The 143,876-nt window shown below is 41.0% G+C and overlaps 1 protein-coding gene across 1 annotated transcript; it reads right to left on the bottom strand.

Moving 5' to 3' along the window:
* Positions 1 to 24,448: 24,448 nt before the first annotated feature.
* Positions 24,449 to 98,266, bottom strand: LOC149240788 (uncharacterized). The gene is given in 7 exon segments (XM_089370312.1): positions 24,449 to 24,864; positions 24,867 to 26,369; positions 26,630 to 27,092; positions 69,068 to 69,403; positions 70,268 to 70,345; positions 70,814 to 71,212; positions 98,096 to 98,266. Coding segments are annotated over 7 exon segments (3,207 nt in total). The 3' UTR covers positions 24,449 to 24,607.
* Between the last annotated feature and the right edge of the window lie 45,610 nt (positions 98,267 to 143,876).

Genomic DNA, 143,876 nt, shown 5'->3' with positions numbered 1-143,876 from the left:
GTGACTATTGATCAGCTGACATACTTTTTCATCCGACCCAGCCTCTTCAGAGAGTATCCAGCATGTCGGTAAGACGACAATCCCTTATAGGGACGTTGGTGTAGGTTTAGTTAAGATTCCGGTTTACTGGGAACTTTTCCTCTCCCTCCACTCAGCGTAGATCCTTCGTTTGCAACAATTCATATGATTACATCAGAAAACATTATTTATGATGATCTTGGGTTCGTCCCATCTGACTCTGAGATAGACTCATTCGGTAATGCTATGCCCTTGAGTCCATATGAAATTGCTTATGAAGCTCTCATGTCTTTTACCGAATTTCATTCGACTGAGCTCGACCAAATGAATGTGGTCAGTGAAGAGTCACTTTTCACCTCACACCCTTAGAACGGATAGCGTTTCCCGAAGTCGTGTCATCTGACGAACAACTTCGCGAAATCCTAAGTGTAGACGATCTACCATGGGAGGATCTCCATCACAGATCTTCGTTTTTACCTAAGGATGATGCATTTGAAAATGATTTTTCATCTATCTTTACCGCTGAATATGTCAAAGACGCTCAGGATCCAACGAAACATTCTGATTCAGAGTTGAATTTAGGGAATATTTCTCGTACTATTCCCATTGATATTTCAGTGAAGCCCGGAATTGAGGAAAACATTCATATAGGTGCCGCTTGTACAGAAGAAGAAATCCAAACTTACAAGGCCCTATTCCAAGAATTCCGCGATGTGTTTGCCTGGTCTTACGAGGAAATGCCGGAATCGATCCTGCCATTGTTGTTCATGAAATAAAGACCTACCCGGATGCTAAACCCGTCCGGCAACGGTTGCGTCAGATTCACCCTCGAAAAGCGGCTGCGATTAAAGCAGAAGTCGAAAAGCTGTTGAAAGCAGGTTTCATATATCCGATCCCGTTAACGGATTGGGTATCGAATATTGTTCCGGTCAACAAGAAACAAGGAACAATAAGAATCTGTATCGACTATAGGGATATAAATCGAGCTTGTCCAAAAGACAACTATCCTACGCCTTATATCGATCAAATTATTGATGATTGTGCCGGAAGTGAAATGTTTTCCTTTATGGATGGTTTTTCGGGCTATAATCAAATCAATATTCTACCTGCCGACCAACCAAAAACGGCATTCATTTGTCCATGGGGGACATTTGCTTATTGCAAATTACCTTTTGGGCTTAAGAATGCCGGGGCCACTTTTCAACGGGCGATGTCTTATGCATTTCATGACATCAAGCACATTGTGCAACCATATCTCGATGATTTTCCTGCTCATTCTTTACATCGAGCTGATCACCTTGTCCACCTACGAGCAATCTTTATGAGGTGTAGGCATTATCGAATTCGGTTGAATCCCCACAAGTGTGTTTTCTGTATAGAAACATGTCGATTGCTGGGATTTGTTGTTTCAAAAGCCGGCATTCGCGTCGATCCCTCGAAAGTCGAGGCTATCATAAACTTGCCTCCTCCTTCGAGTTTGCGCCAACTCCAAAGTTTGCAAGGGAAAGCGAACTTTTTACGCCGATTCATCCCAAACTACGCCGAGGTCACTAAAGGTTTTACATGGTTGTTGAAACAGAATGCACAATTCTTTTGGGACGAGATTGCTCAACAATCTTTTGATGCACTTAAACACGCGTTGACCCATGCACCGTTGTTGCATCCTCCCAACTACAACCAGGACTACTTCTTATACCTCGCAGCTTCGCATTCCACCATTGGAATGGTGTTAGTTCAAGAAGATGAATTTGGAGCGGAACATGTGATATATTATCTTAGTCGGACCTTAAATCCCACTGAGTTAAAATATTCGCATGTGGAGAAATTGGCCCTGGCAGCCGTTCAAGCTGTCCAGCGTTTCCGTCACTACATTCTTCTCCGTAAAACTACAGTTATTTCGGATTGCAACCCTATGATTTATATTTTGACAAAACAACTGCTAGGGGGCAAGTACTCTAAATGGATTGTTATCCTGCAAGAGTTCGACTTGGAGTTCGAGAAGTCCAAGTCTAAGAAATCCTTAGTTTTTGCGGAATTGATGTGTGATTTCCCGAGTGCTGACACAGAGACTGTGGCAGAAGAGTCCATTGCGGACGAATCTTTGTTTCTTATCAGTACTGTAGACCCTTGGTACGGGGATATAATCGTCTATCTCCAAACCCAAACCTTTCGGCCTGAAGCTTCCAAGGCAGAACGTCGAAAAATTCGGTTTCAATCCCAGCAATACAAAATTATTGGAGATACACTTTATCGCCGGGGGGCAGACTTAGTTTTTTGACGTTGTTTAACACACGAAGAGGCTGAGAAGGTTTTGAATGATTGTCACTCTGGAGCATGTGGCGGTCATATGTCTGGGTATGCCACCGCCCAGAAGGTGTTGCACGCTGGCTATTTCTGGCCGTCTATGTTTAAAGATTGTATCATTGCCGTCAGCAAGTGCCACAACTGTCAAGTGTTTGATCGCAAGATGCGCGCTCCACCTGCTCCTCTCCACCCTATAATTGCCGCTGGTCCATTCGCCAAATGGGGTATCGACTTTATTACTTGTAACCCTCACTCGGCCGGGGGGCATGCGTATATCATCCTTGCGGTTGATTATTTTACTAAATGGGCCGAGGCGATGCCTACATTCGACGCAAGCGGCAAAACAGCTGCAATTTTCGTATTCAATCATATCATAACTAGGTTTGGTGTCCCACAAGCAATCATTACTGACCATGGGAGCCATTTTCGAAACATCATGATGACTGAGCTTACAAGCCAGCTTGGTTTGCGCCACGATAGATCTACTCCTTATTATCCGCAAGCCAACGGTTTGGTTGAGTCTATCAACAAAGTTCTGGTTATCATGATCCGACGAACCATTGGTGTTCATCGGTCGAATTGGCACAACATGTTATTTTCAGCGCTATGGGCATACCGAACCTCAGTGAAAAATTCAACAGGGTTCACTCCTTTCCAGCTAGTTTATGGCTTGGAAGCTGTGTTACCCATTGAATGCGAAATCCCATCACTTCAAATGGCTGTCGAATTACTTCCAGCTACTTCCGAAGAGGAGAAACGTTTATTGTACTTAGCTAAATTAGATGAGACTCGACGTGACGCTACATTGGCAATCGAGACTCACGCGAAACGAATGAAAGCTCAGTATGATAGAAATGTAACCCCTCGAAGTTTTTCGGAGGGAGACCTAGTGCTATTATATGATCAAGCTAACGATAAGCTAGGTGCTGGAAAATTCGTTCCTATGTGGCATGGACCCTACATTGTAAAGCGAAAGCTAGCAAAAGGGCTTATGAGCTGGTTGATTTTGATGGGGACTCTTTGGGTAAACCCAGAAATGGACTTTACCTAAAGAGGTATTATGCTTAAATGGTGGGTATGGAGAAATTTTTAGATAGGATAGATTTTCTTTCTAGCTGGCGTGTTTGTTAGTTTAGTCAGTGTGCTTAGCTTAGAGAGTGTGTTTTTCGTCGTTATTTTGGCTTATCTTGGTTTTACTCTTGATACTGCAGATGTCGACGCCTCTCCAAACATACATTGGATTTGCTGATGGTGCTTGTCGTAGTACATGGAATATCTCTTCCGCAGCTTGGGTTATCTATTCTCTCTCTGACGAGTTAGTTTCTATGCATGGGGTAAGCCTCGGTCAAACAACGAACAACATTGCAGAATACAGTGCAGTGGTTGAATTATTATCCGAATCTATTTCATTTGGAATTCGACGTTTGATAGTGAGGTTAGATTATGAACTTGTTGTATTACAGCTTAATAGAGTTTATGCCATTAGAAATCCTGTGTTATTAAGGTTGTTTTTGAGAGTGCGTCTCTTGGAACGTGAATTTGATTACATTGAATATCAGCATATTCCAAGGTCTTTAAATACATTAGCAGATGCAATTGCTTCTCGAATGTTGGACAGACATTTACGATAATCATGCAAGTAAATTTAAAAACATTTCATCACATATGTTAAACAAGATAAGCCGGTAATAGTGATATATATATAGATAGGAGTGTGTCAAAAAATATACATCGTCTTCGATCATAGGTTGAAAAACACCTTATGATTGGCAAAAATGATAAGTACAAAGAGCCAAAAATGTCATATGTGTCTACAAAAGTGACTAGTCAATCACTGGTGGTGCTCCCTATACGACACCACTGCACGGGCTACCTTACGCAAAAATCTCCTAAACGGTCCAGGGACTGCGACTACAAAGCGCTGAAGCTTGATAGGAATGTCATCCATAGTAGTCTCAGGCATATCTGCCGTCAGACGCTCTAGATCATGCTCCAACTCAGCTAGTACTTCTGCAGCCGCGTCCTGTGGGGCCGGTACCGGTGCAACTGGATGTCTCCTCTCAAAAGGCCGGAGGTTGGCTGGGCGCTGTGGACCAACATCTGCATTTTGAAAATTTTTACTGTCAGTTTTGAGACGATATATATAAAAACAAAAAAAATACATAATTTGAAAACTTGTGAAAAATAAGGTACCTCTGTCATCCCATTGTTCTCCCTGTGGAAGAACCATGTCCGGATCATGTCGAAAATCTACTCCGGCGTACGGAAAGTCCTGGATCGAGAAAACCTGGTCCTCCAACCAGTGAAAGTAACTATCAGAAAATCAAACAACTGCCGTGCCCTCGTCAGGATGCCGGGCCATCACCGCAACCCATCGTACCAGCTTTGGCTCCCGAGGACCCAAGATATCAACAGTGAGTTGCTGAGGGATCAGCATCGGAACTCTCTCTAAGGCAAAGCTCACGACTAAAGGCCCATATCCAAAAGTTTTCAGTCGTCCGTTCTTTGCCTTAGTCAGTTGGCTCTTCACATTAGCTGACACAGCATCACACCAGTTGAAAATGGTGCCTTGGTAATAGTCAATTGCCATCCGCATTTGGGACCCAGAAGCAATGTGTAAAGCGGCTGCGCCGCAAATTCTGGTAACCGTGAACGCTATAACTTTGAGCTCACGCAGAGAGATGTGTTTGATCTCCATGCCTTTCGAATGGTGTGCACCAGGTGTGCACCAATCTTCCCGGAGACTAACAAGGGATTGGCCACCCGGCCTGGTCCCGGCTAGATTGAGTTGCTCGCCTCTGTTTGGCAAGCCAGTGAGAAAGTATACATCCGAGGGCTCTATCTCGAGCTGGTGCCCTCCTATGTAAAAGCATTGCTCTTGAACGTTCCATCTCTCAACCAGCCATTCTAAGAATCTTACCTGAGCCCTCATGCCTGGTATGGCCCAGTATTTGTATAACCCGCATGCTTTTAGGGCATCCAGGGAAGGTTGGTGTTCTATTGCAGCTTCATCAACCTCTTCGTGCTCTCTTTCTCTCCAATCCAACATGGTGAGTGCCCTACACACCAAGAAATAATGATTAGAATTAATTTGGGGAAATTTGATTGGTTATTTGTGAGGATTGGGGTTTCAAATTCCGCGTTCCACGGAGGACGCACCCCGCGTTTGGAACACAGGGCGTCGGGACGCAGCTGGCCTGAAGGTGGGCTGCGTCCCCCGACCATTTTCCTGTATAGGAAAAAGTCGGGGGACGCAGGTCACCCGAAGGGAACCTGCGTCCACCGAGGAGCGCATTTTGAAACCTAAACCCTCCCAAAAAACAAAACTAAAACCTAAAAAACAATTTTAATCGGATAGAAATGAAGAGTAGGATGTTGTAAAATACCTGGAAGAGACGGCGTTCGATTCTGACGGTCGGATTTTCCGCAGCGACCACGGGAAGTTTCTTGCCCAAAAGCCCTTTGTTCAACCTCAACAGTAAAACGGTAAAAATGACATGGTAAAAAGTCTTTTTATAGGTTTTTTGGATGAATTTGTTCATTTTTCACCATGAAAAGATGTTTTTCGATGTATTTTTGCCTATCTTAAACAGGTATGAGTAATGTGTTGCTTTTGTGCTAGACAAAGGGATTTAGAGGGAAAATTGTCATTTTTCACGAACCAAAATATCAGAGTCATCTTTTAAGCCCTTTTCTGACTCCTGAAATATGAAAAGATTGCTGAGCGTTTCTTTTACACTCGTTAAAACGGAATTAAAAGACGGTCCCCTTATAGCTCTCCGTAAAATCAGGAAAAGATTGCCGGGTTTTTGTCGTTTCAAACTCGATACGGAAATAAAACGACGTGTCCTTGATCGCTTTTTACTTTTCAGGTCGGTGGCACTAATTATGAAAGTACTCCTTGGTCGCAAGATCAAGCGGTTCCCCCAGGTATTATTTTATACTTTTTCGGGCTTGAGGGACACAAATCTACGAAAAAGTTCAACTTAGAGTCTTCTTAAGTTTTTCAGACTCTCTAAAATTGAAAAACACCGAGTTTCTCCTATACTGGGCTCGTTAAACATTTCACAGTAAAGGACCTGTTCAATTACAAACAGGAACGAACCACTCCTTCCTAGGGTTCGAATCAAAACCAGGTTGGACTCATCCGAAGGATGAGCTTATAATCAAGCATATGTTATCCTCCTCAAGCTTGTTAAAAATAAAGAGGTACTTGCCAGAAATGGTGGGGAAAAGAGAGAAGAATGAACCTGTTTGTTACCTTTTGTCTCAAAAGAAACTTTATTACCACTCTTGAACACGACACTTTTCATTCACCTGGGTTGGGAAATCTTTTACCTCACAGTTGATCAAACCACTTTGAAAGTCTTTAACCGGGTTCCGGGGATTAACTTTGAGTTATTCGTCACCAAGCCATCTGTCGTGTCGTTATGTGTTCAAGAGGTCTGCAAGAAAAACTTTCATCTGCAAAATACTTGTCATCCATTTGACCATCCCTGAGTCAGTCCTTACAGCAACATTTCTTCAACTTGAACAATGATTTCGTGTTGCGGGCTTGCCTGCAACGGGTCGCTTTCTATCGACATCAGCACATTATCTAGAGAGATGACTTAGAAATCGTCAGTACCTTGAAGTTTCCATGCATCAATGGCAGGTTTCTCACCTTTGACGTCAGTTTACATCATTGACTTTCGATCGAAGGATTCCGTGAAATGTTCGACATCAACTCATTCATTCACATCTCATGGATTGTACTGGGTACTTTGAGAACCATTGACATTACTGGTGGTCTCTCTCACGCTTGTTAACAGTTTACATCATCGACTGGTAATCAAGTGGTTTCTACCATGTTCGACATCAACTCATTTATTCGCATGGCTAGAATCGTACCAATTCGGGAAGTAGAAATGAAGACCCTGGATCTAGTTTCCACCATCCAGGCTGCGAGGAGTTTTGTATTCATTATCTAAGTAGACTAATCATAAACAGATGGCTGCGTCCATACTGTGTCTACAAAAGTCTATGATTGTGATGTACTGCAAGATCATTCCTGTATCAGAGTAGTTAGTCTGTTAGTTAAAGTTTTGATCTGAGTATGGGAATGCCTACCTCAGTGATGATATAATATTATACATGTATTTTGTGTTGAAAATTGCAGGTTCTGACCAAGCTCTCCACGGGATAATCCTTGAAATGATAAAGCACTTCACCCTTCCTAGATTTTACAAACCCTAATCTATTCCAGGCTTCGCACTTTAGGGGGCAATCTGTTACACTAAAAAATGTCACCATGACTATTTACAGTTAGTATGGCTCAATCAACAGTCATGCTACCCTCTTAGGCATGTCTTATGCCTCTGCTCTCCATGTCAAACTCCAAAAAGAGAGAAAGTCTTGTATAAATGTATTTATCTCTGGGGACGCAGGTTCTCTCAACCTTACCTGCGGGGACGCTCCCAATGTTCACAAAAGCTGCGTCCAAAGAGGCTCTGTATGTAAAGGGACAGGTGCGTCCCCCTGTAAAGGTTAGAATGCGCAAGTTTCATCTTTAAAAAGTTACTTGTGGTCATTTCTAGAGCATTCTAGAAGGTTGTTCGACGTGTATTGGGCGCCTCCAGATGGTTCATGCACTCCTATCAAAGAGGAACTTATCCCATCAATAAGGGAGCTATCCCACCCAAAGAGGGGATTATCCCATTGATGGTGGACCTGATTAACCTCCTCTTGAACACTATAAATATAGGCATTGGGCCAGAAGGAGGAGAGGTTGAAGCTATACATTTTCTAAGGGTAAATGCTGCAGGAATTAGGACTCCCATTTAGAAGCTTGTGAGGAGAGATTGCCATCTTTGCTTGTTCTATTTGGAAGTGGGTGTGCTTTGTCAAAGTAAAGGAGAACTCTTGACGGACCCTGGGAAGGACTTGCACAACACCAAGGCTCAGGTTGTATTTGTTCTTTTTGTTACCTATTAATGCAAATGAGTCCATTCTTCTCAATAACTTGTTGTTTATGAGTTATTTCATGTGCTCCTTGGTCTACATGTTGAATATGCTTTGTTTTATGTTATAATCAGGTGCTATTTAATTGTTTGACTGTTGGTGATTACAGGTTTTGGAGAAAAGGAGGAGCTCATCCAGATCAACAAAGCTTGGACTTCTACAACAGTGTTGGACAAAGGTAAGAACAAAACACTTGATATCTCATATCATAATGCATGTTTAGAGAAGGATAGATCTTGTTTGTCTTGTTTGTCACTAGAGAGTCTTAGGCTCCTAGGGAGGTTGGTTGTGTCCGCACAATCGACTCTTTCCGCCTGACACTTGGGTCTTGTTATTTTTGACTACCATTTACCTTTATTCCTTTCTTTCCCTTTCCAACCTTGCTGAGTTTGAATCTTGTGCTTTGATTTCTCATAACAATGTTTCAACTTTCCGATGATGTCTACAAGTAACTGAGGCTCATCATACTCAATACGATCTTTATATGCTAATTGTAATCCATTAACAAATCACTGAAATTTGGATTTCTCATCCTTAAGATACGGTACATACCTCAACAACTCCAGGAACTTGGTTGTATACTCCTCACTTGTCATTGATACCATCTTTAGCTCATAGAATTCCTTGGCTTTTATGTCATAATACCTTTCTAACAAGTACTTGTTCTTGAAATGTCTCTTGAATTCATGCCAACTCAACTCCTCTATCCTGATGTCTCTAACCCACTTCATATCATCCCACGAGATGTCTGCTTTCCCTTTGAGGCTAAATATAACTATTATGGCCTTCATATTCTCTGTGTTATCATGTAATTCAATAAAATTCTTTATCTCGAGTAACCATGCCTCTGCATATTTTGACTTCTTCGAATATCCATCAAAGATAGGTGGCTTTGATTTATTAAACTCATCTGGAAAATATCCCCTACCATTCCTCCTATGAGGATGATAACAATGATGACCATGGTGTCTGTCGGAAGCAAAACTAAAATAGAACCTGTGTCCATCACCTCTCGTATCTGGCGTATCCAAGAACTTGCCATCTTTGATCGTGGAATTCCTATCTGACCTGTGCTCACCATGAGACCTACTTCCATATGCCCCATTAGTCCTGTCCTCATGTCCATGACTGATCTTAAGTGGTCCCCGTCTCTACAAGTCCGAAAAAATATGAAGGATAACTGCATTAACCTCTGCTTCTTTCTCCTATGCTCAAATGATCCTGTCATTATCTGCTTTGCAACTTATTATTTCTGCCTTCAAGCTTATTAATGTGTCTGTTATGTCAGGAGAGTACCCATCATCATGTTGGTCATCAGATTTGTAGGGAGAATCTCGTGAACTATAATCTACCATCTTTCTAGTCATCTTTGATATTCTTCTAGCAAGTATATCATGTCAGCTAAATCAAAACATAAACATAACTAACATACCTCAGTGTAGTTCAGGGGAGGATATCCCATCTACAAGATCAATCCAGATTGGCATAATACATGTATAATCATAATCATAACAATATATAAACATAATCTCAATCATCATCCAATTACCATGCATGGTACCACAACTATAACATCAACTAGACACAATGCATGCATGACAACACATATACATTGACATACACAACACATGCATATTCAACTAGCATGCATTCATGACAAATAGATCCCAACAAAAACACCTTCAACTTCTACATGAAGACACAACTGTAACAATGACCATCACCATGCATACACATCAAGCACATATACAACATACATGTACGCATGACACACACATTCTACGCATCCAGTCCAAGGGGTGAACCATGCTCTGGTACCACTCCGTGGTATTAGAAATCACCCAAAGAGAATGAAAACTAGACATCACCCAAAGAGAACAGAAACCATACATCACCCAAAGAGAACAAAACCAACTTTGATACCACTCTGTAACACCATCCTCACACATTTATCCAAGCTAATCAGTCCACCGGGGTAAACATGTGATGAAGAGTTACTATCATATGATTCAACTCCCCTGTGTAGTTAATGAAGTGGAATCAACACACCAAAACAAAATTGACCTTCCTTAGAAGCTACTGAACCCTCGTGGGCTAATCAACCACTCCAGGTGCCCAACCCCTGAGTTAACCTTTTTACTGAACTAGACCCCAAGTTGCTCACATGACAAGCCCTCCATGTGACTGAAACCCTCTAGTCGCTCCCACAGTAAGGCCTCCATGCGACTGTAATTTTTTTCGGGAAGTTCGGTACTAGCGACCCTGAAATATGAACCACTTTTTCAGGGCTAGGACTCAGACCTCTGCCTAGAACTTGATGAAATTCATAGAAATGATAAATAACAAGAAGACAAGGCCTCTAATGCAAAACTTAAACAAGGACCTGACCTAAATCATCCTAACCATGACAAACATTTCATTAAACACATCATGATAATGTCATGTATAGGTCATAAATACACATCTGAACATAGGGATTTCATACTTATTTGAGAATCATAAAAAAGGTTTGATGCCCTTTGACATAGCTGCATTATCACCTATAAGGTTATTCATTCATTATCCATTCATTCACTAATCAAAACATGATGAGAGCCATAACTCAAGTCTATCATAAAACCATGATTATAACCATCATATAACCAGTGAAACATTAATGATAGAAAAACCATTAAAGTCACATAATAAAAAGTACATTTACACATAATATACAAGAGGAAAATAGCTCTTATTAACATATGCAAAATCCAACCAAGTTAGGGACTTCTACGTACCACCCGACCATAGATTGGACTAAATCTAATCTTTCTTTCACCCAATCACCCCTCTGCCATATTCCAAAAATGAATGTGGGACTCACAACAAAATTGACCATGCTTCTTAGGCTGTACCACATATCTTTCCAAACCTGATCAAGGATTTTTAGGCCTGAAGAAAGCACCTATACAACCAGGCTTTACTATATACCCTGCCAAGGGATTCCTATGCCCAAACAAGAAACATAGACTACCAGGCTTTACCACAATCCCACCATACACCGGTCTAGGGATCACTAGGCCTATACAAGCATGGATGCCTATGCTTCTTGATCAAAATCTTCCTTGCTTGATCTTTGCTTCCCTTTGCTTTCTTTTCCTTCCTTTGCCTTCCTTTTTCCAATGCTAGTGTGCTCTAAGAATTCTCTAAGAGTGCAAGAGTATGAGAGAGTAGACTAAATAGAGAGAGCTCCAAGCTAAAACTAAAAAATGTTGTGAACTGATCCTCAGAAGCCTTTTTATTAATGAGGCCTCTATTTTCTTAAATTTCCATTATTTTTCCTTCATTTTCCTCCTCAGACGCAACCTGTGACCTTTCACCTTCATTTTATCCTAATTTCCATTATTTTCAAAAATAAATGCCAAATAATGCCTCTTTCCTTTCCAAAGCCTTTGCCAATTTCCCCTTAGCCATAATGAACCATATAAACACCCACTACGATGTTTTGACCAACATTCAGCTTAGAATACATGTCTCATGACCTTGGTCTTATTTTTCCTTTATTAACTTTTATTACATGTATTTTTAACCTGGGGATATTACAACACTAAATCTTTACATAATTCATGAACCTCCATTAACTCCTCCATATATTAAACCCTCCATGTTAACTTTATTCCTCTTTTTATTTATTTATTTATTTATTTTTTCCGTTTTATTTTCTTATATATATATATATATATATCTATATATATATATCTATATATATATATATATATATATATATATATATATATATATATATATATATATATATATATATATATATATATATATAGATACATAGAAACATTTACAAAAAAAAGAAGAAGGTGTGGAGAGCTCTGCGATGGCGATGGTTAGGGTTTATTCGCGCAGGGAACGCTATGCAGTCGCATCGGCACCCAAACCAGCCGCAAGCCCTGAAAATGATCCAAGGTACACGGGAACAGTGAACGCGATCGATTATGGAGCGATGGTGGTTAATGGTCTCAGGGTTTCAGAAGGTCTGTTCTGCGCAGCCGCAGGCCCTAAAAACTTGATATGCTGTGGATCGGCCAGAAGACCGAATGCTGAAGCTAACGATGTCTCCCGCAGGCAGAGGCCCGGATCTGTTGATGGCACGGACTCTCATGACCCGAAACATAGGAAACAGAACCTGGAGTGTTTCCCACCCCTCTGGAAGCAGATCTATCTTGATCCGCTCTCTTCTGCTAGCGATCTCTTCAAGATTGGCAGATCTGCCTACGATTATCAAAAACAGAAGCATAAGACTCCTAACAGACCCAATCTTGGTATGCCGTGGCCCAGTTCCGCTACGATAGGATCGATCTCAAATAGCAGGGACGAAGACAAGGTATGGAAGGGGTATATGGACCTGGTTTCTTGGTATTTTGAGGTTCCTCTGAATCCGCCAGCACAGATCAGGGCTATTACTATCGCAAAGCATTGTTCTAATAAAGGGCATGTAGAATCCTAACTGCAAACAAGAGACAGGCCCAACAAAAACCCTGATCTGGCAAACGACATTTCAGATGGGGTCGAACATGTTAGAACAGGATCGGATCTAACAGTTTCGACCAGATACAGGCAGAAGCAAAATAGAAAATCACCAGATCCAGAACACATGGGCAAGGGCAAAGTAGAACGGTTGGAGTTGGCCGTGTGTGCAAGAGCCAAACAGAGCAAGGGAAACTAGAACTGGGGTGCCCCCATGAACAACAATAATGCTGGATCTGTCGTGACAGGGTACCCCAGGAGAGATCCACAGCGCATGGGTACAGATCTGGCTCAACAAAGGCCCCACGGCACTGATCTAACCCACACAGGCACAGAACAGATTCAAATCTTCATTAAAATGCTTGAAGGCAAACACTACTGCATGCGGCTCAGAAAGGAATCAAGCATTCAGGAACTAAAAAAGGAAATACAGGGCCGCCATGGAATCCCAGAACAAATACAAAACCTCATCTATTCTGGATTCAATCTACAAGACAACAAAACCCTGCAGTATTATGACATAGCAAATGACTCAACCATTAATCTAACCCTCAGATTGCGGGGAGGAAGCTCTGGAACCAGCTCCAAAAATACAAGTTCTTTTCGGGATGCAGTAAAAGGAAAGGAAGAAAAAACAGGAAACAAAGCAGCACAAACAACAGAACTGCCAGGACCCTACATCGTCGAACAAAAGCCAGAATCACCTACTCTACAGGTATCTATACCAGAGGTAAATGACCTACACACAGATTTATCAAATACTGCAGTCATATGTAGATTCAATGGCTTCTGGCCAAAATCAGATGCCCTGCATCAATGGATCTACACAACATGGACAACAAACTGCGAAATTTACCTCTGCCCTAAAGGGTTTTTCATTGTTAAATTTGATACAGAACAGGAAAGAGACATAATTATTAAACAAGGACCTTGGTTTTGGGGCAGTGCTGGCCTCTTCACAACCCCCTGGTTCTCCGGATTTGATGCAACTACAATGACAGTCTCAACCATGCCTGTATGGGTGAGGCTACATGGGCTCCCACTGCATTTCTGGCATCATAAAGTGCTAACCGCCATTGGGAATTCTCTAGGGAAATTCCTAAAAGTGGATGAAGACAGAGCAATCAGGGGTATCTTTACTTTCGCCAGAATATGCATAGAAGTGGACTTGAGTCAAGGACTACCTGACCACATCACGCTAAACTTCAACAACACCCAATGGATACAACAGCTCGACTACGAAAACACAGCATTCCGATGCAGGAACTGTTTGCAGACAGGGTATCTTCAAAATGATTGTCCAACAGCTCGAAAGGATCCAAGAAAAACCAAGAAGCAACAAAAAAAGCCCAAAGGCTGGCAACATACAGTGCCGTTGGAAGAAGAGGACATCAAGGAGGACCCACCAGAGAATCATATGGAACCAGAACCTCAAATGGGACAGAAACAAACACAGGAAGCAAAAAACCATTTTACTCATATGGGGCTGATCATTACAGATCTACATCATGAGCTGCAAATGGAAGTAAGTGGCATAAAGAGAACCCATAGCTCAGAGGGCTCAGAATCAGACAAAGGACAACAATTGATCTCCATGGAAAACCAGCTAGCCACAACTACACCCACAGTTGACTCAGGAGGTTGGCGCCGGGTGGAGAAGAAGAAGGGAAGGAAAGAATAGGCTTGCTGGAACATTTTTATTTTTTACTGTTATTTTGGTTTTTGTTAGGATGAACAGCTTAATACAGTGAACTGATAGCATACCTTGCGTGGTAATGCAGCAAACAACAACTGATGATATTTTGTAAAAAACTGCTTATTAATGAATATATAATGATTTTTCCAGTGGAAATATATATATATATATATATATATATTATTTTAATGTTTTTGATTTATTAAAGTTAAAGGTTAAAAAAAAATATAAAACTGAACATGCCCATAATTTTAATAAACAGAACGTAGTCAATTTTGATCACCCAAATTTAGAAGGCAATATCTCGAGTTATACTCCACCAAATGAGGCAAATGAGGGCTTGTTGGAAATATAATTCTACGGAGAACAACCTGGAAAAATTAATTCAAGCAAATCTAATCAATTACTATCCAAAAAATTCAGTAGAAACTAGAGCTACAAATTTGCAACCAAAATTAATTTCCTGAGTTTTTTTGGGAAAAAAAATCTTTGGGCCAACAAGATTTTCAATCACTAATTGATTTCTAGATTATTCAATTGCCAATCATAACTTCACAGAAATCAGGGAAAGCATGGATATTTTTTTCTTATTATTTTTTTCAATGATATTTTAATTGGTTAATTTGTTTTTCACTGATTTATAAATATATTTTTTTCTCTTCATTGTTAATTAGTTTTAATTTTAATTTTGGTTATTTTTGCAAAGAGTTTGTTCCAAGATATCAGACCCAACGTATTTGGAGAGATGAGATTGGAATTGCAGAGAAGGAAAATGCATTTTTATATCTCGAATATAAGAGATCAAAACTGTTTTACAATAGACTTCCTTTTGGGGATTTGATTTGTAAACTATAAATAAGTTATTGGAGAATGAGAGGTGGTTCCATTTTGCTAGAAGTAGGGTATTCTTTGCACTACTGCAATGAGGATTTTCCCTATAGATCTAGAAGAAATACTTAGATCTGATCTTGGGGGTTTTCCTTTTAAGATTAGATCTCTATTGTAGAGGTAGATCATGTACTATTGCAACTTCTTTCTCTATTAGTAGAGCTGAAGGTCTTCAGAGGACTGTTGGGAAAATTCATTGTAAACATAGAGAACGAGATCCAGGTTTGTGATTGTATTTTCAAGTACTATTATTTGTTAATATAATCTTATTCTTTTATGGTATATTTGTGATAATGATTCCATGTTTTAGCACTATTATTGAATATGTGAATCTCTATTTGTTTATTAGCTATTTGAACCAATAATTTGTTAGGATATTCCGACACATAGGAAATAGTTAAGTATAACTTGGTCTAGTATAGAGTTAGGTAAAGTGTGTTTCTTTACTATGTACATTTTGTAACTTACAATCCGACGGTCACGAAATGTAGTGATCCGACGGTTCATTCTCTCCTCGGTATTACTGACACTTGATCCGTGGCTTAACACCCGATTGGTCCATGATCTCTATTTAAAGAGCATGGAGGGTCATTTGTAGGTTAACCTGTCCATGAGAGAAGCTTATGTAAATTTTCATTCTTTTATTAATAAATTGCCTGAAGTGGCCGCGTTGGCTTAGGCCGTGGACTGTTTCCCTCTTTGAGGGTTTTAACCACGTCAAAAGTACTGGTGTATTGATCTGTGATTTGTTTGTGAGCAGTGTCCTTTGGTGTTCTGTTTGAGGAACTTACCCTGTAAATTCCTACATGGTATTAGAGCTATTTGAGGGCCGCGTCCGTTGGTGATCCAAATCTGAAGCCGGTAGAACTGCATCTGACTACCGTTTCCTAGATCTACTGTTTCTGAATACTTTCGGGCTGAGAGGACTGCTCTGTTGTGTTGGGAGCATCTGTTCCAGTGAGGAACCCCTTTCGTTTCACGCGAAAAGGTTTCCAGTAGCCCTAGCTGCGTCATTTTTAAGATCTGGAGGTATACAGTGTTTATTTGCAGTTTACAGTTATTTTCTCTCTGTTTATTTCGGTTTCAGTTTATTTAGATTTTTTTTATTACCCGATCTATACCTTTCATTTCTGCGTATGCTCTTTGTCCCACGACTCTGTGCGATCTGGGCAAATCAGAAACATAAAGGAAGGATTTTTCTCATGCGTATGCTCTTTTCCGCTGCACCTTAGTGTGATCTCGGAAAATCAGAAACATTGAAGAAAATATTTAGTTTCTGGATAAAGCTAACTTCGAGCCACAAGGTTCGTTTTTTTTTGTATGTCCGTGTTGGGTTTTTTGTTTTTTGTTTTGTAGGGAAAAAGAGCAAGCACGCAACCCAAAGCTTCAACCCCCCCCTCTCTCTCTCTCAAACTTTTTGTATAGCTCACTTGGTCCAAAGCTAATTTATGAGAGTAGAGGTCTTGAGTTCAAGTCTCCTTTTTGTGGGGGCGGATTTTTTATTTCCGCACATTCCCGCACTTCGTCGGTGTCTTCATCAAATTTTCTTCACAAAGCCGTAACTTCTTCATCCAGAAGCCGTTTTCAGAACCATTTTTTTTGAAACAGCTTAATTTTTCGAGATCTTTCCATTGGAACACTTAGTTTCAGCATCTATAGCTTTAGTTTCTGTTAAAATGGAAAGTCCTTGCCAAGTTATTCTTGACAACACCAACTACTTCCAATGGTGGTCCTACATTGTGGATTTACTTAGAAGTAAAGGTCTCTACAGAATAACCAGAGGCCAAGAAACCAAACTGAAAGATGAAGATAAGGCAGCTAAATGGGAAAATAGGCAAGATCAAGCACGTGGGTTGATAGGGATGTCTATTTGTCCAGATCTTAGATTCCATATTACAGAACTTGATACTCCTGATGAAGCATTGAAACAGATTACTAAAGTTTTTGGAATAAAAAATGAACTTAGAGCCCGTCAACTTGAAAATGAGTTGCTTACATTGGACCCCAATAATTTTTCTTGCATTGAATATTTTTTGTCCAAGTTCAAGACCCTTAGACTTCTCTTGGAAGGTGTTAAGGTTAAGAAAGAAGATAGTAACCTTATCTATTCCATTCTTACTAAGTTGGGACCAGCCTACTCTGTGTTTGTTTCCACCTTCCATTCTACAAGAGAAGCCTTCATTTCTCAAGGACAAGACTACAAGTCCCCTTCCTTTGATTCTTTTTGTGATTCTTTAATAAGAGAACAAGAAAAACTCTTACACCTTGGTCTTCTTAATCTTGGAAACTCTTCCAAGAAAGCGTTAGCCGCCCAGCAGCAACCAAATCCAAAGAATCCTAAGAAGTTATATCCTAAAAGGAATGGTCCTAAACCAAACAAGGGTCCTAAGCAATCTCAGCCTCAAAATGAAAAATCATTTCAACAAAATGATAAGACAAATAAAAACAAAGGGAAGAAGACTGATAAACATTGCAACTTTTGTAATCGAGATGGCCACTTAGAATCCAAATGCTTTAAGAAGATGGAAGCCTTGGAAGCAGCAATGAAGAAGCATAACATCCATTTGGAGGACTCTTCAACTTCAACTTCATCTTCAGGAATGGCACTTTCTGCATGTGGTTGTCAAGCATCTCGGTCTGGCTATGCACTAAATGTATCTTCTTCTTCTCATTCTCATGAGTGGCTCATTGATTCTGGAGCTTCTTATCACATGGCCAAAAACAAAGCCATGTTTTCTTTTTTAAATGATTGTAACACCAAAAATATATATGTTGGTGATGATAGATCTCTTAGTGTTTTAGGGACTGGAACTGTTCATATAGACAATGGTCAGTTTAATGATGTATTATGTGTTCCAACCTTATCCTACAACCTTCTATTTGTATATCAGATAACTCATTCAGGTGAAGGTAAAATCATTGAATTTTCACCTCACGATGTTCTAATTAAGGACCTAAGAGATCCTAGACAGATTTTAGCTACTGGCATTGCTGATGATTCTACAAGGTTGTATAATTTTCACAACTTTGGGTCATCAAATCTTCCCTCGGTATTTGTTGCTCATAATGATGAAGTGAGCAAACTTTGGCATGAGCGATTTGGTCACTTAAACTATCGCTCTCTTCAGAATCTATGTAAAGAAAATATGGTGACAGGTCTTCCAATTGTATCTTGCAGAGATGGTGTTTGTTCCGGATGTGTACTCGGAAAACATCATCGGGACAGTTTTGAAAAACGTGCCTCTTGGCACGCCTCAGCCCCTTTACAGCTCATGCATAGTGATTTATGTGGTCCACTTCCAGTTGTTTCATTCTCTGGCTACAAGTACTTCTTAACTTTCATTGATTATTTCTCCAGACGCACTTGGGTATACTTCTTAAAACTCAAGAGTGAAGTATTTGACATGTTCTCGGCCTTTAAGGCCTTTGTTGAAAAACAATCTGGACATCAACTTTTGCACTGAGAATGGAATTCAAATGCAACATACTGTTCCATAGACTCCACAACAAAATGGTGTAGCTGAAAGGAAGAATCACACCTTAAAGGAAATGGCTAATTGTGTGCTTCAATCTAAAGGACTTAGTCTTAATTATTGGGCAGAAGCAATTAACTGTGCAAATTACATAATAAATCGCACTCCTACTAAGGTTTTAAAGAATATCACTCTAGAAGAAGCATGGAGCTCAATTAAACCAGACGTAAGTCACTTTCGTGTTTTTGGAAGTGAAGCATGGGCCCATATTCCAGATGAGAAACATAAAGCTTTAGAACCTAAGAGTCAAAAATGTATTTTTGTTGGATATTCTGAAGATGTCAAAGGATATAGACTTATTCCACTTAAGTCCAAAAATGTTATCATTAGAAGAGATGTAAAGTTTGCTGAAAATATATCGGCCTACGAGCCTAGTTCGGCAGATGTGCCACCTCTCCCTATCTCTTCTACTTTTGAAAATATTTCTTCTTCAGATGATGAAAGCGAGGATGAAAATCCTCCCCCACCTTCTCAGGATCCTCCTTCAGCTCCTCAGCTTCCAAAATGGGTCCGTGCTACTCGGGATGCAGCAGGTGATCTTGCCGGTGATCCTACAGATCAGCGACGTACACGTTCTCAGTTTGATAGAGCCTCTTCTTTACTGGCTCAAGCTTCACTGAATTATGATCCTGACACCTTTGCAGAAGCTTCAGGCCATCCAGATTAGGAAGCAGCTATGAATGAAGAATATCATTCATTATTGGCAAATGATACATGGGATCTTGTCCCTCTACCAAAGGGAAGAAAACTTGTTAGATGCAAATGGGTTTACAGAACCAAGTATGGACCAGATGGGAAAGTTGATAAACATAAAGCTCGTCTTGCTGCTAAGGGTTTTTCACAAGTTGAAGGCATTGACTATACTGAAACCTTCTCCCTTGTTGCCAAAATGAACTCTATCCGCCTTGTTATTTCCCTTGCTGCCTCTTTCAAATGGGAAGTCCATCAGATGGATCTTAAATCCGCCTTCTTGCATGGGGACTTGCATGAAGAAATCTATATGGAACAACCTATTGGCTTTATACAAACAGACTCCAGCCTTGTATGTTGGCTTAAGAAATCCCTTTATGGTCTCAAGCAAGCTCCTCGAGCTTGGTATGCCAAAATGGATAACTTTCTTTTAGAAAATGGCTTTTCTAGGTGTCATTCTGACAATACTGTCTACACCAAGAAAGTGGGCAAGTCTCTTATCATTCTTGTTCTTTATGTTGATGATCTTATCCTGACTGGTAGTGATCCCAACCTTATAAACCATGTGAAGTCTAGCCTTAAAAGGAAGTTTGAAATGACAGACTTAGGACACTTACATTATTTTCTTGTTCTTCAAGTCTTGCAATCCAAGGAAGGTATTTCCCTTTCCCAGTCCAAGTATGCTTGTGATATTCTACGCCATTTTCACATGGAAGACTGTAAGCCAGCCCCTTCTCCCTTTCAGTCTGGAGTCAAACTTTCAGTCACTTGTACTTCTCCTGAAGTTGATGCTACCTTATACCATCAACTTGTAGGAAAACTTTTGTATCTAACCCATACTCATCCTAACCTTTCCTTTGCTGTTGGCCTTGTTGCTCGGTTTATGCAAAACCCATGTGAAAGTCATTGGAAAGTAGCTAAAAGAATACTTCATTATGTTCAAGGTACAGTTCAGTTTGGGATTCATTACAGTGCCAAAGCATCTCCTCTATTGGTTGGTTTCACTGATTCCGATTGGGCTGGTGACCCTGATGATCGGAAGTCTACTGCAGGTTATGTGTTCACTCTTGGTTCAGGACCTATTACATGGGCTTGCAAGAAACAAGGTGCCATTTCTCTTTCTTCAGCAGAAGCAGAGTATCGTGGTGCCGTAAAAGCTAGTAAGGAAGCCTTGTGGCTTCGTCAGATCCTGTCAGAGTTTGGCTTTCAGCAGCAACATCCGACTACACTTTGGTGTGATAATCAAAGTGCCATTCAACTATGCAAAGATCCAGTCCAACATCAGCGCAGCAAACACATTGAATTGCACATGCACTTCATCAGAAAGCTCATTCATGACCATGTTCTTGAAGTGCAATATTGTTCAACAGATGATCAAGTTGCAGACATCTTTACAAAGGCTCTCACAGAGGCGAAGTTCACTAAACTTTGATTTATGGTTGGAGTTCAGGAAGTTGTCACTAAGGGGGGATAGGCTCTAGTGCCTCCTTCCTTCTCCTATTGTGTCATATTTGTAAATCCTTCAATCCTATCCCAAGTTGTTCTTAAGGGGGGATGTTAGGATATTCCGACACATAGGAAATAGTTAAGTATAACTTGGTCTAGTATAGAGTTAGGTAAAGTGTGTTTCTTTACTATGTACATTTTGTAACTTACAATCCGACGATCACGATATGTAGTGATCTGACGGTTCATTCTCTCCTCGGTATTACCAACACTTGATCCGTGGCTTAACACCCGATTGGTCCATGATCTCTATTTAAAGAGAATGGAGGGTCATTTGTAGGTTAACCCGTCCATGAGAGAAGCTTATGTAAATTTTCATTCTTTTATTAATAAATTTCCTGAAGTGGCCGCGTTGGCTCAGGCCGTGGACTGTTTCCCTCTTTGAGGGTTTTAACCACGTCAAAAGTACTGGTGTATTGATCTGTGATCTGTTTGTGAGTGATGTCCTTTGGTGTTCTGTCTGAGGAACTTACCCTGTAAATTCCTACATAATTACACAGATCAACCATTAATATTTCTATTGCTCTTGCATTTAAATGAATTTTTGAGTAACTATTTACTCATAAATTTATCATCATAAATCAATTTAATAGCCATTAAAATTGTGTGAAATAATTCCCTATTTTAGTGGCTCTTATTTCAACACTTTTATCTCTAAACATAACATATATTGCATTAATAATATCAGTTGTTATAACTATTTCAACAGATTGATATTCACTATAAAACATATGTTAAAGCCCCATTATATTTTAATCCCCACACTTGGAATTTGGAAATTATTTCCTATGTGTTAGGTCCCTATACTACTAATGTAACCACTTATTGTTATTACTGGAACCCCCTTATTATATTTTTGTGCCCATGTAGTCCCCATATTGTTATTATTTTTCCCCATAGAAGCCCACTATTGTTATTTTTGTGCCCTTACATTATTATCGTTATATCGGCTTTGATTATATTATGACCCCATAGACTCCTATATATAGAAAGGAGGTCTTGTCATTTGTATCATCCAAGAATTGTTCATTTGTGTAATGTAAAGGAGGTTTCCCCCTCGAAGAGACTGATTTTTAAGTCGTTGATCTATCTTTTCTATATTTTTGTGAGTTGGTTTCTTAACATTTGGTATGAGAGTTTGGATTCTAGGGTTTCTATGCTCCAAACAGGTCATCGTGGAATTTTTGCTATAAATTTTTCTCTACAAAGTTTCAAAAGATAAAAAAAAAACCCATTTGATTCGAAATCATTCTGAACCTCAAGTATGAATTTCATATCTTGTCTTGCTATATTTTCGGAGATGTGATTTGAGGAAGTTAGGGTTTTTTCAAGCTCCAGAATTCCATCTCAAACAGGTCATTGTGGAACTTTCTCCTTATTATTTTTTCTACGAAGGGTCAGACCATGAAATTAAAACCCAGTTGAGCCGAAATCATGCTAACACTCGGGTCCGAATTTAAGATCTTTTTTTACTATATTTGCCGAGAAATTTAGGGTTTTTGTAGACTCCCGAATTACATTCCAAACAGGTGATATTGGGAAAATCGCCATAACTTTCTCTCTGAGCATCATATTGAAATTTCGTAAGAAGTTACAGAAAGAGGATAGAATTTAATTTTCTCTTTATTTGTTTCAGGTCTGAAGGTCGAAACAGTAACACGTGATAGGTCGCACAAGTTTGCTATATTGAACGAGTGTATAATTAGGTCATCATAGGAGATTTGGAATAACTCTTTATTGAAGAATCCAATATTGATCAAACTAGTGGGGTTAGAAAGAGGACTTAGAGGGATACCATAGGAAACAATGTTAGAACTTGAAGATCTGAAATTACAAAGTTACATTCATTTAAATATCGAGCTCCTAAAAGCAAGAACAATAATGACTCGAATCAAGAAAATAGAAACACCTAGTAAGCAAAATTGGATGGATGATTTGAAGAATGCGATCAAAGCTAAGATACATATTTTTATATGTGTCATGGAAGCTAATATCGATGGTATGGAAGAATATTTGAAGAATGACATGGGAGATTTGAAGAAAGACATGGAAGGTGTTAGCGCTTGGAATTCACCTAGGCTGAAATAGACAAACTCTCAAGGCTACATCAAACCATTTCACCTCGTAGCTAGCCCTACGAGGTATGAGAAGGCTCTCTCGGGTCAGATTTGATAGATCTTATAATATAATTAGGCTGACCAATTAAGAATAAGGATTTTAGGCTAGTAAATTGATAGGGGGTTTGATTTGATGATTTTTGGGGTTTTTTAATGGAATGACGGGGCTTTTCTGGGCTACATGGGCAAAATCACAGCTTCAAACAGAAAAATATAATGACTACACAGGTTGTCAACTGAGGCAAGGTAGGCATGCAATTTAACACCAAATCTGGTTTCAAACGGGATGGCAAGACTGGTGAGGAGTTAAGGAGGGCAGACAATAACTCTGAATCCTCCTTAAACAGTAGAAAACATCGAATGCGAACAAACTTATAGGAGGAGCATATAATACTATGAATTCCTACCTAATCACTTCATTTGTTCAGCTTGAAAGGGTCATGAAATGAAATGGAATATAACTGATTACATATGAGACAAAGGGAAAAACTTATGCTAAATCAACATACCACATGAATCTCGGCAAACAGAGCTGTGAAATTCCATTAAATTCTCTGTTATAAAACTGTACAATAAAAAGCTCTCTGCTTCTCCAGCAGCTCCCAGCGCTCAGAAAAAACTCTCCTCCCTCCCTCTCTACTTACAAATGAATTTTTTTAATACAATAAGTCAAACTACTGCCCAAAAAAAAAGGCGCTGTTTTAACGAACCTCACAAAAATATCAAACAAACTACAGCTGGGAAAAACAAGTCGACCCCAAGATGAGGGATTTGTTTTATTATCCTTATTAACAAAATAAACTAAAAAAAATAATCAGCGCTTTCGTGAGGGGGCTCCACTGAATTCTGTTGATGGTTTGGCTAAAACTGGAGCGCATATCTAGTTTGCAATATTAATTAAAATCCGGGAAATAGGAACCGAATCCTCTTTGTTGTTCTGGCACCGTTTGAATAGCGGTGACATTACACGTTTACCCTTGGCACTCTTTTGTAGGATGTTGGCAGGCGGCATCCCTGCAACAAGATTTGTATCGAACTGTGGGCACCTTTTCTTCACTGGTGTAGTTTCAATTTTATTTGTGGATCTTCCAGGTTGCAAGCAGAAATCGAACCACTGATAGATAAGTGGAGATGGATCCCGCACACGACCTCCAACTTTATCACTTAGAATACTGGAAATAGCTGGAATTGACCAAAGATCTGCCCATAAGCTGGTACCAGACTTTGGGACAGCTACGGCAACATTAGACATGCGTTTAGCTGCTGGAATCACATCATTTGTCCATCCTACTGCAACCCAAACATCTCCAGATCCAAAAGCCTTTAGATAGTGTACACTATCAAACAATCGGACCTGCCTCTGTAGTATAAGAAAATGTTCCCTTATTGTCAGCCATAAAATCTTCAGAATAAGTATTCCTCTCTGCATCATCATCCCAAGTCTCGGAATCTCTTTCATCCATCATGGTGTCCTCAAATTCATCCTCCTCGGCTGGAGTCTGACCCACTGACCAGAAAGTAAAAGCTGGTCTGACAAATCTGTCTGATCGTTTTAGCAAGTATGGGTCAAATGGAAAGAACATATCAAGCTTCTCACACCCCCAAAGGCCTTGGATTCCTCCATCTCCAATGCGTTCTTTGAACTCGTAAATTCTAAAACATCAAATAGATAAAATGTTTTAACCTGCCTTAGAAATTCTTCTACCACTGACGGCAAACATATCTTTAATGGATTCAGTGTGTGCTCAATTATATTTTTCAGTGACAACTGTTCTAATAGTAATCTCTGTTGAGGATCATCCATGAGCAACTTCATTCGGAAACAAAGAATATACATAACAGCTTGAAATGCTGAATAGAAGACCCCATGCACTCCTGGATTCATAGCCTTCCAATCCTCATTATGATGAGGCAAGTATTGCAAGCACCAGTCTACCAACCTTTTTAATGACGCAGAAACTATAGATAAAGGCAGGTATTTAGCACGAGATAAATAACTAGCTAGATAAGCAGCTGCAGTCATCCTTGTATTTGGTGGGCGAGATTTGTTGACAAAAATGTCACAAAGAATAGATGCAAAGGCTGCACCACATGTTGTTGGAGCCAACGAGCAAAGATAGAAGACAAGGAACTGGGTAAACTTGGACTTGTGAGTATTCAAAATAGTTGATTGAAATGAATGCATGAGAGTATCATAGACCTGTGGCAAGCGTCCCTCATCAACACAAGCTTTCAGATGCTCTAAAGTCAATTCCATTAACACTTCCATTTTATCTGCAACCTCACCTAGACTCTGCATAGCAGTAGATTTTGGCAATTGAACCTTTGCCTCACTACCAGGTTTCCCAGGTTCTTCATTTTCTTCATCATCTTCCATTTCCATGTCAAATGTGTAGACCTTGCTTGAGTCTTCATGTAAAATATATTCCCACCTTATTTCAACATCAATCTCAATAAGCCTGTCCACCACTGCCATAAGTATTCTCCTACCAATTATTTCTCCAACAGCACTACTCTCCACCCTGAGCATGTTCTCAATATACAAAGCATTCCAATCTTTATGAATAACTCTGTGTGCCATTCTTCGAAGAATTATTGTTTGCAGTCTTAATGCAGCAGTGGGCACAAGTTCTGCCATTTGTTGTATTGCCAAATGCACACGATCTAGAATTTTATTTTTCCTTGCTAGGTGCTCTGACTTTTTCTGGAAGAGTTGATCTGCAGTTAGCCCACCTAAAATCAACCGTCTAGTTAGGGAATCCATAAATAGTGGCAATCCACATGAAGGCGGCAGGAAATTCCTGACAAGCATGTCTAAGCACCTATCTACAAACCCTCCATTTGATGTCGCCAATTTGATAATAAATTCTGTCAAACCATCTGCTACATCCAAACTATAATTCCAAAAGCTCATACCAAGAACACAGCTTAGAAGAGAACTATGGTGATACTCATTAATAGAGGAAACTGCCTGAGAAAGTGCCTTCAATGCCATCACCAATGCTGTTTCCTGAGCAGAATATCCAGCTTCGATATCATTAAGGTCTTGAAGGAGTTGGTTATAACATGTTGCATCCCCCTTTTCCAATGTACAAATTTCATCTCAGATCGTCATCTGTTACTCTTGAAGTTCTCCTTGAACTCCATCTTGACTCTGAATTCCATCTTGCCTCTGACTGAGGTTTAGAATACCTATCATTTGAGGGAACCCGTCCTCTTATATCAGCACTATCACTCCCAACATCTGAACTGGCATATCCAGGTTGTGTAATCGGAGAATGAGGATGTACCATTGGAAACGGCTTACTTGAATGGGGATCTGAGTCAGACAAGCTAGATCCTGATAACCTACGTCTATGTACCTTTCATATGTGTGCTAGCTGGAGCTGCCATAGTATGGGAGGTTTGTAAGACATGCCGCCCTGTCTCTGACATTGGTTCTCTGAAACAAACAGTATTGATTTGAGTTCTCCTCAGTTCCAACTGGAGGAAATCGGCACTAACTTGATGTGCCAGTGCAATTAGATCATCTGGTGATACTGCAGTTCCTTGCAGTCTTTCATCTGCTATAAGCCCATCCTCACTTCCACGTGTTTGTCGCCGGTTATGCCCAACACTTTCTGAAGAATCTTTTACAGTATCTGTAGCCTTTTCCAATAATAGCTCACGCAGATATTTGAGAGCTTCATGGGCTACTGGTGTCAAATAAATGTGCAGTATGGTTTCAAAGTAGTCAAACACATGAATCTCTTCACTGTCATCCAACTGCAATGGAGCTGTAACACCATAAAGACAACCAAAATATATACCTGCATTTTGCAATACCTGCTCTCCACAAAATATATATAAATGATGCTTTGAAATTGTGTTTGTGCAGGTAGAAGTTTTGAAGTTTGCTGCTGTCTTAGGAAGAGCTGAAGATAAATTACACAAATTTAAACAACACATAAATGATTTCTTCTTCAAAACACTGTTTTGAAGAAGAATCAATCTCTGATATGAGACAGAGTCTAACAGAAGGTTTGAAGGAAGGTGGGATAAAGCTATTACAAGAAAGGCCTCCTAATGACGAAAAGGTAGTAGAGGAAACTCTTGATGAGAAAAAAATAAATGTTGATAATGATTTCATAGAATCTAACATTGGATTGAAGACCCACCATATTCCATAGATCGATATGAGGAAGTTTGATGGCAAGGATCCCATAACATGGATACTCCAGATGGAGAATTATTTTGATCTACATGATGTGCAATTGTTACAAAAGGTACGTACTGCATCTTTATATTTAGAACCGAATCAAATTTTATGGTATAAAGGGCTTTGTTCTTGTAAAACACTAGTCACTTGGTCAATTTTCACGGAGGAAATGATAGCACATTATGAGGATACAAAGAGCAACACCTTCTTTAGCCAAATTATAAATCTCAAACAAAAGGGTTCAATGGTAGAGAACATTGAGGACTTCCAAAAATTGAATATAAGGGTAAATGATATTCCAGAGAAGTAGAGGATTGATGTATTCATAGGGAATTTAAAGGATAACATTCAACATGAGGTTCGTCTTTGGTAACCTGATTCATTGGAGAAGGCATTCACACTGGAAAGAAAAATTGAAAGCAAAATTATGGCAACACGAAATCATACCACTCACAATTATAAATATGGAAGTGTTTCTTATCCTAGCCTTCCAAAATCTACAAGGTTGATACCAAAAAAATTGGAAGAAAAAAGAGAAAACGACCTTTGTTACGGTTGTGATAGAAAATACACTAAAGGTCATAAGTGTGTTGAGAAGAAATTATTTTACATTGATTGTGAAGAGGAGGAAGAAAAGGATCAAGAAACATCAAAAGAAGAGGATATACACTAGGAACCAACCCCAGAGAAAGAAGAAATGAATCTGACCATATCTTGTAATGCATTGGTAGGAATTACCACTCCTCAAACTCTCAATATAGAAGGACATATCAAGAAGAAAAAGGATAACCTCACTTTCACGCAGAATCAAATGAAACAACAGGGAGATCAACATCGCAACGAAAGAAGTTTTAATGTAGGCTAATGGGTATTTTTACGAATACAACCATACAAACAAATGTCCCTTAAGCAATCTAAGAAGGATAATAAATTATCACCAAACTACTATGGTCCTTACAAGGTGTTGCAAAATATTAGTACTATGGCATACAAATTGGAGCTTCCTGCATCTTCCCGAGTGCCCACAGTTTTCCATGTTTCATGCTTAAGGAAGGTTATAGTTGACAAGCTCCCAGTTCAAACAATATTGTCGGAACTTGATGAGTAAGGAAAAATCATATTGGAACCTGAATTAGTCAGGAAACAAGAACTCGACAACTATGAAATCGATCAATTTCAGAGTATCTCATCAAGTGAAAGAACTTAACTGCTGAAGATTCCACATGGGAGGACGAGAATTTTATCAAGAAGCATCTAGAACTACTCAAGCATTGAGGACAACACTTTTTGAAGGAGAGGGGCATGTTAGGTCCTTATACTACTAGTGTAACCCCTTATTGTTATTAGTGCAACCCCCTTATTATATTGTTGTGCCCATGTAGTCCCCATATTGTTATTATTGTGCCCCATAGAAGCCCACTATTGTTATTGTTGTGCCCTTACATTATTATTGTTATGTTGGCTCTAATTATATTATGACCCCTTAGACTCCTATATATAAAAATGAGGTCTTTCCATTTGTATCATCCAAGAATTGTTCATTTGTGTAATGTAAAGGAGGTTTCCCCCTCAAAGAGGATGATTTTTAAGTCGTTGATCTATCTTTTCTATCTTTTTGTGAGTTGGTTTCATAACACTATGTGCCAAGTTTTAATAGTTTTTTTTTGGCATTAGCAAGTAGGCTTTTATTTAGATTAATTCTTTGCATTTTTAAAATTCTCCTTTCACAGGATAAACTCCATTAGTGGCTTGGCTAAACCCTTATGGCAACTTAAGGATCACTTTCTTGCAAGTGCACTACAGGAGGGTATGTTTGATTGCCTCTTTTTCTTAATGGAAATTAGAGACATCACAAGTTAGTAGGGAGAGTAAGGGGTAACTGCACCCATTTGAACTAGTCAGAATCACCATCCTAAATAGGAAAATGCCTAATTGGGGTCTTGAATGGGTGATGTCCCTTATGTTGATTATGGTCATTTTTGACCATCAAATATTCTTGGTGCTAGAAGGAGGGCCAACGACAAATTTTATTTTTGGAGTTTTGAATTTTAAAGTTTTATTTATTTTCAATGGCTCTTTCTAAAATTCTCATTTGGAGTTGCAACTTTGGATGTGCATTCACCACCACTCCAATGAAAATTGTAAGACTTTTGTCAAAGGTAAAGTATAATGGTAAGATTAATGCTTGCACATATGAACATGTTTTTCACTTTCTTCAAAATTTTACAAATTCTACTTTCTCTGATATTGGTGAGGGTGTTTTATGCAGAATTGTTACTCCAATCCTCACAGGCAAAACCAAAATATGGTGTGAATCTATTCTAGTTGCCTCTATTCACAGTTGGAACAAATTTATTACAAAGTTCCTTCATGCATTCGAAGGATATGAATATGAACAAGTATGCATCAAACTTGAAAACTTGCACAAATTTAATTATGAATATATAATAGATTTTACAACTAGATTCAAGTTAATTTTCTTAAAATTTAAATCTTAAGAGAAACCTTCAAATATTGAATTAATGGAATGGATTAAATATGCTGTTTATTTTCCTTTTGTTACAAATAATTGTAAAGAACCAAGATATTGATATTCTCTAAATGTATTTATTGTTGTTGAAGAAGTTGTTGCTCACAATGACATGGCTTATCTTCAAGCATAAAACAAAGAAATTTCCAATGAACAATTTCAACAAGCTATTAACACATCCATTGAAATTAATGTAGATCTTGAAAGTGTTCCAAAGCATGTTGATATTGATAAATCACCTCCTCAAAACCAAATTAAAATGTTGTTCATAACAAAGAAGAAAATCAAGAAGCGACAACTCAAATTGAAAACTTAAATAATGTGCTTTTTGCGGTAAACATTTCTAAGTTTTCTCATGTTGTAAATAATGCTCAGCCACAAAGTTTGGAACAACCAAACATTAATTATTAGGAAAATATGGTCGTCTGAATACATGATGAAGAATCTGAAATTTGCATTAACTAAATAAGGAAGAATTCACAGGTAGATAAATTTTTAGATTCATATCTTCAAACAATCATTTCTCCCTCTAGCCCGATCTTTTTGCTGATAATAATTCATTTTCCAATCAATCAACAATTCATCTTTTCATAAATTCTATTTTAGAAAACAAAGGGGCTGTCGTAAATTTAATAAAGAATGTAATTCTAATTAGTTTCAATAAGGAAAAAGAGTCATTTAATGATTTCCTTTTCAACAATGCCGAGAATTCTCATTAAAATCCATTTAATTACTATTCTTGTTCTAATTTACTTTATGAAAAGGAAGAGAGTGCTAATGAAAATTGTCAATTCATTTATGATGACGATTTTGAGTTTGAGAATATTGATTTATCTCACCCATCATTAAATTCTCACGATCTCAATATTCAAATTCAATCTATTTGTTAAGATGTCAGATCTTCTCATATTGATATCATTATAAAAGATTCTCATCTCGAATCCCAAAAATTCCATAGTGACTGCAATTTTCAAGAAGATATATCTATTTCAATTCTTTATTCTGACATTGTTAAAGTTCCCATTCTTGCTCATAGTCCTAAATCTCTCTGACTTTCATGTGTAGATGTTGGTATTAGTCCCGATTGCATTATTTCAGATGATACTTGTGAGGAGGATTTTTTATAAATAAATCCCAATTGTCTTGTAACATTACTTGTAACACTAATTTAAATGATAATCTAATTTTATTACTCATTCTTAATTTATTATGGTTCATTTTATATTTGTATACTACTTTCATTTTTCAATGTTTGGATATCTTATGCTGGCATATGGAGCAGTCAAACGTTGAATACTCATCAAGTGCATTAGTGGAAGAACATGAAAATGGACTTCAAGGCATAAATTATGAGTATCAAGAACTTAAAGCATTTCATTTTCAATTGATCCTTATAACATATGAGCTCATTGTTTCTTCTGAAATAAAGTTTACACAAGGTTCAACACTTGAAAGAGTAGCATTACAATCTAGCCAACCGAGTCTAATCTATCTAAAAATCTTCTGAAAGGTTCATTAGTTTTCCATTATTATTTTCATGATCGATTCAAAATTCTTTTGGAAATTTCAGTTACTCAGAAGATTGTTGATATTCTGCCTGATATACATAACACCAACATTTTTCTACAAGCCCATACATTTAAAGTTACATCATCTAAATCTAGCATGCTATCATCTTCTTCTTTAAAATCCTCCCAATCTATATCAGATTCCTATCTTCATTTTTCCAATCCAATTGAGATATGGTTGGAGAATTCATTTAAAAATAGGTTCTTTGTAAATAAATTTCTTCTCTTAAAATTATTAGAAATAGATGTACATAATAGGTTGAAGTTTTCCTTTAATAATTTAGTCACAATTCTATTTCTAATACTAATTTTTGATGTGCAATTTCTTTGAGCAATTGAAAGTTTGATTTCACTCAGTTTTAGTCTGCCATGTTAGATTAGATTATAGTAGGAGTAATTTAGTCTAAACTACTTTTCATTTTGTTTTCTTTTAATATTATAGGTATGAAATAACATAGAAAAGATGCTTTTAATTTTCTAGGTGGAAAATGGTTTAAAGTGTGTCAACATAGTTAGCTCATGTTTGGGAAAGTATTCATACATTCATCAGAATTGAGATTTTAACATGTTAATTGTGTTGGTTGTGTGTTATATTTTTTCCATGACTACCCCACGTGAGGGGGGGCGGTAACCCCTCTTGTAAGTTGCGTCGGGCGTAGCGCCCCGAGATTTTTTTTTTGGAACCTATATCAGGTGGGCGGACCTACCTATGGTTTTGTGCATGGATTTCACACATGTTTTGGGCATGATGGTTTTCTGTCCATGGTATTTTATAGATCCGGTCAAGGGAACTACAATTATGTTCTAATCCAAGGTTCAAGGATTGGGGTTTATGGATGCTTCAACATGTATATATATGTATTGTAACATTGAAAGGAATATAATGAAAAATAAATTTGGTAGTCTCGATTTTGGGATCCAGGGGGAAATCCCTGTGTATATATGTTTTATGCTCTCACCATTGTTTATTTTCTGTTTTTTAGAATTCGTATGCAGGTAATTTTTGTACGGGGTTAAAACCTACATTTAGTATCAGAGTTGTTTCAACTTCAAGGGGACACCTTTGTTGTTGAGGGGTTTTTCTCGGGCCTGTGGTAGACCCTGTTCGGTGGGAGATCTACAGGATCAATTCTTGTGGTGAAATAAGATGACGGCCAATGGAAAGATAGAGATCGATAAATTTAATGGTTAGAGTTTTGAGTTGTGGAAACTCAAGATAGAGGATCTACTGGTGTTATACAACAAATTAACCTCCTCATCAACTCAGAGGGGAAAGACATGATAGCTGAAGCAAAGACCAAGATCACATGCCTTGTTTCCACACTAACGCTGGCTATGCACTAACAACCTACTTATCAACTGGACAGTGCTCCGTGGTGAGGCTTGTACTGCTCCTTCATTGTCACCAGATGGAGGTCCAATCAATGGACTATATTCAAGACCTGTTTTTCCTTGATTTCTAAAGCTTCGCCCACTTCGCATAGATACAAACATCAAGGTAATGGAATAACCCTCTTTTCACAAAAGAGCATCTTAATCAAAGTATTCAAAGATCTCAAATACTTACCTCACAGTCCCTTAAACAAGCGTCGCTCTTCTTCATTGTAGCTGACTGAGGTGTTAACCATGAACTCTGTCATGAATCCTCCTATGATGTGATTGAGCCAATGGTCAACAGTGCATGCGATCTTATGTTCAGAAGCTTCCAACATTCGCACTAACTCTTGGGTCCACACTATTGGACCATCAAGCTTCCACCTAACTTGGCTGTCTGCCAATTTAGCGATCCACTTGTATAGTTCGATCGGGAAGGTGAAGAAGAAAATCACCTGTATTTCTGTGTATAAATATCTATCCAACCACTATTCTTTTGTCAGGCGCAGATTTATGTTCTCTTGCGCTGCGAATTCATGGATCTTTCTATCCAACCAATCCTGAATTTCCTTTTTGGTCAGATTCCAGTGATGCGACATCACACATCTCTTTATGTAGATCCCAGTCTCGGCAATGGAACCATTTGTTGGCTTAAGGAGTCTTGACCCAGGTTCAGAGTTAGTTGTGCCAAAAAAATCCCTACACTACTGGCCCTTTCAACATCAATCAACGGAGCACAGACTGAAGTCTCACTCGAAGCAGTATGGGGGGATGTTGGAACCAAGTTTCTGCACCTAGAGATCAGTGTGATGTCTTTTTGCAACCTAGATCTGCCTTCGTGCAGATCGCTAATCCTTAATGGCTTATTGCTATAAATTTTCTCAATTGGCCTTTAGACCTCTGTGAAGATCTACGACTGGCTTTTGCGGACCCTGAACATGCGAATTAACCACTTATGCACACCCTAGATTACTCTTAGACCCGTATTCCCCCAGATATACTTAAGTGTTTTGATAACTTGAACAGAAAGTGTTATAATCTTCGTGTAACCACTTAATATTAATTGTGTTTAGATAACCATACAGATTAAGTAAATACATAATTATTTCATAAAACCATTATTCATCACAGCATAAAGTGCATTCATACATAATAGAAATAAAGACATGAAACACATGATTTTCTACAATGTTCTTCTTTATTGATATTCATAATAAGCTTACAGACTCAAGAATTCCCTGCGCACTTAGTTGTGGACTCCTACTCTAGGCCTCTGCACACTTAGTTGCAGAGCCTCTTCCTCTCTAAGACTTCTATCTCTGCGCTTCTTTCTATTGCCCCATTACATTCATCATATCGTATTCATGCCTTAGACGTTCTAAGACTCTCCTATTTAGACCAATTGAAGGATCTGGGCAAAGTTATCCATCATGATGTTCCTTTGTTTCTCGAGGGCCTCCTCGAGCAATATTTTGATAGGATCTCCTGCTCCCTCGTCTTTATTTTCTTCCCCCATGGGAGGACGTCAAGATTTATGAGGCTGGTCTTGCAAAGTTTCGACCACCTCCACCTTCGCCTCCACAACATACACCCTCACCCACTCCTAGTCTACACATAGCAGCATTCATAGGTAGAAATCTAGAGAGGAGCCCATCACTTACAATGCGATATTTACCTTAGGCTATTAAGTGAAAAGGGATTTTGGAAAAGATTTTTATGAAGTGACCGAGCTTCTGGGATGTATATGGGACTAGCGCTCAGCAAAGAATAGAGAATCGAAAATGAAGGCACAGATTATTCCGTGAGGCAAGGTAGGCAGAAAGCGCAGTAATTTCGGCTTAAGGTAACGCAGAATGGAAATATTGCTGAAGAGAGTGAAAAGGGCATGGTCACATGAATCCTTTTCAACAGAAGCATAAAACTGCACATGAAATTTTCCCACAGGCAGAGCAATATAAATTGAATTCTACCTAATCTCACTTAGAAAATTTCACTGAAATGAAGCATGAAATGAAATATGAAACATAACAAGATACATATGGAACATAAGAACACATTTGCTACACTCACGACCACAAGAATCTCATGAAACAGAGCCGCTGCCTTTCATTAATCCTCTGTCAAAAATACATAGTGCAGAAACAAAGTTTCTTTCCCACAGTCTCCCAGAAGTTACAAGCCAGCCAACCCTTTGCAAATAACTTGCATACAATATATAGAAAGTGTAGAGAAGAGATGGAATGCCTAGGGGTTGGGAAGTTACTCAAATCATTTCGAAAAGGAGATGGAGAGCCAACCATCAGCTACAGGTGCAGCGCTCTCAAGCATGACATTTGGCTGTGGTGACCCTTTGCATTCTTTGCCACTTGGATAGATGCCCATCTGGAGAGAAAACTCTTTAAATGCCGCCTATGGTGACAAAAAACTGAAGCGTAGATGACCGGGACCACTTGGAGAAGTTGCGACCCGAAATTTCGCGAAACAGGAGCAAATTGGCCGTTTTTTCCCCTGTGCGCGACGCCAAATTCTCTATGCGTCGCGACACTTTGGAGCCTGTTTTGGGGCACTTGTAGGTGTACAAAATGTGCCCAAGTGGGCTTGTTGGAAAGCATGTCCTGTCTACTTTCCAACCCAACTAGAATTTCTGAATTTGAAGCTTATTTTCCCCTCCAAAACTTCATTCTCCCAAGACTACTTTCTGTGTGTCAAAAAAGTGGCAGAGAGGCCATTTTTGGGTGTTTTTTGACCTTTAGAAGACCCAGACCTTACCCAAATCTCTTGCCCGGACACTAGTAGTCGTAATTTTTGATGCTGAATCCAAATATGCAAGTGATTTCTTCATTGGAGCCCTAGAATTTTAGCGTCGCGCCACTGGGAGAAAATCCCTGTTTTTTGCCCAAAAAATTTCAAAATTTCAAAATGTGCTCCAAATTTGGTCTGGAGCTTCTTCATTAAGTGTTATGGTGGGCCAAGGATTGCCTCAGCCAATATCTGGAGTCTATCATGCTCTTTTTCCTCTTTTTCCCTCCTTGTTGCTTTCCTCAATTTAGCCTTCCAGCTCTTTATTCGGGCCTTGGCGCTTATGTTTCGTCCCTGGTAGTGAAATGCCATATGCCTCAGCAGTGCAAGGTCTTTGTCTACTTTGTCTAGCAGCCTCTCCAAGTGCATATTGGCTCTCTCAAGGTTGGCCTCCCGATCTTCATTTACCTCTTGCTCCAAGGAAGTGAGCTCAATCCTTGCCCTTTGAGCAGCTTGGCGATGCTCACGAATGTCTCGCAGCTCCATGATCGCCTGCTGGTCCTCTAGCTGCTTGTTCCTCTGTTCTAGGTACTTCATGTTCCACTTGGCCCTCTCCCCTGAAGATGTGTCACTATGTGTCTCCCCCTCATAATCTGATGAAACTCCTGATGCCATTATTACTGTGTGTACCTTGAGTTTTCTTTTGCTGCCCTCTGAATCCAATGAAACTGGTGTTTGTCCTGAGAATTTGTCACCAAGGGGAAAATAAAACAGGGAGTGTTAGGAGGGGAATGATGAAAGGGGAATAGGGATTTAAGAGGAGAAAGTTATTAGGGATTTAGGAATATTTTGGGAAGTAGGGAGGGATGTTAGGAAGTAGGGGAAAGTGTAATCTTAGAGATTGAGTGAGGAGAAGGGGTCCAAAAAGGAAAAACACAGGTCCAACCTAGAAAATTGCCAGGTTGTAGCAAGAAACTAGGGTTTGTGCGAAAATGAGGAATTTGGGGGATCTCAGTGATGGGAAGTGTTTGATAAGGTACTTTAAGGATAGGGGAAGGTGTATGAACATCCGGATACAAGTTTTGCCGATGATTTGGCCGTCCAAGAGAAATTGCCTTCAAAACCCTAGGAGAGGGAAATGACCTTACCTAGGCGCAACTGAAGCATGAACAAGGTGTAAAATGACCCAGTGGGACTTGACATGATAATGACAACTCTCTGAATGATGGTACACTCAGCTGAACTGTGACATGGACCGACATTTGGACAACTTTGACAAGGGTAAAATCAAACCCTAGACCCAATGCCTAGTGACCAAATTTTGCTTGAAGACTCACTGAAATGACAAAATTTGACCTTGACACATTAAAATCACTTTGTAAGAGCATGTTTGATCACTGGAGGAAGGCTGTAAAGACTGACACTAACAGCGGGATCAACGGCTAGAGTAAGTTGTGGTAGATGGGGTCATTTATGAGTTTGTACAAGTCAGGTATATCCAACATTGCCAAGAAAGGCAGAGAGTGTGGTGCCCCCGACTCAAACCAAGGTGATGACATCTGACTTGAGGAGCCTTGCGCTCCTCCCATCGTTTGAGTCCCAATATTATACATGGGCTGTGTGGTATAGTAGTTTCCTTGAGGTATGGCGTTGTAGTGTGGATTTCCATGGGGATTTTGATACTGGGGTATAGAATTGCCCCCAGGATAAGCAGTGCCCCCTTGACTCATTTGAATTTGTGAGTAGGGTGCCCCCATGGATTGGTTGGGACCTCCTTGAGGATTCCCGCCCGTCACAGAACTAACCATTTGTCCTTGATTGACATAAGTAATGCTCATGTCAATTAGCGACTGACCATGCAGTTTACTCACACTGCCTATCCCAAGATCCTAGCCTGAACTAATGTTTGTTTGCACAATAAAGAGTTACCGATTGATTTTAGGTAAATTTTATGTGTAATTTTTTATTGTCTTCAGTGGGGGAGTTGACGTATGAAATGTGATGAGACTCTGACTCAATAAATCATGCATAAGACAATGCTTTAAAAAAATTTCAATTTGATGAAAACAAGCTGTATTCTACAGGTGAGAGTCTTTCACATATTCATATTCTTTCCATGCATCTTAGTCATTTAACACATGCATAACCAATGAAAATCTTTCCAATGTTTTCTTAACAACTACTTGAAACAAAAAATAGAGCAGCTTTTAACCAGCTAAACAGAAGAATGAATAAAAAATGTGGATCTTTCTTTCAGAAAAAATGCTTTTAAGAAAGAAAAACAAAACTTTTTTCCTAAAAAAAAACTTTTAGGACACCTATTTTGCTAACAAAATGCAGTAACAGATCCTCTTTCAGTCCATGAGTAGGCTTCCTATCCCTTTTGGTTTGTAGACACAACTAGAAATCAAGGTTTTGGGAGACTAACGCTCTATAGCAGTGGCCACAGAGAGTTAATAGGTCCACTAACGCTCCCTGTGAGTAGACACAGTGCTTTATAAAGCACTGTGTAGTCTGCTAACCTGCGTTAGTGTGGGAAAACAGTAAAAAATAGGGCTTCTTAGATCAGATTCAGTGATGAATACATGTAGGCAAGATGCAGCAAGGTTTTTGGTGGGTCAGAAAGGGAATGCAAAAGTATAGGGAGCTCTTAGAAGGAGGAGAGAACTAAGATCTGTCCAGGTAAACCAGGAACTAGATGTATAGTCCCCAGTGGAGTCGCCAATTCTGCTATAGGATAAAATGCATGGTGTATGGAGAATGAAGATACCCTCAAAGGTCTTCCCAGGACCTTCGGTAGACTTTTATCTGCAACCGTCACAAAGTTACATGCATGTTCATAAACAATAACTAACTATCAAAGTAGGAGAAGTAGATTACCTCAAGCCTCCGTGTAGATTTGCTGGAGAGCACAATGCAGCTAGGTGGAAGTCCCCTGAGTCGGCTCCAGATCAAGTCCTGCACATAGAAGAGACAAGCATAATCACAACATACAACTCTGATAACTAATACATGAATACATAAAAGAACATCTAGTTACACATAACTAAGCTACTCATGCTAAAAGGTATTGGACAAACAACTAAATGAATGACAGTACCAACACCACGGAGTAGACAGTGCAACTGTAGTTCTATATTAATGTTGGAAGAGTGATTACAACCATCCGTTGTATCAGCCTTCCCTTACCCCTCCAACTTCTCTCTCTCTCTCCCTTCTTACCAACTTCTTAAGATTTGAGACAATGCTCAACAATCAAGTATGCTATCCTTTCAAATGCTCTGACCTCCATCACCATAGCCCTAACTTTGCTTATGTAGCAATTGAGTTAGGGTTGCCAAGTTCCTCCTTGAGTTCTCTAGGGAAAAATCAATGAATTTTTCATGCTTTTAAGCTCTTTCCCATTTGCCTCCTTCATTAGGATTAGAAATCCTCCAAATAGGTCGAATCTGGATGTTTCCTTGCTTTTCTTGAGTGATTTTAGGAACAAATATCTAGATATTTATGAGTCAATTCGTTCCTTTGACCCTTAGAACTTCACTAGGATCCACTAACGATGTTCCTAAACTAGCAAATTGAGTTAGTTGGGTCACTAACTCACCCTTAGGCTTGCAGAGAAGCTTTATAAAGCAGGTTGTCAGTGCATAGCTAGTGTTAGTGTGGAAACAAGGCATGTGATCTTGGTCTTTGCTTCAACTATCATGTATTTCCCCTCTGAGTTGACGAAGAGGTCAATTTGTTGTATAACAAGGCATATTCCAGTAAGACAGTTTGGATCGATGTTTTACGTAGAAAATGGGCTCAAGGACTGCATTAGATCTTCTCCACTGGAAATTTCTTTGAAAAATATTTCCAATGGTATGTGGAAGTCCATAAATGGATATCAAGACCAAAATTTATTGAGAGACGAAGTAAGGGTCTTGAATTCCTTAGGAGTAGGCTGAATTTCGGAATTTCGGAACATGGAAGTAGGCCGAACATCGGATCCTTGATTGTAAAAAATTTGTATCTTTGGGGGGTTGGAATATTGAAGGTCGGAGATTTCGTAACCTCAATATAATTTATTTGTGAGAAACTTTTGATCCTATATTAGGGAGCCGATCCTGAAAAATTTGGGACCTCAGAAGGTAGGAATATCAGAGCCTAGAAATTTCGGTATTTCAAAGATTGGAATTTCGTAACTCCTTATTAATTGAATTATTTTGAAAGCACCGAGGGTTTCATGGAGCAGGATTTACAAAGGAATTTTCTTGTGAAACCAAGGACAAAGGGACCTTTCCTCTCTCCTCTGACAGGATACATGGAAGATGTTGATTGACCTTCAGGAGATTATGGTGGTAGATGATGTCAACATGACATGGTTGTATGAAGGACACGTTGCAGTTAGATTCAAAATTATTTGGTGGCTTAAGGGGGAAAGTCTTGGTGACACATGTCACAACTATGGAGACTCCACGTGTGGTTGCTGATAAGAGAATGACTTTATCTCAGAGGTCGGGATTTCATAACTCCTCTATAATTTAATTTTGAGAGAGTTCTGATACCAGGGGCTTCGAATGATTGTTGGTGATTGGTCATGGAGCCCAAAGAACAAAGGTTGTAGAGTGATAAACAAAGGAGATAGGCCCCCATAAATATATTGAAGGGATTAGAACCTAATTTCTATGCCATCGGTCACGACACCCGGCCTTATGGTGAAAAATAATATGGGGCGAAGAAAAAGGGGCTAAAGTCTCGGGAATTCGGGATCTCACAATTTTGTAACAATGTACCTTAATAAAGTTACGATATGGGGAGCCCCCAAATTGCAGAAAATAGGTTTATGAAGCTTCCGATCACAACATCTGTTCCTATGGTGAAAAAAAACAAGTGGCAAAGCAACAAGGGCTAAAGTCCAATCAGAATCTTGCAATTTCGTCACTTCAACTTAATAAAAGTTACGATATGTGGAGCTTCGATATTGCAGTACATAGGAGTATGAAAGATGTATGAGTCAACAACTAAGAAGTAACTACACATAGAAGATTTGGTAGTTGGATTAATATAGACAGAGAAAAATATCGTTGGGTAAAGGCAACAAGGACCATGATTACGCAGGATGATTTAAATGGGGTCTGTATCGAGTTTAAGTAAGCTACCTATGATCTCCCATGCACGCCTCATTGAATTGAATGAAGATCAAACCCTCAGGGTGATCCATAATTATTCAAGAACACAATAACATATATAAACATAAACATAGAGATGCAGCATAAATAAAACTTCATTTCATTAATATCAAAGAACTGAAATATGCTTACATACATAATGGAAATAAACTAGCTCGGGCGATGGTATCTTATCTCTGAGAAGAGATGTGGTAGCTACATGCCTTTGAATTGTGTTACAATGAGGCTCAAAGGCTTATTTATTATTGAGAAACAATGGAAAACCATAAACATCCAAAAACCTAACCCTAGGAGATGAAGCACCAAAACTGTGGGCCTCGTTGGGGTAAATCGATACATCAACTTCCCAGGGTTGTAACTTTGGCATACAATCTCTATTTGATGCGCATGATACCTCATTAGAAATATCTATCAGAGGAATATAAGTTTTGACTATTGAGTTGTTGACTCAAGTTTTGTTGTGTTCCAAACAATGTCATTTAGGGCCTCAAAATGGCTCCAGAAATCCTGGACCCGAAAAGCTACCAAAAATAGTAAATTGTGCTACAATTAAGGAAACTAAAAATTTGAAAGAAACAATGGTGGGGATACAAGTGGAATAGGTGGGTTGTCACCAACATACACTTGGATTAGTTCTTGTTTCTGGGAAAATTAGTGTCTTTTCGAACGACTAACCCTCTAGGGCTGGTAGCTAACCTAGAAACAATAGTCAAAGCAATTCAATATCATTCCTATGAGTGACAGATAAGCATGGAAAATTTTAGAGGCGAATGTTCGCCCTTGGGCTACATTAAGGGGTTTTATATTTTTATTGGGCGAATATTTTGTATCATAGTACATTGTTACAAATCGCCTCAAATTTATTTTATAAAAAAATTAGGTATGGAGGTTAGCCCACCTTATTTTAAGGGAGAGGGTAAAAAAAGTAAATTTAGCCCTTGAAATTAGGAGTTACAATCTTCCATTCGCCCTCATTTTCAAGAAAATGTATTTATGATAGTTATAAAAGAAAATATAAATACAGTGGAGGTATGGTAAATAAATAAAGGTTATTTTTATACTTACTCCAAAGGTATGGTAAATAAATAAAAATACAAATAAACTAGAGGTATGGTAAATAAATAAAACCTCTTTTTATATTTAGTCCATAACCCTCTTTCTATTTAAGAAGGCTAAAAAACGAGGTTTCATTTAAGTGAATCCTATGGGCCAAATACCATATTTATAAAATAGGTATGGTAAATTAATAAAAATATAAATAAATGAGAGGTATGGTAAAGAAATAAAACATTTTTTATATTTACTCCATATGTCACCTTATATTTATGAACACGCAAGCATGTAAATAAATAAAAATATAAATAAAGTGGAGGTATGGTAAATAAATAAAACCTCTTTTTATACTTCAAAGGTATGGTAAATAAATAAAAATATAAATAAACGAGAGGTATGGTAAATAAATAAAACATTTTTTATATTTACTCCATAAGCCACCTTATATTTATGAACACTAAAAAAATGTGTTATATTTAGGTGAAGCCTATGGGCCAAATACCATGGGCCAAATTATTATTAATACCATGCAAAAAAACATTATTAACCCTAATATTAGTATTAATAAAAATAAAGATGGCACATGGTATTGACCCATGGTATTCACATGGAATGCAACCTATTTAAATGGGGGAATTAAACTAGCATATATCCATCTTTACTCTGGATCAAATATCATGATATGCAAACTAACATAGAGTGAAAAAAATATTCGATCCCTCTTGGGGCTTGGTAGATCAAGAGTAAAAATGGATCTTGTAATTTAATGTCACTTAAACATTTTAACTTGGTTTATATAAAAATCAATTATTAGTTTTATTAATTTTTATAAATTACTAATAGTAGTTTTTAAGCTCCAGGTTTATGATAACCCATGGTAATACCATGGCATTCATGTGAGCATAGACTATTTACAGGGGAAATTCTATCAGCTTAGATCCATCTTAATTCCGGGTCTACCAAGTGCTGGGAGGGATAAATAGATTTCATCCCTCTAAGAGTGGTAGATGTGGAGTTAAGATGCAAATAGGTTGGTTTTTATGATAATGAAGATATTAAATAGACTTAGGAAATTATATTGTAAAAAAATCTTAAGGTGAATGGTTAAAGCTACATTTAGTCACTTCACAAAATTTAGTAAAAAATACCGATATCTCCATTAATATTGGTTTTTTTGATTTAACAAAAAAAAATTCAAAACAATGAAATCTTAACTCTTTCCGCATCACCCTCGCAAAAGAGAGATAGTCGCTACCCAGATTTCCCACCATTTTTCAAACATTCTCAATATGATATCTTCATGAAAAAGTTAAGGTACTAATCTTGGATTAGTTGTTTGAAAAATATGCTGGTTTGTACAACCTTTCATCTTCTCTGCTATTCTTAGTTTGTCGTAATGATCTGTAGGGGTTGGGTCACTGCACCATATTGTCCTAAAAGGCAGAGATTTTGCACCAAAAAGGAAATTAATCCACATGTTACAACACTATTAAAAATGGTATGAAGGTAGTGAATTATGCTAATAAGAAATTTAGATTGGGAGAGACGTAATTAAATTTTATTATTTAATTGAAGATTTCAAATTAAAATAATAATAAATCTACATTTATATATTTATATATTGATTGGAAGGCTTCTGACAATGGTCACTTCTTTCCATTAGATCCCCTTCAGGCCTTTGGGATACCTACTACTTCATTATATTATATAGTTGGGGCTTGCTACTTGTTGGCGTGTTGGGGTAAACAAACTTGATGTGTTTTTTTTTTTTTATCTCGCAGTTGGATTCTATGGAATAAGAAAGAAATTTTATAGCTTGGCAAAAGTGGTAGCTTGACAAAAGTGGTAGAGAAAACATTAATCTCTCCTACCATGACAAACATGGCCACTAAAACTTGCAACATTGTTTGTAGGAAGTGAAAATTATGTTTCTTTTTTCCAAACATGTATGTTAGTATATTACAGTTTAATGAATATGTTTTATTATTATCATATATGGTTTCATACTTTAACAAAACATTCGCCAAGACTTCACAATGTTTTATTATTTAGTGAAAGATTTTCCAAGATCTTACAAGATTTTATAATTCAGTGAAAGATTCGCCATGACTTTACAAGATAATATAATCTGGTGAGAGATTCGCCAAAAAAAAAAAATATACATATTATATTAGTGATAAAATTGCTTCCCATTTTTCCTATGTATCATAGGGATTCGCCCATTTATTATACATATAAATTTATGGTGGTTCTTAAAATTTTCCCTATAGATAAGAAAGAGATTATGAAAGACCAACTTATAACTTTCGCTTGAATCCTCGCTTGATCTCCCTCTCCTTTGGCTGATCCCATAACTCCTCCCCGTACTTAACACGCTTGGAGAGTACCTGCACAGCTACAGAAACAAAGACCTGTCAAAGCATAATGATCCATCACAGCATAAACATCATAGAATCAGAAATATGATAAACAAATGAATGCATTTACAGTTAACACAATCAATTGGGAAAAATATTGAAGAACTTTATTGATAACAAGGAGAATTACAACCCATAAGAAGTTTGATCCAGTGCCATCCTCCCAGCTTCAAGCCTTCTTCACCTCATGAATCAGCAAGAACACACCAACAATGACATAATGCTCTCACCTCAATACTGAAACTAGCAGCACTTCCTTACAACTCAAAATAATTCAACCTTCTGATCTCTTGGATGAGAGATCCTTTTATAGATGATTGCAGGAGGTTGAGTCATCAATGGGGGTGATGAATGCCATTCTATTTTTAGGAATTAGTTCCATGAAATATGGGAATAGGAGGTGGTTTCCTAGTTCCCTTAGTCATCCTTGGGCAAATTCAGGAAGGCAAGTGGCATAGGAGAAGTTTCTAGAAGTTTCCATAAGCAACCAAATCTCAAACACTCCCGGAATTTTGTCTTACCTCACCATCGCACCTACTAGAGGGCCAAACCGTGATGCATCTCACCTTGACAGTGTAGCACCTGAGATGCATCTCACCCTAACACAGGGCTTTCAACAATGATTCATTTTAGGCACTTTCTGGATGATTTTTGAGATGGAACTTTTGGGGAATGAGGCATTCAGATGACTTAGTTCCTTTAGGGCATAAAACAACTATTTTAGGGGTTGATGAACCCTAATACATCGACATGTAAGTTTGGGGTTGATGTGCCCAAATATGTCTATAACAGTTGCCCCCTAAAGCATGAGGTCGTAAATGTTCATGTCGGGTGAAATGCTTTATCATGAGGATCAGAAGTTTCGAACTGGAAGGTGACCTGCATCAATTACAATACAATACATCATGATAATATGATTTTTCATGAATTAGCTGAGGGAGGCATCCCTACTTTATAAGATTTCATTACATGTACATTGATCAGATAGTCGTCTGCAGATTTAGACTTGTAATCCATGATTGGATGACCATCTGTGTAAAGCCTTCATACATTTGATGCTTTTGTACTCCTGAATATATCGCAGCTCGGATGGATGAAACTAGATCCGGGGTCTTAAAACTCGTTCAATCTTCACTCAATGTACAAGTCAAACCATTCGAAAAGATGTTCTGAGGTCGAACATGGAGAGACATCACCTGATTACCAGTCAATTATGTAAGCTGTTAACAGACGTGAGAGGGATCACCGATAATGAATATGATTCTCAAGGTATGACAGTACATTTCAAGTGGTGTGAATAGATGATTCGATGTCGAACACCACGCAAAATCTTTCGGTCGAAGGCCATTGATGTCAACCTATCGTTGGAAGAGAGAAACTTGCCATTGATGTATGCAAGCTTCAAAGCACTGAAAGGGTGTTTCTAAGTCAACTTCTTGGATAATGAGCTGATGTCGACAAGAAGCGACTCGTCATAGGAGGGCCTTGATGTATCCCACATCTACGACACGAAACGAAGTAAATGATTTTGGAGATGAAAATGAACTGACGACACAAGGTTCAGGAATGGCGGTCATGAAAATGAAGGTTTGTGGTATTGCAACGGATGAGACTTTAACCGGATGACTTCTTATCTGGATGACTTCTCAACTGGATGAATTCTCTTGAACATATTGGCGACACTGAGATGAATTGGTAGCGTTAACCCAAAAAGATGGATGGTATGATAGACCAATGGTATGATGACCAGCAAACAGAATAACCCAACCCAACTCAATCACGGAGATGAAGTGAAAGTGTCATGTTCAAGAGCGACTCGCTACCATAAGTTTTCAAGATTTTTCCCCTTTTTCCCCAGTCATTGCTGACCAGTACCTCTTTATTTTTTATCAAGCTTGAGGAGGATAACATATGCTTGTTCTATAATTCACCCTTCGGGCAAACCCATCGCTATTTGATGTTTTAACGAGTCTAGCGACGGTGAAACTCGGTCTTGTCTAGATGGACAAGTTTGTCGCTATTATTTTAATGAGTTTAACAACAAAGATAACTCGGTCCTTTTCATGTTTAGAGAGTTTGAAAAGAGACAAAAAGAAAACTCCAAAAGTTCTTTTTCGTAAAATAATCCCTCAGGTTCGAAAAAGGATAAAATAATACAAGAGGGATGTCGTTTCCAATACTTTAATGAGCTGGAAGAGACAAGTGCTTGACTATCTTTTCTTGTTTAAAGAGTCTAAAAAGAGTTTAAAGAGGACTCTATAGTTTTCTTTTCATTTTTAAATCAAAGCTCGAAAAGAAAACGAAAAGTTTGCTTGGTGGTCAAAGATGCTCAATTCACCGTTAGCACATCAGATTTTGTTCTCAGTTGTTCACCCTACTCAAAACTCCATCAAAATGATTAAAAATACATATTTATGGATGAAAAAATGAATAAAATCAACATTTACTTGATGTACATGAAAAAGTAAACATAAAAACAAGTTTTATCATTTCATTTTCACCATTTCATTTCAAACATTGGATTTTGGAGCTCTGAAGCGGTTTTTCCCCCAAATTTTCACCAGTCGATTGTGAGAGATTCTATGGATCATTTTGTTCACCGTCAGGACCAGGTAGGAGCTAACCTTATGCTCTTCAATTCTATTGCATTCTTTTTCAGTTCTAGGCAGCTTTTCTCAGTTTTTTGAGCCTCTAGGGTTTAAAATCTCGTTTTTCAACCATCGCACCCTTCTCTTATCGAAAAGTGTGATGCATAATGGACTGCTAAGAGGTTACCTACTATGCATAGCACTTTCCTCAAGGGCTAAGTGTGATGGGTGTAGAACACCAAGTTTAAACAGCTGTTTTTCACCAAATTTTGAACTGATTTTTACCCAAATTGGATCCTACTTTTCCTATTAATTGTATTTCAGGTATTCATTGGATCAAAATGGTTGTTACATGGCAAGAATGAGAGCACGAAGAGCAGGACATGATTTCCTTAAATGACCAGGGCATAGTAAATGCATTAAGGAACTGTGGTTTGCTAAAGTTTTTCTGCTTGTCCAGCATGAGACAACAGATGGATTTGTTGCAGTATCTTGTTCATTCTTGGGATCCTGTTGACCAATTGTTCCAGATTAGGGGTAAATCTATTCCTATCACCATCGAGGATATTTATTTTTTGACGGGTTTATCGAGGCGGGGTGCCCCACTTTCATTATCAAGACTCGCCCGAGGAGGCAAATCGGTGAGAGATTATATTCGTCAGTTCTGTTAGGAAGGATCCCAACCCAGCAGAGATGGTAAGATTCATATCCGAGATGTTATTGATCGACCTTTGAGGACTATTCTCTTTACCCTTGCTAGATTGGCTGGCAGTGCAACTTTACATTTAGCAAACAGATCCTATATGCAGTATGCCTTGGAATGCCTGGAACCGAAGGTATTCAACTGGTGTGAGGCGGTACTTCCACTTATGAAAGATCAAATGTCCAAAGTGAAGGCTGGAAGGACCAAAAAATTTGGTTATGGTTCCATTTTGATTTCCTTTGCTTTGGAAAGAATCCCGCTCATGCAACCACAGAACATTTCTCTAGGAGTGCCTGGACCGAGAGAACCACAGACGCAGCGATGGGTAGACCTTATGGCTAAGCATGCTGGCCTGTCATAGATCTCATTTTCATCTGCCTTCTTCGAGTGGTTCAACTGTCAGGAGATGGCTTTTGCGGAATATTCATATGTAGGGATGGATTTCCGAGGCGATCCAGATTTAGCATTACCATTCGGGGAGCAGTGGAGCACTATTGGTAAATTGATTTGACCACACTTTTTGATTTTGAGTTTTCCACTTTTTTTATTTTTATTTTTTGATTGTTAACAAGACTAAACAAACTCATATGTGTATGCAGATATTGGTCCAGTTTGACCTATGGCACGCCCATGGGAAGCAGATGTTCTAGCAGAGGGAGCTGTCGGGCGAGAGGTCCTTATAGATTTGGACATAGCCGAGACCTTGGCTCAGTTGCAGGATCATGTGGAGAGCTTAACTCTTGGCATTCCAGATGTCTGGATTGATGAGTTACCCATGAGGCTACAACGCCATACCACTGGTGTATCAAGTCGTTGGACGAGGCTCCTGCGTATGATAGCATAGGCAGTGACCTGTTATCATCAACAACACTAGTCTAGGATGTTTTTCTGCATTCATTTTGAGTTTCTGGGTCAGATGACCAATTTTGTCTTGGACACAAAATATTTGTGAAAACTTTTAAACAACTATCTATTTGACTTTCGGAGTTTTATTGTGGTTAAGTGATGAAATCCTATGCAAATGATGATGTGAAATGCTTTCTTTACATATGCTGCAAATGTCTATTTAACACATAGTTTGCTAAAGAGTCAGTCAATGTGTTTAAATTTCTGGAAATATGTTGATATTGAATGAAATCAAAATGTCTTTCCAAAATTCTAACTCTTAGGAACATGCGATGAATAGCTGGGTTTCAGACGGAATAAATGCCAGTAAGCTGTAGAATGACAAGTTGTGAATCTAGCCTAACAATGATTCGGTGTATGCCATGTGAAATGGCATCAGAGAGGAGTTCAATCAACGCGCTATACTCAGTGATGTTGTTTGTCGATCGACCAATACATATCCCTCTAAAACTCACTAACTCACCACTTGGAGCGAAGATGGCCCAGGTTGCAGAAGATAAGTTCTGCGTACTATGACTAGCTCTGTCGGCATACCCAACAAATGGTTCTGAAAAGTTTGACATTTGCAACAAATGTGAAGTGGATTACCTAACCAAATTGAAACTCTAAAAGAAAAACTAACACAAAAACATGCAATGAAAGCATATGTACAGTGAGTTTTACTACACTTAATCAAGCATAGTAACGTTTGAGATACAACCCATTTTGGGGCTGCGACAGTGGAATCCCATCATAATCGACTAACTCGTAGGCTCCTTTTGTCAACACACGTTTAACGATATAAGGGCCCATCCATAATGGTTCAAATTTCCCTACTCCTAATTTGTTAGAATCCTGATCGTAAAGCAAGACCAGGTCACCTTTTGAGAAGACACGAGGCTTAACATTTTTTTCATATTTTGCCTTGATGCGTTTCTTATGTGCTTCGTTAGCCAATGTGGCATCATGACGGGTTTCATCCAGATGGATTAATTCCAAGAAATGAGCTTCTTCCTTAGAAGTTTCAGGTAGTAGGTCGATTGCGAGCTTGAGGGATGAGATTTCACATTGAATTGGTAAGATTTCTTCCAAACCATACACCAACTGAAAAGGCGTAAATCCGGTCGCATTTCTCACCGAGGTCCGGTATGCCCACAAAGCTGAGTACAGGATTAAATGCCAATTCCGCTTATGGACTCCAATCATTCTTTGCAGCATGCGCTTAAGGACTTTGTTGATTGCCTCAACTTGTCTATTAGCCTGCGGATAATATGGAGTAGAACTATCATGAGATAGTCCTGTTACACTAAAAAATGTCACCATGACTATTTACAGTTAGTATGGCTCTATCAACAGTCATGCTATCCTCTTAGGCAAGTCTTATGCCTCTGCTCTCCATGTCAAACTCCAAAAAGAGAGAAAGTCTTTATAAATGTATTTATCTCTGGGGACGCAGGTTCTCTCAACCTTACCTGCGGGGACACACTCAATGTTCACAAAAACTGCGTCTTTGGACGCTCTGTATGTAAAGGGGCAGGTGCGTCCCCCTGTAAAGGTTAAAATGCGCAAGTTTCATCTTTAAAAAGTTACTTGTGGTCATTTCTAGAGCATTCTAGAAGGTTGTTCGACGTGTATTGAGCGCCTCCAGATGGTTCATGCACTCCTACCAAAGAGGAACTTATCCCATCAATAAGGGAGCTATCCCATCCAAAGAGGGGATTATCCCATTGATGGTGGACCTGATTAACTTCCTCTTGAGCACTATAAATACAGGTATTGGGCCAGAAGGAGAGGAGGTTGGAAGCTATACATTTCTAAGGGTAAATGCTGCAGGAATTAGGACTCCCATTTAGAAGCTTGTGAGGAGAGATTGCCATCTTTGCTTGTTCTATTTGGAAGTGGGTGAGCTTTGTCAAAGTAAAGGAGAATTCTTGATGGACCCTGGGAGGGACTTGCACAACACCAAGGCTCAGGTTGTATTTGTTCCTTTTGTTACCTATTAATGCAAATGAGTCCATTCTTCTCAATAACTTGTTATTTATGCGTTGTTTCATGTACTCCTTGGTCTATGTGTTAAATATGTTTTATTCTATGAGATTATCAAGTGCTATTTAATCGTTTGATTGTTAGTGTATGCAGGTTTCAAAGTGAAGGAGGAGCTCATCCGGATCAGCGGAGCTGGATTGCTACAACAGCGTTGGACTATAGGTAGGATCTAAACACTTGATTTCCCATATAGTAAATGCATGTTTAGAGAAGGATTGCTCTTGTTTGTCTTGTTTGTCACTAGAGAGTCTTAGGCTCCTAGGGAGGTTGGTTGTGTCCGCACAATCGACTCTTTCCGCCTGACAAATTGGCGACTCCACTGGGGAATCCATTGATGTGAAAAGTCTTTTCCTTTGTATGAACTTTGCTCTGAGAAAATTGGTTTATTTTTCTGGTTTTTGACTCTGTGACTTTGTCTTTGGGTGGGTTAGCTTAGGGTTAGATTCATTTTGTTTTTTCTTGAATTTTCCAGTAGGACGCACCCTCTGAGTATTGCACAATGCGTCCCTGGACGCACTGTTGCTGTGTGCATAGAGCGGGCCCGCACCTGTTCTAACGGGTCGCCTGCGTCCCCTGCTAAAATTTGAGAAAATTCCATTTTTTGCATTTTTGCTCTTAGATTTTGCTTTTTCTTAGTTTTTACTGCCCAGATTCATTAGTCCCTTGTCAAAGATCTTCATCTGAACTTGTTTCGATAGCATTGAGTGTTTTAGTGGATTTCATGGAAGTTTAAGCCCTAGGGTTTGATTTTTGAGTAGGTCTTGTAGTGACTTTGACAGTAGAAGTTGTCAAGCCTTAGATCTCTCTGGTTTTGTCAGCATTCTTAGAAGTCAGACCTGTCATAAAGTCTACCTGTGAGAGCAACTTACCATTGAGTTGTCTCTTTGGCCAAATTTCGAAGTGCTTGTTGATTGAGTCTTGAATTCCATTTTACAAAAAGAGCAAAAAGATTTGAGTTTTGTTTTGACTAGGCTTTTGATTCTGCATTAGCTGGTCCTTGATTTGATTTTGGTCAAGTAAAACAACCTAGAATCATCTTTGTGAGCTTTTGCCTTGTTAGGTTTGCTTAGAGTAAATTTCTTTTGATTTGCTTGTGAGTCAAGTTTTCATAGATTTTATAGCTTTTGAGATTGATTTTCGTTAAGATAGATTTATATGCTTTATTAAAAAGAGAAAATACAAAAACATCTCCTTTGAAAAGTTTTGTTTCAAGTAGCTTTGAAAAGTTTTGAAAGAAAAAGAGTTTTTCGTGCACGTAAGGAGTGGTCATGTTTGTATGCTTGAAAAGATAAAGAGAATTGTTTCTTTGATTGTCTTTACTAAGAAAGTTGTTTTCTATAAAATTTGCATCTCTCAACTCTCTTAGTTAAGAATTTCATTGAAAAAGGAAAGTAGCGTAAATCATCTTAGGTGCATCTTTGTAGTGGTTTGAGTCGAGTCTACACACCATTGGTTTCACTTCCGCTACCTTTTGTCTTTAAGAAAAACCATAAAATTAACGCTTAAAGTAAAATCGACGTAGTAACTTTTATTTACTAGGGCTCTGAAACACCAATTTAGATCAGGCTAGTGTCTTGGAGTAGGTGAGTAATTAACTCTCCAAGACAACAAAACCAAACAAGTAGCTTATCTTGTGATAGAATAAATCCAATTGTCTCATTTGTACTCTGGGAAAGCTCCTCTTAAAGGAGAAGCACGAGCTCGTGTCCGAACCAGTGAGGGGATCAATCCCCCCTCGTTGGGAACGACGCCAGACACGCACGTATTACAAACGGTAAACCTCGGACTAACCATTGTCGAGGCGCCAGGGGTCACTTGTCGGTAAACCTTGGATTATTGTCAACGAGCCGGCAAGGGGATTGAGCTTGCTACTCTGCCCTTGCGTGCTGTCGGAGTTTAGACTGTTCCCCCAGGTGCATTTGTTGCGGTTGGTAACCTTAGTGACCATTATCTTTAGGATTCTACCGAGGTGACGATGGAGGGAAGATCCCACTGTACCTGGAGCAGACGTCGGCTAGACTCACTTGGATTTTCTGGGGGGTTCACTTCACTCAAGACGGTTAAAGTGGAGGAACTTGGTCCAGTCTATTCATTAAGCAGGTTGCCGGGGTAACTGTTCCACCCGCCACTTCTGTACTGAATCCAGCGATGTTGGGCTTCATCACCAACTAGTGCTTTCGGTCTGGAAGGCTACTGTTTGTGCTTGGTTTGACGCCCTAGATTCTTTAGGCGTGTGATTCAAATTTTTTTGGTTCTTTAGAGACTTTAGGTGGTTTGATTTGAAATTTTATTTTGTTTTCGTGTGTAGTAGTTAAAAGTTTTTAGCTGTGGCGGAATTACCGAGACAGTCCCGTAGACTTCGGGGCAAGTCACCTGAAATTGTTACCGGAACAGATTTGTTAAGAAAACTCCGTAGATCGCGGGGTGGATCTCCTGAAGATATTCCGGGTCAGTACGAAGGGTTGAAGGTCCTTGTAACTCCTCCTAGTGGCAGTAGAGTAGGTTCACCTGAAGAAGGAGAATCTTCCTTGGTAGTCCATCCAGATTACCAAAGTTTAGAGACAGGTTATAATCCCGAAGCTGTTACAGTTTCTGAGCTTGTTGGTAGTTTTTCGTCTGCTAGTGATACAGGCGAAGAACCTGAAATATCTGAACCTGTTACTCCAACTTCTAGTGTTCCAGATTCACCGAGAATAGAAAGAATTATCACCGAAAATCTTCCTACTGGTTTGATTGCTATCGAAGAACTTGCTCCAGAGGAAGAAATAGGCGTCTCTAACCTTGAATATCAACTTACTATTGATCTAAGGGAGCGTGAATCTATCTTTTACAGTCCTCCTAGAAGTACTACTTGGTACCTTTCGTTAACCAATTATTTAGACAACTTCGGGCTAGGTTTTTCTACACCTCGTACTCCTTTTCCACCTGGAGGTATTCATACTCCTGTAAATATGTCTGGTCAGTCGTCCGTGTTTACACAAAGTCCTGAATCTTTCTTACACGGCGGTCCTTCTGTTCCCACTGGGTATCAAGCACTTTCTGGTACCTTTGCGGGGGCATCTCCTCAACCCGTTGATCATGGGTTATTAACTGGAAACAGTGGTAATATACCATTGGGTGTAGGAGACATTTACATGATGTCAGGTTCAGTTCCCGTTTCCCAACCTCAAGGTGGCCAATTACCGCCTGGGGGGCAGCCTCAGTTAACGCCTGGGGGGCAACCTCAAGGTACACCATTCGTGTCTGGGGGGCAACCTCAAGGTCAGTATGCGCCTATGGCGCAATACATGCCTCAAGGTCAACCCCAGCCTCAATATGTACCCCAGGGTCAACCTCAGTATCAATATCAACCTCAAGGATGGCAACCCCAAGGGTATCAACCTCAAGGGTACCAACCTCAAGGTCAAGGTCAACCCCAGTATCCGTATTTACCTCAAGGTTATCAACCTCAAGGTCAATACTCGAGTCAAGGTTATCAACCGCCTCAAGGTCAATCATATGTTCCAAGTATGGCAACTGCACCTTACAATTATCAATCCTATCCTCAATTCGGTTATGGATCTCAGTATCCTCAACCTGTTACGGGTCAATACCCCGGAATGTTAGTATGGGATCCATCACAGGGTCAACAGGTGTTGCAGCCAAGTCTACAGTTGGTTCCTCAAGCTGGACAACCCGTAGTTTCTGGTCCACCCCAGCAACCGCAACCTGTCCAGTCAAATGTTCAAACTTCTGTAACTTCGGTAGTTACTCAGCCGCCAATCGCACCTAGTACTCCATTTCAAACGGCTGCCGCAACTACCGCCACATCTACCATACTTACTTCTGGAGTATCGACGGCTCCGGTTTCTACTGTCTCTGTAACCACTCCTCAGACATCTTTACCGTTGTCTGGATCTACAATTCAAACCACGGTCCAGATGCCTGTAGGTCAGCCTGGTATAAGTACGGTTGTCACTACTCAACCTCAATTTGTTCACCAACCGTACCAGGGACAGTACCAACCTGGGCAAGCTGTCCAACAACCGGTTTACCAGTATCAACCGTATCCTGGGTACACTTATCAACAACCTCAACAACCCCAGTACGGTCCGGTTAATCCTGGTTTTCCAGGAGGATATAATATCCCAAATGCGACTCCTGTTCCTAGTTATCCTGGATATCCTCCTCCTGGGGCTGGTCTTGTGACCCAGAGTTTTAGAGATCCTAACCGGCAGTTACCGTTTATCGCAACTTTGGATTTACCAGACTTGACGCGCCTAACGAACGATCCAATTCAATATCTTCAGTTCTGGCCGCCAATGCCAAATAAGTTGCCCAGTGATATACCCAAGTTCGAAGGTAAGTCTGGAGAGGATCCGTCCAATCACGTGATGACTTACCACCTCTGGTGTGCTTCAAATTCTATCTCGGATGATTCGATCCGCTTACGTCTTTTTCAGCGTACACTCATTGGTCTCGCGGCCAAGTGGTACATTGAGTTACCACAGGCCTCTTTTTACAATTTTAGCCAGTTAGCTACCTCGTTCTTAACTCACTTTCAGTTGCCGGTCAGATACGATAACGGCACGGAGTTATTAACTTCACTAAAACAATCAACGTCCACGTATATTTCTGATCACATTCATGAGTGGAGACGTCGAAGAAGGCTAGTGAAAGTTTTTATCCCGGACCAAATCTTAGCTGAATGGTTTGTTAAATCATTATTACCGAAGATTACTGAAGATGTAGCTAAGGCCAGAGTAGTTACTGAGGAGCAAGTCATTGCTCAGGCACAATACCTTGACATAGTTTACACTCAGTCGGGTACGTTACACGAGAAGATTCCGGATCTTCCAAAGTCGAATCAAATCGCTGCTGCTCCTTCGGGATCTCATGCCGCTGATGGTATGATTGGTATCGTGAATACAAAGAGCAAGAAGAAGTCTTCCAAGGCTTCAACTACTCCTATTATCACTTTGCCTGATTCCCCGACAGGAGAGTCTTCTCCTGAACTTACCGCCGATATTCACGCTGTAGAGACATCTACGGCCAAATCAAAAAACGGTGGAAAGAAGAAAGGAAAGAAGAAGGCTAAAGCAGACAAGGCTCCGAAGGAGAAAACGAAAAAGTCGGAAACCAATGATGAAAAGCGCAAACCTCGATATCCTTGTCTTATTTGTGAAGAGGATCATTTTACGAGAGATTGTCCTCATCGGGCTGAGGTTGTGAAAATAGTCAAAGGTTCTCCCACTCCTGCTGTGTTAAAAAATCCATTTCCGGAGCAGGAGAATAAAATGATAGGTTCTTCCTCGAATGCCAGTGAAGAACCCATTTTGATGATGTCTCATGTGAGGATTGCGACTCGATCGCAAGATTATGGTAGTAAGAATCCTGTTGATGGTAAGGAAGCAGAATCTTCTCACTCTAACCCATCAACCTCAGCTCCTGGTTCTGATCCACTACAGATCGAAAAACCTAACTCGGACTTAGTAATTAAACCGCCCGCCAAGGGTGTACTTCGAAGGTCTGCTTTCAATCCACATGCGAGAGCGGCCCAGAATTACAACATTGTTGAGGACTTAGCTGTTTCACCCTCAGCAATGTCGGCGTTAGAAGTGCTGCAATCATGCCCAGCACAACGAAAATTACTTTTGTCGGCTATCGGAGCTGTTGATGTTCAGGATCCGAATCTAATAATCTTCGATCTAGAAAATAGTACACCACGTCTCCCCCATCAAATGGCTTTCCAAATCCCAGTGATAGTCAAAAACAGGCCTATTCATCGGACTGTGATTGATGAGGGAGCCTCTACGTGTATTATGTCGATTCAATGTTGGAGATCTCTTGGTTCTCCTTCGTTGAACCAATCCCCCACCATCCTTAAGGCCTTTGATGGCCGTGGGTTCCGTCCGTTTGGTATTCTCTAGGAATTGCCTATAGGGGTAGAAGGTAAAACCGTTAGTCTGGATGTGGAAGTGGTTGATGCCCCTCTAGACTACAACCTTCTTTTGGGTCGAAGTTGGTCATATGCTATGACAGCGGTCGTTTCATCGGTCTTCAGAATAATTAAGTTTCCACATAACGGTAAGATCGTGACTATTGATCAGCTGACATACTTTTCATCCGACCCAGCCTCTTCAGAGAGTATCCAGCATGTCGGTAAGACGACAATCCCTTATAGGGACGTTGGCGTAGGTTTAGTTAAAGATTCCGGTTTACTGGGAACTTTTCCTTTCCCTCCAATCAACGCAGACCCTTCATTTGCATCAATTCATATGATTACATCAGAAAACATTATTTATGATGATCCTTGGATTGTTCCGTCCGAATCTGAGATAGACTCATTCGGTGATGCTATGCCTTTGAGTCCATATGAAATTGTTTATGAAGCTGTCATGTCTTTTACCGACTCGCATTCAACCGAAATCGACCAAATGAATGTGGTCAGTGAAGAATCACTTTTCACCTCAACCTTAGAACGGATAGCGTTTCCCGAAGTCGTGTCATCTGACGAACAACTTCGCGAAATCCTAAGTGTAGACGATCTACCATGGGAAGATCTCCATCACAGATCTTCGTTTTTACCTAAGGATGATGCATTTGAAAATGATTTTTCATCTATCTTTACCGTTGAATATGTCAAAGACGCTCAGGATCCAACGAAACATTCTGATTCAGAGTTGAATTTAGGGAATATTTCTCGTACTATTCCCATTGATATTTCAGTGAAGCCCGGAATTGAGGAGAACATTCATATAGGTGCCGCATGTACAGAAGATGAAATCCAAACTTACAAGGCCCTATTCCAAGAATTCCGCGATGTGTTTGCCTGGTCTTACGAGGAAATGTCAGGAATCGATCCTGCCATTGTTGTTCATGAAATAAAAACCTACCCGGATGCTAAACCCGTCCGGCAACGGTTGCGTCAGATTCACCCTCGAAAAGCGGCTGCGATTAAAGCAGAAGTCGAAAAGCTGTTGAAAGCAGGTTTCATTTATCTGATCCCGTTAACGGATTGGGTATCGAATATTGTTCCGGTCAACAAGAAACAAGGAACAATAAGAATCTGTATCGACTATAGGGATATAAATCGAGCTTGTCCAAAAGACAACTATCCTACGCCTTATATCGATCAAATTATTGATGATTGTGCCGGAAGTGAAATGTTTTCCTTTATGGATGGTTTTTCGGGCTATAATCAAATCAATATTCTACCTGCCGACCAACCAAAAACGGCCTTCATTTGTCCATGGGGGACATTTGCTTATTGCAAATTACCTTTTGGGCTTAAGAATGCCGGGGCCACTTTTCAACGGGCGATGTCTTACGCATTTCATGACATCAAGCACATTGTGCAATCGTATCTCGATGATTTGCCTGCTCATTCTTTACGTCGAGCTGATCACCTTGTCCACTTACGAGCAATCTTTATGAGGTGTAGGCATTATCGAATTCGGTTGAATCCCCACAAGTGTGTTTTCTGTATAGAAACAGGTCGATTGCTGGGATTTGTTGTTTCAAAAGCCGACATTCGCGTCGATCCCTCGAAGGTCGAAGCTATCATCAAATTGCCTCCTCCTTCGAGTTTGCGCCAACTCCAAAGTTTGCAAGGGAAAGCGAACTTTTTACGCCGATTCATCCCAAACTACGCCGAGGTCACTAAAGGTTTTACACGGTTGTTGAAACAGAACGCTCAATTCTTTTGGGACGAGATTGCCCAACAATCTTTTGATGCACTTAAACACGCGTTGACCCATGCACCGTTGTTGCATCCTCCCAACTACAACCAGGACTACTTCTTATACCTCGCAGCTTCGCATTCCACCATTGGAATGGTGTTAGTTCAAGAAGATGAATTCGGAGCGGAACATGTGATATATTATCTTAGTAGGACCTTAAATCCCACTAAGCTAAAATATTCGCATGTGGAGAAATTGGCCCTGGCAGCCGTTCAAGCTGTCCAGCGTTTTCGTCACTACATTCTTCTCCGTAAAACTACAGTTATTTCGGATTGCAACCCTATGATTTACATTTTGACAAAACAATTGCTAGGGGGCAAGTACTCTAAATGGATCGTTATCCTGCAAGAGTTCGACTTGGAGTTCGAGAAGTCCAAGTCTAAGAAATCCTTAGTTTTTGCGGAATTGATGTGTGATTTCCCGTGTGCTGACACAGAAACTGTGGCAGAGGAGTCCATTGCGGACGAATCTTTGTTTCTTATCAGTATTGTAGATCCGTGGTACAGAGATATAATCATCTATCTCCAAACCCAAACCTTTCGGCCTGAAGCTTCCAAGGCGGAACGTCGCAAAATTCAGTTTCAATCCCAGCAATACAAAATTATTGGAGATACACTTTATCGCCGAGGGGCAGACTTAGTTTTTCGACGTTGTTTAACTCACGAAGAGGCTGAGAGGGTTTTGAATGATTATCACTCTGGAGCATGTGGTGGTCATATGTCTGGGTATGCCACAGCTCAGAAGGTGTTGCGCGTTGGCTATTTCTGGCCGTCTATGTTTAAAGATTGTATCATTGCAGTCCGGAAGTGCCACAACTGTCAAGTGTTTGATCGCAAGATGCGCGCACCACCTACTCCTCTCCACCCTATAATTGCCGTTGGTCCATTCGCCAAATGGGGTATCGACTTTATTACTTGTAACCCTCACTCGGCCGGGGGGCATGCGTATATCATCCTCGCGGTTGATTATTTTACTAAATGGGCCGAGGCGATGCCTACATTCGACGCAAGCGGCAAAACAGCTGCAGTTTTCGTATTCAATCATATTATAACTAGGTTTGGTGTCCCACAAGCAATCATTACTGACCATGGGAGCCATTTTCGAAACATCATGATGACTGAGCTTACAAGCCAGCTTGGTTTGCGCCACGATAGCTCTACTCCTTATTATCCGCAAGCCAACGGTTTGGTTGAATCTATCAACAAAGTTCTAGTTATCATGATCCGATGAGCCATTGGTATTCATCGGTCGAATTGGCACAACATGTTATTTTCAGCGCTATGGGCATACCGAACCTCAGTGAAAACTTCAAAAGGGTTCACTCCTTTCCAGCTAGTTTATGGCTTGGAAGCTGTGTTACCCATTGAATGCGAAATCCCATCACTTCAAATGGCTGTCGAATTACTTCCAACTACTTCCGAAGAGGAGAAACGTTTATTGTACTTAGCTAAATTAGATGAGACTCGACGTGACGCTGCATTGGCAATCGAGACTCACGCGAAGCGAATGAAAGCTCAGTATGATAGAAATGTGACCCCTCGAAGTTTTTCGGAGGGAGACCTAGTGCTATTATATGATCAAGCTAACGATAAGCTAGGTGCTGGAAAATTCGTTCCTATGTGGCATGGACCCTACATTGTAAAGCGAAAGCTAGCAAAAGGGGCTTATGAGCTGGTAGATTTTGATGGGGACTCTTTGGGTAAACCCAGAAATGGACTTTACCTAAAGAGGTATTATGCTTAAATGGTGGGTATGGAGAATTTTTAGTTAGGTTAGGTTTTCTTTCTAGCTAGTATGTTTGTTAGTTAGTGTGCTTAGCTTAGAGAGTGTGTTTTTCGTCGTTATTCTGGCTTATCTTGGTTTTACTCTTGATATTGCAGATGTCGACGCCTCTCCAAACATACATTGGATTTGCTGATGGTGCTTGTCGTAGTACACGGAATATCTCTTCCGCCGCTTGGGTTATCTATTCACCCTCTGACGAGTTAGTTTCTATGCATGGGGTAAGCCTCGGTCAAACAACGAACAACATTGCAGAATACAGTGCAGTGGTTGAATTATTATCCGAATCTATTTCATTTGGAATTCGACGTTTGATAGTGAGGTTAGATTCTGAACTTGTTGTATTACAGCTTAATAGAGTTTATGCCATTAGAAATCCTGTGTTATTAAGGTTGTTTTTGAGAGTGCGTCTCTTGGAACGTGAATTTGATTACATTGAATATCAGCATATTCCAAGGTCTTTAAATACATTAGCAGATGCAATTTCTTCTCGAATGTTGGACAGACATTTACAATAATCATGCAAGTAAATTTAAAAACATTTCATCACATATGTTAAACAAGATAAGCCGGTAATAGTGATATATATATAGATAGGAGTGTGTCAAAAAATATACATCGTCTTCGATCATAGGTTGAAAAACACCTTATGATCGGCAAAAATGATAAAGTACAAAAAGTCAAAAATGTCACATGTGTCTACAAAGTGACTAGCCAATCACTGGTGGTGCTCCCTATACGACACCACTGCACGGGCTACCTTACACAAAAATCTCCTAAACGGTCTAGGGACTGCGACTACATAGCGCTGAAGTCTGATAGGAATATCATCTATGGTAGTCTCAGGCATATCCACCGTCAGACGCTCTAGATCCTGCTCCAACTCAGCTAGTGACTCTGCAGCCGCGTCCTGTGGGGCCGGTACTGGTGCAACTGGATGTCTCCTCTCAAAAGGCCGGAGGTTGGCTGGGCGCTGTGGTCCAACATCTGCATTTTGAAATTTTTTACTATCAGTTTTGAGACGATATATATAAAAAACAAAAAAAATATACATAATTTGAAAACTTGTGAAAAATAAAGTACCTCTGTCATCCCATTATTCTCCCTGTGGAAGAACCATGTCCGGATCACCTCAAAAATCTACTCCGGCATACGGAAAGTCCTGGATCGAAAAAACCTGGTCCTCTAACCAGTGAAAATAACTATCAGAGAATCGAACAATCGCCGCGCCCTCGTCAGGATGCCGGGCCATCACCGTAACCCATCGTACCAGCTTTGGCTCCCGAGGACCCAAGATATCAACAGTGAGTTGCTAAGGGATCAGCATCGGAACTCTCTCTAAGGCAAAGCTCACGACTAGAGGCCCATATCCAAAGGTCTTCAGTCATCCGTTCTTTGCCCTAGTCAGTTGGCTCTTCATGTTAGCCGACACAGCATCACACCAGTTGAAAATGGTGCCTTGGTAACAGTCAATCGCCATTCGCATTTGGGACCCAGAGGCAATATGTAAAGCGGCTGCACTGCAAATTCTGGTAACCGTGAAAGCTATAACTTTGAGTTCACGCAGAGAGATGTGTTTGATTTCCACGCCTTTCGCATGGTGTGCATTGGGTGTGCACCAATCTGCCCGGAGACTAGCAAGGGATTGGCCACCCGGCCTAGTCCCGGCTAGATTGAGTTGCTCGCCTCTATTAGGCAAGACAGTGAGAAAGTATACATCAGAGGGCTCTATCTCGAGCTGATGCCCTCCGATGTAAAAGCATTGCTCTTGAATGTTCCATCTCTCAACCAGCCATTCCAAGAATCTCACCTGAGCCCTCATGCCAGGTATGGCCCAGTATTTATATAGCCCGCATGCTTTTAGGGCATCAATGGAAGGTTGATGTTCAATTGCGGCTAAATCAACGTCCTCGTGCTCTCTTTCTCTCCAATCCAACATGGTGAGTGCCCTACACACCAAGAAACAATGATTAGAATTGATTTGGGGAAATTTGAATGGTTATTTGTGGAGATTGGGGTTTCAAATTCCGCCTTTCACGGGGGACGCACCCCGCGTTTAGAACACAGGGCGTCGGGACGCAGCTGGCCTGAAGGTGTGCTGCGTCCCCCGACCTTTTTCCTGTGTAGGAAAAAGTCGTGGGACGCAGGTCACCCGAAGGGCACCTGCGTCCACCGCAGAGCGCATTTTGAAACCCAAAACCCCCAAAAATCAAAACTAAAACCTAAAACACAATTTTAATCAGATGAAATTGAAGAGTAGGATGTTGTAAAATACCTGGAAGAGACGGCGTTCGATTCTGACGGTCGGATTTTCCGCAGCGACCACGGGAAGTTTCTTGCCAAAAGCCCTTTTTTCAACCTCAACAGTAAAATGGTAAAAATGACATGGTAAAAAGTCTTTTTATAGGTTTTTTGGATGAATTTGTTCATTTTTCACCATGGAAGGATGTTTTTCGATGTATTTTTGCCTATCTTAAACAGGTATGAGTAATGTGTCGTTTTTGTGCAGGACAAAGGGATTTAGAGGGAAAATTGTCATTTTTCACGAACCAAAATATCAGAGTCATCTTTTAAGCCCTTTTCTGACTCCTAAAAAATGAAAAGATTGCCGAGCGTTTCTTTTACACTCGTTAAAACGGAATTAAAAGACGGTCCCCTTATAGCTCTTTTCTGACCGTAAAATCAGGAAAAGATTGCCGGGTTTTTGTCGTTTCAAACTCGATACGGAAATAAAACGACGTGTCCTTGATCGCTTTTTACTTTTCAGGTTAGTGGCACTAATTATGAAAGTACTCCTTGGTCGCAAGATCAAGCGGTTCCCCCAGGTATTATTTTATACTTTTTCGGGCTTGAGGGACACAAATTTACGAAAAAGTTCAACTTGGAGTCTTCTTAAGTTTTTCAGACTCTCTAAAATTGAAAAACGCCGAGTTTCTCCTATACTGGACTCGTTAAACATTTCACAGTAAAGGACCTGTTCAATTACAAACGGGAACGAACCACTTCTTCCTAGGGTTCGAATCAAAACTAGGTTGGACTCATCCGAAGGATGAGCTTATAATCAAGCATATGTTATCCTCCTCAAGCTTGTTAAAAATAAAGAGGTACTTGCCAGAAATGGTGGGGGAAAAGAGAGAAGAATGAGCCTATTTGTTACCTTTTGTCTCAGAAGAAACTTTATTACCACTCTTGAACACGACACTTTTCATTCACCTGGGTTGGGAAATCCTTTACCTCACAGTTGATCAAACCACTTTGAAAGTCTTCAGCCGGGTTCCGGGGATTAACTTTGAGTCGTTTATCACCAAGCCATCTGTTGTGTCGTTATGTGTTCAAGAGGTCTGCAAGCAAAAATTTCATCTGCAAAATACTTGTCATCCATTCGACCATCCCTGAGTCAGTCCTTACAGCAACATTTCTTCAACTTGAACAATGATTTCGTGTTGTGGGCTTGCCTGCAACGGGTCGCTTTCTATCGACATCAGCACATTATCTAGAGAGATGACTTAGAAATCATCAGTACCTCGAAGTCTGCATGCATCAATGGCAGGTTTCTCGCCTTCGACGTCAGTTTACATCATTGACTTTCGATCGAAGGATTCCATGAAATGTTCGACATCAACTCATTCATTCACATCTCATGGATTGTACTGGATACTTTGAGAACCATTGACATTACTGGTGGTCTCTCTCACGCTTGTTAACAGTTTGCATCATTGACTGGTAATCAAGTGGTTTCTACCATGTTCGACATCAACTCATTTATTCGCATGGCTAGAATCGTACCATTTCGGGAAGTAGAAATGAAGACCCTGGATCTAGTTTCCACCATCCAGGTTGCGAGGAGTTCTGTATTCATTATCTAAGTAGACTAATCATAAACAGATGGCTGCGCCCATACTGTGTCTACAAAAGTCTATGATTATGATGTACTGCAAGATCATTCCTGTATTAGAGTAGTTAGTCTGTTAGTTAAAGTTTTGATCTGAGTATGGGAATGCCTACCTCAGTGATGATATAATCTTATACATGTATTTTGTGTTGAAAATTGCAGGTTCTGACCAGGCTCTCCACGAGATAATCCTTGAAACGATAAAGCGCTTCACCCTTCCTAGATAATACAAAACCCTAATCTATTATAGGCTTCGCACTTTAGGGGGCAATCTGTTACACTAAAAAATGTCACCATGACTATTTACAGTTAGTATGGCTCTATCAACAGTCATGCTATCCTCTTAGGCAAGTCTTATGCCTCTGCTCTCCATGTCAAACTCCAAAAAGAGAGAAAGTCTTTATAAATGTATTTATCTCTGGGGACGCAGGTTCTCTCAACCTTACCTGCGGGGACGCACTCAATGTTCACAAAAACTGCGTCTTTGGATGCTCTGTATGTAAAGGGGCAGGTGCGTCCCCCTGTAAAGGTTAAAATGCGCAAGTTTCATCTTTAAAAAGTTACTTGTGGTCATTTCTAGAGCATTCTAGAAGGTTGTTCGACGTGTATTGAGCGCCTCCAGATGGTTCATGCACTCCTACCAAAGAGGAACTTATCCCATCAATAAGGGAGCTATCCCATCCAAAGAGGGGATTATCCCATTGATGGTGGACCTGATTAACTTCCTCTTGAGCACTATAAATACAGGCATTGGGCCAGAAGGAGAGGAGGTTGGAAGCTATACATTTCTAAGGGTAAATGCTGCAGGAATTAGGACTCCCATTTAGAAGCTTGTGAGGAGAGATTGCCATCTTTGCTTGTTCTATTTGGAAGTGGGTGAGCTTTGTCAAAGTAAAGGAGAATTCTTGATGGACCCTGGGAGGGACTTGCACAACACCAAGGCTCAGGTTGTATTTGTTCCTTTTGTTACCTATTAATGCAAATGAGTCCATTCTTCTCAATAACTTGTTATTTATGAGTTGTTTCATGTACTCCTTGGTCTATGTGTTAAATATGTTTTATTCTATGAGATTATCAAGTGCTATTTAATCGTTTGATTGTTAGTGTATGCAGGTTTCAAAGTGAAGGAGGAGCTCATCCGGATCAGCGAAGCTGGATTGCTACAACAGCGTTGGACTACAGGTAGGATCTAAACACTTGATTTCCCATATAGTAAATGCATGTTTAGAGAAGGATTGCTCTTGTTTGTCACTAGAGAGTCTTAGGCTCCTAGGGAGGTTGGTTGTGTCCGCACAATCGACTCTTTCCGCCTGACAAGTCCTAACTTGGTAGTTAACTCGATCATCATATGATTGTGAAAATGCGACCCATGATCTGTGACTATCGCTTATGGCACACCGAATCTAGAAACCACATGATTGAAAAAAAAGAGAGCAGCCATTTCGCCACTGTTGTTCAATGTAGGCATCGCCTCGACCCATTTGGTAAAGTAGTCGACAACGACTATAATATACCCATGCCCCCCGACCGAGGTGGGGTTACATGTCATGAAATCAATGCCCCATTTCACGAATGGGCCAACAACAATGACTGGATGTAGTGGTGTAGGTGGTAAATAAAAAATTTGACAAGCATGGCATTTTCTAACAGCAAGTATGCAATCTTTGAATATAGATGGCTAGAAGTAACCAGCTCGTAAGATATTTTGTGCGGTTGCGTAACCAGATAAATGCCCCCCACAAGCACCTGAATGGCATTCATTCAAAGATTTTTCGGCCTCCTCATGTGTGAGGCACCTTCTTAAAATCATGTCGACACCACGATGATAAAATGTATCTCCAACGATCAGATAATCTTTGTCTTGGTATCGAGTACGTAGCTGTTCAGAGTGAGAGGTGTTAGGCCTAAAAGCTTGGGTCTGGAGATAGATCAGTATATCCCCATACCATGGATCACTTGACGATATCAGAAATAGAGACTCATCCAAGATTGATGCTTCTGATGTTAAATCGTTGGAGGACGAGGGAAGGTCGCAAAGTAGCTCTGCAAAGACGAGAGATTTATTTAACTTAGATTTGATGAATTCCAAATCAAACTCTTGCAAAATGACTATCCATTTAGAATATTTCCCCCCCAGCAATTGACGTGACAAGATGTATGTCATAGGGTTGCAATCTGATACAATGGTAGTTTTGTGAAGGAGAATATAATGTCGAAATCTCTGCACAGCTTGAACGGCTACTAAAGCTAACTTTTCAACATATGAATATTTACTTTCTGTATCATTAAGATTGCGACTTAAATAATATATAGGATGTTCAATTCCGTTATCTTCTTGCACTAAAACCATACTGATGGTTGTATCTGCAGTGGCGAGATACAGGTAAAAGTCTTTTTGATAGTTGGGGGCATACATTAATGATGCTTTTATCAGGGAATCTTTGAGAGCATCAAAGGAAGCTTGCGCAACCTAATCCCAATGGAAGGGTACCCCTTTCTTCAAAAGACATGTATAACCTTTAGCTAGCTCAACATAATTTGGAATGAACCTCCTCAGAAAGTTTGCCTTCCCTTGAAGTCTCTGGATCTGTAACAAATTTGAAGGTGGAGGCATGTCAAGAATTGCCTAAACCTTTATTGGATCGAGTTGAATTTCGTCCTTAGAAACTACAAAGCCAAGCAGTTGACCAGAGCCAACACAAAACACACATTTGTGTGGATTGAGTCTTATTTTGTAGTGTCGGCAATGTAAAAATATGGCTCTCAAATGTTGCGGGTGATCAGTCCGTTTTCACGAATGAGCAGGAAGATCATCAAGATATGGTTGAACTATGTGTTTGATGTCATGGAAGGCATAATTCATTACCCTCTGAAATTTCGCCCCCGCATTCTTCAAACTGAAAGGTAATTTGCGATATACAAATGTGCCCATGGACATATAAATGTAGTTTTTGATTGGTCTTGTGGGCGGATATTGATTTGATTGTAGCAAAAAAATCCATCCATGAATGAAAAGATTTCGCATCTGGCACACTCATCAATAATCTGGTCGATAAAGGGTGTAGGATAGTTGTCCTTCGGACATGCTTGATTTACATCCCTATAATCAATGCACACTCTTATCGTTCCTTGTTTTTTCATCACTGGAACAATATTTGATACCCAATCAGTGAGAGGTATAGGGTAAATGAAGCCAGCACGCAAAAGTTTTTCAACCTCTACTTTAATGGTAGCGGCTTTCTTTGGATGAACAGGTCGAAGCTGTTGACATACTGGTTTGACATCAGGATACATCTTGATCTCATGTTCAACAATGCTGGAGTCAATGCCTAACATTTCCTCATAAGACCATGCAAAGACATCTCTGAATTCGTGAAAGAGAGCACAATAATTTTCTAGTTCGGATGGAGAACAAGATTTGCCGACGTGAATATTTTAAACAACATTGGGTTTGGTCGAAATATTTATGGAGATAGTTTCTTCAATGTTAGACAAATTTTGCTCAGAATCAACTGTATTTACAGAATGTAATAAAAAATCAACGATTGAAGGGTGATTGAGTTCTTTTGAATAATCTTCATTGTCATATCAAAGGTGGGAACGATGATGATAATCTTCCCACGGCATCTCTCCTATCATCATTGATTGGATGATTCCTTCGTCTGTAGAATGTATATGTGACCAAGGATCAGAAAATGTGCCATATTCTAAAGACCTATCTACCCATACAACTATTGAGTGTGGATTAGGGTTTGCCGCACAAGCCCAATAGATTGATTGCTATAACGATTCAATGGGGCTTGGCGGCATCGCCTCGCCGTGATCATCACTCTCAAAATAGTTGGAACTCTTCTTAAATTCAGATGATGTAGAAGAGATCATGTTGCAGGTTTCCACTGTGGCCACTTCCGCAAAACCAGATGGAGACGGGAGGGCAAAAGTACCCATCAAGGAAGGATCTTTTAGGAGACCTACTCCAACATTTTGAAGTGATTGTGAATGTCCATGTATTAATGGAATGCTTCCTGTAGCTTGTGAACTATTAGCAAAAAAGGCTAGTTGGTCGATGACTGTGATTCCACCTTTGAAGGGAAATGCAATCGTTCGAAAGTATGTGGACATAACCGCAGCCATAGCATAAACCCAATGCCTTCCCAGTAGAATATTGTAATCAAGGAGTCCATCAATGAACTCGACTTCAATATCTATTGTTTTTCTCCCTAGTTCTACTCGCAAGCTACTCAAAATCCCGTACAGAGTGTACGTTCTTCCATCGAAAGCTTTTAGTGTTGTTGGTGATCGTGACAAGGGTTTTGAACCAAGAGTCTTCCAGCAACTCATTGACATGATACAGGTAGATGCCCCCTCATCAATAATGGTTCGATGAACATTTTTGTTGAGGGCTTTTACCTGTATAAGAAAAGCGAGTTGTGCCAGTAACTGTGGTGTATATCTTGTATGATTAAAAACCACAAGATTGGAATCCATAGGATCAATCCCACCTATCACTGATAACAAAGCTTGCTTTTGGGAGGGACAATTTTGCAATACCTCTAGTGTCAACATAGCGGAAGGTGACTGAGCTAGATCTTCCACTATATTATAATTTTGGGCTGCTCAAGCATGAGGATTAAATGTCGATTTGTGTACAACTCCCTTTGGTGGCTTAATTGTTAATTCAGGAATAATCGGTGGAACAACTTCTGGTGAAGTCATGGTTGAAGTACTAGGTTGATCAGTAGCTTGGTTGTTCGACGACGATGGATTCCTGTAATCTTTATTCCTTGTCGATACCAAAACATCATTTTTCTTATTCGCGATGGATATCATAAGCACTTGGGATGTGGAAGCATTATCAGTGGCAACCAAATGTGTTTCTGGGTTCGGAAATGGATTTGTCAGCACCGCTGAGGTATTCGAAGCCTTTAAAAGTTTAGAAACCTCAGATCGATGTGGACAATCTCTTGTGAAATGCTTGTCATTGCATATCAAACATGGATAACGAGGTTTCCTAGCCGCAGTAGGGGTTTCAGATGATTTTTCAGGAGTGGAATTCTCCTGTTTCTTCTTATTATTTTTCCCCTTCTTCTTGCCTCCTGGTTGCTTTGGATTTTTTCCTTTGTCAGATGACATGACATTAATCTCAGAGGCAAGAGTGTTTTCAGATGAATTTTCATTTTGACTGGAAATAGCAAGAGCTTGACCAGATGGTCCTCTCGCCGTTTGTGTGCTTGAGGAACCGATCACGCCGTCACCCACATGAGAGTCCCTACTCAATTTTTTAGGTGGTGGAATGGTAAAATCTGGTCTAGGTGCATCAGGAATATTTTCATAGAGCATGCCTGATTGTGCATAAATCAGATCCAAATATTGGGCACGAGCAATGACTTGCTTTTCTGTGACAACTCCTCTCTTCGCCACATCCTCAGTGGTAGATGGCAATAAGGACTCTATAAACCACTCAGCTAATAGCTGGTCAGGAACATACATCTTTACCATTCGACGACAACACCACCACTCATGAATATGATCTGATATGTGAGTGGAGGTAGTCTGTTTAAAGTTGGTAAGAAGTTTTGTTCCAGTTTCGTACCTGATAGGTAACTGAAAGTGGGTTAGAAAGGTAGTGGAAAGAATGGTGAAGTTATCAAAAGAAGCTCTAGGTAATTCAATATACCATTTTGCAGCTGGACCAGTAAGCATTCTCTGGAAAAGACGAAGTCTAATCGAATCATCATTCAGGGTGTTGGATGAACACCATAAATGAAAAGTCATTACGTGATTCGATGGGTCTTCTCCTGGATTTCCATTGAACTTTGGAATGTCAGATGGAAATTTATGTGGAATCACCGGCCACCAAGGGGCATATGCAATTGGATCATTTGTGAGCCAGTTCAAATCTGGTAGTTCTAGAGTTGCTACAAATGGCAACTGTTGATTCAGGTTGGGTGGAGCATACCCAGGATAAGATGGAATCGCTTGAGCAATAGGTCTTTGCATACCAGCATATGGCATCTGCATCTGGTAATTTTGATAAGTTTGTTGGATATAACCAGTATAAGGCGGTTGTCGATAACCAGTTTGGAAATGTGGTTGTCCATAACCTGCAAAGCCTTATTGCCCAGATCCTGGGTAAGCTTGATATTGACCAAAACCAGTTTGAGCTTTTGAACCAAGTTCAAACTGGGGTTGGGATTGCTGGAATTGAGGTTGTTGATATTGTGATAGCCAAGGCTGTTGGGCCGACTGCTGTTGTCCAGTACTGGAAGATTGACCAAGTTGCGGATTAATTGGACTTGTGTGTGTCTGAGTCGTTCCAGATAAAGGAACACTAACCTGAGGTTGCGATTGAGCCTCGGAAACAAGCGGCTGTTGTATAACTACCTGAGAAACTTGAGTCTTTTTCCTTGAAACCTAAGGTTACGAGGAATAAGGAATAGTTGTTACCAGTTGAGATACAACAGGTTGTGCTTGTGATTGTGGCAGAGTCGTAACAACAGGTGTAGTGGGAATATTGGACACAGGTTGTATTGGTTGTGTTGGATATACAATCGTTGGTTGATCTGGCGGTACTGGTAGCCAACCACTAGCTCTAATTCTAGTTTGACCTGAATACTATGGGAAACTCTCATATGGTTGTCCCCCGGAAAAAGGAGGAAACAGTGAGTAAGCATACTGCTCTCCATATGGCGGCAGTCTAGTGTTTAAAGGATATATCGGTCTTTGATAACTGGTTTGCCCAAATTGATACTGATATGCAGGATCAAATTGCTGAGTTTCCATGTGAGAAAAACCAGATGGGATTCCGAATGAGTAAATGGGAGTTGACCATGGTGCAGAAGCAACCCCTGAGTGAGTTCCAGCTAGTGATTGGTAACCAACTGGAACGGATGATGCACCATACAAGTGTGACTCAGGTGTACCAGAAAACATTGAAGGAGTAGTAGCAGAAGATTCTGCTGTAGCTACATCAAATGATACATTCCTAGATGTTGATGGTTGTTCAGACATGGTTAACTTATCCAAAAGCTCTCCTAACGATTTGACGGGAAGTCGCGATGAAGCAGGATTAAAGGAAGCAAACTTAGGAGTAGCAGGATAAAAATTAATCCCAGTTCCAAAATGAAACAGAGTGTCAGATGGGAGATCCTCTACTGCCTCCTCTATAACAATCAAACCAAGTGGAAGAGGTTGACTGTCAGGTCTGTAAAATATTTCTGGAGCCAAAGAAGGTGTAGTTTCTGCAATGACAGATGCTGGAGGGGTAACAACTTTTGGATACTGAAATTCAAAGTCCAGATGTTCAGGTAAATGAACTACCGTCTCAAAGGGAGGTTCTTGAACAACTCCTGGTTCAAATGTAACCTCAATTTGAACTGGAATGGGTTCTGGACCAACTCTAGATGGAGTTGTTTCAGGTTCAGAAGTATTTACCGTTACACTAGGATCAGTTCTAATGTCCTCTGGTAACTGCAGAACTTCCTCTTTAAAGGTGGATGTACCAGAAATAATTGGAGTAACTGGAGTCTCTGAAATGTTGAAACGAATGTTCCAAATAACCCAGATGAACTAGACTCAGTTAAACGAGACCGCTTTGTTCGAATTGGTTTCGCTTTTGGAGGCAAAGATACTTGACTCACTAATCTCCTTGAATGACGGGGTTTTGATTGACTTTCTTCCAATATTGCGGATTACTTGATCAACTTAAAAATCAACTAAGGGAAAATGATGTTATTTCGTGGTCAATTTATTTTAATGACACTTGGACACAACTTTTCTTTTTCAGTTTTAAAGAGTCGAGAAAAAGCTAAAGATGACTCTAGTCACCTTCGATTTTTAATGAGCCTGAAAGGACAAGTGCTCAGATGGACCTTTTCTTTTAGAGAGTCGAAAAGGAATGAAAGTGACTACTCTGGAGAATATAGACAAAAAGGTTTACCAGACCAATCGCAAAACTGCAATATACACCTTGGTGATAAATTAAAGAGAAATTACCAAGGACTTTACATACGGCAGTCAATCTTCTCGAATGCTGTGTTCAGTGCATTGCGATCGATAAGGCGGTAGACTCGGTTTCCTATGGATAAAGGATTTAAGCCTATTATGGTCTCCCAATATATATGCGATGGTACGGGGAGCACAAGTCCGTGTTAGCACTTGTCATATCAAAGAGGAGGAATCACCCAACCTTCAATGAAAATGATAGCCACTAGGTTTAACGAAGTCGGAACACGTCTCTATCCTAGACCTCTAAATGTGTTGCGTTAGATTCTAAAGCGTTGTTAAGTTCATTGAGGTTCATTTTAAGTTGATCTTTCTTAAAATTTTGCCTTTGATGGTTCACCGCGAAATGTGATATGAAATTCCTAAAGATGCATCTGCAATGATAAGCAATATTTTCATTTCTTTGACCAATGAAAATCCTAACTACAAGGGATAGAGCATAGAAGTAATTTTAAGAAAACACCAAAGAGCACACACTAATGCAATTTCCCTAAATCATATTTTTTGCACACAAACCAAAAATTCCAAAATGAAAGTGCATGTATCTGTTTTCAGCTCTCCTTAATGTGACTGATTCAAGAAGGAAAACTAAATGCAGCAATGACTCAAAATGTTTCACACAAAATGACAATTTCGACAATTTTTTCTTCAAAGAGAGAAAGGAAGACTCAAAACGACACTTTCAAGTTTGAAGAAATATCTTTTCGAAACTTTGAACAAAATCAAATCAAATCAAATACACCAAAAATTTTAATTGATTGGCTATGAAGGAGGATTTTACGACACTTCACTTTTTTGACGAAAATTGAAGACTTTACGACACTTTTTCTATTGAAAACGACAAATCGATTATTACTACTTTTGATAAAGGATTGTAAATGAAAAAAAAACACATAAAAACATTCACCAATCCTAATCTAAATTAAGTCTGATCTAAGTGATGTAAGTTGGCTTAAGTGATGAGGTATTGTTCAAAATCAGCACGCAACCCAATAGGGATGAAAACTAGTAAAAAACCCTCAACTCCTAGATGGGAAAATTGAGTTTCAGTCATCCATCCCAGGTACTAGTGACAGACAGTGCGATGCATATCACTTTGCCCTTTTGGGAACTGAGATGCATCTCACTTTAAAGTTCAAGACAATGTGATGGTCCAGGGAGCAATTTCTGAAAGTGTTTTGGCTCAAATTTGCAGCAGTTTTCAATGGATTAAGCTTGATTTAAATGAACAATGATAAGCAAAGTATGATGGAATGTCCTAAGAGGTTACTAAGCTACCACAAGGGCATTTTGATGCTTTTGCAAATAAAATGCTCAAGATATAAACTAAACCAGAGATTGACTGAAGTAGCATTTATCTACTACGCAATTGTATAACAAAAGCGGTTCGAAAGCTCCCTGGCTAGCTTCGGACTCTGTCTATAGTTTATATAATCCAACATAGAGCAAGAAATAGAAAAAGCCAATCATCATTTTCCAGTGGAGTCACCAATTTGTTTCCGGGAAAATTAGTGTCTTTTCGAATGACTAACCCTCTAGGTTTGGTAGCTAACCTAGAAACAACAATCAAAGCAATTCAATATCTTTCCTATGAGTGACAGATAAGAAAGAGATTATGAAAGACCAACCTGTAACTTTCGCTTGAATCCTCGCTTGATCTCCCTCTCCTTTGGCTGATCCCATAAATCCTCCTCGTACTTAAAACGCTTGGAGAGTACCTACACAGCTACAGAAACAAAGACCTGTCAAAGCATAATGATCCATCACAGCATAAACATCATAGAATCAGAAATATTATAAACAAATGAATGAATTTACAGTTAACACAATCAATTGGGAAAAATATTAAAGAACTTTATTGATAACAAGGAGAATTACAACCCATAAGAAGTCTGATCCAGCGCCATCCTCCCAGCTTCAAGCCTTCTTCACCTCATGAATCAGCAAGAACACACCAACAATGACACAATGCTCTCACCTCAATACTGAAACTAGCAACACTTCCTTACAACTCAAAATAATTCAGCCTTCTGATCTCTTGGATGAGGGATCCTTTTATAGATGATTGTAGGAGGTTAAGTCATCAATGGGGGTGATGAATGCCATTCTATTTTTAGGAATTAGTTCCATGAAAGAGGGGAATAGGAGGTGGTTTCCTAGTTCCCTTAGTCATCCTTGGGCGAATTTAGGAGGGCAAGTGGCACAGGAGAAGTTTCTAGAAGTTTCCATGAGAAACCAACTCTCAAACACTCCCGAAATTTTGTCTTACCTCGCCCATCACACCTACTAGAGGGCCAAACTGCGATGCATCTCACTTTGATAGTGTAGCACCTGAGATGCATCTCACCCTAACACAGGGCTTTCAACAATGATTCATTTTAGGCACTTTCTGGATGATTTTTGAGATGGAACTTTTGGGGAATGAGGCATTCAGATGACTTAGTTCCTTTAGGGCATAAAACAACTATTTTAGGGGTTGATGAAACCTAATACATCAACATGTAAGTTTGGGGTTGATGTGCCCAAATATGTCTATAACAGTCCTCCCCCCTTAGGAAGAAATGTTCCCCATTGCAGTGAGTTCCTCCATGAGATGGGGAAACTTCCATTGAACTTGGTCCCTAGTGAGCCACTTGCTGTCATGCAGGAGTTGGCTAGCTTTGTAAACTATATACAATTGGATATTCTGTTGGTGAGTGTTCTTGATTTGTGTGTCCATGATTCGATCAGTTTTGGTCTATTCCATGCATGATGGGTTTAACTCTATTAGTGTGAGTTGTTTTGCAATGTCTGATGTGTCCAGTAATAGTGGAAAGCATGGTTGAAGGAGGTCCACATTGAACACTGGGTGCAGGCCAAGGAATGGGGGAATGCTAAGCTCAAAATAATTGTCTCCCACAACCTTGGTAAGTAAGGTCCATATTGGAGTGGTATGAGCTTCCGATGGGCTCCAATAATGTGTTTTTTCTACAAATGAAATCAAACTTTGGTGCCCACCTTAAACTTATGCGGCAACCGATGTTGATCATGTCACTGCTTTTACTTGGCATTGGACTTCTCCAAGATGTCATGAACCTACTAGTGTATGTGCTAGATGTGTTAAATAAATTTGGTTTTTTATCAGCCTCAAACAATACATGTGTGGATTCTATTTGTGTAGTCGCATGAGGCATGAAAACATCAATCCGAAAAAATGGTTGAAATCCTAGACCCACATGAAAGGGATTGCAATGAATTGAGTTATGGAGAGCTCTGTTATAATTATGTTGCACATAGGGAAGGATCTCATCCTAGGTTCGTGGATGCTTGGAATTGTACATGTAGAGTATGTGCACTATCATCCTATTGACGACCTATGTCTGGTCATCGGTCTGGGGATGGAATGAAGTCAACTTGGTGAGCTTAGTGTCTAATAAGGTCAATAGGCTTGAACAAAATCTGCTCAAGGACCTTCTATCCCGATCTGATATAATGGTCTGTGGGATCCCAAATTGTACCTACACTCATTCAAAGAAGAGTTTGGCAGTGTAGTTTGCTTTGATACTCTTCTTGCAGTCCACCAATATAGCCATCTTACAAAATCTATCCACAACCACAAATACACAATTATTACCATGCTTAGTAGAAGGGAGGCCAAAAAAATATTCCATGGAGATGGATTTCCAAGGATGGCTGGGAGTAGGTAGAGGACTGTACATGCCTTGCTTCTTGATGGTTGGCTTGGTGATGGTGTAGGCAATACATGATCTGATATATTTCCCAACATCCTATCGAAGTTTTGGTCAATAAAAGTAATTTTGTAGTGCGACCATAACTTTCTCCACACCAAAGTGTCCCTGACCCGAGTGTAGTGTGTCTCCCAAATTAGCTTAGCATGCTCACTTGAAGGAACACAAAGGTGGTCTAGGTAGCATAATACTACATCCTTGAGGTGGAAATCAAGAACTTTCTTTCCATCTACTAGCGTCTGGTATGTGGAGGTGAACTCTAGATCATTTTTTTATAGTTGCAGCCATCCGGAGGTCTCGTGGCCACAAGAGTTGAGAACAAGAGTTAATGTTGCAACTGGGGGCTGACCGAGGGAGTCTGCAACATTATTGGTGGTGCCCTTTTTATATTTAATGTTCAAGTCCAATTATTGTAGATATGTAGATCACTTTTGATGGCGATTTTTTTGCAACTTCCCTTGTGTCTGTATAAACTAAATAGGTCGGTGATTGGTGTGGATGTCTATCTCCTTCCCCAAAATGTAATTCTTCCATCTTCAGCAAGCCTACATGATGGAATACACATCTTTATCATAGGTGGGGTACTTTCAAATTGTATCAGAAAGTGTCTTACTATGATAGGCCATTGGATGCCCGTGTTGGGTGAGGACTACACTAATAGCATAGTTGAAGGCATCTGTCTCAATTTCAAAGGCTGCTACAGGTCTGGTAATGTGAGTACTGGTGCAGAGCAGAGGCGAGACTTCAACTCAATGAACAACTTCAGTTGGTACTCAGACCAAGAAAAACTTGCTTTCGCTCTGTCCTTGGTAATATGAATCAAAGTCCAAGTGATATGGGATAATCCCAACATGAACCTATGATAAAAATTTGCAAGGCCCAAAAATATGCAAATCTTTGTTAGAGTTGTTGGGGATGGCCAATATTGAATGAATTGGATCTTAGTAAGATCCACATGCATGCCTCGCTCATATATGATGTAATCCAGATATTGGACCTGACTCATGCGAAAGGTGCAGTTCTCCAAATGTGTTGCAAGTGTTCTTCCAAACTCTTGCTGAAGATGAGGACTTTGTCCAGATAAAAAAAATGAATGAGTTGGTCAAGGGTTGCAAGATGTCATCTGTTAGCCTCATAAAAGTAGCAGGGGCATTTGTCAACCCAAAGGGCATAACCAACCATTCAAAAAGGCCTTCCTTGGATTTGAAGGCAGTCTTCCATACATATGTGAGCTCTAATAGAACCTAGTGATAGCCATACTTTAGATCGATCTTGCTAAAATAGTTGGTCCCCTTGAGTTGGTCCAGAAGGTCATCAATCTATGGGATTGGATTCCTATTCTTGACACTGATTTTGTTTAGTGCTCGATAATAAATTAAAAGTCTCTAGGTCCCATCCTTCTTCTGTACAAGTACAATTAGGGTCCCACAAGGTGAGTAACTTGCTCGGATGTGCCCTTTTTGCAGAAACTCTTGGATTTTCTACTTAATCTCTTCATCTTCTAGAATGGAGCAATGATATATCAACCTGTTGGGTAGAGGTGCTTTGAGAGTCAAATCAATAAAATACTTAACCTGACAGTGCAAGGGTACCCCTATGGGTGAGGAGAAGATGTCCATGTATTCTTCCACGACCTTATCCACCTGTTTTTGCTGCATGGAGGAACCCTTCCTAGGGGCCATTGATGTGGCCACAATCTTCCACTTATTTTGAGATAAAATCATAACTAAACCAAATTTCCTAGCCTGGGAGATGATCTTACTAAATTTCTTAACAGATATCAAAGAGATTAAGGTAGGAGGGTCTACCTCTGGTATCGTGTTTAAGTTATTACCTAAATAAATAATAACAGTGTGAGGCTTTAAGTCATATACAACATGACACTTCCACAAGTAACAATGTAAACTTTGAAAAGGGAACTATAAACTCAAAATGGGAACTCTGGCAAAAAAACCCCGAAAATACATCAAAAACAGTGCTAAAAACGAAAAGTGTGTATACTGGAACGATGTTTTTTTTTTTAGGCATCAATTTTGAACATGTTTTAAAAATGGCAGTGACTACGAAATTTACTATGAAATTTTCATGCAAAATATAGCTTCAAAACAAAAGTGATGATAATGGAACGATGATTTTTTTTTTTTAGGGTCAATTTTCAAATTTAAAAAAAAATGCTAGTAAAACCAAATTTTTATGTGCCAAACAAAGTTGTTTATGAGGAAAAAACACATTAATGTTTTTGGTAGAATATCATTTTTCTTTCCTAAGTATAAATTCAACATGTTTTCAACCATAACATGCTAAATACAAAAGAAATCGAAATTTTTTCAACTATAAAATTAAAAAACCATGACATTATGAACAAATTACATTACTAAATGAATTCAAAAGTCATTATTTGTATATTGAATAAAACATACATTATATCTCTAATTTAATATTGCATTGTAGATATTTTAAACAATAAAATTTATCATAATTAAGACATATAATCCAACAATATAAAAATGCCTCATAACTTCTCATTTAACACCATATGGAAATCATTAATTTTATTTGAAGATACAATGCATACATCAGTTATATAAACTGTCTTAAACAATTATTCAAAATCACTCATATTTTCTTGCACACCATCAGAATTCAAATCCTCAGATGAGTGACTGGATGCTGACGAAGATGTTCCATATTCTTCTCTTTCATCAACTAGTGCCCCATCTGAGTCCACATGCATGCCAAACATTTCAGGTTTCAAAATTCTTCTAGATCTACGACTGGTTTCAGCAGAATCCCATCTCAACACTATTCCTTTTGGTAACAACCTTTTTAGAATCTCTATCGTCTTGAAGCAAAGAGTTCCTCTCTTTGTTAAATTGAAGTCATAAACAAGTATGTCAACATACTCCAATTTTAATATGTCTGTGTGGTGGCAATTTATATTTGTACCCTTTCTTTTTCTCTTTCCGCCATTTTTTTTGTCAACTACCATCTCTGGCTTATACACACCATTGAATGGGTGTGTATTTGTGGCATACCAATGTACTTCAACACTTGTAACATCCTCATTTTCTGTAAAGACCTTTATAACTTTAGCAACCCAGAATGGATAGCCATTGGGATCTCCATCTGCTAGCACTGTAATCATGCGACCCTCCTTAATATCCTGTACTGAACCCCTGTAAAGGTCTTCCATGGCTTCACGTTGTGCACAAGATATTCTGGAACCAATATACATCTCTCTTTCCGCTGCCTGTGAAGAATTAATAATACCTTGAGATTGTTGCTGTTCAACAATGTTTATTTCCTCATGTTCATTCGACACATTTTTTGGCAGAATAAATGGATTTTTCAAAGGTATATCTTCATTTGTTGTTTTTGAAATGATATCACTTTGATTATTGAAAAATGACTCCCACCAAACTGAATCAGCAATGTCAAAGTACTCATATGTATATCTAATACATTTTTTAATTTCTTCCAGGCAATCAGAATAATTTATATCTCTATTCTGTCTGCGTGCATTCTGAACTTCACCAACTGATTGTAATAACAATATTTTTGATGCAAATATTGGATGATCTGGAATGAACTTCAAAAATTGCAAACCTGATGACGGTGCCCATTCTGCAGTAGTTGAATACTTCTTGCCCCATATTAGTGTTTTCCCATCAATTTTTTTGATACGAAATTGATGTTTGAAGCTAATGTCATTAAGTTGTTCAATGCATTTCCCCTCACCATATGATCCCAGAATAAACCTTCGCATGTCAACAATTTCTTCCAACACATCAAAAGTAGGCTCTGGGATGTATGATTTCTTAATACATTCAATTAGTGATGGCAAGCTCCCAACTTCCTTCCTCATCAATGTGATTGAAAAACGACTGATCATTTGATCAATATGGTCATGAGTGTGCCCAACAAGAAGGAAACCAACCTTTACCTTTTGAAAAATTCTCAATTCAACAAGCACGTTTAGATATCCAAAAACAACCTGATTTTTGTTTTCATGGCAAGTGTTGTCCAATTGTAGATACAAAACTTCAGGAAGATTACCAGACCAATGAGAAATCACATAATGAATTATGGTTATGGTCAGATTTGCATCATTATGAATATTTGGAGCTGTGAAGTACACCCTTGGAAACATTTTCCCATTGAAGACCATACAACCGACCAAGTGAAACTGAATAAAATTTTCCTCCTGTAAATTTTTGGGTGTGCGAAAAAAATGTGGTAAAAGTGTTTTCTTCTGGTCCATACCATCAATTATCAAACCCAAATATTTATTTGGATTATCATAACACTTATTTCGATGCTTGTACAACTTCTTCCTTTCGTTTGTTTGTTGTTCGCGATGATCCTGAAGTTCTTTGACAATTAAATCTACACAACATAAAAGAAATTCATTAAGAAATATGTTTTCATAGTTGATGACTATACAATTTTAAAAGTTAAAGTTATGAATGCTTACCTCTTTCTGACCCTTCACATTTGTCCCTTTTTGATTTAAGAGAAGCACATGTACTGCAAATCCCCATCCTTGTCTTCTTAGGAATACAGACATTGTTGAATTCTTTCTTCCATACTTTCACAAAATATTGATATGTAATAAACCGGCCATGTCCCTCAGCACCTTCTGCATATTCTTTGTATAAGTTGTAGATTTCTCGTCTTGAAAAATTATCTGGAATATGTATTGTCTCTCTATTTGGCACACACTCTCCATGCTTTGAAAAGAAATCTTTCATCCATGACATTGCAGTATTTGATAATGGCCCAAACTGTCTTTTATGACGTATTTCTGAATAAAATGTGGGATCCTTTTCCAATTTTTCTTGAATTCTCAAGAGACGAAAATTCCCAATCGAATGAAACATTTTGAAAGCTTTTCTACAGATAAATAAAGTCCCAATATGATAATCATAACCTGACAATGTAGATTGCATGCACCCAACTAAATATGAATTTTGCATGCTTTTATTCATTGACAAATATCTCTTCCTGCTTTCTAATGCAAATTTGAAATCCATATGTTTCAAGCAATCTTTTTGGCAACATTCACTTGAAATGAGAGCACTGATAGAAATTCTTCTCGTCAGATATTCTGCTCTACCCCTTGTATAACTAGAACAACTTGCATTGATACGAAAAGGTCTGCTCCTACTCCTCGATACAATATTTCTTGGCAACATCTCCATCATTGGATCATCATTTGTATAAGGATTTTCATCATCATTAAGAGGAATGCTATCCACACTATGATCAGCTCTGCTTTTCAAATATTGACTTGGAGGATATTCTTCCTCATGTGCATTGTCAGTGCTACTCTCATAGTCCATAGAATTAGGACTACGTCGAAAATGTGACTGTTTACTTATTGAAGATGCTACATCTTGTCCTTTGTCACTGCTACATTTATACTCATTAGAATTAGGACTAAGTGCATCATCCTGTCCTTCATCACTGCTGCTCTCATAGTCCTTAGAATTAGGACTAAGAGGACACAATGACACTCCATTCTTTTGAAATTCATCATCACGCTCTTCATAACTGTTGCTCTCGTAGTCCTAAGAATTAGGACTAAGTGGACACCATGACACTCCAATCTTTTGAAATTCATCATCCCGCTCTTCATCACTGCTGCTCTCATAGTCCTTAGAATTATGACTAACTGGACACTGTGACACTCCATACTTTTGAAATTCATCATCATGCTCTTCATCACTACTACTCTCATAGTCCTTAGAATTAGGACTAAGTGGACACTTTGACACTCCATTCTTTTGAAATTCGTTATCACGCTCTTCATCACTGCTGCTCTCATAGTCCTTAGAATTAGGACTAAGTGGACACTGTGACACTCCATTCTTTTGAAATTCACCATCATGCTCTTCAAAACTGCTGCTCTCATAGTCCTCAGAATTAGGACTAAGTGGACACTATGACACTCCATTCTTTTGAACTTCACCATCATGCTCTTCAAAAATACTGCTCTCATAGTCCTCAGAATTAGGACTAAGTGGACATTGTGACACTCCATTCTTTTGAACTTCACCATCATGCTCTTCATCACTGCTGCTTTCATAGTCCTTAGAAGTAGGACTAAGTGGAATCTGTGACTCTATTTATTTGAAATTCTCCATCCCCTCTTTCATCAGTGCTGCTCTCATAGTCCTTAGAATCAGGACTAAGTGGAAGAATTGACTTTTTATTCATAGTGGAAGAATTCTTACTATATTCATCAATATGAATAGAGTTGTTACGTGATGAAGATGTTGATGGTTTATAAATCGAAACTTCACTATCAGAACAATCCATCCCTTTCAAATAGAATATGTTGAATGATACAAATGGAGAGTCTCTTAAAGATATTATATAGCTTAAAGAATGAAATTTTCCCTCCAAAAATTTTCCCTCCAAAAAGTTTCGCGAAAATATTTCCCTCCAAAAATTTTTGCAAAAATTTTCCCTCCAAAAAGTTTTGCGAAAATATTTCCCTCCAAAAAGTTTCGCGAAAATATTTCCCTCCAAAAATTTTCGCGAAAATATTTCCTTCCAAAAAGTTTGTTAGATTTATTTACCTTCATTATTTTATTCTACAATTTATTGAAAAATGTAAACTAAATTTTTTTATGAAATAAATCATTAAAATTAAAATTGTAAACTACAACTTCTACATTAATTATTTTAATAGTTAAAGTATATAATATTTACTAAACAATTGATTTTTTTTTTTTTTTTAAATTTTTATAATATATTATAAAACAAATTAATCCCACATTCAACCCGTTGTAAAACAATTCTACAATATTCGCTTTATAATATTTTAAAACAAATTATCCCACATTAACTGTACGGTAAAACATCTCCGTAATTTCACTTATATATTAAAATTTCATTATCACTATTACTCACATCACATCCAGGTTTTCTGAAAATCGTTGAAAGACTCGTGAATTTGTGGAGCAGCTACATTGCTATCAACAACATATTCAACGAAGAATTCTCGCAATTGAAAGGTAAGTTAAATTTTTTTCCTTGAAAATTTTCATATTAAATTAGTTTAATGAAAAAGAATTTTTATTTTTATTTTTTTTAAATTAATAATTTTTCTGAGCCAAAATAACAATTACGTCCATTGTGAGCATGGTGGGCCCGATCAAACTCAATCGCCCAATAGCCATGGGTGGGCCGCCGTGGTGTCGCGGGGTGGGCGGGGAGGTTGGGCGAGCGGGCGGGGTGTGAGGGTGTTGGGGGGCGGTAGGGGGTGTGGGGGCGGCCCGGCGGCTCGCTTGCCTGTCGCAGGGTTGGGTGATTCTGAGAATCGCCCAACCCCCGTGGCGGGCGGGCGAGCTGCCAGGGTGGGCGCCACAGCCCGACTCGCCCCCTACCTCCCACCCCCCCTCCCGACACCCTCACTCCCTTCACCCACACCCCGTGCCCCTGCCCCCTTAACCCCCCCTCCACATTCCGCCCCCTCAACGCCACCCTCATCCCCTACCACCAACCCCTAGACCCCTCACCCCCACATCCCCACATGATTCGCTAACCCTCCCATCTCCACCGGCACCACCCCCTTCCACCTCATGCAGCCTCCACACCCACGCTCTCCCCACCACCTGACCCACATGCCCTCCCCCTCACCTCCTTCCTACCCACGTGTCCTCCCCCTAGCCCACCCGCACCACCCCCTCACCCGCACGCCCTACCCCCGCGCGCCCTCCACCTCCTCTCCTCCCGCGCACCCTCCCTCACCACCCCCTACACCTCCCCTTCCCCCCTCATCCCCCCACCCTCGCCCTCCCCCCCATCCCTCCGCCCCTCCAACTCCCCCTTCGTCACCCCTCCCCACCAACGTGCCCCCTGCCGCTCCCTCCGTCCCTCCCTCTCCCTCACCCCCCCTCTCACCCACGCTCCCTCCCCCCTACCCTCTCCCCGCACCCTCTCCCCTCCCTCATCCCCCTCCCCCTTCTCCTCCACCACCCCATGCCCTCTCCCCTCCTCCTCTCCCTCCCCCTCGCCACCCTCCCTCCCTCCTGCGGCCCACCCTCGGCCAGCGCCACCCCGGCAGCTCGACCCCCTGCCCGATCGGCGGCCGGGTGATTCCCGGCCGCCGGTCAGGCGGGGGGCGGGCCGCCGGGATGGCGCAGGCCTCAATTGCCCGGTTGCTGGTCGGGCGAGGGGGCGGGCCACCGGGGTGGTGCCGGCCGAGGGCGGGCCGCAGGAGGGAGGGAGGGAGGGCGGGGAGGGGGAGAGGGAGGGGAAGGGGGCGGAGGGGATGAGGGAGCGGGGGAGGGAGGGAGGGAGGGAGGGAAGGGGCGCGAGGGGAGGCGGGGGGGAGGGGGGTGTGAGGGGAGGGTTGAGGGAGGGAGGGTAGCGACGGGGAGGGTGAGGGCGACGGAGGTGGGGAGAGGGGGTGAGGGAGGGAGGGCGCGGGGCAGTGAGAGCGTGGGTGAGGGGGAGGCCGCGGGGGTGGAGGGGAGGCCGGGGGGTCAGGGTGGGGGAGCGTGGGGGGGGGAGCGTGGAGGGGAGACTGCGGAGGGGGGAAGGGGGCCGGGTGAGGGGGAGGGAGGGAGAGGGTGAGTGGGTGAGGGCGTGCGGGTGAGGGGGCAGAGGGTGAAGGGGAGGGCGGTGGAGGGTTGTCACTCACGATGGTTGTTACTCATTTTGAATTAATGGAAACTTCTATTATACACTTTTTGTTTACAAACAATTTTATTCACTTCTTTCATGGTTAAGTTTTCGAAGATTTTTAATGTGCACGGTTCATTTTGTTTCGTGCCTGACTGGGTGATATATTTTTTATTTAAAATCTTTGGCGGTATATTATAATTACTTTCGGTCAAATATTTTTTTATTTTCAATTTTTTTTATTCATTACATATATTTTTTTTGTACTTATTAAAAAAATCAAACATATATTAAATGAAATATTAAAATAAATTGTTTTAAATTTGAAAATATTAGATTTTTGGGTTTAGTAGATATCAAGATGTAAATATCATTTTGAGCATAAAGTTTAAAAAATGTTTACATGATTTTTTATTCTTCTACATTTTTATTAGATATAGAATCAAGATAGATCTATGAAGGTTTCGACTAAAAAAATAATAAAATGTAAGAATTTTATTATTATCACTACTTTCATATAACATATACATAGTTAATTTCGGAATGTTTTATTCATGATTTACTTTTTCTACATTAGAATGTTAATGCATACCCTTTTAGAATGTGAGGGGGGTGGAGGATGAGGGAGGGGGCGGCGGGCGGGTGAGGGGGGAGGGCGTGGGCGGGTGGAAGGGTGGGCGAAGGGCGTGCAGGTGAGGGGGCCGGCGTTGGTGGGCGTGGACGAGGAGGGCATGCAGGTGAGGGGGCAGGCAGAGAAGGGGAGGGCAAGGGAGGGCGAGGGCGAGTGGAAGGGTGGGCAGGGAGGTGGAGGCCGTGGGCAGGGCTGTGTGGGGATGTCGGGTGGGCGAGGGTACGGGGGAGTGCCTAGTGTGTGAGGGGATGTGTGAGGGGGTGGGAGGTGTGAGGGGGTGTGGGAGGGGTCGGGTAGGTGGGGGGGCAAGAGGGGTGGGGGAGAGGCGGGTTTGTGTGAGTGGGTGAGGGAGTGTGTGAGTGGGGGCGAGAGGGATGGGGGAGAGGCAGGTGGATGTTAGGGAAGAGGGTCTGCGTGGGCGCATGGGGGTGGAAGGGGGCCGGGTGTGGGTGGGGATCGAGAGGTTGGTGGGTCAAGGGGGCTGGGTGCGGGTGAGGATGGGGAGGTTGGGGGCCGATCCACCCCGTCCGGGCCCCCCTGCACGCTCGCCCCCACCCACCGCCCGCCCGTCCACACCCACGCACCCCTCTCGCCCACACCCACCTGGCCCGCCCGCTGACCCCGCCCGCCCTCACCCGCTTGGCTGCCCACCCCGCCCCGTTGTCCCTCACCCGACCTCCCGCCTGCCCACCGACCCACCCGCCCGCCCGTTAGGGGTGGCTGGGCGATTCTGATTATACAAATAAAAAATTTATGATATATTTTCGTTGTTAATTTAAGTTAATATGTTTTTGTTATTTACTGATTTATGTGTTTCTATTTTTCAGGAAAATGGCATCAAAGAAAATTTCTGTGAATCTTTCTGGACCAAAGACTCTTAAAGGTGCATCTTCAAGAAACATTGGTGAATGAACTCCACCTAAGCTCATGGCTACAAATCTTTCAAGTGCCTCAAGTGATAAGAAGATGATTTCAGACTGGAAGAATTCAAAAGAGATGAAATTTCCATCAAGAATCTGGTATGTGAAAGAAAGAGAAAGCACAAATGTGAATATATATCTATATATTGATATACCGAATGATAATGGAATTTTCGAGGTGATGGGAAGAGTCATAGATATGTGTTTGGTGCCAGACACTGAAGTTGTTTACATACTTACAAAAGCTTCCAAGTCACATGAAAGGATTAAATACTGACTATCATATTCATTGTATGACACGAGAGAGGTATCTACAAAGTTGTCTAAACAAATCGTAAATGAGATAACACAAAACATCGTAAGTATTGTTATTTATATTTGTATTTTGCGTTCTTGAAAGTGTCTCACTATATTTTTTTAACTTTGTTTTTTATTGACATATGATATTTTGTTTGGTAGAATTTTGTTGAAAGTTGTTCAATTAGGTTGGGAGGCATTCATTTCATAGAGCATGATATCATGAAAGTTGTCAGCAGTTTTTACTCAGTGTCAGAAGAAGATATGGAAAACAAGAAAAATGTAGTAATTGATGATGCTACAAAACTACATCCAAAGAATCGGAAAAAAAGGCCTCTGGTGGATAAATCTAGCAAGGGTAAACAAGTTAGTTTTGAGGATGATGAAGTTGAAAATTACAGTGAAGCATATGTTGCCATTACTGAAGATGACATTGGAACTAGGAAGAGCCATAAAAGACCAAAAGTAACAATTCCCAAGAATAAATATGTTGGGAATGTTATGACGAAGAAAAGTAAAGTTGAAGATTTTGAAGCAGTCATTACCAGCAGTCAAGAACCTAGTGAAACTTCAAAAGAAAGTAGAGAAATCATTACACCAGGAGCTGATTTAGAGGATGGCATTATCAAAACAAAACAAAATGCCATTCGAGAGAATTTGACAAAGAGAAACTTAATTGATGGTGGTCGTACATTTCAGCTTAATGTCAGGCAAACCTATAAGGCAAGTGAAGGACAATGTCAATATCAAGTTAGAAAGCCACATCATCTGCATGTTCACAACTTGAAGACATTGATGAGGTACAATCCATATGCTCATGTGGTTAGTTATGTGCTTCTTGTTGATCCACTTCAAGTTCCCAACAAAGAAGAATTTGATAAGTCAAAATGTTTTGAATACAATTATTATGTGCTTGGGGGGAACCATTCTGTAGAAGCTCAAAGACAATTGATGGAGGAATATCCTAATAACCCACATTTTGAAACAATGAAATGTATCATTTACGCTGGTTTATCAGATACAGAAGCAAAGTTAGTGGCATGGGATCATAATTCAGATAATGAATATAGGATGTTTATGACTTTCATCCAAAGGGTTAGATTTATTCGTAGTGAATTTGAAGAAAAATGTGGTGGGGATAGGATAAATGTTACTACAGATTTCTGAAAGGAATGTTGTATGGAAATAGGCTATCAAATTGAAGAGAAAACCAATTCAAAAGGTGGAAAAGGCAACAAAAATAGTGATTTATTCAGAGGTGTTCATAACATTTTCCAATTGGCATTTAGAATTGGAGATGTTTGGAAGTTGATTGATGAGATTTTTAGCATGTGGGAAGACATTGCCATTAAAAACCAGAGGGTCAAAAAGTCTAAGCCATTGATATGTAGCAACAGTAAATCAACGCCTAAAATGAAGCAGCTTCCAGACGATATGACTATCACACCTTGGAGGGCGATGCAAGGAGTGAAAGATGAAAAAATTGTCAAAACAATATTATCTTGTGTGAGCTCAGGGGAATTATCATTGGAGGAAATGTCTGAAGAATTTCAAAAGTAAGTTTGTTGAATTATTTTTATTTATTTCTAGATTATAATTATATTTTAAATAAAACATGTTGTTTTTGGTAGTACTTGTTATACATATCATTATATTAACTTTTTGTTACTTTATCTATGCAGTCACAAAGTTTACATGAAAATTCAAGAACAAATGGTTAGATTGTTGAATGAAGATAGTTGGGATGATGTTGTACGCAACTATCCAAATTCAAGTTCTACATCAACATTAAAAGCTTTTTATCTTGCATTTAAAAAGGTATCTTGATTTATACATTCATTTTTATTCACCTGTGTACTATTTTTAATTTATAACTTACACATATATTTGTTTATTTTATAAAAGATGAGGAAGGATGATAATGGAGCGCCAGATAGTTTCAAAACCTTTATTGAAAAAATAAAGATCAAGAGACTGAGGAAGCAACGCATTAAGAATGTTCAACTTGATCCAACTCTTAATCATTTCATTTGGAATGGGCTAGACACTATTCAATATCAAGTAATACAAGGCAACTGTGAAGACATTGCTAAACTCATACCTAAAAGGGATTATGCGCTAGTCATTGCAGATATTCCCCATGGTTTCAATATTCCAAACATTGACTATGATAGTGACCCTTATATTTATCAAGCTCTTAGTAAAGTGGTTGCTGGATTTGTAGAAGTCACGTCATCACCATTATGGAGATTTGTGACATTTCATTCAGACACACAATTGGCAATGATATTGTCAAGCTTCAAGGGGAAAACAAATTCAAGGATGCAGCTTACATGGTAAGACGTTTAAAATGTATATTTTATTAATGTTGAAAAAATTATTTATGTACAAGTTAATTGAACTTTTACTATTTCATGTTACAGGCAAAAGTCAAATCTTCTTAACAATGAAGATCAACAATTTATAAATGATTGTGAGTCCATTCATATTGATAGTTGGGCAAAAGATGATAGCCATATGTCTATGATTTTTAATCGGGTAGATGGAAAGAAACATAGCCAAATACTGACTTATGATGCTGTTGTGAGAAAACTAACATATGAAGACAAAGAAGCAAAAGGAGAGATAGTTAACATTTATCAAAAACCACAATTATTGATTAACTATCTTATAGACATATGTTCAAATGAAGGAGATTGGGTTCTAGATTTATTTTCTGGCTCAGGTAAGTTTTATTATATGGAATTTAATTTCAATATGTTATTTTTTAATTAATATGTCATTGTACTAATTTAGTTCATTATTTCTTTTGTGCTTGATAATTAGGTACAACACTAGCGTGTTGCCTTCAAAAAGGAAGAAATTGCATTGCAATTGAAAAAGATCCAGTACAGTGCAATTTCATTCAGCAAAGAATTAATGCTCTTCAATTTCTTCCAGATGCAATGCAAGAAATTGGGTTGAATAAAGGGGGCTTTAGTGAATCAGGTGTGGCAAAAAAGGCAAAGGAACCCCAACCACCATTACATGGAATGTTTGGAAAGACATACATTGGGAGATTCGCAGACATCAAAGATCCATTAGAAGAGGAAAATGAGCAAAAGGAAACAAAAAATATTGTGGAAGAAGACAATGATGAAACTCTAGAGGACAAAGAGTTTGGATTACATGACATTGTTGATTAAATTTAAGTTATGCTTGGAAATCAAGCTTTGCAATGTTTTGACTTTGACATTTTATGAGAAGAATAAACACTCAATTAGGGTTTTTATGCGTTCAATATTTGTAATATGTGATTTTCGCATTGATTTTTAAGTTAATAATTATTTTTTGAAAAAAAAAGTGATTATTATTATTTTTTTGACATGAAATTCATAAAAAAACTATTCTTTAACCATTTTTAGTTAAAATTTTCGTATAAAAATTGTGATTTTGACATGTCAATTCTAGCAAAAAATTATCAAAACGTGTAGTTTTTTAGTTATATTTATGTTAAAAATGGTTATTTTTATGTCCATTGTTAAAAAATATTGTTTTTTAGAAACAATTATTTCATGTGGATTGAAAAATTAATTAAGGATGTATAAATATGTAGAATATCAAAAATTCAAAATATCGACTTTCCAATTTAAAAATGCAAAACAATAAAAACATCACTACAAAAAAATTAAAATTAAAATAAAAAACAAGAAAATATGAAGAAAACAACCACTTCAAAAATTATCAAATTTACAAAATAATTATTTACATTTTATACATTAGAAAATTTAAAGCCAAAAAACAGGTCTTTTAAAGAAAGGGTGTGATGCAGAATACCCACTTTTTAAAATCAGCATGAAAACCACTCCCATTCTAAAACGTAATGTACATAAAAAAAATTAAAGTGCCAAAAACTATGCTCTAATTCTGCATCACCCCTTTTCAAAATCAGGTCACTTTTTTGCTATCTCTACGAAACGGGTAACAGTATCAGTTCCCATTTCAAAGTTTACACTGTTAAGTATGGTTGGACTAATCATACATCATAAACTTAAAGAGGATAAACATCACACAATACCTCATCTGTGAAGGGTTTGATGCTGTGGAGAAGGCGAGACTACTGGCTGACACGAAGATTTCTTCCTTGGTGAAGCCACCCGATGGTATATGACTACAAGTGTGGTGTGGTCGGTAAGCCAAATTACATCACTACCTCTTCTGAAATGAGGCTCTTTCGACTCTCACTGTTGACAATGAATTGCAGCGATGAACCCTTCACCCACATATGTGAGCGAAAGATACCCTCCCCCTCCTCTAGATCTTTGGGCTCAAACTTGTGGACCTTGGTGGTGGGAATAGTGGTGTTGGGCTCACTATTAATCTGATTCCATTTTCCACTCATCTTGTCAAGTTCTATCTTAGAGTCAGAATATGCATATGATTCTGAAACCTTTAGCTCAGTCCCCAGCGATTGCTTGGCTCGACACTCACTTGTGTTGTGAGTGGGGCTCTTATGGAACTCACACCACTTTCTTGTGTCCTTCTTTTTCTTCGTGGTGTTTCTCTTTGGTTGCAGCTTTGACAGGTTGTCCTAGGTCACCCCACATGTCTTTGTCCTTTGTTCTACGGTTTGGGGGCACCTTTCCCTTGCTTCAGATTCACAAATCCAAAGTATCACTTCTTCTATCTATACTTCTGCTTGATATTGACAATGTATTGGTAGGGAACACCAAGAGAGGAGATGTCTCAAAACTCCATCTCATCCTAGATGTATTTGTGCAAAAAACCATGGTACTTGAGTACCAAATGCCACTCATAATCCTTTATACTTAACTTCATGCGAAGGGTATGAAAAATATTTGTGAACTCTGACACATCTTGGTCCCTTACTTGCTGTAGTGTGGTCCAATTTATGTATTTATCTTCATAGCTCCTGATAGGGTACTATTGTCCTTGATGGCATATTAGAAAGAGTTCCAAGTGGGTGCGATTGAAAATAGTGAGGGTTCCCTCTCGTCCTTCTACTTATAGTAGGTTCCCACCAGTCGTTGATGTGGGTGGCGGCTTTGAGGAGTGCAAAAGAAAACGTTTCCCTATCTACGACGTCTGGATCTATCTAGCCTTCAAATATGGGAATATCAAAGTTGACTTGTACCTTGAAGGGAGTGGTGCCTTTAGAGTGGCTGCCGGATGAAGATACGTCGCCTGTGGGTATCCGCCGAAGGATCTGGAGAAAATTGTCCATCATCGCATTCCTCTATCGCTCGAGGGATTCTTCGAGAAATATTTATAAGGTATCTTTGGCTCCCTCGTCTTTCTTTTCTTCCACCATGGGAGGTCGTCTGGGTCTGTGAGGATGGTCTTGCAAAGGTTCAACCAGTTCGAGCCCTAAATTCTTATACTCGGACCTTGTTGGGGGCATGCAAAGAAAAGTAGAGAAAGAGAAGGCCGCTCTGATACCACTGATCCATAATTATGCAAGAACAAAAAAAAATACAGATATAAACATAAACATAGCGATGCAGTAGAAATAAAACTTCAGTTCATTAATATCAAAGAACTGAAATATGCTTACATACAAAATGGAAATAAACTAGCTCAAGTGATGGTAGCTTATCTATGAGAAGAGATGTGGTAGCTACATGCCTCTTGAATATGTTACAATGAGGGTCGAAGGCCTATTTATTATTTAGAAATGATGGAAAACCATAAACATCCAAAAACCTAACCTTAGGAGATGAAGTGGCAAAACTATGGGCCCCATTGGGGTAAATTGGCACATCAACTTTTCGGGGTCGTAACTTTGGCATAAGATCTCTGTTTGACATGCAAGATACCTCATTAGAAATATCTATTCAAGTATTATAAATTTCGACTAAAAATGTGAGTTAAAAACTCATGTTTTCCCATTTTCCAAAAAGTTGTTGTTTAGGGACTCAAGAAGGCTTCAGAAGTTCAGGACCCGAAAAACTACCAAAAATAGTAAAGTTTGCTAAAATTAATGAAATTGAAAAACTGAAAGAAACAATGGTGGGGTTCCAACTGGAATAGGTGGGTGGCCATCAATATGCACCTAGATCAATCCCCCCCCCCAGGAAGCAATGGTCCCCGTTGTGTTGAGTGCCTCCATGAGATGGAGAAACTTCTGTTGAACTTGGTCCTTGGTGAGCCACTTGCCTTGGTGGAGGAGTTGGCCAACTTTGACAACCTGATACAGTTGGATCTTTGACTAGCGAGTTTTATTTATCTATGTGTCCATGATTCGATTAGTTTTTCCCTCTTCCATGTAGTCTATGTTTAAATCTGTTGGTGTGATTTGTTTTGCAATGTTTGATGTTTCCATTAATGGTGGAAAGTATGGTCGAAGGCAGTCCACATTGAACACTGGGTTTAGGCCAAGGGATGGGGTAATGCTGAGCTCAAAATCATTTTCTCCCACAACCTTGGTAATGGTGTAAGGCCCATATCGGAGTGGTCTAAGCTTCTGATGGGCTCCGATAAGGTGTTCTTTCTATAAATGCAACCAAACTTCCTGTTGGGCATGGAATCCACCCAAAACATGTTTTGGGGCTCAAAGCCCAAGTTTTGGTCAAATATGTTGTATGACTCGGCGAATTGTGGGTGCGGAGCGTGAAATGTACATTGAGTCATAAGGTTGTTCGCCCTAAGTGTTGTAATGTAATGTAATGTCATGTCGACCTACCCATGGTCTACAGACCATGGGATTGTATAAATAAGAGCGAGGCTCTAAGTTGTAAAGATAGTTGGAGAGGAATGGATGAATTAATGTAATGATCTAGTAGCGGATAGAGAAGAAGTCTAAGTGTCTTGGGTCGTAGTTGTACGAAGAGACTCTGTAGCTGAGTGTGCGGGCCCCTGCAGCTGAGTGTGCAGGGCGAAGTTGAGTCTGTAACCCAAGAAGAAGAATAATAAAGAGAAGTTTGATTCTAAATACTGTGTATCTGTTTCTGTATGATTTTCTATGCATTTATACTATTTTTTTTATCGTGCACACTTATATGAATACTGAACACTGTTAAGTATAATTGGGCTCACACAGATAAGTTAAGTAATCGGATAATCTCGGGTTAATAGTAAGGAACTTGGGTAATAAAATGGGTTGTGCCTCGAACAAGGCTGCATGAAGGCAGCGTTGCAGGTTGCGAGGTACTGATAGGTGCGTGTAGCGACTTGCACACAGGGTCAAACTGCGGACCACTGAAAAACCATCAGACATCTCTAGGGTGTAGAAACCTAGTTCTAGCACCATCCCCTACTACTTCGGGTGAGACCTTAGTCCACGCTTCGCGGACTGTTTCCAAAAGGGCCAGTAGTACCGGGATTTGTTTGGCTAAATCACCTCTGAACCTGGGTCAAGCCCATACAAGCCAACAAATGGTTTCGTTGCTGGGACCGGGATCTGCATAAGGGATGTCTGATGTTGTGTCACTGGAATCCAACAAAGAAAGAAATTGAAGGGTGGTTGGACAAGAAGATTCATGAGTTCGTGGCGCAGGAAAACAAGAATCCGCGAGTATCTAAGGAACAGTGGTTGGAGCACTACTTATATACAAAAATCCATGAAATTTTCTTTGCATCCTTTCCTTTTGAGCTGTATGAGTGGATCGCGAAGCTAGCAGACAGTCAGGGAAGGTGTAGGCTCGACAAACCAATCGTGTGGACTCCAGAATTAGTGCGCAGACTAGAAGCATTAGGAGATAAGATCGCGCGAGTTGTGGACCATTGGCTCGATCGAATTATAGGAGGATTTATCACTGAGTTTGCGGTAGATACGACCGTCAACTATAGTGAGGCGGAGTGACGCTTCCTCAAAGGACTGCGAGGTAAGTATATTAAATCTTTGAACACTTGGATTAAGATGCTATTGTGTGAAAAGCAGGTTATGCGAATAAATTAATGTTTGGGACTACGCGAAGTGGGAAGATCTACAGAAGCGGAGGCAGTGAAGAATTAGAAACCAGTCCCTTAATTTCATCCTCGCGGGAAAGTGAGGAAGAGCTCGCGAAAGTTTCTCTGAGAAGCGCGGTCAGTTTGATAAGGCAACGAATTCTGTGCTTACCACCTCCACCTACACTGCCACCTATCTCACCCTCCGCACCTCCATCTCCACCCACCCCACCTCCGCCACCACCATAGTTCAGTATGGCAAGTGTGATCAAATTACCAGTATTCAGACGAGTAGGGAATGAAGATCCGAACCAATTCTGGTTTGTGGTAAGGGCGGTATGGGAAGCACAAGGAGTTGTGGATGACAATGTCAAAAAGGCTATGCTGGTAAGTGCATTACAGGATCGTGCATTAACATGGTATATCAAGCATTCTAATGACCATCCAAATGCAGGAATCGCAGAAATCCAGACCGCGCTGAATAGGGAATTTAGCAGACCAAAGTCAAAGACACAATCAATTATCGGGTTTAAGGAGATCGCGATGCTCTCGGGCGAGACCCCCTGGGATCTGGACCAAACATTGAAGAGTATGATTCGCGAAGCCAACATGAATTTGATGGATGGAAAACACTGCGCATGGTTTGTAGCGTCACTAACACCACATTTAAGGATGGTACTGTCACAACAAAAACTTTCCACCCAGGCCGAAGCTTTGGAGATGGCAATGAGATTGCATGAGACCCCTATACAAGACCCCGGTCTGGGAGTCCAACAAATCCACGCACAACTGCAAAATCTATGTCTGGAGATGTAGAGTTTGAAATAGGATAGGACACCTCAGCTAGAGGCGTGCGAGGAGGTATGGTGCATAAAATCCAAAGGCCAGGGGCATGACAAGGACCACTGTCCAATATTCGCGAATTACTTGACAGGAGGAGGGCTGATTCCATTAAGACCTGAGGCGCAAGTAGGACCAAGTGCGATGCCTGTACTATGGTGCACGATATGTTAGATAGGAGGAAAACACACTACGGATAATTTTCATCTATTGCAGAAGTATACGCAGATGTCCCAACAATTATTTTGTAATTTTTGTAGGTCGGTAGGCCATGATGAGTGCACTTGCAGAAGCTACGAACTAATGATGGATCGGACTCCTACCTATAGGGTGCAGACGGAAACGTGAGTCCTTGACCCAAATGTAGGAATGCACTGGATTTCAAGGGCGTGGACGAGGTCAAGGTGGAATGGGACCAGGGAGGGGTCACAGACAACTAATTTGTTACAATTGCGGAGGGCCAGGGCACTATGCCCACAATTGTACAAACCCGACAAGGACATCATGTTTGTATTGTACTCAGTTTGATCATGAGGCAGAAGACTGCCCTACATTGATAGCGAGGCTGTGTGAAAAAGAGGTACTCCAGCCTCTTCCGACTCAGAATTTGTAGATGATTAGGTCTGAGCTGCGCGAATAAGACCCGAATGTAGACATGATGCTCAGGAGCGGATTGACCACTGGCGATGATAAAGGTAAGCAGTCAGAGGAAAGTGCATGGGTTCGCAAGGCTCCTACAAAGGAACCCAAATTTGATTTAGAACGCGCGAAGGAGACATTCATGGAAGCTAAGAAAAGCTTCACGGAGGCCTCCACTTTAGGTAGTAAGGATCAATTGGAACCAGGGATGGATCCTTCAATGCTACCTACCTTTCTGGAGACATGCATGAAACTGCTGCGGAACAGCAAGGCAGTAAAAGGACTACAAGAACTTATCATTAGGTGCACGGGGTCAGGAGAACCGCGCGTGGTCTGGAAACTTGGAAAGCATGCATTGCACACAGGAAGGAAAATGAGGTTGATTGCGCAAATCGGTGAGTATGAAATGGATCAGGTAATCCTGGATCTCGGATTGGACGCAAATGTACTACCGAAATAAACATGGGAACGCATGGGCAGACCCACGCTACAATGGTCTCCTATTCAGTTGTGAATGGTGAACCAACAGAAGATCTTGCCCATGGGAAGATTGCAAGGGGTAACGATGGATATTGAAGGTGCGAGCACATAGGTGGATTTTGAAGTGATAGAGATTGTCGATGACAGCAATCCCTATCTCGCACTACTAGGAATAGACTGGGCCACCGATATGAATGGAGTCATAAACCTGAAGAAGCGCAAAATGATTTTTGAGAAAAAGTCACTACACATAGTAGTACCATTAGATCTAGCCTACGGAGCGCGATACATTGAACTAGTGCGCGATGATGATAGTGATAACGATCTCGATTGCATATACAAGATAAATGCATGAGAACAGGATTGGGTGAATCCGGCTGTAGATGGAAGGATTTCGTGGAAGTGAGAAAGCTCCTGCACTTCAGATTCAGACGAAGAAGTAGAGCACTGGCAGAATCGGCTACACGAAGTAAGAACACTTAATTACAACATGATGGTTAGATTACTGCGCTGCGTGACAACAGAGTCAAGGGATCTGCCTATGTATGACGGGTTGACAGTAGTGGATGAAATCCTGAACAAATTTGAAAGCGCAGTACCAGAACAACAGCGATTCAATGCTCTAAAATTGGCATTGCGCGTGACGCCTGCAAGATGGTGGGGTACCCATCAGAGAAGTTTTAAGGACTGGTGCGGATGCAAGAGGATGATGCGCCTACGATTTGGAAAACACCAGCTAAGGATGAGAGCCAGTTACTAGGGGTAGAACAACTTGAGCACACACCTCTCCCGGTGGGTACAGACATATGACATGCAACTTGCACAAGTGCACAACACTCCTAGAATAGAGAAATGGAACAAAATGCAGTAGTAGGAAAGGTGAAGTGTGCCCAGGATTATCCATGGAGAAGCATTCGACAAGGTGTGCGAGGTGCTGAACAAAGTCCACCAGGTGAAACACATTGACTGGGAGCTGCGCGTACCAGCGGTTCAATGGGTCTATAGGACAATGTGCAAAACCCTGACTGCGGAAACAATTCTAAGGTTGAAGAATAGGGTAGGGACTGTAATTTCCGAGGGGCATAAGATGATGAATCCACACATAATAACAACCATAGGTGCGACAGTACATGAAGCCCAGGACAAAGAAATCACACAGCTATGCGAGGTATAACACTTAAGGTTTCAATAAGCCATTCGACGAGGGAACCTTAGACTTCGTGAACTCGAAAAGGACCGAGTACGACTACGGAAGAAAAGAATTTTGATGGACGCAGAGGTCAAGAGGTTGGAAAATGAGATCAAGCAAGCATGTCTCGTCGATAAACCAAGGATGGCAAGGCAAGGTGCAGATGATCATACCAATGAATTAGAAGACTATCGCCAAGAATTGATTAGTCTATTGCCATGGCTAGGACCACATATCACCACATACAGTAATTGGGGGAACGCACTACATACAGTAGAGTGCGCGGCGCCGATTGTCACGAAGACAACTGAGGGTTTTTCACGGACTATCATGAGGGGAAAAATGGAGCCTGCACGGGTGGTGCGACCACCTGACTAGCCGTCGAAAGAACAATCTCAGTGCTCCAGGCAGTTGAAAGAGAGCGTGGGACTATAAAAGAGTCTGCTTGGGAGCTACGTGATAAGGGAGGTGCGCGCAGAGTCAGCATGTCACAAGGTTCACGCCCATGCATGGAGGGCTGCACTACCATGCAGGTAGGCTAGGAAGTGACCGTTGGTGTCACTGATCATGACGGGATTCCAGGTTTGAGGCCAAATGGAGTGGGTGGTGGACATTTAAGACAACAGTTATGGGAAATATTTCAGAAAATCTGCCACCAAGAAAGCATTGATGGCCCAAAATTGGGGGGAATGGTTGAATTTGAATTCAAAAGGTGCTATAAAACTCCAGGGGCTAGCCACGAGACAACACTTGTTCACTTGAGACTTGAGCGGTTGAATAGAGCACAGAGTGTTGAGCGCCGAGCGATATTCGAGCCCCTAAGTTTGCGAAAGACCGCATACAGTATAGACAAGATGACAGATACCTGGGCAGGTTTGGTTTTGAAGAAGGAACCACCAGTGGGGCCGCACTAACCCATACAGTACACGATGTTCTCGAAGATACTTGGGTCACACCAGAAATCCTGAAATCACCTTGGACGCCGAGACCGAAAAAAGATAAGCAGACAACAGGACCAGTCCGCATGTCCCCAAGGAATCTGCGGTTCGGCAAGCTATCAATGGAGGACAAAGGCAAGGCTGTCATGATTGAGTAAGTTGAAGAGGAGGAATTACAAGCTTTGATTGCTGAGGTAGAAGAGGAAGAAGACGTGGAGGCGGACATCCAACCAATGTGCTGTGCAACAAAATTACCTGAGTATGTCCCTCCGCAATAGGGGAAAGCTAAGGTACCAAAGGATCTAGATGCAACGAAGAGTGCACTCCAGACTCCGATCCTCCCCAATGAAATTACCTTTGAGGGTCCGCTCCTAGGACGTGTGCCTACCCTAAAATTTGAAGATTGGGACCTTGCAGACAACGAGAAGTTCCCACACTTAGAGATGGAGATCCTAATGAAATATAATACAGAGGGGCCGATGATCACATTACAGCCATGAAAATGGCTGCGCGGTGTGGAGAAGGCCAGGTTGCTTCATCTATAGTGGATACCACACTTTCATCGTGTGCCCATCACCATTTTCGTCATCAGGCAACTGATTTTCCTGGTGCATGATGGGTACTTATGGCTAGAGGAGCATATTCCCATCATGGTGGATCTCATCCACAAAATTTCTCAGCTTCCGTGTAAGGGAAAGGACCCCGCGACGATAGCAGGAAAAAGTGGCGATTTGGCTCTCACGGAAGCCATGAAGAAAAAATATAAGCTCAAGAGGGGTTACGCCATCAGCAGTATCAAGGATAAAGGGGTGCGTGTATCCACCCAACTCCTGGCTGGTAAGGTAATGATAAAATTTCACGGCGATGAAGTACCAGTGCTGGTAGTTGCGTTGGCCGAACAATGCGTGGAGGGGGTCCAGTTCAACTGGGCCAAGTTCCTCTGCGAAGAATTTTTGCTCAACTACAAGGAAGCCCAGGAGCAGGGTAAGACCTTCCACTACACGTGGTTGCTCTTGTCCATCTTGCTGGTAGTGAGAGAATTGCCGGAGGATAGTTAGTTCCCGAGCATTGAGCGTGACTTACCAAAGGCCACGAAGTACGCGTCGCTTTGGGCTACCAAGGACATGAAGCGGATTCATGATACAAAGATCTTCTAGGTGCTCATGGAGGTGAGCATCCGGATGTGGATTAATAGGAGGCCACGCCTGTCCCCCACAGTGCACAACAGTCTGCGGAGCTTTGCAGACTTCAAGGTGGACATGCACAATATTTACATCAGGGCACAAAAGGATTCGACATAGTAGTGGACAAAGCTCCCATTCATAGCCACTGACAACGTGATCTTTACAGTGTTAGAGACATGGCCTCCCAAGTGGCGTGCCCTGGATTTGGTAGAATTGGAGAAGACAACAGCGCAGAAAAGGAAGGAGGATGCCAAGCTGCGCATCACCCAGCTGGCTGAGAAAAGGCGCAACGAAAAAGCGGCAGCTGAGGTTAGGGCAGCCCGTGAAGCGGCACAAGCAGCCGCGGAGCAAAAGAAGTCTGCCGACGCAGCAATAGCAGCGCAGACAGCAGAGGCTGAAATAGCGCAGGCAAAGGAGGGCCAGGAAGTGTCTACAGGAGAGGAGGCAGGGGACATAGACCTTTCCGAAGAGGGTGCGGATCTAGGAACCACTTCGACCCAACTCAAACGGTCGCGCGTCCCAGAAAGATTGGGTCCACGGAAAAAGGTTAGGGCCTCGAAGCTGGCCATCGACCCGGTCACATTGATTGAAGGAGACTTCCATGACATCGGCGAGACAGTTCGCATTGTCACCAAGGAAGCGCTCCAAGAAGTTATGATAGAGCAGCAGACTGTGTTGGGGGCCCTAAGGGCGCAGCTACAGGAACTACAGGTGCAGCCCCTGTAGGAAGGAACCTTGTCCACCTACGTCGCAGCAGGTACATCAGCAGCAGAATAGATGCTACGTGCAAGGATGGCCAATACCATAGTGTTACCGAAGGAGTGCTAGCAGCAACAAATGAGATCAACAGAGCTGCGGTTGGCAGGATCAAAGGACTTGGCCTCAATTTGGCTGCCCTTCCGTGAGAAACACTGTACCAACTGCAGGATGGAATAATAGCAGAACTCCGCGCCAGGGAGGGCCGCACGATACAGGTTTTGAGTGAGAAAAAGATAAACATCAAATAGCTCAGCCTGTAGCGTGATGAACTAGTATCACAGACTCAACGGTTGGAACAGGTGGTAGACAATGCTTGCAAAGGCGTCCTGGAGCTAGCCATCCCAACAGATATACCAGCAGCAGAGCGGATCCACAAGTTGGTGACTGGCGTCTGTGAAGCCAGAGCAGAAATGACAAAGGTTTAGCTGGAGCTGAACCTTCAAATAGCTGAGCTGTGGTTGAAGGTGCAGCCTTCCACTCCCCCAAAAGTCAAAGAATAGCGCGCTAGCGCTATCCAAATAGGGTTGGAAGAAATTGGACGTGCAGTACAAGACTGTACCGGTATGTTGGAACAAGCATTTGCAGTCCTCACATCTTTGCAGGAGGACCCCAACATACAGTGCCTAGAAACAGAGGCACGCGAACTTCAGGTGCAGTACAACAGTGTCTGAGGAACTGCGCAGATAGTAGTCCTCACTCAATGGCTTGCGAAGATGCAGCAAGCTAAGGCATTGAAGGAGCAGGTGGATGTGGCGCGACAGAAAGAGGTAGTTCTCAAAGCGTGCATCCAGCCATGGATTGACGAGGCCTTCACCATCACGGCTGATATTGTTACACTAAAATTTGTCACCATGACTATTTGCAGTTAGTATGGCTCCATCAATTGTCATACTATCCTCCTTGGAAAGTCTTATACCTCTGCTCCTCATGTCAAACTCCAAAAAAGAGAGAAAGTCCTTAAAAATCAATATAACTCTGGTTACACAGTTTCTCTTACCCTTACCTGCGTGTACGCACCTCAAGTTCATAATACCTGCGTACTTGTACGCTCTGTCTGTAAAGGGGTGGGTGCGTACTCTTGTAAAGGTCAAAAGGCGCAAGTTTTACTTCAAAAAAGTTACTTGTGGTCGAATCTAGAGCATTCTAGAAGATGGTTTGATGTGGATTGAGCGCCTCCAGATGGTTCATGCATCCCAAAGAAAGAGGAACTTATCCCATCAAGAGGGGAGATATCCCATTGAAAGAGGGGCTTATCCCATTGATGGTGGACCTGATTAACTTCCTCCAAATCATTATAAATACAAGCATTGGGCCAGAGGGAGGGGAGGTTGAAAGCTGAACATTCCTAAGGGTAGATGCTGCTGAAATTAGGACTCCCTTTTAGAGCTTGAGAGGAGAGATTCCCATCCTTTCTTAGCTTCATTTGGAAGTGGGTGAGCTGATCAAAGTAAAGGAGAAATCTTGCTGGACCCTGGGAGGGACCTTCACAACACCAAGGCACTGGTTGTAATGGTTTCTTTTGTTTCCAATTAATACAATTAAGTTCATTTTTCTCAACAAGTTGTTATATATAATTTGTTTCATAAACTCCTTGGTCTTTATGATGAATATGTTTTATTATATGAGTTATTTAGGTGCTATGTAATCGTTTTCTTGTTAGTGAATGCAGGTTTCAAAGAGAAGGAGGAGCTCATCTGGATCGGAGAGGCTTGGCTGCTACAAACAACGTTGGACTAAAGGTATGCTTTAAACACCTGGTTGCTTTTATTTTAAAAGGATATTTAGGGAAAGATAGTGCTTGATTGTCTTGTTTGTCACTAGAAAGCCTTAGCTTCTAGGGAGGTCGGTTTTGTCCACAAAATTGACTCTTTCCACATGACAAAATGGCGACCATACTGGGGAATCCATGGATTTGATTGATTTCTCTTTTGATTGATACTTTGATTTCTTTCTGGTTTTTGACTGATTGACTGTGAATTTGGGTGGAATAGCTTAGGATTGAGTTAGTTTTTATTTTTCTTGGTTTTGAGAGCAGTACACACCCTCTGTGTTAAGCACAGTGCGTACCTGTATGCATTTCTGCTTTGTACACAGAGCGTGGCCGCACCTGTGCAAACAGGCTGCCTGCGTACCCTGTCAAAAGTTTAGAAAATTTCAATTTTTTCCTTTTACCTATTAGATTTTGTTTATAGTTTGTTTATTGCTGCCCAGATCCACTGGTTACCTGTCAAAAGTTTTCATCTAAGCTTGTTTCATTAGCATCAAGGGTTTTAGTGAAGTTCATAGAAGTTCTAGCCCTAGGTTTGATTTTTGTATTGGTCTTGTAGTGACTTTGGCTTTAGAAGTTGTAAAAACCTTGGATATCCCTGGTCTTTTCAGTCTTCTTAGGAGTCGGACCTTTCGTAAAATCCACCTTTTTGAGAAACCTACCTTTGTGTTGTCTCTTTGCGGAATTTCGAGAAGGCTTGATTGTTAAGCTTTGAATTTCATTCTTAAGAAAAAGAACAAGAGCTTTTTATTTTTGTTTTTAACTAGTTTATGATTCTGCATGAATTAGTCCTTGGTTGAATTGTAACTGAGTAAAACATCCTGGAATTATATTTTGTAGGCTTTTATCTCATTAGATTTGCTTTTAGGTAAATTTCTCTTAGATTTGCTTTTAGATAAATTTCTTTTAGATTTTCATAGATCTTAAAATTGATTTTTGTTAAGTAGTTTTACATTCTTTGTTAAAATAGGAAAAATACAAAAACTCTTTTGAAGAAAGTTTGTTTTAGTAGCGTTTGAAGTCTTTGAAAAGAGAAAGGAAGTTTTCATGAAATAATTAGTGGTCATGTGTTGTGTGCTTTGGAAAAGATAAAGAGATTGTTTCTTTGATTTTCATTGCCAAGAAAGTTGTCTTTATAAATTTTGCATTCTCCAACTCTCTTAGCTAGGGAATTCATTGAAAAGGAAAGATAGTTTAAATCATCCTAGGTGCATCTTTTTAGTGGATTTGAGTTGAGTCTACACACCATCAGTTTCATCTCCGCTACCTTTTGTCCTAAAGAAAAGCCATAAAAATTAACGCTTAAAGTAAAATTAACTTAGTAACTTTTTATTTACTAGGGCTCTGAAACATCAACATAGATCAGGCTAGTGTCTTGGAGTAGGAGAGTAATTAACTCTCTAAGACAGTAAAACCAAACAAGTAGCTTATCTTGTGGTAGGATAAATCCAACTGTTACATTTATGCTCTGGGAAAGCTCCTCTTAAAGGAGAAGCACGAGATCGTGTCCGAACCAGTGAGGGAATCAATCCTCCTTCATTGGGAACGACGCCAGATATGCACGTACTACAAATGGTAAACCTCGGATTAACCATTGTCGAGGAGCCTGGGGTCACTTGTCGGTAAACCTTGGATTATTGTCAAGGAGCCGGCAAGGGGATTGAGCTTGTTACTTTGCCCTTGCGTGCTATCGGATCGTAGACTGTTCCCCCAGGTATATTTGTTGCTGTTGGTGACCTTAGTGACTATTATCTTTAGGGTTCTACCCAAGGTGATGGTGGAGGGAAGATCCCACTGTACCTGGAGCAGATGTCGGCTAGACTCACTTGGATTTTCTGGGGGGTTCACTTCACTCGAGATGGTTAAAGTGGAGGAACTTGTGCCAGTCTATTCATTAAGCAGGTTGCCGGGGTAACTGTTCCACCCGCCACTTCTGTACTGAATTCTGCGATGTTGGATTTCATCACCAACTAGTGTTTTCGGTCCGGAGGGTTACTGTTTGTGTGTGGTTTGACGCCCTAGATTCTTTAGGCGTGTGATTCGAATTTGTTTGGTTCTTTAGAGACTATAGGTGGTTTTCTTTGAGATTTTACTTTGTTTGCGTGTGCAGTAGTTAAAAGTTTTAACTGTGGTTGAATTACCGAGACAGCCCCGTAGACTTCGGGGCCAGTCTCCTGAGGTTGTAACCATGGCCGATTTGTTGAGGAAGTCCCGTAGACTTCGGGGCCAACCTCCTGAAGACGTCCCGGGTCATTACGAAGGTTTGAAAGTCCTCGTAACTCCTAGTGGCAGTAAAGTAGGTTCACCTGAAGAAGGAGAGTCTTCGTTGGTAGTTCATCCTGATTACCAAACTCTAGAAACAGGTTATAATCCTGAAGCTATTTCGGTTTCTGAACTTGCTGGTAGTTTTTCATCTACTAGTGATATAGGCGAAGAACCTGAGATATCTGAACCTGTTACTCCAACATCGGGGTTAGTCTCTCCAACTTCTAGTGCTCTTGATTCACCTAGGGTAGAAAGAGTCATCACCGAAAATCTTCCTTCTGGTTTGATAGCTATTGAAGAACTTGCTCCAGAAGAAGAAATAGGCATCTCTATCCCTGAAAATTAACCTAATATTGATCTAAGGGAGTGTGAATCCATTTTTTACAGTCCACCTAGAAGCACTACTTGGTATCTTTCTTTAACTAATTATTTGGACAACTTAGGGTTAAGTTTTTCTCCACCTCGTGCTCCTTATCCACCTAGGGGTATTTATACTCCCGTAAATATGTCAGGTCAGTCGTCCATGTTTACTCAATCGCCTGAATCTTTTTTGTACGGCGGTCCTTCTGTTCCCTCTGGGTATCAGTCACTTTCTGGTACTTTTGCGGGAGCATCTCCTCAACCCATTGAACATGGGTTATTAACTGGAAACAATGGTAATAAACCGTTGAGCGTAGGAGACATTTTCATGATGTCAGGTTCTATTCCCAGTTCTCAACCTCAAGGTGGCCAGTTACCGCCTGGGGGGCAACCTCAAGGTACACAAATTATGTCTGGGGGGCAACCTCAAGGACAGTATGTGCCTACGGTACAATACATTCCTCAAGGTCAACCCTAGACTCAATATGTACCCCAAGGTCAACCTCAGTATCAATTTATACCTCAAGGTCAACCCCAGTATCAGTACATGCCTCAAGGGTATCTACCCCAAGGTCAGTACTCGAACCAAGGTTTCCAACCACCCCAAGGTCAATCTTATGTTCAAGGTATGGGAAACGTACCTTTCAATTATCAATCCTACCCTCAATTCGGTTATGGATCTCAATATCCTCAACCTGTTATGGGTCAATACCCCAGAATGAACATAGTGTGGGATCCATCGCAAATTCAATAGGTGTTGCAGCCAAGTGTGCAGTTGTCATCTCAAACTGGACAACCCTTAGTTTCTGGTTCACCCCAGCAACCAGTCCAGTCTAATATTCAAACTTCTGTACCTTCGGTAGTTTCTCAGTCTGGGCCTATTTCGCCTCGTACTCCATCTCAAACAACTGCTGCAACTGCCGCAACATCTGTTCAATCTACCCCACTTACTTCTGGAGTATCGACAGCTCCGGTTTCTACTGTTTCTGTATCTACTCCTCAGACCTCTTTACCATCGTCTGGATCCACGATTCAAACTACGGTTCAGATGCCTGTAGGCCAACCTGGTTTAAGTACAGTTGTCACAAGTCAACCACAATTCGCTTATCAACCGTACCAGGGACAATACCAATTCGGTCCTGATGTCCAGCAGCCAGTTTACCAGTATCAACCGTATCCTGGGTACACTTATCAACAACCACAGCAACCCCAGTACGGTCCGGTTAATCCTGGTTTTTTGGGAGGATACAATATCCCAAACGCGATTCCTATTCCAAGTTATCCTGGATATCCTCCTCCTGGGACTGGTCTCGTGACTCAGAGTTTTAGGGATCCTAATCGGCAGCTACCGTTTATTGCAACTTTGGATTTACCAGACTTGTCACGCCTAACGAACGATCCAATAAATTATCTTCCGTTTTGGCCGCCAATGCCGAATAAGTTGCCCAGTGACATACCCAAGTTCGAAGGTAAGTCTGGAGAGGACCCGTCGAATCATGTGGTGACTTACCACCTCTGGTGTGCCTCTAGTTCCATCTCGGATGATTCGATCCGCTTACGTCTTTTCCAGCGCACTCTCATTGGTCTTGCGGCCAAGTGGTACATTGAGTTACCACGGGCCTCTTTTTATAATTTTAGCCAGTTAGCTACCTCGTTTTTAACTCATTTTCGGTTGCCGGTCAGATATGATAATGGCACGGAGTTACTAACTTCATTAAAACAATCGACGTCCATGTATATTTCTGATCATATTCATGAATGGAGACGTCGAAGGCGGTTAGTGAAAGTTTTTATCCCGGACCAGATCTTAGCTGAATGGTTTGTTAAATCATTGTTACCGAAGATTACTGAAGACGTAGCTAAGGCCGGAGTAGTTACTGAGGAGCAAGTGATTGCTCAAGCGCAGTACCTTGACTTAGTTTATACTCAGTCAGGTACGTTACACGAAAAGATCCCAAATCTTCCTAAGTCAAATCAAATCGCTGCTGCTCCTTCGGGATCTCATGCTGCTGATGGCATGATTGGTATGGTGAACACTAAAAGTAAGAAGAAATCCTCAAAGAATTCTTCTCCTATTATAACCTTACCAGACTCCCCGACAGGAGATTCTTCTGCTGAGGTTTCCGCCGATATTCACGTTGTAGAGTCATCTACGACTAAATCAAAATCCGGTGGAAAGAAGAAAGGGAAGAAGAAGAATAAAGCAGACAAAACTCCAAAGGAGAAAACTGAAAAGTCGGAAACCAATGATGAAAAGCGCAAGCCTCGTTATCCATGTCTTATTTGTGAAGAGGAACACTTTACAAGAGACTGCCCTCATCGAGCAGAGGTTGCGAAGATCGTCAAAGGTTCCCAAACTCCTGCTATTTTGAAAGATCCATTTCCAAAGGAGGATAGTAAGATGATAGGTTCTTCCTCGAGTGCCAGTGAAGAACCCATATTGATGATGTCTCATGTAATGATTGCGACTCGATCGCAAGATTATGGTAGTAAAAGTCCTGTTGATGGCAAAGAAGCAGAATCTTCTCTTTCTAATCCATCAACCTCAGCTCCCGGTTCCAATCCACTACAGATCGAGAAGCCTAACCCAGACTTAGTAATCAAACCACCCGCCAAGGGTGTACTTCGAAGGTCTGCTTTCAATCCACATGCGAGAGCGGCCCAGAATTACAACATTGTTGAGGACTTAGCTGTTTCACCCTCAACAATGTCGGCTTTGGAAGTGCTGCAATCATGCCCAGCACAACGCAAATTACTCTTGTCAGCTATAGGAGCTGTTGATGTTCAGGACCCGAACCTAATAATCTTTGATCTAGAAAATAGTACACCGCGTTTACCTCATCAAATGGCTTTCCAGATCCCAGTGATAGTAAAAAATTGGCCTATTCATCGGACTGTAATTGATGAGGGAGCTTCCACGTGTATTATGTCGATACAATGTTGGAGATCGCTTGGTTCTCCTTCACTAAATCAATCCCCAACAATTCTTAAGGCTTTTGATGGCCGTGGGTTTCATCCTTTTGGCATTCTACAGGATTTGCCTATAGGGGTTGAAGGAAAAACCGTTAGTCTAGATGTGGAGGTGGTTGATGCCCCTCTAGACTACAACCTTCTCTTGGGTCGAAGTTGGTCTTACGCTATGACAACGGTCGTTTCATCGATCTTTCGAGTAATAAAGTTTCCATATAATGGCAAGATCGTAACAATAGACCAGCTGGCTTACTTTTCATCCGACCCATCCTCTTCAGAAAGTATTTAGCATGTCGGTAAAACGACTATCCCATATAAGGATGTTGGAGTAGGATTAGTTAAAGATGCCGGTTTACTGGGAACTTTTCCTTTTCCTCCTATCAATGCATTGTCTTCGTTTGCCTCAATTCATATGATTACATCAGACACCATTGTTTATGACGATCTTTGGATCGTTCCTTCTGAATCTGAGATAGACTCATTTGGTGATGCTATGCCTTTGAGTCCATATGAAATTGCCTATGAAGCCGTGCAGTCTTTTACCGACCCGCGTTCAACCAAAATCGACCAAATGAATGTGGTCCGTGAGGAATCACTTTTCACATCAACCTCGGAGTTAATAGCATTTCCCGAAGTTGTTTCATCTGACGAGCAACTTCGTGAAGTCCTGTGTGTAGACGATTTACCATGGGAAGATCTCCATCATAGATCTTCGTTTTTACCTGAGGATGATCGTTTTGAAAATGATTTCTCATCAATCTTTACAACTGAATATGTCAAAGAAGCTCAGAATCCAATGAAACATCCTGATTCAGAGCTGAATTTGGGAAACATCTCTCAAACTATTCCCATTGACATTTCAGTCAAGCCCGGAATTGTTGAGAACATTCATATAGGTGCCTCATGTACAGATGACGAAATTCAGACATACAAGGCCCTATTTCAAGAATTCTGCGACGTGTTTGCCTAGTCCTATGAGGAAATGCCAGGAATTGATCCCGTGATTGTTGTCCATGAGATCAAGACTTACCCAGACGCTAAACCCGTCCGGCAAAGTTTGCGTCAGATTCACCCATGAAAAGCGGCTGCAATTAAAGCAGAAGTTGAAAAACTGTTGAAAGCAGGTTTCATTTATCCGATCCCGTTAACGGATTGGGTATCGAATATTGTTCCGGTTAACAAAAAATAGGGAACAATAAGAATATGCATCGATTATAGGGACATTAATCGAGCTTGTCCGAAGGACAACTACCCAACACCCTATATCGATCAAATAATTGATGATTGTGCCGGTAGTGAAATATTTTCCTTTATGGACGGTTTTTCCGGTTACAATCAAATCAATATTCTACTCGCTTTCATTTGTCCATGGGGGACATTTTCTTATTGCAAATTACCTTTTGGGCTTAAGAATGCCGGAGTAACTTTTCAAAGGGCGATGTCTTATGCGTTTCATGACATCAAACACATTGTGCAACCATATCTCGATGATTTGCCCGCTCATTCATTACAACGAGCTGACCACCTTGTCCATTTACGAGCAATCTTCATGAGGTGTAGGCATTATCGTATTCGGTTGAACCCACACAAATGTGTCTTCTGTATAGAAGTGGGTCGATTACTGGGATTTGTAGTTTCGAAAGCCGGCATTCGCGTCGATCCCTCGAAGGTAGAAGCTATCATCAAATTGCCTCCTCCTTCGAGTCTTCGCCAACTCCAAAGTTTGCAGGGGAAAGCAAACTTTTTACGACGATTCATTCCTAACTACGCCGAGGTTACAAAGGGTTTTACCCGGTTGTTGAAACAGAACGCTCAATTCACTTGGGATGAGATAGCTCAGAAATCTTTTGATGCACTCAAGCACGCGTTGACCCATGCACCGTTGCTGCATCCTCCCAACTACAACCAGGATTACTTTTTGTACTTCGCCGCCACTCATTCCACCATTGGGATGGTCTTAGTTCAGGAAGACGAATTCGGAACAGAACATGTGATATATTACCTTAGTCGGACGTTAAACCCAACTGAGCTAAAATATTCACATGTGGAGAAATTGGCATCGGCAGCCGTTCAAGCTGTCCAACGTTTTCGTCCCTACATTTTACTCCGCAAAACTACAGTCATTTCGGATTGCAACCCTATGATCTACATTTTGACTAAACAATTGCTAGGGGGCAAGTACTCTAAATGGATTGTTATCCTGCAGGAGTTCGACTTGGAGTTTGAGAAATCTAAGTCTAAGAAATCTCTAGTTTTCGCAGAGTTAATGTGTGACTTCCCGCGTGCTGACACAGAAACTGTGGCAGAGGAGCCCATTGCGGACAAATCTTTGTTTCTAATCAGCACTTTAGATCCGTGGTATGGGGATATCATCATCTATCTCCAGACCCAATCCTTTCGGCCCGAAGTTTCAAAGTCGGAACATCGGAAAATTCAATTCCAGTCCCAACAGTACAAAATTATTGGAGATACTCTTTATCGCCGTGGGGCAGACTTGGTTTTTCGACGTTGCTTAACTCACGAAGAAGCTGAAAGGGTTCTGAATGACTGTCACTCTGGAGCGTGTGGCGGTCATATGTCTGGGTATGCCACAGCCCAAAAGATATTGCGCGCTGGCTACTTCTGGCCGTCCTTGTTTAAAGATTGTATTACTGCGGTCCGAAAATGCCACAACTGTCAAGTGTTTGATCAAAAGATGCGCGCTCCACCTGCTCCTCTCCACCCTATAATTGCCGTTGGTCCTTTTTCCAAATGGGGTATCGATTTTATTACATGTAACCCTCACTCAGCCGGGGGGCATGCGTATATCATCCTTGCGGTAGATTATTTTACTAAGTGGGCCGAGGCGATGCCTACATTCGAGGCAGACGGCAAGACAGCTGCAATTTTCATATTCAATCACATAATTGCTAGGTTTGGTGTCCCACAAGCGATAATCACTAACCATGGGCACCATTTTCGAAGCGTTATGATGACAGAACTTACAGGCCAGCTTGGTTTGTGTCACGATAGCTCAACTCCTTATTATCCACAAGCGAATGGTCTGGTTGAGTCCATCAACAAAGTTTTAGTTATCATGATCCGACGAATCACTGGTATTCATCGGTCGAATTGGCACAACATGTTATTTTCAGCGCTTTGGGCATACCGAACCTCAGTGAAAACATCAACAGGGTTCACTCCTTTCCAACTAGTTTATGGTTTGGAAGCTGTGCTACCCATTGAATGCGAAATCCCGTCACTGCAAATGGCCATCGAGTTACTTCAAGCTACTTCCGAAGAGGAGAAGCATTTATTATACTTAGCTCAATTAGATGAGAATCGACGTGATGCTGCATTGGCGATCGAGACTCACGCAAAACGTATGAAAGCTCAGTATGATCAAAATGTGACCCCTCAAAATTTTTCGGAAGGAGACCTAGTGTTATTGTATGATCAAGCTAATGATAAATTCGGTGCTGGAAAATTCGTTCCTATGTGGCATGGGCCCTATATTGTTAAGCGAAAGCTAGCAAAAGGGGCCTATGAGCTGGTAGACTTTGACGGGGACTCTTTGGGTAAACCCAGAAATGGACTTTACCTTAAGAGGTATTATGCTTAAATGATGGGTATGGAGATTTTTTAGTTAGGTTAGTTTTTCTTTCTAGCTAGTGTGTTTGTTAGTTTAGACAGTGTGCTTAGCTTAGAGAGTGTGTTTTTCGTCGTTATTCTGGCTTATCTTGGTTTTACTCTTGATGTTGCAGATGTCGATGCCTCTCCAAACATACATTGGATTTGCTGATGGTGCTTGTCGTAGTACACGGAATATCTCTTCCGCAGCTTGGGTTATCTATTCGCCCTCTGACGAGTTAGTTTCTATGCATGGGGTGAGCCTCGGTCAAACAACAAACAACATTGCCGAATACAGTGCAGTGATTGAGTTATTGTCTGAAACTATTTCATTTGGGATTCGGAGTTTGATAGTGAGGTTAGATTCTGAACTCGTTGTATTACAGCTTAATAGAGTGTATGCCATTAGAAATCCAGTGTTATTAAGGTTATTTTTGAGAGTGCGTCTCTTGGAACGTGAATTTGATTACATTGAATATCAGCATATTCCAAGGTCTTTAAATACATTAGCAGATGCAATTGCTTCTCGAATGTTAAATAGACATTTGCAATAATCATACATGTAAATTTAAAAACATTTCATCACACATGTTTAACAAGATAAGCCGGTAATAATGATATATATAGATAGGAGTGTGTCAAAAAATACATCGTCTTCGATCATAGGTTGAAAAACACCTTATGATCGGCAAAAATGATAAGTACAAAAAACCAAAATGTCACATGTGTCTACAAAACAACCATCCAATCACTGGTGATGATCTCTATATGACACCACTGCACGGGCTACCCTACACAAGAACCTCCTAAAAGGTCCTGGGACCCCGACTACATAGTGCTGAAGCCTGATAGGAATATCATCTATGGTAGTCTCCGGTATATTTGCTGTAAGACGCTCTAGGTCATGTTCCAACTCGGTCAAAGTCTCTGTGGCCTCGTCCTGTGGGGCCGGTGCCGCTGCAACTGGTAGTCTCCTCTCGAAAGGCCGGAGATTGGCTGGACGTCGTGGGCCTACATCTGCATTTTGAAAATTATTACTATCAGTTTTGAGACGATATAAAAACAAAAAAAAATAGATAGTTTAAAAACTTGTGGAAAATGAATTACCTGTATCATCCCATTGTTCTCCCGGTGGAAGAACCATGTCCGGATCTCCACGAAAATCAACTCCGGCATAAGGAAAATCCTGTATAGAAAAGACTTGGTCCTCTAACCAGTGAAAGTACTCCGGAGTAAATCGGACAACCTCCGTGCCCTCATCAGCATGACGGGCCATAACCGCAACCCATCACATCAATTTGGGTTCTCAGGGAAGCCCAACCTCAATAGTGAGCTGCTGTGGGATCAGCATCAGAACCCTCTCTAAGCCAAAACTCACAAATAAAGGCCCATAACCAAAAGTCTTCAGCTATCCGTTTTTGGCTCTAGTCAGTTGGCCTTTTAAATTTGCCAACACAACATCACACCAGTTGAAAATGGTACCTCGATAGCAATCAATCGCCATCTGCATCTGGGATCCAGTGGTAATGTGTAAACTGGCAGCCCCGCAAAGTATGGTAACTATAAAGGCAATCACCATAAGTTTAGGACGGGATATAGTTTTGATCTCTATCCCCTTTTCCTGAGTCTGAGTGTTACACCACTCTAGACGGAGACTAGCGATGGACTGGCCACCCGGCCTAGTCCCGAACAGAGTCAAGTGTTCGCCTCTCTTGTGCAAACCAGTGAGAAAGTAGATATCTGAGGGCTCCATCTCGAGTTGGTGCCCTCCAATATAAAAACACTGGTCCTAAACGTTCCATCTTTCTACCAGCCATTCTAGAAATCTCACTTGGGCCCTCATGCCAGGTATGGCCCAGTATTTATAAAAGGCCGCATGCCTTCAAAGCATCAATTGACGGTTGATGATTAATGGCGGCCAAATCAACATCTTCGTGCTCTCTCTCGCGCCAATAAAGCATGGTGAACAATCTACACACCAGAAAACATCCATTAGAATCCATGAAATCAAAAATTTTTGGTCCAATTTAGAGAATTTGGGGTTTGAAAACTCGTTGCGCGGAGTACACACCCCGCCTTTAGGAACAAAGCGTGGGTACGCAGGTTCCCTTAAGGCAAGGTGCGTACGCTCGACATTTTCCCAACTGAGAAAATGTCGGGGTACGCAGGTCCCTAGTTTGGTCCCTGCGTACGCCGAGAGGCAGTCTTTGAAACCCCAAAGCCTCCAAAAAATAAAATCTAGGGCCTAAAAAAGAATTCTAAATGGATGAAAATGAAGAGGAGGATGTTCAAAATTACCTGAAAGAGACGGCGTTCAATTTCGACGGTCGGATTCTCCGCAATTTCCACGGGAAGTTTCTTGCCAATAGCCCTTTTTCTCTCCTCAACAGTAAAATGGTAAAAGTGAATTGGCAAAAACCCTTTTTATAGGTTTTTTGGGTAAATAAATGGTAAATTTGTTTATTTTTCACCATGAAAAGGTATTTTTCAAAGTATTTTTATCTATCTTCAACAGGTATGAGTAATGTGTTGGTTTTTGTGCAGGATAAAGGATTTTCAGGGAAAATTGTCATTTTTTACAAACAAAAACATCAAAGTCATCTTTAAACCCTTTTCTGACTCCTAAAACATGAAAAGATTGCCAAGCGTTTCTTTTACACTCGTTAAAACAGAATTAAAAGACGGTCCTCTTATAGCCCTTTTCTGACCGTAAAAACATGAAAATATTGCCGGATTTTTGTCGTTTCAAATTCGATATTGGAAATAAAACGACGTGTCCTTGATCGCTTTTTACTTTTCAAATCAGAGACACTAATCATGAAAGTACTCCTTGGTTGTAAAGATCAAGCGGTTCTCTCAAGTATTATTTTATACTTTTTCGGGCTTGGGAGACACAAATTTACGAAAAAGGTCAACCCTGGAGTCTTCTTAAGTTTTTCAGACTCTCTAAAATTGAAAAACGCCGAGTTTCTCCTATACTGGACTCGTTAAAATTTCACAGTAAAGGACCTGTTCGATTACAAACAGGAACGGACCACTCCTTCTTAGGGTTCGAATCTAAACTAAGTTGGACTCATTCGAAGGATGAGCTTATAATCAAGCATATGTTATCCTCCTCAAGCTTGTAAAAAATAAAGAGGTACTTGCCAGAAATGGTGGGGGAAAAGAGAGAAAAATGAGCCTATTTGTTATCCTTTGTCTCAGAAAAACCTTATCACCACTCTTGAACACGACACTTTTCATTCACCTGGGTTGGGAAATCCTTTGCCTAATAGTTGATCAAACCAAATTGAAAATCTTCAGCCGGTTTCTGGGTATTAACTTTGGGTCACTCGTCACCAAGCCATCTGTTGTGTCGTTATGTGTTCAAGAGGTCACTGCAAATAAACCATTCATCTGCAAAATACCTGTCATCCATCTTGACCATCCCTGAGTCAGTCCTTACAGCTACATTTCTTCAACTTGATCTATGATTTTGTGTTGTGGGCTTGCCTGCAATGGATCGCTTTCTATCGACATCAGCACATTATCTAGAAAGGTGATCTAGGAATCGTCAGTACCTTGAAATCTGCATGCCTCAATGGCAGGTTTCTCGCCTTTGACAACAGATTACATCATTGACTTTCGATCGAAGGATTCCGTGATATGTTCGACATCAACACATTCATTCACATCTCATGGATTGTACTGGGTACTTTGAGAACCATTGACATCACTGGTGGTCTCTCTCACCCTTGTTAACAGTTTACATCATCGACTGGTAATCAAGTGGTTTCTACCATGTTCGACATCAACTCATTTATTCGCATGGATAGAATCGTACTATTTTGGGAAGCAGAAATGAAGACCCTGGATCTAGTTTCCGCCATCCAGGCTGCGAGGAGTTTTGTATTCATTATACAGTAGACTAATCATAAACAGATGGCTGCGTCCATACTGTGTCTACATGAGTCTATGATTATGATGTACTGCGAAATCATTCCTATATCAGAGCAGTAGTTAGTTTGTTAGTTAAAGTTTTTGATCTGAGTATGGGAATGCCTACCTCAGCGATGATATGATCTCATATATGTATTTTGTGTTGAATATTTGCAGGTTCCTACTGGGCTCTCCACAAGATAATCCTTGAAATGATAAAGTGCTTCACCCTTCCTAGATGATATGAAACCCTAATCTACTACAGGCTTCGCACTTTAGGGGGCAATCTGCTACACTAAAATTTGTCACCATGACTATTTGCAGTTAGTATGGCTCCATCAATTGTCATACTATCCTCCTTGGCAAGTCTTATACCTCTGCTCCTCATGTCAAACTCCAAAAAAGAGAGAAAGTCCTTACAAATCAATATAACTCTGGTTACGCAGTTTCTCTTACCCTTACCTGCGTGTACGCACCTCAAGTTCATAATACCTGCGTACTTGTACGCTCTGTCTGTAAAGGGGTGGGTGCGTGCTCCTGTAAAGGTCAAAAGGCGCAAGTTTTACTTCAAAAAAGTTACTTGTGGTCGAATCTAGAGCATTCTAGAAGCTGGTTTGACGTGGATTGAGCGCCTCCAAATGGTTCATGCATCCCAAAGAAAGAGGAACTTATCCCATCAAGAGGGGAGCTATCCCATTGAAAGAGGGGCTTATCCCATTGATGGTGGACCTGATTAACTTCCTCCAAAGCATTATAAATACAGGCATTGGGCCAGAGGGAGGGGAGGTTGAAAGCTGAACATTCCTATGGGTAGATGCTGCTGAAATTAGGACTCCCTTTTAGAGCTTGAGAGGAGAGATTCCCATCCTTTCTTAGCTTCATTTGGAAGTGGGTGAGCTGATCAAAGTAAAGGAGAACTCTTGCTGGACCCTGGGAGGGACCTGCACAACACCAAGGCACTGGTTGTAATGGTTTCTTTTGTTTCCAATTAATACAATTAAGTTCATTTTTCTCAACAAGTTGTTATATATAATTTGTTTCATAAACTCCTTGGTCTTTATGATGAATATGTTTTATTATATGAGTTATTCAGGTGCTATGTATTCGTTTGCTTGTTAGTGAATGCAGGTTTCAAAGAGAAGGAGGAGCTCATCTGGATCGGAGAGGCTTGGCTGCTACAAACAGCGTTGGACTAAAGGTATGCTTTAAACACCTGGTTGCTTTTATTTTAAATGCATATTTAGGGAAAGATAGTGCTTGATTGTCTTATTTGTCACTAGAAAGCCTTAGCTTCTAGGGAGGTCGGTTTTGTCCGCAAAATTGACTCTTTCCGCATGACAGATATTGAAGGCAAGCTCGCACATATACTGGGGATGTACACGCTAAGGAAGGGATTTTCTCTTGACAAAGAGGCTTTGGAAGAGCACATGCAGCAAGTCCAGCAAATCGAAGAGCAGTGCGCTGCGGACCTCCGAGCAGTTTGGGACTAGTTGGAGGGACTCCACGCCAAGATCGCCGCACCGATAGAGTGACTCGAGGGCGAGTCACGATGTTTGTGTTGGTGTCTTGTTGGGCATGGAATCCCCCTACAACATGTTTTGGGGCTCAAAGCCCAAGTTTTGGTCAAATATTTTGTAAGACTCCGCGAATTGTGGGCGCGGAGCGCGAAATGTACATTGAGTCATAGGGTTGTTCGCCCTAAGTGTTTTAATGTGCTGTAATGTCATGTCAGCCTACCCATGGTCTACGGACCATGGGATTGTATAAATAAGAGCGAGGCTCTAAGTTGTAAAGATAGTTGGAGAGGAATGGATGAATTAATGTAATGATCTAGTAGCAGATAGAGAAGAAGTCTAAGTGTCTTGGGTCGTAGTAGTAGGAAGAGGCTCTGCAGCTGAGTGCACAGAGGCCTAGTAGAGTTTGCAGCTGAGTGTGTGGACCCCTGCAGCTGAGTGCGCAGGGAGAAGTTGAGTCTGTAACCCAAGAAGAAGAATAATAAAGAGAAGTTTGATTCTAAATACTATGTATCTATTTCTGTATGATTTTCTATGCATTTATATTGTTTTGTTTATCGCGCGCACTTATATGAATACTGAACACTGTTAAGTATAATTGGGCTCACACAGATAAGTTAAGTAATCGGATAATCTCGGGTTAATAGTAAGGAACTTGGGTAACAAAATGGGTTGCGCCTCAAACAGGGCTATGCGAAGGCAGCATTGCAGGCTGCGAGGTACTAATAGGTGCGTGTAGTGACTTGCGTGCAGGGTCAAACTGTGGACCACTGAAAAACCATCAGACATCTCTAGGGTGTAGAAACCTAGTTCTAGCACCCTCCCCTACTACTTTGGGTGAGACCTCAGTCTGCGCTCTGCGGATTGTTACTGAAAGGGCCAGTAGTACCAGGATTTGTTTGGCTAAATCACCTCTGAACCTGGGTCAGGCGCATACAAGCTAACACTTCCTCACCCAACTTAAACTTGTGTGGCACATGATGTTGATCATGTTGTATCTTGTACTTGGAATTGGACTTTTCCAAGATGTCATGAACCTGCTGGTGGATGTGCTCGATGTGTTCAATGAATCTAGTTTCTTTATCAACCTTATATAGTACATGTGTGGATTTTTCCTGTGTAGTTGCATGAGGCATGGCAACATCAATCAGACACAATGGTTGAAATCCTAGACCCACTTGAAAGGGATTGCGACCAGTCGAGATGTGAAGAGCTATTTTATAATTGTGATGCACATAGGGAAGGATATGATATAAGGTTTGTGCATGCCCGACATTATACATATGGAGTATGTGCACTATCATCTTGTTGAAAACCTGTGTTTGGCCATCAATATGGGGATGGAATGCAGTCGACTTGGTGAGATTGGTGTCAAAAAGTTTCTAGAGGCTTGAATAGAATGTGCTTAGGAACCTGCTATCCTGATCTAATATAATGGTTTGTGGGATCCCAAAATTTAACCACATTCATTCAGAGAAGAGTTTGGTAGTGTTCTCTTCTATGATACTCTTCTTGCAGACCGCCAATATATCCATCTTAGAAAATCTGTCCATGACCACAAATACACAGTCATTACCATGCTTAGTAGAAGGGAGGCTAGACAGATAATCCATTGAGATGTATTCCCAAGGCTAGCAAGGAGTAGGAAGAGGAGTGTACTGGACTTGCTTCTTGATGGTTGGTTTGGCGATGGTGCAGGTTGTGTATGATCTAATATATTTCCCAACATCCAGGAAAAGTTTTAGCCATTAAAAGTACTTCTGAAGTACAACCACAATTATCTCCACAACAAAGTGTCCTGCGAACCAACTGTAGTGTGCCTCCCAAGTCTGCTTGGCACTCTCGCTTGAAGGAACACAAAGGTGGTGCAGGTAGCATAATAATTCGTCCTGGAGGTGGAAATTAGGTACTTTATTTCCATATACTACCATTTGGTATGTAGGGGCGAACTTTGGATCATATTTGTATAATTGCGTCCATCAAGAGGTCTCATGGCCACAAGAGTTGAGAACAATAGTCAATGTTACAACTAGGGGTTGGCTAAGGGAGTATGCAACATGATCGGTCCTACCTTTTTTGTATTTAATGTTCAAGTGGAATTGTTGTAGATATGTAGAAAACTTCTGATGGTGATCATTCTACAACTTCACTTATATCTATATAAATTGAAGAGGTCAGTGATCGGTGTGGATGACCGTTTTCTTCCCTAATATGTAATGCTTCCATTTCTGGCAAGCCTACAAGATGTAATACATATCTTTATCATAGGTGGGGTATTTCTGAATTGTATTAGAAAGTGTCTCAATATGATAGGCCATTGGATGCCTATGTTGGGTGAGGACTACACCAATAACATAGTTAGAGGCATCTGTCTCAATTTCAAATGGTTGCAGCATGTATGGTAATGTGAGTACTGGTGTAGAGTAGAGGTGACACTTCAACTCAACGAAATCCTTCTGTTGAGACTTGGAACAAGAAAAAATTTCTTTCACTCCACCTTTGGTAATCTGACTCAAAGTCCAAGTGATATGGGAGAATCCAAACATGAACCTTTGATAAAAATGTGCAAAGCTAAAAAATATGTGAAGCTCTTTAAGATTGGTCGGGGTTGTCCAATCCCGAATGACTTGGATCTTAGTAAAATCCACATGCACGCCTTGATCATCTATGATGTAACTCATATATTGGACCTGACTCACGCTAAAGGTGCATTTCTCCAAGTTGGCACATAGTTTGTGCTGCTGCGGGGTTTAAAGGACCTTCTGAAAGTGTTGCCAATGTTCTTCCCAAATATTGTTGAAGATGAGGATGTCGTCTAGATAAAAAACGATGAATGAATTGATGAAGGGCCACAAGATGTCATCCATTAGCCTCATAAAAGTAGTAAGGGAATTTTTCAACCAAAAGGGAATAACCAACCATTCAAAAAGGCCTTTGTTGGATTTGAAGTTGGTCTTCCATACATCTGTGGGCTCTATTGGAACTTGGTGATAGCCAGACTTCATATCAATCATGCTGAAATACTTGGCCCCCTTGAGTTGGACCAGAAGGTCATCAATCTATGGGATTGGATACCTATTCTTGACAGTGATTTTTTTTAGTGCCTGATAATCAATACAAAGCCTGTAGGTCCCATAATTATTCTATACAATTACAATCGGGCTCCCACAAGGTGAGGAAGTTGTCCATATGTGCCCTTTTTGTAGCAACTCTTGGAATTTTTGCTTGATCTCTTCATTTTATACAATGGAGCAGTGATATATTGACCCGTTGGGTAGAGGTACTTCAGGAGTTGGATGGATCGAATGCTTAACCTGACAGTGCAAGGGTACCCTTGTGGGTGAGGATAAGATGTCCCTGTATTCTTCAACGAACTTATCCACCTGCTTCTACTGCATGGAGGAAACCTTCCCATGGGCCATGGATGTGGCCACGATATTCCCCTTACTTTGAGAGCGAATCAGAAATAAAACAAATTTCCCAGTCTGGGAGATGATCTTACTGCATTTCTTAGCAGAGATCAATGAGATGATGGTAGGCGGGGCTACCTTCGGTATCTTGTATAACTTATTACAAAAATAAATCATAATAGTGCGAGGACTTGACTCATATACAACATAATGCTTCCAAAACTATGGTTGGCCTAATAATACATCACAAAATTTAAGAGGAGAAACATCACACAATACCGCATCCATCAAGGGCTTGATGCTGTAGGGAAGGAAAAATTGTTGGCTGACACAAAGATCTCATCCTTGGTGAAGCCACCCAATGGTGTATGGTTTTGGGTGTGGTATGGTTGGTAGGCCCAACCATTTCATGACCTCTACTGAAATGAGGTTCTTTTAGCTCCCACTATAGAAAATGAATTGTAGTGGCGAACCCTTCATCCACATATGTGAGTGGAAGATACACTCCCCCTCTGTTTCTTTGGTCTCAAAATTCTAGATCTTGGTGGTGGAAATAGTGGCGTTGGGCTTTGCATGAATAATAAGCTTCCCTTTATCATTGCCTTTATTAGGTTCTGACTCAAATTCAAAACATGCATCTGATTCTGAAGCCTTCAGCTTGGCCACCAGTCACTGCTTTGCTCGACACTCACTTGCGTTGTGAGTGGGGCTCTTATGGAACACACACCACTTTCTTGTGTCCCTCTTTCTCTTCGTGCTGTTTTTATTTTCTTTCAGTTTCAATGGGTTTTCCTGGGTCACCCCGCCTTGGCTTTGTCCTTTTCTAAGTGGTTTTGGGGCAAGTTTCCCTTGCTTTAAATTTGCATATTAGAAGTCTCGCTTCTTCTGTTTAAACTTTTTCTTGATCTTGTAATGTATCAGTTGGAGGGCCAAGCGAGGACATGTCTAGGAACTCCATCTCATATTGGATGTATTTTTTCATTCAACTGAGGTACTTGTGTACCAGATGCCGCTTAGAATCCTTGATACCCAACTTTATGCGAAGGGTATGCAAAATATTTGTGAACTCGAGCATGTCTTGGTCCCTTCCCTGCCGTAGCATGGTCCACTTTATGTACTTATCTTCATATTTCCTAACAGGGTAATACTGCTCCATGATGGCATCTCATAAAGAGTTCCAAGTGGGTACAGTTGAAAATAGTGATGGTTCCCTCCCTTCTTCTTCTCATAGTAGGTTTCCCACTAGTCCTTGTTACACAATATTTTGTCACACCTCCTGCACTTCCTTGTGTCATACCCTAGAGTGCCCGAAACTTGGAAATTTTGCAGTGTACCCATCCTGATATCCAATCAAGATCCTCCCTGGAGACTTAATGAAAACGTGCCTAGATCCTTCCCTAAAGAAGTAAGCTCTAAAACCCTAATTTCAGGATCAGCACGACCTTGACACTGGAAACTAGTGTTGATGGTAGGTTGCATTATATTGGCTTCGCATTTCCAGTGTGCTTTTTAATTGGATACTCACGTTGATCTCTAAAAGGAAAGTTTTCCTAAATAAGACAAGACGATTCGTGATCTAGAGGCTTCCAGAACGACGAGTTAGAGGTTGTTAGTTGTGGATGTGGTTGAATTCTCCCAATATTTCCCTTTGATCTTATCCCTGTGAGCTACCTCCTTGAGATTAGGTCTTTCCCCTATATTTGGAGGGATCATAACTCCATCTCCCTACCTATTTACTTATCCTCTTCCATTCCCAAATGGTTGGTCTCTGATTATTTGCACCCTTATGCTAAGATAACACCTACATGCTACTCATTTGGCTTGGAGAGCTTGAGCTTGGACTTGGACATTCACTCAAGGAGGGCTTATTGACATCAAGGCTTGGTTGTATGCTTCCTCTTTTATTCATTAATATATACAACTATTGGTTCACTTTCCATAAATTCTTGTGTTAATGCATCATTTATCTTAATACTCCTTGATCTGTTAAGTGGATTACATTCAATTATGCTAGTTTCACTTGTATGATTTGTTGTGTCTTTGATCTCTTGTGCAGGTATTCAAATGCTATGAGTAGTAGAGCTGAGCCTGAGGAGCGAGCGATCAAGATCTTCAACAAAGGAGTGTGTTATAGCATCAGAATGAGGTAGGTATCCTTCCTCTTCTCTCATTTCGATTGTAATTTAGGAAAGTGTCTTGTAGATTGTCATGTAGGTTGCTAGTCCCACTCATTGGGCTAGAGGGATCGTCTCTGTCCATAGAGAGGATTTACCTAGACAACAAAATGGTGAATCCACTAGGGAAGCTATATCCTTTCCATCCATTCCTTCAATCAGATTCTCTGATGAGTTTTACCAGCCATCGATTTTTTGGCTTGTGTGCATTATTGTAGCTATTTGCAGTCACTATATTTTGCTTGAGAGTGTTGAACCTGCTTTGATTTTGAAGATTTTTTATTTTTTCTTATTTTTCTCACCCATCACGTTTTCTGCTCTGACTGAAGCACTGCCAGTGTTGATTTTCAATTTACAGTTGTGCTACTCTACCTTTCATTGCCCTTTTACCTTTAAAAGGCATGTTGATCCTAGAGGATAGAAGAAAAATTAGGGTTTCTTCTTGTTTTCAGTGATTTTCAACCTTTGTGAGTGATTTTCCAGTGTAATTACAATGTGTTTGTCTTGATTGTTATCCTTGCATGATTGCAATCATCTCTTGAATTTGTTGGTGTGTGTTTGGAGCTTGATTTCCTTCTAGGGTTTCTAGGTCTAGGTCACCCTTCAATGATTGCTTGGCTTGTCTATGTGAGATTGATTCCTTCCATTTAGGAGTCTTGCTGCTTTTGGGAACGAGATCCCCTAAGGACAGTTTTGGGGCTAAAAGCCCATGTTTTGGGTCAATTTTGTAATAAAGTAGTAAATTCTCTTCATTTTGTGGTCGGGGAGCACGAAGGTGTCATGAGTCATAAAGGGTTATCCGCCCTTATTTTGTAAAGTGTAAAGTCGGTTGTAAAGATCCACCCATGGTCCGTGGACCATGGGATTGTATAAAAAGAGCTAAGTAGGTAATCTCTAAAAAAAGGAAGAGGAGTCATGAGGTTTTGATAGTAGAAGAAAAGGCTTGGAGTCTGAGAGCGAAGTCTAAGTGTTTCAGGTCTTAGCATAGGTAGAGGCTCTACAACTAAGTGCGCAGAGGCCCAGGGTAGAAGTCTGCAGCTAAGTGCGCAGACCCCTGCAGCTGTGTGCGCAAGGCGGATAGAGTCTGTAATTGTCTGAAGATATCAGTGAAGAGAAGTTTTCTACAAATTTTGTGTCTTTATTTCCTGTTCATGCATCTGGTTATATTGCATTTTGGGTTTAATGTATAATATTTATGTGATATGCAAATATACAGGATTATATGAGTTCATTGAATGCAAATAAGAACATCATTTTATGTAGCATAACTATGATTGTTTAATAAGATACGTAAAACACTTAAGATAACTTGGGAACTTGTACAATACCCTGTCATCGCAACGCGAAGGTACCTAATCCATAGGTTAGGGTTGCGCGAAGGTCAATCGCACCCCTTCGTGGAGGTACTGAAGGATGGCATAAAGGGCTAGACTAACAGAGCCATAGAACTTAGTGACCTGCATGAAGGCAGGAACAAAGGGTATAAACCGACATCACGACCATCTCAGGGTGTGGAAACTTGGTTCTAGCTCCTCCCATACTGCTTCGAGTGAGAGTTCAGTCCGCGCTCCAAGGGCTGATGCCGAAAGGGCCAGTAGTGTAGGGATTTGTTTGGATAACTAACATTGAACTTGGGTCAGGCCCCACACAACCAACAAATGGTTCCGTTACCGGGACTCGGAATCTACATAAGAAATGTGTGATGTCGTATCATTGGAATCCAACTAAGAAAGAGAACGAGGACTGGTTGGACAGGAAGATCCACGAATTCAAGGTGCAGGAGAATAGAAATCCATGACAGACAAAGGAATAGTGGCTAGATAGGTACCTGTATATAGAAATTCACGATATATTTTTCTACTCCTTTCTGGTTGAGCTATATGAGTGGATCACAAAGCTAGCAGATAGCCAAGGAAGGTGGAGACTTGACGGTCCTATTGTCTAAACCCCAGAGTTAGTACAGAGACTAGAAGCCTCTGAGGATAAGATCACCCGTGTTGTCGATAATTGGCTTGATCACATCATAGGAGGATTTGTGACTAAATTTGCGGTCGATACATCAGTTAGCTACAGCGAGGTGGAGCGACGTTTTTTCAAAGGTCCGCGAGGTAAGTACTTGAAATATTTGAATACTTGGTGTTGTGGAGGTAAATCCCCTCTGCGGACAGAGGCGATCCCTACTAGCCCAAATGGGGTCTAGCAATAATCAAACAACACTAACACGCAGGTTCCTAATTGCAAATAAAAGACCAATGATGAGGGCCTACCTGGATTCCAACGCTAGTACTTGTAGAAGAGTCGTCGCTCCCATTCCTTTGCTCCGGCTGGTCACAATCCCCACGATCCTCATGAACGGACACCTGCACATGTAAAGAACGACACAAACACAAGCATAAAATCCAATAGATGCAACTATATATCAGTTAGAAAGGATATAACTCAATCATCAATAAGAGTGGAACCATAATGATAGTCGTCTATTATTGATAAACAACAAAGAAGAATACAACCATAGTTCTGAGGTCAAATCCTCCTTTGGCTGGGTGATCAGCAGCACATGCCTTGCAAAGCTTGTTGGGAATGGGGAACAAGCCTCTCTCTCCTTGGTTACTTGGACAAGAATATCCTCACTTTAGATTTAGCTTCATGGGAATGAAGAAGGCTTCTTGTAGCATGAGCTTAGCAATTCTCAGACTTTGGGACTTAGAATTTGGAACTTGGAGACTCTAACTTGTCAAAGGCAAAAGGACAAGATTTTATAGATAGAGGAGAAGGAGTTAGGGTCATCCACAAGATTCATGGGATTGGCTTTATCACTAAGAAGCTTCCATGAGGGGTGGAGAACTACTTCCCTTCTATGGAGATTCGAAGCCAAACTGAACCAACTCAATATAGATTCAGTTCATGAGTGGGTTAGGAAGAACATTTGTAAGTTTGTTTGTTAAAAACTTTACCCAACTGGGCTGGCGCGAGTGCGACTCCGAGACAGAGTGCTAGCTGGTGCGCCCTCTTTGGAGGATTTCCCCCATTGGCGCGAGTGATACACAGTGGAACTGCGCCAATGGAAAAAGGGCTATTTTTATGGGTATTTTACAGAAGGTGTCTTTAGGGCATATGAAGTACATACTTAGGGGGATACAATGCAAGTGTTTTCAGGTTATGTCACTTCTCACAGGTCCCGGAATAAGTCCTCCAATATGCGGGAAAAGGGGTAATAGGGACGGTGACAAATTAGTGTGTAATAGATGCCCCCTAAAGCATGAGGCCCGAGAGAGAGAGAGGGGTGAAATGATTTACAAGAACATGGCCAACGGAAAACACTGCTGCTAGAGAACCTGCATGAAGAAGCACAACTGCTATATCAAGTACATGATGTATGTGGTATGGGCGCAGCCATCCATAGCAGAGTACATAAAAATCCAGATGCAAGGTATGGGCGCAACCATCCAGTAAGGATCGATAAGTAGACTCAGGCATGGTCGCAGCCATCCAGTGAATGAGTCATGTAATGATCATAATAATCCACAAAATCGCAACCTGGATCTCAACAGACAAAATCCAGGGTCTTGCGCTCCATCTCGACCCGAACAAAGTACAAGTTCAAGCATGCGAATATGGGAGTCGAAGTCGAACATGCAAGAACATCGTCTGATTACCAGTCAATAATGAAAACTGTTAACAGACGTGAGAGGTACCACCAATAATGACAATGGTCCTCAAGGTACTATAGGTACAATCTACGGCGTGCGAATCAGTGAGCCGGTGTTGAACACCCGTAGAATCATTCGATCAGAGGCCAATGATGAAAACCTCGCATCGAACATGAAGAACCTGCCATTGAGGCATGCAGGATCCAAGGCACCTGAAGGGAGTCTCTAGGTCAACTTCTTGGATAATGGGCTGAAGTCGACAGGAAGTGACCTTGATCGAAGGTGGGCCATAATGTTTCCCACATCATCGACACGAGACAGAGAAGGATAAGATGTTTTGTGTGAGGTATCAGAGGGAGGTTGAGTATTCTGCAGAGGTCAACTTCTCTTGAACATATTGGCGGCACGACAGTGGACTTGGCAGTATTTGACATCAAATGATCAAGGGTCATGGTGATGAGGTAATGAGCAGATGAGAGGTCAAACAGGATAACCCAAACCCACGGAGGCAAGTGTAAAAACAAGATGAGATATCCCCACCCAGACACGAATGCAGACAAGTGCCATGTTCAAGAGCGACATACTGCCGACACGACAATGATTGTGGTTCCATTTTCCCCACCATTTCTGGCGAGTACCCCAGTTATTTTTATCAACAAGCTTGACGGGGATAGCATATGCTTGTAAAGCGTCATTTCGACGGAATCCAATGTCATCAAGTTTTAACGAGCCTAACAGAGGAAAAACTCGGCGTCTTTTCATGTTTAGAGAGTTTGAAAAGACAACAGAAAAGTAAACTCCAGGGGGGTCCTTTTTCGTAAAGTTGTGTCTCTCGAGTCCGAAAAAGTATAAAACAATGCTCGAAAGAACCGCCCGATCATTACGATCGAGGAGTACTTTTCATAAGTAGTGATTTCGATCTGAAAAAGTAAAAAAGTGATCGAAACCACGTCGCTTTATAACCGTTAACGAACTTGAAACGACAAGGGTGGTGGGCTCCAATATTGTAGCAATAATGCTACAACTCCTGGAGCTTCCTTCTCTAATTTTATCAACCCGGTAGTTCGTAACAAACTTGGAAGCGACGGTGCTGTATGCACAAGTACCAGCTCTTGTCGCAACTGTCACTTGGTTAGCTGGCACAAATCCGCTAGGGCTCAAGCCAACTTCTATGAGTTCTCAGAAGAAGCTTTTTAACCGATGAACGAAAGCTATCTCAAAGGAAATTAACCTACTGTAGGAAGGAACTGAAAGCCAACAAGAAATGAAAACCCTAGCAAACCCTAATTCTACCAGCTAGTCCTACTGATGCAAAGGTGGGAATGCAAAATACTGAAAGAGGTGCCATTACTTCTAGGAAGGTGAGATGCATGTGTCTAGACTACTTTGATCTAAAGAAAGCATATTTTTGTATTTTTTTTCAAGTTGTTGGAATTATTATGTGTGTGCTTCTAACTGGGTCTTGACTGTGCAGGGATAGATCAAAGGAGGGAAATGCTTGGAAAAGGTCAGGAAGGCTCAGAGAGGGTCTAAGGGATTCCTAGCATCCTTTTAGAGAAGTTCATAAAGTTCAGATGCTCGGCAACCGTGTTTACAAGCTTCTACAGGAAGTCTGCAGGGGTTCTACAAGATGTTCAAAATTTCTACAGGAAGTTCACTAATTCCTACAGGATGTTATGCAATAGGATTTTTGGGTGATGGATGAGTGGAAGAGGCTATATGGATGGTCAAGGAGGTAGGAGGGGAGCTTGTGATGGCTTATGGAGAGAGAGATGAGATGAAGACGGGTGTGCAAAGCCAGTTGGCCTAGAGGAGGTTAGAGGAAATGGAAGGCCGAAAAGGTAAAGTCACGTGGGTGGTAGAAGAGTTAGGAGGTAAGTGGTCTAACTGAGGGATGAGTGGATGGCCTAGGCACGACTTAGAAGGGTAGGGGAGTGAGGGAGTAGTACTGCACAGTGTAAATGAAACAAATCATCCGTGTCTTGCACAAAACCGAGATTTCATCAACCTATTCTAACTGTTTTTATAAAACCATAGAACAACAACGTGATTTTGTTGGGTCCCTATAATACTAGTGATTACCCCATTACTATTGTGGTTATACCCCTTATTTATATTGTTGTGCCCCTATTACCCACATATTGTTATTTCTGTGCCCCATAGAATCCCTCTATTATTATTTTTGTGGCTTTATATTATTATTGTTAGGTCGGCTGGATTATATTGTGACTCCTTACACTCCTATATATAGAAAGGAGGTTTTGTCATTTGTATCATCCAAGAATTGTTCATTTATGTAATGTAAAGGAGGTTGCCCCCTCGAAGAGGCTATATTCTAAGGCGTTGATCTTTCTTTTCTATCTTTTCTTGAGCTGGTTTCATAACATTTGGTATCAGAGCTTTGGATTCTAGGGTTTCGCTGCTCCAAATAGGTCATAGTGGAATTTTCGCTATAACTTATTTTCTGTAATGTTTCAGAAGTTGAAAAAAAAACCCATTTGAGAAGAAATCGCGCTGAACCTTGGGTCCGAATTTCAGAGTTTTTCGCGTGATATTTTCGGAGATATGATCTGAGGAAGTTGGTCTTTTTGCAGACTCCTGAATTACACTCAAAACTGGTGACCTGGGGAAAATCGTCATAACTTTCTTTATGAGCATCGGATTGAAATTTCGTAAGAAGTTATAGAACGAGGACAGACTGTAGTTTTCTTTTATATATTTTTTAGAGTCAAAGGTTGAAACAGTGACATGTGGCACGTCGTACAAGTTCACTCTACTGAACTAGTCTATAATCAAGTCACTGTGGGAGATTTCGAATAACTCTTCCTTGGAGAATCCAATTTGGGTCAGACTTGTGGCATTGGAAAGAGGACACAGAGGGCTACTACAGGTCACAAATTCAGAACTAGATAATCAGAAAGTACAGAGATACATCGGAGGCAATATCGAGCTGCTACAAAGTGAAAAAAGGTGTGTAGATTTTCTTTAATTTTTGCTTAAGCTTGGTTTGAAAATTTATTTTGAAGGAATTCAAAGGGCATATTAGAGAATTATTATCGGTAACTGATGCCCCGAGGAAAGAAACTGCAAACACCTAGTAAGGAGCCTGAAAGCTCTAGCATGACTCATGAAGAAGAAGAAGAAATGCTATATGATATATCAAAATTACAAGAACAAGTGCAACGAGTGTCACTTGCACAAAAAGCAACATAATCTAAAATGGATGGTTTAAGGAAAGATGTAGAAGCTAAGATGTACGGTTTAAAGAAAGGTGTAAAAGCTAAGATGGATGGCATGGAAGCTAAGGTGAATGGCATGGACGCTAAAATTGATGGCATGGATGATAAGATGGATAAGTTGCTACAAGAAATGGTCACTAAGGGTGAAAGAGTACTAAAGGAAACTCATGATGAGAACAAAAGAAATGTTAATCATGATTCCATAGACTCTAATGTTGGATCGAAGACTCACCATGTTCCAAAAATTGATATGAGGAAGTTTGATGGCAAGGATCCCGCCACATGGATATTACAGATGGAGCAATTCTTCGATCTCAATAATGTGCAAAACACACAAAAGGTACGTATGGCAACTTTATATTTGGAACCAAATCAGTTTGTATGGTATCAATGGCTTTGTTCTCGTAAACAGTTTATCACTTGGGCAATTTTTACGGAAGAATTGATAGCACATTATGAGGATACAAAAAACAACACTTTTTTTAGCCAATTGATAAGTCTCAAACAAAAGGGTTCAATAATGGAGCACATTGAGGAGTTCCAAAAATTGAACATAAGGGTAAAAGATATTCCAGAGGAGCATAGGATTGATGTGTTCATAGGGTCTTTAAAGGATAATATCAAACATGATGTGCGCCTTTGGGAACCTGATTCATTAGAGAAGGCATTCAGGTTAGCAAGAAAAATGGAAAGCAAAATTATGGCAACTAGGAAGCATACCATTCACAACTATAAAGACGGAAGTGTTGTTGCCCATAGTCTTCCACAACCTACAAGGTTGACACCACAACAATTGGAAGAAAAAAGAGCAAAAGGGCTTTGTTACAATTGTGATAGCAAATACACAAAAGGTCATAAGTGTGCTGAGAAGAAATTATTCTACATAGATTGTGAAGAGGAAGAAGAAAAGGAGCAAGAAAGGTCAAAAGAAGAGGATATATTCCAGGAACAAAGCCTAGATGAAGAACAAATAAATCCGACCATATCTTGTAATGCATTGGCGGGAATTACCACTCCTCAAACCATCAAGATAGAAGGACAAATCAAGAAGAAAAAGGTAATAGTGTTGATTGATTCAGGAAGCACCCACAATTTTATTCATTGTAGGGTAGCAAAAGAATTGAATTGCTTCCTATATCCAGCACCAGAGTGTCAAGTGATGATTGCAAATGGAGGAACAATAAATTGTTCTGGAAAGTGCCATAATATCAAGCTATCCATGGGAGAATATGTATTGACTAGCCCAATGCTTTCCATTCCAATGGGAGGTGCTGATGTTGTACTAGGAGTCCAATGGCTACAATCCTTGGGTACAATAGCTTTTAATTTTCAAGAACTTTTCATGAAATTTTCTGTGGAAGGAAAGGAAGTTGAATTAAGGGGTATTGCAGGGAAACCAGGAAAGATAATCAGCTCTAATGGCATGACAAAGCTTCTAAAAAAGGAGCAAAGAGGTGTAATTGCACAATTATGTTCGCTAGATGTTTCCACATTGGAATCATCTATTTCTCCAGATCTCCAAAAAGTCCTGGACAATCATTCCAAGGTATTTGAGACTCCCAAAGGTCTCCCACCTATGCGTGATCATGATCATGCTATTCATCTGATTCCAGGAAGTGTTCCTCCAAACATCAGGCCGTACAGATATCCATATGTCCAAAAAAGTGAAATTGAACGTATGGTTGCAGAAATGCTAGAGGCTGGTATAATTCAACCGAGTCAAAGTTCTTTCTCAGCTCCAGTAGTATTGGTGCACAAGAAGGATGGATCATGGCGCATGTGTCCAGATTATAGGGAGCTCAACAAGCTCACTATTAAAGATAAGTTCCCCATTCCTGTCATTGATGAATTACTGGATGAATTGCATGGATCAATTTACTTCACCAAGTTGGATCTTCGTTCGGGATATCATCAAATCAGAATGAAGATTGAAGACATTCCGAAAACGGCATTTAGAACTCATGAGGGTCATTATGAATTTTTGGTCATGCCTTTTGGCCTTACCAATGCACCTTCAACATTTCAAGGTTTGATGAATTCAATTTTCAAACCATTCCTTAGAAAATTTGTGTTAGTATTTTTTGATGATATACTAATCTACAGCAAGTCTTGGAAGGATCATGTTGAACATGTTGACAAGGTGCTACAACTATTGGAGGAGAAACAATTATATGCAAAAAGATCCAAATGTTTCTTTGGAGTCCAGGAGGTGGAATATTTGGGTCATATTGTATCTCATGAAGGAGTTAAGGTAGACCCTAGCAAAATTAAAGCCATTAAGGAATGGAAAATCCCCACATCCATAAAGCATCTGCGAGGATTTCTTGGGTTGACAGGGTATTATCGCAAGTTTGTTAAGAATTATGGGAGAATAGCAGCACCTCTAACAACATTATTGAAGAAAGATTCATTTTCATGGACTCCGGAAGCAACAAAGGCCTTTAAACATCTTAAAGAGGCAATGTGCCAAGCACCAGTCTTAGCTACACCGGACTTCACAAAAACCTTTATTGTGGAATGTGATGCTTCAGGAAATGGAATTGGTGCTGTTCTAATGCAAGATGAAAGACCCATTGCTTTTGAAAGTCGTCCAATCAAGGGAAAGTTTTTAAGCAAAGCTATTTATGAGAAGGAAATGTTGGCAATACTCCATGCACTTAAGAAATGGCGACCCTACCTAATGGGAAGACACTTCAAGGTAAAAACGGATCATGATAGCCTTAAATACTTTTTAGAACAAAGATTATCCTCTGAAGAGCAACAAAAGTGGGTCACAAAGATGTTGGGTTATGACTTTGAAATCATCTACAAAAAAGGGAAGCAAAATGTGGTGGCAGATGCACTCTCAAGAAAGGATGAGGATATGGAAGCATTTTTGTGTGCCATTTCTATTATCCAACCAGATTGGATAAACGAAGCAAAGGAGGAATGGAAGAATGACGAAGAAGTGTGGGCACTTATTCGAAAGCTACAACAAGATTCAAGTACTTCTGATACATTTAGCTGGAAAAATGATTCGTTATGGTACAAAGATCGCTTATACCTCTGTAAGAATTCCCAGCTAAAACAAAAGATTCTTATGGAATTGCACACTTCTCCCTTAGGAGGGCACTCAGGATTTTTAAAAACTTACCACAGGGTTAAGAAGGAATTTTTTTGGGATGGCCTTAAATCAGATATTCAAAAGTTTGTGGCGGAATGTTTGGTTTGCCAACAAAATAAAGTTGAAACAATTAAGACACCGGGTCTATTACAACCTTTATCCATTCCAAGCCAACGTTGGGAGGAGGTTTCAATGGATTTTATCACAGGTTTACCCAAGTCTGAGGGAAAGAGTGTCATCATGGTGGTAGTTGACAGACTTACCAAGTATGCACACTTTTGTGCATTATCACATCCATTTAAAGCCAGTACAGTTTCTACTGCATTTATGGAAACAGTTCAAAAGCTACATGGAAACCCAAAGATTATTGTAAGTGACAGAGATCCCATTTTCACTGGAAATTTTTGGACAAAATTATTTTCTTGTCTTGGTACTCAGTTAGCTCATAGCTCATCTTATCATCCTCAATCTGATGGGCAAACTGAGATAGTAAACAAATGTTTGGAAGGATATCTTCGTTGCTTTGTATCTGATAAACAGACACAATGGGTCAAATGGTTGCCTCTGGCTGAATGGTGGTATAACACTTCCTTCCATACAGCAACAAAAATGACCCCATTTATGGCACTTTATGGGTATCAACCACCATCAATCACATCATATTTAAGAGAAAATTCTAAGGTTCAAGCAGTGGAACATCACATCGAACATCAACAACAAGTCCTCCAACTCTTAAAGGATAACCTCGTGTTGGCACAAAATAGAATGAAACAACAGGAAGATCAACATCGCAGTGAAAGAAGTTTTGATGTAGGTGATTGGGTATTCCTACGGCTACAACCATATAAGCAAATGTCCCTAAAGCAAGCTAAGAAGGATAATAAATTATCACCAAAGTATTATGGTCCGTACAAGGTGTTGGAAAAGATTGGTACTATGGCATACAAATTGGAGCTTCCTGCAGCTTCTCGATTGCACCCAGTTTTCCATGTTTCATGTTTAAAGAAGGTTATAGGCGACAAGCTCCCAGTTCAAACAATATTGCCAGAACTTGACGAGGAAGGAAAAATTATATTGGAACCGGAAGCAGTCACAGAAACAAGAACTCGACAGCTACGAAATCGATCAATTTCAGAGTATCTTATCAAGTGGAAGAACTTATCTGCTGAAGATTCCACATGGGAGGATGAGAATTTTATGCAGAAGTATCCAGAACTGCTCAAGCGTTGAGGACAACACTTTTTTGAAGGAGAGGGGCATGTTGGGTCCCTATAATACTAGTGATTACCCCATTACTATTGTAGTTATACCCCTTATTTATATTGTTGTGCCCCTATTACCCACATATTGTTATTTCTGTGCCCCATAGAATCCCTCTATTATTATTTTTGTGGCTTTATATTATTATTGTTAGGTCGGCTGGATTATATTGTGACTCCTTAGACTCCTATATATAGAAAGGAGGTTTTGTCATTTGTATCATCCAAGAATTGTTCATTTATGTAATGTAAAGGAGGTTGCCCCCTCGAAGAGGCTGAATTCTAAGGCGTTGATCTTTCTTTTCTATCTTTTCTTGAGCTGGTTTCATAACAGATTTTGTAAGGAAACTCTTGCATGGCATTGAAGCAACGATTCATTCCACAAGATCTGAACACGTGGATGCTACTACAACCGAGAACAGTGCATAAAAGCTTGCATGAACATGTAAAACAATGTTTTTGGTGGGTGGCACGGTCTGCAATTCCAGTCTCTAAACAGAGGTGTAAGTGTGCGTGCAGTCAACCTTTTTTGGGACTCTGATTAACTCTAATCTCCTTACGCTAATCTAAACTACTGAAAGCAACTTTGTTCATAAAACTAACCTACTTAATCACCCCAAGAAGTTCAACTCAGCAAACTGTGTTTCCAAGTGCATGTAAAGGAAAAGAAATATAACGCTGAAAGAAAAGTAACAATACAAAGGAAGGAGGCCTATTGCTCTCAAGTTGGGCCCAACCCCGAGAGCTATGGCTCCTCTAAGAACTCAAAACTGAACTCAAATCTGCCTGCTTTTCATTAAAAGATAATAGTCATAAGTCAAATAACATGCCAAAAATGGCTTACAAAGAGCAAAACAGAGCTATCAGCTCGTAATCCAGAATATGCAACAAAGTTTCAAAAGTCCCCATCGAAGGCTACAGCCTCATCATTTATACATTACAAGGGCCAAGCTGGCTTCCTAAATTAGTGGGGTTTGGCTGACCAAACTAAGAGTAATCTGTTGCTTCCTCAAAATTCGTTTGGCTGCCTTCTAGCTCGGTGGTGGTGGCTGTTGGAGCTCGGAGTTGGGGTGGAGATCACGAGGAAGGCCATTCAATGCTGTGGACAACCTTCCTACAAAACCTCAATCCTGTCTTGGCTGTCTCCTAGCCCTCATCTGCGGGGTTTTGCTCCATTAAATGTCAAAAAACCTGAAATAATCATGTGTTAGCCACCTAGGAATAATGACTGCCCTCCTTCGTACAAATGACATGAATATACTAAAAAAATGATGCATAAGTTATGAAAAATGAAGGGTTGAGCAAGGGTAAGTAGGCCAAATGAGCCCAAAATGTTACCAAATTTGGGGCTCATCATCACCCCCCAGCTAAAATGATTGCTCATCCTTGAGCAACTAATTCAGCTCCTCATCCTTCATTGCCTTTACTGCCACCCTCACATCCCAAGCTTCTGCAGTAGTGTCCTCCTTACTGACATGGAACCCAGACTTTCTTTCCACCTCTTCCCACTGTTCATGCTCATCTTTCTCTGTGCTGCCTTCCATCAATCCTAACAGCAGAGGTGGGCTTAGCTTGAGGCTAATCCAGCTGGCCTGGAGGTTCTGCATAGATTTCTTATAAAGGGGCACCCGTACTAGAGCTTCCCTCATTCGAGTTGGAGTATGATACTCTCTGATTTTTAGACTGTGGGCCAATGTATTCCATCGGCGGGTGCAAGCGTGAACACAGTTGTCCCCTAGCATTCTCTCCATATCCTCAAAATGCGCTATGGCCTGGGCTTGCTGATCCATATATTTCAATGAAGCTTGAGGGTCGGTGGATAAGTGTTGGTGTGCTGATATTAATGCAGTTGGATCCCCTGGTTCTGCTCTAATTAGTAATGGATCATTCAGCTCTCGGTTCATGACCGCTTTGGCTTCTGCTGCTCTTTTGTCTTCATGGTTCAACCATGAGGCAAGTGCCATTAACTGCATGTCCCCTAAGACCGTGTTGGGATCCCATGAAGTCACATTAGGAAGGGCAAAATTATGGAGGTAGAACTCCGATAATTTGGCCTTATCCTCTGATAAACTGGTATTGCATAATTTAGTGAATTGCTGCGGGTCTTGGAGCTGAGAGATACCCCTTTATGCCAAGCTATTGATTTGAAATTGTAGCCATTGGTCTCTCAGGTACAGGCCATAGGATTTGGCTGGCTGTCTGCATTGTATAGCATCCATGGCCCAACTGGCCATGCAGGCCAATTGTGCCTCCTTCTGCTGCAGCTGTTGTTTGAGAGCTTGCACCTCAATTTGTGCTTGCAGCTCTGCTTCCTGTAGATGCGTGGTTGGATCCCCAAGACCGATGTGCAGTTCCTTTTTGCCTTGCTGTTCTGCTGTGATGTCCCCGAAGGATGTGTCTGTTCCTCTCCTCAGCTCCTGTAGCTGCAGTCTAAGTTTTTCGTTTTCTTCTTGTAAGAACACCCATTGGAAATTTGCCACGTGTTTAGCCATAGCTAATTCCCTTCTGGCCTCCTTGAGTTTCTCTTCCAAGGGGCCTATGTCCGCCACACCTTTTGATTTGGCTATTTTCATCCACGTGTGTGATCGTAATCTCTCTTCCTCCAATGCAAAAAACAGTGGCACAGTGAATTTCTGTGGTATAATTTTGCCAGCTTCTAAGAAGTTATAGTATGAGCTCAGACTTGGCTGAGGGCTAGGCTCCAGAATATGCTCTTTTTCTTCTTCTCTTGGTGGCTCTACTTCGCCCTCCCTCGGTGGTGATGAGGGTGCTTCTCCTTCCATTCTCTCTGTCTCCTTAAGCCGGGCTAAGGTTTCCTGTAGAGCAGCCTCAGCATCCTGTAGCCGGGCTTTTGAAGCCAATTGGTCTAATCTTTCTTTCCAAGTAGTTGTTTTCGATCTCCCCCTCTCATAGGTGACTGATATCTTTGAGGGGGACCTCTCCTTGGGCGAAGTAGGGGCATCCTCTATAGTGATTGGGCTGCTGGATGGAGGCTGTGGCTTGCCCGTTTTTATTCTCACACTTCTCCTAGCTTTAAAATATAGAGGGGCCTCCCTCTTTCTCTTTTCCTTTGGCTTAGGAGGTGTACTGAGGGCAGCCAGCACGGCTGCTGCCTCCCTTGCAAGAACGTCGACTTTCTTTTCCTTGGGTTTTCTTTTCTCAGGGCTTCCTGTAGAAGGCCCTTTTTCAGCTAATTTCTGGCTTCCTGTAGAAGCTGGTTTTGGTTTTCCTGTAGAAATAGGTGGCACCACTTTAGTTTGCTTTGCTGAGGGTGTTTTGCTTTTTGACTTGGTCGAGGCTGCTGTCGAGGTGCCTTTGCTGACGTGGACCTGCTCCGTCTTGTCCACCCTGCTTTGCAATCTTTTCTCTCTGGGCGTTAATATGGGTGTGTCCTCCTTCTCTTTGGCACCCTTTTTCTCTTGTTTCTCCTTTTTCTCTGTCTTCGGTGCTTTGGCCGTGGGTCTCTGGCCTTTTTCTTTCTTCCCTGCGGGTATTGACTCCTTCTCCTCGCTGCTGGAGGAACCAAGCTCTTCAGTCAACATTTTTATATCGCCATCCTTGGTCAAATTTCGGAAGGCTTCCCATGAGAGAGGGACTTTATATGTGTGGAGTGCATCCTCCATGAGGAGCTTAATAAGCCCGTGATGAGCTACCTGGTCTGGTGTGCCTTCTCTCAACTTGGTGGCACATTCAGTCATAGACTACAGTAGAAAGTAGGGAATACTTAATTTGTTCTCCGCAGGTAGGTCCATCTGATGCCTTAATTCTGTGAGTAGCCGAAAATGGTACCCATACACAATGCTAAACCGACCTTCGCAGGTGATGTATTTCATAATTTGGAGGCTGACTTCGCTCCAAAGTGGCAGTAAGCTAGTCCTGCGAACCCCGTTCTTATCCTTTGAGAACTGCTCCTTTGGCGGGAAGAATTCCTTCTTAGCCTGCTGGCATAATTTCCTCTCTTCTTTGTCCCATGGTACCCCCATTGGGAGCTCAGTAACTCGGCTGATGAATTGTGGGGTGAGTCTGAGACTCAAACCCCTGAAATTGACAGTGGCTAATGTCTTGGATTTTGGCTTCAGAGCCCGCAAGAACTCCTCTGCCACCTCATCATCATACCCTTGCAATTTGTCGCAGAACGACATCCATTGCACGCAAGTGAACAGCTCCACCACCTCAGGGTTCTCTCTTAGTTTCTTGGAGTCGGTTGGTTCCTTTCTGATGAACCCACCCGGCATGGTGACAAATTGCTACGTTGGCTGGAGGTGGCGGATGTAAAAAACTAGCCTTTTGGGACAGAGCGTAGAATTACACCTCTGCCACGCATAAAATTCACGAAGACTATCTCCAGATGAGCTTTAACAGGGCTTAATTACAAATTATATCCTGTAGGATACTTTACATACACCTCGACGACAATTCATGCAAACGGCAGACAACACTTGCAATTCTTTTATGAGTAGACTGTAGAACGTCGACTCCGCCACCCTCGAAACCAATTGCATGGGAGGCAAGGTTCATGCTTACCTTTAATTCGCCACCTTTGACATGAAGAGCCTAATTTTCCTCGTGGCAGTGAGCTTCCTGTAGAAGCAGCTTTCCTGTAGAAACAACGCACGGAGTCTGGAGAACACTGCAGTGGTTCTGCGCTCTCTGTGCTGCTATCAGACGTTTGAACGGCCGAAGACTTGGAGTGTCGAGCTTCAGAGGAATCTGGATGCTCACTCGACTTCTAAACGGTTGATGATAAATGCGTGGGGTGGCAATCTAGCCGATAGATTTGAATCCGGCGGAATCCGTGGCGCAGGGGTGAGCTGTCCCTGCCGGACTGTTGGACGACGTCACTTAATCATTCTCCTGCAAGTTCCCTGACTGCCGCATCATTCTCCGTAGATCCGCCACCGTCATTTCTGTTAAAACGCGCTTCTCCCCGACTGGATGGCTCTCACGTGTCCACTACCCGTTCCTTTTTGCCACGACCACCTTTTACACATCTGACTAGACCATCTAACTGGTCGACGTGGCCAGTCGAATGGCCATACGACCGCTCAACCCATTCATTTCATACTTGCAAACATTTCAAAGTAATATTCATGTAATTCGACGAAAGAAAGGGCGAGGCACTTACCTGTGCGGCCGCGACACGATTTCTCAGGCTTCAGGACGACGATGACTATATTTGCTTGCTGCTGCTTAATTGCACAGGCCCGGAGGTTCCTCTGCGCAGGCTGCTGACGATGAAGCTTATGACTCGGCTGCATGTGCCCGCGTTATTATTACATGTTGCAGGCGATTGAATGGTGTACACTCTAGTTGGCTTAACTGCTACGGGACTCCTGCAGGATGTCCTGTAGCAGTTTTTCCTCCTCGGGTGCATGCTGAACGATGAAGACAGTGGCATCACGATCACGCTCACAGGGCCCTTGGATAGCTGTGATGGGTATTGCATGGCATCTCAACATCTTTTTTCCATTTCAGAATCGCTTCCTCTTGATAACTCAATGATCTGTTTTGATTGTGCAGGTACTTTTATTGCATGTCAACTAGGGTGGTAGAAGGAGGTGACAGCAGTGTGTGATGGAGGAAATAGTAGTTTGCATGCCTCCATGTCGAACCTTGGTCGTTATATCTCCCCACACAATGAATTCTGGGCCGTCCAGAACTTCTACAGGAAGTTTCCTGTAGAAATACAGAACTTCCTGTAGAAAGTCTGCAGCTTCCTGTAGAAGACTAGGCTGTGATGAAATTGTGCCCATACCTCGGAGAAGAGAAGTGTTCTTTGGAGGAGGTGCTGGTGAGATCTCCTAGTAGCATGATAAGGACACTTGACTTTGAGTTGAGAGACCTCCCCTCCTTCATAGAATACCTGCAACCTGCATGCATTGCCACATTGTAAACTTGCTGTCCCTGTCTCTTTTGCTTATTGTTTTTTTTCTTCTTTTTTTTTTTTTTTTTTTTTTTTTTTTTTGAAAGACAGCAGGGGCACCTCAATGAGGTTTTCACCCTTGCCATCTGCCTTAAACGCCTCAGAGAGGTTTTCACTCAAGGATCTTTTTCAATTTTTTTTTTTTTTTGAAAGATAGCAGGGGCGCCTCAATGAGGTTTTCACCCCTACCATCTGCCTTGGGAGCCTCAGAAAGGTTTTCACCCAAGGATCTTTATTTTTTTCTCTCTTTTTTTTTTTTTTTTTTAAGATCTTTCAGGGTATGCCCAAAATAGAGGTAGAACCATTCTCTATGACCAACACTGATTTCTCTACAGTTTTGATGAACTCTTGCCTTGAGAGAGGTTTCCTGTAGATCTTCAGTCGATGCCCATTGACAAGCATGGGGATGGCCTCCTCATCAATGGTCCGAATAAGAAAAGATCCATTGTCATGACATTTTTCCACTGCATATGGTCCCAGCCATCTGATTCTCAGCTTCCCCTTGAAATCTTTATGCCTGGAATCATACAACAGCGCCCAATCTCCTGGTTGAAATTGCTTGTCATTGAGGTGTTGGTCATGCCACACCTTTCTCTGAAGTTGAACCACTTCTGAGTGAAGGAGGGCCTGCATTCGGTGCTCATCCAGTCCATTCAGCTGCAAGAACCTTTCTTGTTGGGCATGGCTGAGATCTAGGTCCAGCTGAGCTGCCATCCTCAAAGTGTTGTATTCAAATTCAATTGATAGCAAATCTCTCTTTCCATAGACCAGCTCATAAGGTGTGAAGCCGGTTGTGGTCTTCCAAGTGGTGTTGTAAGCCCATGTGGCCTCAACCAGGTGATCTGCCCAATCTTTCCTACTGCTGCTCACCACCTTAGTCAAAATCCCTTCCAATGCTCTATTGGTGACTTCCACTTGCCCATTTGCCTGAGGATGATAGGGGGTGGAAGTCCTATGCTTGATTTTGTGATTAGCTAGTAGGTCTTCAATCAAGTTGGATGTGAACTGGCTTCCTTGATCGGTGACTAGCTCTCTTGGGTAGCCAAACTTGTAGAAGATGTTTTCCCTTAAGAACTCAGCCACCTTTTCTTCTGTCGCTGCCTTGATTGCTTTAGTTTCTGCCCACTTTTTCAGGTAGTCGGTGCACACAATGATGTAAGACCTTTGCCTCGAAGGAGGGTTGATTGGACCCACAAAATCCATACCCCACTTTTCAAATGGCTCAATAGTCACTTGAGGTTGGAGAGGCATCTCATCCCTTTGAGTTAGTTTCCCCATTCTTTGGCATTGGTCACATTGGCTGATATACCGTCTGACATCTTGATGAAGTGTGGGCCAATAGTAGCCTGCCTGCAGGATTTTGAAGGCAGTCCTCTTTGCTGCGAAATGTCCTCCACAAGGCCCATCATGACAGGTGAGGAGGATATCAAAGACTTCCTCCTCCCTTACACAACGCCTTAAGATCTGATCAGGGCCAAGCTTGAACAGGTTGCCCTCGATCCAAGTGAATGAGGCACTTTTTCTGATGATTCTGCTCTTCTCTCTGGAGGATAGGTGCGGAGGGAACTGTGCTGAAACAAGGTAGTTTGCTATATCGGAAAACCATGGAGAGAGTACTGAAATAGCAAACAAATGTTCATCGGGCATCTGGTCATCCACTGTTCCATCCTCATCTGTAGATAAATCCAATCTAGATAAAAAGTCAGCAGCACCATTTTCTTTACCTGGTTTGTCAACGATAGTCAAATCAAACTGCTGCAACAAAAGTAACCATCTAATAATACGAGCATTCACATCTGGTTTATTCATTAAATATCTAATGGCAACATGATCAATATGTACAAATGTTTGATAGCCAGTGATATAATGTCGGAACTTGTTCAGTGCATGGACCACAGCCAAGAATTCTTTCTCGGTTACAGTGTAATTCAGTTCTGCTTTGGATAAGTTTTTGCTAACAAAGTAAATGGCATACGGAAGTTTTTGTTCAACTTGTCCTAAGGCTGCCCCTATGGCTTTGTTCGAGGCATCAGTGTGGATGTGGAAAGGTAGGGCCCAGTTTGGACCTCTCAAGATTGGGGCAGACACCAACTTGTCCTTTAATTCATTCAGAGCCCTCTGACAATCGTCAGTCCATTTAAACTCCACATCTTTTGCCAACAGGCCAAACAATGGCGAGGCTAGCTTGCTGAAGTCTTTAATGAATCTCCTGTAATACCTTGCTAATCCTAAGAAACTCCGAACATCCCTTACCTTTTGAGGAGGTGGAACCTTCTTGATGAGAGCAATTTTGTTAGGATCCACCTGTAACCCTTGGCAAGAAATGGTATGGCCTAGCACGGTCCCTTCAGTCATCAAGAATTCACATTTTTCAGGACTAAGGGACAGGTTCATCTCAATGCATTTGGTTAGGACTTTTCCCAGATTGGACAATGCTTCCTGGAAGTTGGACCCATAAGGAGTGAAGTCATCCATATAGATTTCCACCGCATCATGGACCAGCTCAGAAAAGATGCTCAAGACGGCTCTCTGGAAGGTAGCAGGAGCATTGCATAGCCCAAAGGGAAGAACTCGGTAGGAAAAGGTACCCCAAGGACAAGTGAAGGTGGTCTTATCTTGGTCTTCCGGGCTGATTTGGATTTGGTTGTACCCGCTAAACCTATCTAGGAAAGAGAAAAACTTCTTTCCTGCCAGTCCATCCAACACTTGATCTATGAAAGGTAGAGGAAAATGGTCTTTCTTGGTAGCTTTGTTCAGTTCCCGGTAGTCCACACAGATTCTCCACTTCCCATTTTTCTTGGGAACCAACACCAGAGGGGACACCCATTCGCTATCAGAGATGGGGTAAATGAATCCTGCATCCAACAGTTTTTGCAATTCTTCCTTGACAATGTCCTTAAGGGCTGGATTCATCCTCCTCTGGGGTTGCCTAACTGGTTTACAATCCTCTTTGATGTAGATGTGATGGGTACAGACCGAAGGATGGACTCCTTTCATCTCCTTATAGCTCCAAGCAAAAGCATCTAGATGACTGGCCAACAGACTACACAGCTTTTTTCCTGGGAAGGAGATAGGGAGGAGCTGATCTTTAACGTTCTCTCAGGGCCGAACTCCACATTCTTGACTCTGGGAGTGACAGGGTTGGTCGCACAAAGGTCCACTAAGGTGCTGGCTTGGGCATCCTCCACCAATTCCTCTAAGGACAGTGCACTGGGAGGTGGATTCTGGATCAAGGTCTCAATCAACTCATCCTCAGTTGGGGGGTCTCCCCTAGTGGTGTCTAGGGTGCACAAAGGTGCTGAATACACCTCATCCTCTTCTCCTTCCTCCAACCAAAGTGGTAAGTCATGCTCTAATGAGGGTTGGGCAGGAGGGTATAGGACTAGCTGCTTGGACATAGGACCATTTTTGACAGTCATGTTTCCTGCACGACAACTTATGTAAGCATTTGCAGTGGCTAACCAAGGCCTTCCCAAAATAAGAGGGTATCCAGTGAGCTTTGCCTTTGGTTGCAACACCAAGAAATCTACAGGGTATTCCCAAGAGCCAACAGAGACCAAGACATCCTCCACAATCCCTTCGGGAGTCACGGTGGAGTGATCTGCTAGTTGTAGGAATGTCGAGGTCTTCCTCAAGGAACCCTGAAGGTTGAGTTTGAGCATGGTATCCCTGGTCATCACATTAATGGCAGCCCCCAGATCAATCAAGGTGTGAGGTATGATGGTGCCATTGATGTGGACATCTACTACAGGACTCCCAGGATCTAGATACTTTGGGCAGATGACTTGTCCCAACATAAGGTCAGACAGTTTTCCTATGACATTGATGGTGGAAGCATCCCTCTTTCGCCTGCCTGGGTGTCTGAAACACTTTTCCTTAACCAGTTTGTTGTATATTGGTACATCCTTGATGGCTTGGAGAAGTGGTATTTTCACACACAACTGTTTGAGCTCTCCCAGAAGCTCATCCTCCTCTGGGTTGGGTTGTGTGGTGGCTGTTAGTCTCTCAGGAAAGGGTGGAATAGCCTTTGGTTCACTTTCCTATTTATCTTCCTCGTCCTCTGGGGGAGGAGGTTGCCGATCCGGAAGAGTCTTTCCAGATCGCAGATTGATCTCCTGGATCTCCACAACATAGGTAGGTTATGATGTTTCCCCAGTATATACCTGCTGGGCCTATCTGTTGTTGGGGTTCGGGTTCGGTTGAGCAGGAATTTAAGGTTGCCTTGGAGGAGCAGGAGGTAATGGTTGAGGTTGAACTGGTGGTGGAGGCAAAATGGCGGGAGGAGTGTTGTACTGGGGCCTCCACCCCGATTGAGGTGCATTCCACTGAGGCTGTGGCTGGGCATGTGAGTGATACGACTGAGTAGTGGGTTGAGTATGGTACTGAGGTGGGTAAGACCATGGAGGAGGCATAGACCAGGAAGGATGAGCAGTGGGACCCCAGGAAGGCATAGGAGTAGCTTGGTTGGGGCTGTAATAAGCTTGGGGTGCCCCTTGCATCCCCTGCTGGTAAGGTCTAGGTCCTTGTGGCCTCCTTTGGTTGAGGAAATAGAGAGGTTCGGTGGGGGCTTCTATCCCTTGATACATGGCTTTAAGCCCAGGTAAGGTTGGACATTGGTTTGTGGGGTGATCCTCCTCACAAACAAAACATACT

The sequence above is a fragment of the Pinus tabuliformis genome, chromosome 8 (assembly GCF_031772625.1).
Source record: "Pinus tabuliformis cultivar Carrire ecotype Pingquan chromosome 8, CPIR1, whole genome shotgun sequence".
NCBI lineage: Eukaryota > Viridiplantae > Streptophyta > Pinopsida > Pinales > Pinaceae > Pinus > Pinus tabuliformis.
The sequence above is the reverse complement of the archived record's forward strand: the minus strand, read 5'-3'. Positions and strand labels throughout refer to the sequence as shown.